The 112,235-nt window shown below is 41.9% G+C and overlaps 2 protein-coding genes across 5 annotated transcripts; both read left to right on the forward strand.

Moving 5' to 3' along the window:
* The first annotated feature begins 10,331 nt into the window (after window positions 1–10,331).
* On the forward strand, window positions 10,332–70,850 carry IGF2R (insulin like growth factor 2 receptor). Its single transcript, XM_068938890.1, has 48 exons — window positions 10,332–10,497; window positions 18,612–18,745; window positions 24,502–24,626; window positions 26,310–26,408; window positions 26,824–26,953; window positions 27,894–28,014; window positions 29,833–29,947; window positions 31,497–31,659; window positions 31,863–32,043; window positions 32,899–33,002; window positions 33,413–33,577; window positions 33,880–34,020; window positions 34,355–34,501; window positions 35,420–35,551; window positions 35,991–36,138; window positions 37,386–37,563; window positions 38,121–38,236; window positions 38,666–38,828; window positions 40,729–40,908; window positions 41,947–42,048; window positions 42,765–42,866; window positions 43,534–43,708; window positions 44,856–45,023; window positions 45,625–45,768; window positions 46,269–46,447; window positions 46,751–46,838; window positions 48,307–48,513; window positions 48,910–49,040; window positions 49,789–49,886; window positions 50,682–50,818; window positions 51,342–51,532; window positions 52,202–52,328; window positions 52,720–52,842; window positions 54,090–54,352; window positions 56,068–56,280; window positions 57,241–57,390; window positions 58,483–58,644; window positions 59,164–59,371; window positions 59,750–59,896; window positions 60,349–60,583; window positions 61,621–61,757; window positions 62,556–62,670; window positions 64,369–64,515; window positions 66,011–66,195; window positions 66,679–66,865; window positions 67,917–68,081; window positions 68,673–68,742; window positions 69,170–70,850. Exons 1-48 carry the CDS (start codon window positions 10,343–10,345, stop codon window positions 69,569–69,571), a joined length of 7,455 nt encoding a protein of 2,484 aa, XP_068794991.1. The 5' UTR covers window positions 10,332–10,342; the 3' UTR covers window positions 69,572–70,850.
* A 1,324-nt stretch (window positions 70,851–72,174) lies between these two features.
* On the forward strand, window positions 72,175–93,725 carry LOC104152816 (solute carrier family 22 member 2). Of its 4 annotated transcripts, none has more exons than XM_068938893.1 (12): window positions 72,175–72,212; window positions 73,445–73,935; window positions 76,245–76,348; window positions 77,572–77,726; window positions 80,130–80,298; window positions 81,228–81,342; window positions 81,757–81,863; window positions 82,605–82,819; window positions 83,139–83,247; window positions 84,387–84,499; window positions 85,564–85,663; window positions 87,566–87,716. In XM_068938893.1, exons 2-12 carry the CDS (start codon window positions 73,519–73,521, stop codon window positions 87,630–87,632), a joined length of 1,671 nt encoding a protein of 556 aa, XP_068794994.1. In that variant the 5' UTR covers window positions 72,175–72,212; window positions 73,445–73,518; the 3' UTR covers window positions 87,633–87,716. The 4 variants fall into 4 exon arrangements, with proteins under 4 accessions (XP_068794994.1, XP_068794993.1, XP_009686640.1 ...); XM_068938892.1 differs by lacking the exon at window positions 72,175–72,212 and adding an exon at window positions 72,323–72,766; XM_009688346.2 differs by lacking the exon at window positions 72,175–72,212 and adding an exon at window positions 93,425–93,725 and having other exon boundaries at window positions 73,417–73,935; window positions 87,566–87,653.
* The last annotated feature ends 18,510 nt before the right edge of the window (window positions 93,726–112,235 follow it).

A 112,235-nucleotide genomic window follows, 5' to 3' on the forward strand; every position in this document is an offset into this window, starting at 1 on the left:
TCCTTGCTGACTTATATCCTTCTTCATTCTGCAATTTTTTCCCTGAGCTACTTTATTGACCTACAAATATCCACAGCCTTAGTCAGTTATGCTGACACTTAAGACTGCGTACCCTGGTCCTTTAGACGGGGTATGCACCCCTTCGGTATTCCCGCTAGGTATCAGGGTGAGACTTAGCTGTGTGCCCACCTCCCCTTCTCCCTCAGCGGTGCTCAGTTTCCAACAGAAAGGATAGCAGCTAGCTGCCTCTTTTCAGTTACTCCTTTAGTTCAAGCAGTGGCATTCATGCCCGGTTGATTTTTGTGGTGATGAATCTGGTGAACAGAGGGTATTCTCAGATGGTACCTAGGTCAAGGGAAAACAATTCAACAAGGGCAACAAAGGGAACAAGGGAAAATAAAATTGTTTGGTGTGGGCTGGTGTGTGTGTGCAGCTGCCACAATGAGCTGCCTGTCATGCTGAGTGCGCTTTGCGGCTTCTCCTCCTTTCTGCATGCAGAAATCATGTCTTAAAATCTACATTTCAGAGCTTCTAGCTACCTATACAACAGACAGGCCTGTTTGGTTTCCATTTGGTTCCTAACCCACCTGGGTGCTTATCTGATAACGATGTGGAATTGTTTTTGCTTTTCCATTTGACTCTTACAAATCTTACAAACTTTTAAATCCACATTAAAAGAAAAGTATTGTAGCTGCAAAACCTTGAATTAAGAGATGAGGTATGGAGATGGGGTAGGCTGTGCAATTTTTACTTCCCCCTTCCATATAATGATGCAACTGTTAATTATCTGATTACATTCTGTTATTCTTTCTTTTCAAACTGGACTCCGGTCTTATTAAGTGCACAGATTGAACTTGCTCTTGGTATAGTAAATGTTTCCAGAATCCTTGCTTCATTTGTTTCAGAAGTATGGAGGGTAGGAAAGGAGAGGGTGTGGATGCCCAAATTCCTGTCTCCAGCAAGCATGTATCACACCTCTTTCTCTTCCTCTCTAAGTCTCCAGCAGTTTTTTTCCACTAGAGACCATACAAACCTTTGGTATCTTCAACACTGTGTTTCAGAGCTTAATTAAATGTTTTGTGAAGAATATCTTCCTTTTGGTTCTTTTAAGCCTGCCACTTCCTAGCTCTTTTTGGTGCCTTTAATCTTGTACTGGAAAAAAACATGAACAATCTATCCCACTCAGCCTCTACGATTTTACAAATCTCTGTTGTACCTCCCATCAGCCATCTCCTCTTCAGCTTCCTTAAAAAAAAAAAAACCCAAACTCCACATTTTTATGGAGCTCCCTTTTTGACATTGAGTGCAATTATCCAGAATTTTGTTATTCCTGCAAGGATATTCAGTTCATTATGGTAGTTAGTATATAGCAACTATTTTGAGCGTGGCATTTTGAACTCCTGTATGCTACTTAGTCAAGTCAAGGGATGCTTTTCTTCCCAGGGGCTCACGAGCCAACTGCTTCCTGGAACAATCATTGGCTACCTGAAAAAGCAGTCTTGGTACCACACTCACGTGATAATTTAGCCACTCAACAAGGTCGTAGACCCAGTCTCTCAGTACTATGGCATGTCTTGCCCCTTAGTATCTTGGATGGGCAGTCAGTGATATAGACAATATAAAAATGTATTTTTCTTATTACAACTGGAATTTTAGCCCATAGGCTTGAAATCTGAATTTGTTAGTGTGATTAGATCCTTAACTTTCTTCAGTTTACTGTATCATTCCACCACTAACAGTTTCTACTTATCTCTCCTTTATAGTTTGTACGTTAGTATTAAAGGGTCACACTGAAAGATTGTCCTCAGGGGCAGGAGAACTAAATTCTGGTTTGTATTCTATCATTCTATCACTACTAAGTGAGAAGTGTTGTTAAGTAAGTAATTTTGATTTTTTAGAACTGGTGACAAATTGTGATCCTTCTTAACCGAACTCCCAATTGAAGACCTCACAGAAATGACTAATTCTGTCTTCATATTTAAGTATGAATAGTGTTCAATAAATAAGGCTTGATAATAATTGCCTTGAGCAATACTAGAAAACAAATAAATGTGCTGATTTAAGTAATCGTATCTTTTCTTACACACTGAATGAAGCATGCTCCTTATGGAAGAAGGGAAGGGAAAGGAAGGGAAGGGAAGGGAAGGGAAGGGAAGGGAAGGGAGACTGTATCTTTAAAAACCATTATTATGTGTTAAGTCTAAGATGTTCTAACTTTTGAATGTGATACTTTGCAACTTTAATAATGTCCTCATAACCCGGTATTTGTGTACTATAGTGAAGTATATGCAAAACACTTTCCAATACTGAGCAAACACTGATGAGGCTGCTGCCTTCACTATGTGAGTACAAGGTACGATCTGGAATGCAGTGAGATGAGGAAGGAAAGAGCAGAAGTTCACAGACTTTAAGAACTCCTAGAGCTGCTATGCACTATGAGAAAATCTGATAGCACATAGCCTTATTGCTGCTTTAATATCTACTACAAGGAACTCATTTTCCTCAAGGAACTAGAAGGAATATAGCAAGAGGAATTTTGAAATATAGATAATGGCAATAAAGGAAACTGCAGCTACTTAAAGTCCAATACAGTAGGTTGACTTGTTGCGCTAGGGCTCAGGAAACCTGATTCTTTCTCCACTTTTGTCAGTGACTTCCTGTGTGTCTTTATATAAGTTGTCTAAAAATCTTATTGCCTCAGCTTACTAGTCTGCAACAGGCAAATAGTAGCACCAACTCTTTAATGAAAAATGGTCTGAAACTGCTGAAAAGCTTTGCACATCCTCTTTTTCTGTCTTTTTTTCTCTCATTAATTTCTTTCTTCTCAGAATCAATGGGTCATTGCTGTCATCACAGTTTCTGGGGAAGCTGATGGCTCAAAGGCACTGAAACCAATTTTCACCTGAGATTCATCTGAGAGAGATATATCTGTATTGGCCCCAAAAGGTGTTGTGGGGGGAGGTAAGGAAGATAAAGAAGTGATTTATTCTGGAATACGACTTATTTTAAATTAAGTATTTATACATCCATTAAGTATTTACTTTATGCCAAAAATGGATCCTGATAATCGGACATTATGGCAATTAAGCGTTGACAGTAATGATAAAAGGTAATAGATTGCTGAGATAAAAAAATAATTTATTCAAATATTTATAGAAACGAGGATTTTTAGGTAATAAAGTGTCTAGTGAAGAGATGTAAAACAGCTACGTGCAGCAGATGGTATGAATACCCTACAGTTACTTTTTCATCCCAGGAGAAGAAAACATTTGCTTAAATGCTTCAAATGAGGATGTTTTGCTCCATTCTGTCTCTGCTCTCTGGATTTATATTATGACTGAAATAGTGACATATGTATTTCAGACATAACTTATCTTGTTATATAATTTATAGGGAAAAGATCTCTTTATTATAAGTGAAGATTTTCAGATGAACACATACTCTAAGCTTACTGAAGACACCACGAGTTATATACTACAGGAAGAGGAAATGCTTTTTGTGAAAATAAATATGAACAACTGACAATTTTTATTTTGGCTAATTTTGATCATTTCTTCTATAAAACATATGGAGAGATGTGGTATCTGTTATTAAAGACATGGATTGTTACTGATCATCTAAAGGAGTTTATATGTAACCTTATTTTTTATTCTTCTACAGCAGATATCTTGAAATATTTTACAAACAAATGTAATGGAAATAAAATGCATATCTGTACGACATTTAATATAGGCATGGGCATATTTACGAATGTGGCTAAGAAAATAAACGCATGTATATCGACAGAATATATGAATATATCCTAGCAAGATAGGGTGATAGAAGAATCAACTGAATAAATTATACCACATATTCTAGCCCTCCACGAATAGCACATTATGCAAGAAATGTCTTGCATAGCTTCTTTCCCCTTAGAATGATGAGGAAAGAAAATGTAGGTTGAGCCTTGAGGCTTTAGACAAAAATGATTTGGTCATCTCTCCGTTTTGTATGAAGCCTGTTAATTTTTGAACGTTCTGCTGGAGATGGCCTTTTCATTTTAATGTCCTTCAGTCACAAGGGAAAGAAGTCACGTAACACTGAGCCAGGAAAAATGAAACAGATGATAGAAATTCTTTAGCTACCTTGTGACAATCAGGGTGAAACGGATGAGAACTTATTTCCTGTCATATTTAGGTCTCCACTGTAGGACATACATAGTGGTAATGAATTCGGTGAAACAACTCCACAATTAGGAAAAGGAAAGTTGCTTATTAGCCATTAGTTGCTTATTGCCTCAGGTTAAAGGAAGTACCACATCATGGGCTACCATGAATGCAAGAAGTTTCATTAATTCACTTCAGCTCCACAACAGACAGCTGTAAGTTTTCGTCACAGCAAGTGGTCTCTACAAATCTCGTACTATTTTGCACTTGTCTCAGCAGATGGACTGTTTCCAGGTTTTTCAGAAACAATTTCTTTCGGCAACCATCGGTGAGGAGCAGTAAGTCACCTTTCTCCATTAGCACATCCTTCTATGCCGAGCTGCAACTTACACTGAGATAATCACATAGTAGATGAGGTTCTACATGCAGGAAAGAGCAACACCTCATTTCCAGAAGATAAAAAATGAATGGAAAATCAAGCTACTGCACACCAAAACATGACGGACTATCATATCTGAAAACAGATGGTGGTATTCTTGGAGTGCACAGTTAATGAGAATAGAAAGGAGAAGGAACAGTCCGGGAAATTGCTCGGAAACGTAAGTCAAAAGGGTGATAGCAGCAAGTGTCAGAAGATCATTCTGAAATAACCAAAGATACATTTGGGAGCATTTTTTGCCCAACACCTGCCTTGCAAGTGAGGCCTGTTTCCTATCACTGCACTTACCTCTGCTCATCTGATGAAATGCTCTCTGTGAATATAGCTAGGTCACCAAGAGCCAGTTAGTGTTGCATGCCTGTCCAGTACTGGCATGAGGTTACAGAACCAAAGAATGGTGGCTAGCTCAAAAATGACTGTCAACAAAAGACCACAGGGATAAAAGCTAATGGGAGAAGAATAGTTCAAAAGTGTGGAGAGTCCCACTGAAGTCAAAGCTACTGGAGGTTAAATCACAGGATTGAGAAACAATGTCTAAAACGCTGAACAGTACTTTGACTTCTACCGTTATTGCCCCCATAAAGTGCTTTGGAGTTAAATCATTTGTGTTAAACTTATGCAGACACTTCAAACAAAATAGAGTTAGTGGAGAAATCAAATCATATTCCTCTGATACCAAAGACCTGGGTAAGTGAAATTTCATGGAGTACCAATGAAAGTACCATTGGTTTAGTCTGGTGAAGCTGTCTGCGTTGTACAGTTCTTGCTCTACTTGGTGTAACTCCACTGAGTAACCCAGACCCTAACTGGTGAACCAGATCCTTCATCATTACCAAACATCGAGTTCTGACCCAAGCATAAGTAGTCGAGAGTTATATTCCTTGAAAGCTAGGCCAAAGATGTGAAAAGAGATGGAGGAGCAATAAAGAAAAGCTGCTATAGTCCTGCTTTAGGCAATGACTCAAGAACTGCCTAGACTACGGCTGTCTTTTGAGCCGCAGTACAAACAGCGCCCTTGCCAGAGCATACAGTGAGCACAGTATGCTCAGAGGTAGTATGTCAGAACTTTCCCAGAAAGACAGAGATTTCAAATAAAGTCAACATGTTTAGAACAAAGTTGATATTCTTTTACAGTTTCATTGAGCAATATCAGGTAGATCAGATAACGTCATTAATTACCATTGTAACTACATCGGAAAGCCTAAACCTAAGTCTGCGAAACAAGGTCATCAAACATTGTTTTCCTCCTATTAACAGTCTTATTTTAAACTGCTATAAAGCAGGATAACTCATCATAAAAAAATAAGGAGCTAGCTCTTATCAAGTTTTTGCCTTGAAAAATGCTAAATACCAAGATGAGAAAGAAACAGGGAAGAGTAAAAGTGGAACAGAAAAGGAAGGAAAAGGAGCATAAAGAATTAGAGAGACAAAGAAAAACTGAGCAGAAAAAAGAGAAAAAACAATGAGAAATAATGACAATGGATATAAGATTAGGAAATCTAAAGTTTAGATACAGGTAGTGAGAAAGAGGGAAAGAAGAAAGAACAAATCAGTGAGCAGTGCCTCTGTGCTTTCTGAAGAACAGCATAGCTCCATGGAAGAACCTTATGAAGAGTTTTCTGTTTCACACGGTATACAAATAATCATTTTATTATAGTGGAGTTTACAGACAGCTGGAAATGAGCTGTCCAAATCCGTCTAGAGAAGGAACTAACTTCCCTGAATCAAATGTAAAACCAGTTCTAGAGTCCGAAGGAGTTTTTGTTCCTTTTTGTTGAAAGCCAGAGATCAGATATGAGTGTTAGAAGGAACTGAGACATTGACAGTAGAAGCAAGCTGCCTCTGAGACATCCTACACCTCAAAACTTGATACTGGTCATATGAAGCAAGAGTGTGAATCATAGGAACATGAAATGGCTATAACATTTGAGAGCAGGCAAGATGCAAGGAATTATCCTAGAGGACCTGCTTATTCATCATCTATTTATGATACCTTGTCTACTGAAAACCATCCATAACTAGGAAGTTTCAGCATGAGTTCAGATCCTTGGGCTATACTACAAAATTTAAGCAGCAGTCATCATGCTGTGCCTCTCCTGAGGAAAAAGGAAAAGGTAAGATGATGAGATTACCTTCTAGCATATTTTAATACTGTCCCACAGTATCTGGTTAGTGGAGATGCTGATATCATTAAATATGGGAGGTAAATATTTAAATTATTATTTATAAAAAACATTTAGAATGAAACATTCCTGCCTCACTGTGTCTACAAAACGTAGTTTAGGATAGACAAATGACTCACACATACTTCCCACAAATTTTTAGGTATGTACTTAACTATAAACATGGGGGAAATCCCAGGGATCTCGAGAGAACCACTGGATTTCCCTGATGATAAAAGTTAAGGAAAATATATAGGAAATGGATATGCTTGCAGGACTAGAATCTGTGCGCTAGATTTTTCTTCCTTGAACCAACTTTTAAAATGATTTTAAAGATATTTGTATTTTTAATGTGTATTTCAGTATTTATGCAGCTCTACAGCTGTCCCTGCTGTGTTGCAACTCTGATTCCTTGGTATGCTGATGAATGCTTATGTATTAGTACTGCAGATGAGAGCACAATTTCAACTTTTTTCCTTTCTAACAGGGATTTTTATTCTGTCTTTCTCCTTTCTTTCCTCCTTGCTAGGCAGCTCTTCACATACTTTTCTCTGTGTGCAAAGAAACTGCTCTGACATCTCTGAGCCTTGTGCAAATGTAGGGGCCTACATATACAAAGCAGTATGCAGAACAAAGAATTTAACTTCTTTAAACTTCTTCAATCTTTTATCAGTAAATGACTTTGAGTAAGCTGTTATCAGATAACTGAAATGAACTGTTTATACGTTGCCAGGCCCTGACGCTGCAGATCTTTATACACGTTCTTAATGTTAGCAAGGTGAGTAGTCACATTATCTTCAGCGGGTACACAGAAGTTATTTCAGCAACGAAGCTCTAGTTGGCAGTACGTTAGCTAGCTAATCAGATCAGAAGCTACAGTATACCTGCCTGCACTGATGTCTACATTGAGTTTCCTGGTTAATACATTTTTAATTCAGCTTGGTAAACAGAAATGGAATCTACTGGTAAGTCTAATGTATTTGCACTGCTTTGTCTAGAGTGAGTGATGCTGGAAAAGCCGGCAGAACAGCAAAGTTTAAGAAACATAATCACAAAAATAATAGACTTTCTATTCTTTTTTTCTTCTAGCTTTTGTTTTCTCTTTGAGCTTTTTGAGTTCATGTCATCAAGTTTTTCTTAAAACTGTGTAGGCTATAGTCTTACTTAAGAACAGACACCTGGGATTCTTGGGTAATCAGATTTGAAGCTTTAAGGAAAACACCGAAAGCTTAAACAAAATGGGAAGAGTTTGCAACGCTCTATCCCACAGTAATAGAAATTTGCCAAGGAAGATGACAGCATTTATTAAGTCCTTTTAGTTAAATTTTTTTCACAGATTCTGACCCAAGATAGATTGATTCATGTCACACCTCTCTTTCCAGCAGAAAGATTGAAGGTCTTCCCTTCATCAGTTGAGGATGTTACTATTTGGTTAGGCTGTGATAATTCTAAAGCCAAAGTTGTCACTACAGATGAACAGACCTACCGGTGTGGCATTCCTTCTTCTTTACCTTCCCCCTACTCAGCTTTCCCCTTGCTCCTCTGCCCTTGTACCAGCATTTATCACTCCACTAAGCTGCTACAACTTGCTGAGCCAACAGAAAACTATTCCCCCCTTTTTTTCAGGTTATTTTTCTGTTGGATCAGGAAGTTGAACTGAGCTGAACGCCTCTGCACAAGTGTTGACACATCTTGTGTCGGCAACAGGAAGAGGGGACCATGGGGTGAGACCACGGTAGAACGTGGCTTATGGCACCTCCCTGCTTGGTGTTGGTGAGCCACCACCTAGACTCAAACTGCAGCTTCCAGCTGCTTTAGTAGGGTGAAGTTTCACAGCAGTTAAAGCTGATCTAACTTTGGGCCTCCTCCCTGCCAATGTCAGCTACGCCTTCCTGTCCCCTTTCTTGAGCTGCTGTCAGTGTTTTTGCAGATATACAGCGAGTCACTTCAGGGCACTGAGACAGCTGAAAACTAACCTAGCAAAAGAAAAAAAACCCCAAAACAAACAAAAAATTAAAGGATACATTAGCTTTCAGCCAGACCAGCATCCTTAACTGCCCCGCTGCAGGAGAACTAATGTTAGTGAAAAGGAAGGAGTGAGACTATGTAGCTGAGAGAAGAAAGGAGGAAGAGATTAGATCATAGCAGCTCGGAATCAGATTAAACTGCCGTGCAGGCAGATCTTTACTGCTGTCCTATTCCTCTGGAAACCAGCGAAGGGGAGGGGAAAAACAGAATCAACAATTTCAGTAATAGGCTTTTGGCATTTCTTTCTGCAAATAACTTTTGGAAAGCATTCATAATCAGTGAAAAAGATTTCTTTGCACAGCTAAGACAACTGTCGGTTTAAAGAGTATATGCATTTTTTCCCTCTGCTCACCTTTTTGCCTCTTCCTACTCTCAAAGGTGCTCCTCATTTTAAGTACAATTGTATAAAAGAGAAGTCCATCTTTTGAATCTTACACACTCCAGCTAAAATATCCTAACACCTGGAAATAATCTATTGTACAAATTCTGGGCTGACTGGGTCTCCTCAGTAATCTAGGAGGCAGTGGCAGTAGGACAGGATCTCTTCTGCTTCCTTTAATGAAGCTGCAGCCTTGTGCGAGCCTCTCCTCCTGCCCACTATTTGAAATAGCAGATAATTTCTACACCACACTAGCTTTCCTGCTGTAGTAGTAATTCTTGCAGCCAAATAGCCAACCCACATCGCTGTCAAGTCTCACCTACTCAGCCTTTTTCCCTGATGGGCTTAGTTCTCCAGTCTCTCCTAAGACTAGAAGACTTTACAGTGTATTTTGCACAACTTATTAAAAATCACGTTTAACTTTTTCAAATAATGTTTCCACAATTCAGTCATCGTGTCATTCACAGTAGGTTTCATGGGATGAGGTGCAGCTCACCTAACTTCTGATCTAAACGTCAACCAGCTAGTCAATACATCACCCTGCCTCAAAGCTCCTTTCTGTCGCTAGCGGAAAGGAGGCGGGGCAAGCAATACACCCTTTCCCAAAGCTGGTGTTTTGGTGTTGCAGACACCGGGATGAGTCAGTCCCCGCGGCGGCACATGTGACAGCTGAGGATGCCTGGACAATAGGTTTACACCAAGCACCCAAATTTCACACAGCACAACTTAAGAGGGGACGAATCCCTGCCCGCCTGTTTCATTTGCTCGCGTAGCAGGGACCCTGCACAGTCATTGCACGAAATCTGCGGAGGCCACAGGGGCTGAGGTGGAGGCGACGGCCGTTACGCGGCGGGAGGCGAAGGCCGCCTGCACGCGCCCTGCCAGAGGAGCGCGCGAGAGTGCCAACGAAGCCGCGTAACGGCCGCCGCCGCCGCGCGCGCGCCAAGCAGGAGGCGAGGGCGCCGCGCTGAGGGACCGGGGGTCGGGGGGGTGGGGGTAGGGAGCTTGGGGGAGGGGGGCCGTCATGTGACCGCCGCGCCCGCGGGCGCAGCACGCGCGCTCACATGACGGCGGTCACATGACCGGGGAGGAGGGGCGGGCGGAGGTCACATGACCTGCCTGCTGGCCGCCGCTGCCGCCTGACGTCCCGGGGCAGCCGCGTCCGCCCGGCCCGGCCCGGCCCGCGCCCATGGCACTCGCCGCCCGCCGCCCGCGGGGGCTGCGCCGCGCCCCGGCCCCCGCCTCGCCCTTCCTCGTCTTCCTGTCGCTCCTCCTGCGGCCGGGGGCAGGCGGAGGGGCTGCCGCGGCCCCGGCCGCGACCGACGCCTACCGGGAGCTGTGCAGGTGGGCGGCGGCGGCGCGGGCCCGGCCCGGCCTGGCCTGGGGTGGGGGGGGGGGTAGTGCGGGTGCCGGTGCTCGCTCCCCGCGGGGCCGCGTGTGCCTAGGCAGAGGGTGCCAGGCCTGCCCGGTGCCCCCGGCGCGCCGCCTTTCCCGGCTGCAGCTGCCGGTGCTTGGGGCGGTGGGGGAGGGGAGGCGCAGCGGGACCGGTCCCCTGAAAAGGGGAAAGAAACTTCAAGGCTGCCGCTGAGTGACCGTGTGGTGCGGTCTCCTGCGTGGCTTCATCGTGTGGGTTGGGAGGTGTGAAGATTGCGCTGTTCAGGTTGCTGCTGATCGGGACTGCTAGTCTGTGCAACTGTATTTGCCCTATTTTTGGAGGGGGGAAGTGATTTGGAAGCAGTATAACTTTATAGCCTTCTTTTTACTCAGGATTTCACCAAGTGCCATTAAATTACTTAAAGGTGAGTTAAGCAAGCCTTAGAAACAAGAACTATGATGTGGAAATCACACCATTCTGCATGTTTTGTCCTGTTTCTGTTATGAATTCGGTCAGAAAACTAGTTTGGCAAATACCTTGCCCGTCCTTGCTTCTGATTTGAGGCAGAATTACTCTGTAGAAATTGCAGGAATATTCTGTTGTGATCAGCAAGGCACTGGACAAGCATCAATGCAGCCCAGTAAAGGAAGCCCTGAGGGCTTCGTTTGGGTCACTAGTACTTACATAAAAAGGGGGGAAAACAGGTTTGCTTGCCAGATTAGCATATGAGGATGGCAGAAAAAGCTTTTTTAAGGTGACTTTGCTGATTGTGGGATTGAGACATAAATGAGAAATTCATGTGTTCTAGAGCGGTTTTAACTCCTTTGACTTTTTTTTTTTTAAGCTATCCTAAGTCACTTAAGCCTCAAGCAGTTTCTATTTTGAAAGTAGCGTGTGGTCCTATCAACGTAGTTGTCCTAGTTTTCCTGAATGACTCTTCACTATGGGAGTATTTGGGAATGCCCATCAGAAACACGGAGTCTCGCTTTGAACGCGAGTTGCTTAAACTGGTTTCCTTTTGTGACTGGCAAGTGAAAAGTAAATTGTGGAATAGATGAGGTAGTCTGTGGTTTTCCCTTTAAGATGGGCCTACATCAAAACCCTGTACTTACTATTGTGCCATGGTGGAAAAACTACTTTGCGGAACTGTTGCCTGGTAATCTCCAATGTGTAAGGGAAAAAGCAAGAACTTGTGGTTTGACAGTTTTGAAGATCCTGTGGAGATGTGAAATGTCATATCAAACAGCGCAGAGAAGCTACCAAGTGAGGAGCTGCATGATGCAGTTGGGTAACTTGAACGTTTACACTACTGACTGATGTCTCACCCAGAAGCCACAATGTGGATCTTCAGGACAAATCCCTGATTTATCTTTGGATTGATGTAAGACAAGATTTTTGACTTGTCTAATATGAATATGAGAACTGTTTTCTTGTCCCCTGACTTTTGTGTGGCCTTATAAGACTTGTGCAGCTGCAGCAGCCTCTTGGTGTCTGATGTGTGAATGTCAAAAGCTGGACAAGGAAGGAAAAAGTTAGTGATTAGAATAGGTACTGATGCTCTCTTTAAAGAGGAGTAGAGTGAGTGGTCCCCGAGTTTTCCTTTTCTGAAACTTTGTTAAATGTTAGGGGTTGTAGTGACTGGTGGTGTCATGCTTTTTTTACATAGCTTATTTTTAAAGCTGAGTGTGCTGTCATGTAACTTGTAATTGTAATCCTGTTTTAATCTTCAATGCAGAGTTTCAGATTTCTGAGATTACTGCAGTGTGAACACCAGTGAAATAATACAGCGGATTGGGTTGGATATATGAAGTTACTAGTCAGTTCAGTCTCTTTCCTTGTTCTTCCTTCTTCCTCTTGCATCATTCATGTGGCAACAGAGGAGAAACAAGCCCTTAATTATCCTTATCTGGAATACTTTGGGCTAAGAATTAATTTTGTGAACTGTCCTTTAGATCCAGATACCTTTTTTTTTTTCTAGTTTAAAAAAAAAAACAAACTTTTGACTGTTTGGTCTCAACTTCAATGTAACATCAGGGATGTTCCTGTAAAACTGTTCCTGCAATATTTTTTAGAGGGGAAGAAATGTTTTGAGTGTTACAGCCGAGTAGCAAATACAAAGCACCTTCTCACTCTAGATGAAATGTAACTTGATGGCTGGTAGTATTTTTTACCTTCTCTGCAAAAGGATAGGGATCAATGCATAACTTTTCCTTTCATTCAGGAAACTAAAAGTTATAAAAGTCCTTAGAACTGCTGTACTTTACAGGATTGCTACTGTGCTGAATTACTGATTATCAAATTATCTGACTACTTTAATATATCATTTTTAAATGATACAACTCTTACAATTGACTGTACATACAGTTCATTCAAACACTGTCTTTTCAGCATTTGTCATGGAACCAGTACTTGGCTCTTGGTTCACCGAAGCCTTGGGTTTAGTGTTCAGCTCAGCCTTGGTGAAGAAGCATGAACGAAGTACCACTCTTCTCGGAGTGTGAAGAGATGACCTTTAGTTGAACTTGCTTAGCCCCATAAAATGCTTTGACATCTTTTAAGTGGGAGTGTCATAAATAACTCATTATTGGGCTTATTTGCATATGTGCATGGTTGCTTCACATGCCTTGGAAGCATCCAATATAATGGTTTAGAAACTCTTCCTCAGTACATGAACTTCCTATAGCTCTCACGTACTTGAACTTCGAATTACTATCCCTTTCTTATACGTTTTGTTACCTGATGTGGTAGATGCAGCTCACAGTGTTTAGCATGAAAGGCAAAATGCCTGCAAGGAGGGAGAAAGTTCAACAGCTTGTGGTAGAGGCGTAAGGCTATTACGCATGATACATAGGCAGGAAAACTTGCCTGAAGACATACACCGTGCAGTACTTAGAAATAAGTGTCAGGTAAACTGGAGCAGAACGAAGCATGAGTAGGGATACGTTAACAGGACTTTATTTTCTTCAGCTCTTAAAACACGGCTATGGCTTTGTACTTTCTGCTGTCAAGCTCTCATGTGTTCTGGGAAGAACTTGCTTTGGTATGCAAACAAATTTCTTTGCTATGTATATTTGTGGTATGTGCATCTAATAGTTTTAGTGAAAAATGGTACATCTAAGCTTCTAGTTTCAAATTTGAAATGGTCATTGAGGAAACTGTTCTCAAGCTTGTCTCCCTGTGATGATGCTAGTTGAAGCTGCTTATTAAAGACCTTTAGATATGAGTCTTATCCCCTCAATATTTTCACAGCTGAGGAGTTGCTGAATACAAATTGTGTGCAAGGACTCTGTTGTGGATGCATAAGCTCATATGGATCATCTTTCCAATCCTGTGATTGTATGTTGCCCTTACCCTTGGCTGAGCAGTCTGTGTATTATTGCTTCGAACAGAATGATTGTTTGATGCAGTCCCTACAGAGCAAATGCATGTTTCTTTGTAACTATTTTTTATAGCTTGGAATAGGGTTTACTCTTCTTCCCGACAGTCATGTCTTAGCCAAAAGACTGAGGGGGAGTGAATTGAGCATGTGAGTTCTCGGAAAGCCATAGCCATAGTCTGTCTAGTATGTCATCGCATTTGAAGCAGATAACTAGTATTCAAACCTCAAAGTCGCTCATAGCTCTGGCTTGAGGAACCACATGCTGTGACTGCTTCTGCCCGAAACAAGTCATCTGACTTCAGTGCCTTGCTTCACAAGGTAATTCAGGCTCACTAATACTCACTATCCCTTTTCTCTTTTTAATCTTACTTTTGTTTGGACTTGCTTCTTTGCTGAGTCAGAAAATGCAGAGCACTTTTTCTGATCTTATACTTGCTGAAGAATAGTTTATTTTTGTTTTCATGCTGTATTTCGTGCCTCAAAAATAAAACTAGGTAGCTGGAATAAACTCGCTTACAGGTCAGGTCTTCCAAGTAACTTGTTTGTTTGGATCTTGCTTATGCAGCCACTTTCAGCAGTAGCCTGGATGGCGCTGCCTTAAACAGGGGATCTTCCCTGCCTTCTGCTGCCACCTGTGTGGCCAGTCACTTTGAGCTAGATCAGGGAACTGACCTGGCTCAGTCCCACCTCTCTCCATGCATGCACACACACCTGTTGTTTTTGCTGAGTTAATTGAGCCACAGCAATTTTGGGATCCAGCTTGCCTCATAAGCAGAGGCTAGCAGAAGGGGGGGGTGAAAGGAGAGAACATGCCCCAAAACAGTTTCTCAATTTCAGACCTCTAACTATGGGATGGTCTATGATTGGTTTTAGCTAGAAACAGGTATCACTGTCACTTCAGCAAAAAGTTATTTGACCGTTAAAATCAAGACGGGACCCTTCTGGAGCTGAGATCAAGTATGGTTTAGAACTGTACCAAAAGTGGCTATTTGAATGGTGTGATCCTCGAGGTAGTTATTTTACTGAATCCTCTGGATAGAGAGGGTGTGTTAGCACCACCTTAGTGCTGCTCTCAGTCTTCTAAGAGTGCTACCCTCCTTGGTACGAGGAATAAGTGTGCATTGGTACAGGAGTCTGTGCAGCCACAAAAGAGCGCCTTGCTTATGCAGCCACTTTCAGTGGTGGCCTGGATTGGTGCTGTGTTACAGAGGTGGTCTTTGCTGCCTTGTGTGCCCTGAGGGAGTTTGCTACTTTGTAGTGTAGTAGCGCTGAAGTCTTTTTTTGATCTTTTCCTCACAGTGGAGTATAAACCTAGTTCGCATCCTGTTTGCAGGTCACACTTTTTTTTGTGAGTATTTTTTTTTTTTCTTCTTGGATTGCACTTGCTGATCTTGTTCTAACTGCAGTCAAAAGCAGGCAGGGACGTTGTTTCCCCCCATGCCTCCTGAGCTATCACTCTTTGAACGTGTGTATCACAGCTCTCTAAACTAGCTCAGTTAGAATGAATCTGGGATAGCTTAAGCACTTTAAATAACAGACATTTGCTAGCTGGATAACTTTGGTTGGACTGGGTAAAAGGATGGTTACAAGAAGAATAACCACTGGTAGGAGGTGGCTGCTGAGAAGTTGGAGGAAGCCAGTTCAAGTGGCTGAGCTGCAGTCAGGATGGGAGATGTGATTGCAAACAGATTGTTTCCATTGCTGGACGCAGTGGGGAGATCAGTATGTATCTCACTGGAAAGTAGAGCACATGCCACAGGGCTGCAACTTGAAACTCTTCCCAGGCACTGATTTATTACTGGCAGGCTTGTCTGTGAAAGAAATAATTATTGCTTTTGCTGTGAAAAGTGTGTGTTGCATCTCTTAGTTTAGAGCAACTGCTTAGACTACATTCAGCCTGCTGTCACGCTTCAGTGTGTTTTGTCAGTGCTATGAATAAATCCTTTCCTCGCCCATTAAAAATAATTAATTCATTGAACTACTTCTTTAAAAGTAGTGTTACTAGTGACATTAGATTTTTTTTTCATTTTGTAGGCTCCATCTCCTTTTTTTGAATTGAAGGTGCTATTTGGAACATGAGTCAACGCTGGGGGTTCTTACTTCCTGCCCATGGGTTGTTTTGAAAATTCCTCACGCTTTGCTGTCTGTATCTGAAAGGGTAGAAGGAAAGGCTCAGTGTAGTGACTATTTTGTTTTTGTACTACATGTGCATTCTCATCTTGTTTCTCTGTTGCTTCTGGCACGTGGGTAAACTGACTTAAACGTGCTGGATTTCCTCTGTTTAACGATAACATCGAAAGGGAAAGCAAAACGCTTAATCTCCAACAGAAACATAAGTCCTTCATACAACAGATTTAGATTCTTATTCAATTCACGGACAAAAGTTAATTTTCAAATTCTCCAAGAGTACTGAAAACACTGTAGCTCGAGCAGAAGGCTTAATGCCTTGTTATTACATAAACTACCTTTTTTGTTAGTTTCTAAAACCAGTCAAAACAGAGCACTTGAGCCTTGTGGGAACTTCTCAGCAAAATGCGAACTTTCTGAGGCTCCATCTTGGAGAGATTCTTTTCTGCTAGGAATGCATCTTCTGCTGGGGGAAGAAACTGCTTTAGCCTAAATACTGTTTTCAGACACCTTGAAATTATAGTCAGGTTCTTCTTTTTTGTCTTGTCTAATTTCCTTCCTGTCCTGAGCTCTTATTCTGTACTATAGGTATATTCTCACCATCTTCCTGCATAGGGATTGTCTTTATCCACTTAAGAAATGCAAGAAACTGGCTCAGAGAACTAATTAGTAAAATTGTGAAATGTCAGTTCTACATACTTACGTCTAGGATTGAGACACAAAATCCTTGTATGTGATCTTGGTTTAAAAAAAAAAAACAAATTTACTTTATTAGTATTTTAGGTATGACTCAGTACCTGGTAAATTACTTACTTCTTGAGCCTTATTATTGTGATAGAGTGTGAAGATTTTCTTTTTTCCTGTTTGTACAGATGATCTTGTATTTGTCCCTAGCTTATTCCATGCGTTAGCAGATTGAAATTAGTAGGGCTGCTGTAGTACAGGGAAGCAAAGAACCACCTATTCAGTAACTAAATGGAAAACTGCAGTCTTTTACTGCTGACTCCTTCCTCTGAGAAGAGAGCTACTGTATTTTGGCATTCTTGGAGGATTCAGAAACTAGTTGGGAGAAGAACAAAGTAGCTGAACTGCTTGTTGCCCCTTCCTCATCCGAGAGGCTTCAGAAGTAGAACAAGAATGGGCTCTCCTCCTGGCAGGATCTGGGGCCTGATAACGTCAAACACAGACACTTACAAGTGGGATCAAGGCATAGGGACTTGATAGTCCCTTGAACAAACCTCAGGTGTGAGAGTTCTGGTCACCCTCTAACTTCCTGATGGCTGACATTGGGGGCTTGAGCTTCCTCACAGGACTTGGCTCTTAATCCTGTTAGCATCTGTAGATTAAGACAAATGCTCCTGTGGGTCTGATAGATGTAGTAAACCCTAGCTGAATTGCAAATATTGGGATTATCTAGTAGGTCATTGTGCTGCCCCCGGTTTTCTGATGTGTGATGAATCTTCATTAAATCTTATTGGAGTTCCTACGGAAGATGGAAGGGGAGTTGGGGAATCTCTGTTACGAAAAGCAGTACAGTTGAGAGGATGCCAAATATTGCCAGAAGAAAAAGTACTTTTGAGCTAAGCTGACTGTGAATGTATAGTGAATTATCTCTTTAACAGAGCTTGAACCAGAGCATCGTGCTAGTAAGCTAACTTGTCTAAAGCACTTCTGACCCAGAACTAGTTAACCTGGAAGTTGCTGAGTGGTGCTATGTCATATTACCAATCACATCTGTGTACTGCACAACCTGTGCTTGCTGTGAGGGAAACTAGTCCTTATTCAGCCTCTGAACTACACCTTTGAATTTGCTCAATGCTTTTTGTTCTGTTACTCTGGTTTCTTCCCCCACTGTATTTAACCAGAGCTTCCTGTTTCTCTATCAGATTTTGCCAACTGACTTGGGTGTGGCTGTAGTTAACTAGCAATACCTCTTTCATTGAGTCTCTCCTTAATATCTCTGCTTGCTTGTTTTCCAGCTTCCAACATCAGCCTTCAAAACTTGTTCTTTCAGTATCAACATGTGTAAACACCTAAAGATACAGCTATGGCCTAATAAGCATTACTTACATGTTTCAGTCTGAATACTCTTAAGAACCTCAAACTATTTTTAATTTGAACCTTAATAGATCTGCTGCTCTACTCCACTTAGGCTTATGTTTTTTTTGGACTGTTAGTAAGTATTACTGAAATGCATTAGCATGCAGCCTACAAAAGATGTTTGAAAGTATATTAGGCCCTTAAGGAAAGAAGGCTCACCACCTGTACTATACCTATTCAGAGTAGCCTTCCCAGAGATTTGAGAGGGAAGAATGGGTTGCTGGGTGTTTAAAGGAAAGAGAAAAATAGACCAATATGTGCTTCTGCTGAAGTGATTAAGCCTGTTTTTGTTCTTGGCCTGGACTTGGTAACAACTATTTCTGGTGTTTACTGATCTGGAACACAAATATGAAGCTCAGCTTAGTGGCTGTTTGCTTTAACTTGGTTATTTCTGGGATGGGTCTCTGCAAGATAGAAGTACAGCCACTGTAAACCGGTGTACATATATCAACTGAAGGCTTTTTTTCCTTCTTTCAGTTACACATGGGAAGCAATTGATGCAGACAACCATGTGTCTTATAAAATAAACCTCTGTTATGGTGTACAAGAGTGTGGAAGATCAAGTGCAGTCTGTGCATATGACATCAATAGGAAGACCTACCTGTCAGTAGGTAAGTAAACAATTGGCTTTCCTGATAAGTGCTTCAGAGTTGTGTTAATGGATGGTGTTTCATAGCAGAGAAATTCAGAAAATAGTTATATTAGCAAAGAATTTTTTTTCTTCTCCAAGCAGTTTAAAACTTTATTCTGTTCTAGATTTGGGAAAGCATGGTCTGAATTCAGATCTCTTCATAGGACAGTGAAATCTTTCTTCTGGACTAGTTAACAGCAATCTAGCGTCAAAATACACAGAACATCCCAAGTAGGAGTGTAGCTATCTGTAGCAGGATACACGCTGTGTATAGTCTTGCTTGAAACCTGATATTGAACATAGAATAAAGGTTGGGTTATACCTCTAAAATATACCATGACCTCGCCTGATGTTGCATTGACCTTTCCTCAGACTACTTCCGATAATGCAGTCTTAGACCATTGCTAAGCTTCTGGGATGTTTTTGTAAGGTGTTATAGAAAGGGGGTTTATAAGCAGTCCTCTGTTTTCGGTTACAGTCGTCAAATCTGACTGCTTCAGTAGTTCCAAGATGTCACTGGTGTCCTGAAGAGTGGCTTCCCATCTCCCTACCTCTCTCCCTTATAGAGGCACTTTGACTTCAGTCTGTGGTCAGTCGGTACTTTTCAAAACAAACTACTGCTTAAAATGTTCCAACATAGATGTAAAATCACTGGGTACGTGGAAAAAAGTGCATCTTAGTTCACGGCTGTTTGTCTATATAATGCAGTACATCTTTTGCATGCTGATCTAAATATTATACTGCCATATTTCTAGACACAGGCTTGTATTTGGTTTCATCAATCAGCAGTAGCTCGTGCTCTAAACATTGTTTGTGTACTCATTTGCATGAGTGATTGCTGCTTTCAAGGTTGCCTCAGTACTTCAGCTGATGAAACAATAGTATATAAATACTGCAAGTCAACTCTCAGAAAATCTCTAAGTGCAACTTCTAACAGAATAAATGGATAGCTTTCTGAAGGGTAATATTTTTTGCAGACTGCCTCTTAGTACCTGCAGATCTGAAGTCTAAATTTGGCTGTCTTTGCTAATCCACTTTCAGTTGGCAGACAGCTCTTATGAGAGGTTGAGTCTTCAGTAAAAACTTTTGGGCTTGAACTACTGGAACACTGTGAGGAGGAAAAGATGAGATTCTCACCTGTATGCAGATACACAGCAGTTATCCTCTCCCCACCTTTCTCCCTTAACTGTAGAGATACTTTGGTTTCAGGCTGTGGTCAATCAACACTTTTCCAAACGAACTCTTACTTAAAATGTTTCAACCCAAACTTAAAATCACTGGGTGCATGGAAGAAGGTGCATCTTAGTTCATGACCGTTTGTCTATGTAACGTAGTATTTCTAAGTTCCAGAGTTTTCTGGAATGACAGATTAGATCCATCTAAAGTCAAATTGCAATGGCAAATAGCAGCATCTCCTAGTTTGAACAGAATGACATCTTACTAGACCACTTGACACTGTTAATGTGATTCGTTCCCAAAATATGCAACAAGAACTTTGTTTCTCGCCCATATTGGTCTAAATTCTTAGGCAATTGAAGCTTCGGTTGTATGTGGATCACAAAACAAAGCAGCATCTGAACAGCTATTTTAATGTGCTTTGCTCAGTGAAGCTGAAATGTGGCTGACTGAATGCTTGAGGAAGCCTATTCTCCCCAGGGAAGCCTGAGACCTAGAAGCTTGTGTGGGTTGAGTTCTCCATTTCTTATGGAAAGAAGAAGGGAGAACAAGGCTGGGTTATGATCATAGAATTAAACATTCTACTATATGCAAACCTTTGTGTCTTACCACCTGACCACTTCTGGTTAGAAAAGGATTAGGTAACAATCCTAACTGCTTGGTCTTGCAGGGAGTCTTTGAACTGACTCTGAAGGTTTATGCCGTGAATCTGTTTAGATGAGGCGTATTTCTAACTACCCTGTGATAAATTAAGAAATCAAGACAGTGCAGTTTGCATTGTGTTTGTCATTGTGTGTGTGTGTGTGTAGTTTTTTAATTTTGATTTGCATTTCCTCAGTCAAATTGTCTAAGTTCTGTTCTTGTTCATGGGTAGTCCCAGACTTTGGTGTCATCTGCCATATTTCACCATACTGCCTCTCGTTGTATTGCAACTAGTGAGTTAAAAGATCATGTTCTCATTGATTAGCAAGCTTCTGGCTTTTCAAAAAAAAAAAAAAAGTTATTGTCAAAGAGAAAACGGGAATCTCTTTGATCCAAGTTTAGTCAAGTGAAGGCTCCTGGTGTAGCTTCCGGTTGCTTAAGGTAGTTAAGCCAAGCACCTGACTTAAAGCGCTCCAGTAGGTAAGTGGTTACTCGTGTTCCAAAAACGAGTGACTGAATGCAGCCGAAGGGCTTTTGCTTGGGGAAAAGGAGGATCGAAATGCTGCTTTGAAAAGCTTATCGGTTAGTAAGATTACTTCAGATGTGGACTTAAGATCTCTTCAGCCTTTTACAAAGGAATTTTCAGTGCAAACAATAGATTTACTTACAAATATCAACTAAACCAGAGATAACAGCTATAGCTTTGGTTCTATTGTTGCTCCCAACTTTGATGGGGAAGAAGGTCATGTGGTCTGTGAGTGTGATCGGACTATATCCAAGGGAAGTCATGTGGTTATTCACACTGACATGCAGTTAATGTTGGTGTTGAGATCCAAAAAGACCTTTCCTGGAGAAAGCTCTTCTGCTTTATTGCTTGGCCCTAACAGTTTGCAAGGTATAGGCAGAATACTTAATTCTTAAACTTGGATGGATGGAAATCTTGATGGAATTGACATTATACTTATTTAACTTAGTGTGACACCTAGTGACTGATGTTCTCACTGGTGCTAAAATTAAAAGCTTAAATAGTACTATAACTGTTAAGCTGAGTGGTGAAACATGCGCTTTGTCCAACCACAGCAGAAGGACTGGCTGTGAAGGGACTGTTGCCACCTAAACTCCCCCTTCTTTTAGAGAACTGATTGGATGTATTCCATGATTGCCTTTCTTCTGAACAGCTGAAAAGATAAAATAATCATCAAATAGAGATGTGTTTTACACAGCGCCTTTCGTAGTGATTTAGTACAACTGCATAAAGCAAAAAGTATCTGAAGCTAACTTGTATAAGCTATACTAGCTAATTTGCAGTGTCTCCTTTTAGGGAAGAAACGCATTTCTAAAGTCATGAAGAAACTTGACTGCCCTTTGAAGAGGGAGCTGGATGTTCTGGTGAACGTTGTTCCAGAACTGGTGCTCTGGAAGAAAGCTCATGGAAAGCAGATAGTTGACAAAGTGTGAGGAAATGGTTCATGGCACTTCTTGCTGTGGGCAGGAATGGGGGTGGTAACGTGCCACTAAAGCAAACCTTGCTAAAACTTTTAGGAAGGTCCTAAACTAGTTTTAAACATGTAGGGAGGAGGTCAGGATATACGTTGGTCTGCAACAAACAAAATGTACTAGCTCTGATTTTTCTGGAATGTCACTTTGTGAGCTGACGCCAATTTCCTCAAAGCTTTTGGAGGAATGTAAAGGATTCTCAAAGTTGAGAGAGAACTAATATTTACAGAGGTCTTCTAACTTAAGTTCTCAGATGGTGCTGCCGTAAGCTCCCTGCTAAGCTGAGATTTAAAACTGTATACTCCTACAAATAACGGAGTTTTTTTGTTTTGTGTTTTGTTTTTAATCATGTGCACATATTGTTACTATATACAACCCTTCGCTAAAGGGTTATGTTGGGAGTTCTTGTTTGACAACTTCCCTCCGCTCTCACTTCTTAGTGAGGAAAAGAGGGCACCCTGTTAGCAGCTTCCAGGTAATGAGGCGATCAGTAGAAATCTGGCTGTCTAGGAACTGGACAGTTTGTAGTGAGTATGTAGCTCTTATGTTTGAAGAGGGGTACATGACATCTTTCGGTATCAGTACTGGAAAGCTTAAAACCTGAAGATGGCCTTTTGATAAGGGGAGTGCCTGGAAGCTGAAAGGATGGGAACCGCTGACAGCCTCGGTGTCTGGAGGCTGGCACTGAGCACCACTAGCAGTAATGTTGCTTCACTGCTGCAGGTTCTCATTGTGGCTGCCTTTCAGGTAGCAGAAGTCCTCAGCATAAGTGTGTGGGCGTTTGGTCTCCCTTGCCTTTCTCCTGGGCTGAGTTACTTCTAACCTTACTTTTAGAAGGCAGACAATTATTGAATGATCTATAAAATTTGTTGCCCTGGTATGTAGAGGGTGCTGTGAATGGCTGCTTAGGCATCAGCCTCTTGAAATGGCTTCCTGTGACGAAGTCAGCATAAGTATCTACAGCATGGAAAGGGAAGCCCTGAGCTACTGAGGGGATGTAGTGTGAGTTAGCTAGCAAGCTTCCATTCTGATTGCTGCTACTTCACTTCTACCTTCGAGTTAGGTAGCCATAGTAGCTTTTTCTCTGTTACAGTTCAGTGCAGCCAATGATTTTTAGGTGACCGTCACAAATGCCGCTTGTCCCAGTTCCTTTGCAGGACTGGATTGAAAAACAGTGCTGGGGAATCCGATGGAAAGATGCTAAACAACATGCTTTACTAAGAAAAGCACTGGCAGCCATATCAGTGCCTAGAATGATGCTGCTGCAGAATATTGTTGTGGTCTATTTTTGAGGTTCTTGAATCTTCTTCCTGCCCAGTTCACTTACCTGTGTTCATTTTCCTTTAAGATTGTGTTACTTGGGTGTAATGCAGTTTTTCTTGCTTTCGGTAAGGGGTTGGGCAAAGTTCCAGCTAGTGTGCTCTTAAGATAAGACAACATCTGGCCTAGATGGAAAGCAGTGTTCTGAAGTGATTGCACATTTGACTTTATCCCTAGTGTAGACATCCAAAAAGGAAAGGGGAAAGCAGGTCAATACTAGCATTTTTTTTTTTTTAGCATTCTCTATAGTTCAGCTCAAACTCTTGGCAGCTTTCAGATTCACTGAGCAAAAACAGACAGGGCAGTTAGCATGCTAGATCTAAAAAGACTTGGTGCTTAGTGCTGATCGACACACGTTTGAACAGTAGCATTTCAGTGGCTTGAATCAGTACTCGCCATGATGTGGAATGTGCTCCTCCTTCCTTTTTGTGGTGCTGCAGAGGAGAGGGGTTGCACAGCGTTTTTAGCACTGACCCCAGCCTTCACGCGGCGCAAGCTGTGCTAAAGGGATGAGAGCTGCAGGCGCTAGGCACTGACGTGCACTGCAACAGTGGATTGGTTTTAAGTGTATTTACAGGAAAACCAGTATAGTGGCTGTCCCCAAGCACCTCTGGACTCTTCACTGAGTAGACTATTTCTCATACTGAGGTGAAATAAAAACTGACATATAAACAGCATAAAGGCTAAGCAGCTGATGGATAGAAGCTGGTGGGAGGAAGGAGTGACCTGTGGTACTTGTAACTAATTGGTAGCAGTTTTTCTGCTGAGGAATTCTTTAGTCCTTGTTTCTAGGGCAGTGACTTGTTGCTGGACGTGCCTGCTGCCAGACTTCCTAAGTGTTTGCTAAAAAGCTGTTGAGAAAGTAGGAACAAAGCTTGATCAGAGATATCAAACACTATTTTAACTTGGATCTGGGCTTCCAGGTCACAAGCTGCAAGGAGGGTTTTCAATCTTACTCTGTTCAAAAATTATCTTGTACCGGACAGGCATGTCTTGTGCTGTTTAGTACTTGAACTTAAGACCCCTCTATGTTTAGCATCTCTGAAAGTGCTGTATTATGATACCTTTTTAAATTTATTTTTATTTTTTATTAAACCCTAGGTGACTTAGGTTTGCAGAAGGCTTCTAAAACTCTTCTTGAATTCAACACTACGCAAAACTGCTTGCAACAAGGCAGTCAGCACCAAATTCAAAGCAACGTTAACTTCCTGTGTGGGAAGACACTGGTAAGTCTAAATCACTTGTTCTTATCTTCAATGAAACAGTATGTACTACTTCTTAGAGAGATTTATTGTCCTAGTGGATGTACAAAGTTTCATAACTTAAGGAAGAATCAGTTATGTTGTAGTACTGAGTTAAAATCATGGTCAATTATGGCTTTCAAAATGCAGTCAAAGTAGAAAATAGTTACAAATCTGCAGCTTAATGCTGGTTAGATACTCTTCTGGTTCTTTGGCTTTTTTCACAGGAATTGCATTGATGTTTTAAGTGTAGTACAGAGAAGGAGTTAGGTCTGTACTGAATATTTTAACAGTGAAAGCTATTGTTTAAATGCTGGCTGGTGCCAAGCTGTGGACCTAGCATGATAATAGAGTAGCGTTGAAGAACGTGGCTACCTCTGGTAGTAAGCTTTAGATTTTTGTCTTCTCATAGTCAAACTTAGTGCTCGCATGTTCATCTGGGCTTCCAGGGAGTAATCATTTGTGGGTATCTTCCTAAAATGTGAACTGAGGTTCCCGAAAAGTTCGTGGGGGAACTTGTAGTTTACTTGTACCTCCATATGCTTTGGAAGTTGCGCCTCAAACACTTAACTGATTCCATAGCTCAATACTCTGTACAGACAGTGATCAGTTTACGTATTTTGTGTATCTGAGTGATAAATACTTCATGAGCCCTGCTTTTGGCACTGATAACTTTCTTATATGCCCTCTCCGGGAAATCTAGCTGATTCAAGCACAAAATAGCAGTGCAGGGGAGAGATTTAAATGCTTTCTGTCCTATTTCCCTATCCTATTTCAACAGATCACTTGTTTGACTTAAATGAGAAATTCTTGCTCAACTCTAGCTGTAACACAAGGTCATAACCATTTAAAAACTTATTTTAGTTAGCATAGTTTTAAAATACCTATACACGTGACCTAGCAAAAGGATTTTGTAATAGTGTCTAGAACAGCTCGCTTACAGCACTTCTGTGGCAGGGCTGAGGGAGGGAGGGAGTTGATTTAAATAGGGTAATGTACTTCTAGCTAGGGTGGTGGTGGCAATGGAAAAATCTGATCGTCTTTCTATCAGCAGAGACATTCAGCTGAGCATCCAGCTCTAAATCATGTTAGAACACCTGTCTTGAAATAGATGCATGCTAGTTTAATGTTTGCATTTCTTGCCTGTAAAAAAATAACTACATTAGAGAGATCCTTTCTGTGTAGTGGAAGTGATTGCTATTTAGAAAGTGAAGTAATCGGTCTACTTTGTAGGATAAAAGATAAGGAATTGGTAAACCATGCATTGTCTTGCTGTTCATCTATTTATACGCTTTTGTGTTGGTGCTTTCCTTCCTAGTAACTAGATGTCGGTGGTGCTCCTGCCAGTATCAGTTGGAACAGTGAGTGCTCTCACTGTAGATGTAGTAGAATTACTGCATATTAGGATTGGAGCATGTTAATTTGAGAGCTTGCATATGCAGAGTGAGAAGGATTTGGCAGCCTGCATATTCCTGAGTTTACCAACAGAGCTGTTAGAAAATAACAAACTTGCTGTTAATAATGGAGACTATTAAGAACCCTTTCTCTGTGACGTTTGAGACTGTCTGTTTTTCTTAATTTCTCGAGTGAACATCTTGCTGTCTGTAGATGTAAAACAAAACTGAAGTATGTTCTTCAAATACTGACTTTTTTTCTCCCTTTCAATAGGGTACTCCTGAATTTGTAACAGCAACAGAGTGTGTGCACTATTTTGAATGGAGGACCTTTGTTGCTTGTAAGAAAGACTTGTTTAAACCTGTGAAAGAGGTAATCTGTATTCTGTACACGCTAAGTTTTCACATGTGTAGCAATTTTACTCTAAAGCCGTCACCCCTAAACAAACCTCAGCAACCTCCCTAGACCTAACTTCTTGATAGACATACGAAGCATATGTATGAACTTCCTGGAGCTGAGAATTTTAAGCAACTCTTTAAAGCCCATTTACGATCTGTGTGGTTATTTATAATAGAAGTCTTCTACAAAGCTAGAGCAGAACAAACTAACTAGGGGTGTCTCACTTCAGCCAGCATGTTTAGCCTTTCTTCTTTAAGTCTGTCTGAAAGTATTTTAGCTTGCAGAAGTAAAAGCCTTTTCCAAATGCTCACCTGTTTTTTATATATACCTGCTTCTAGTTTCTCCCTTCTGTGTAGCATGGATTGCATGTAACTTGTTTATGTTCTAGGTGCCTTGCTATGTATTTGATGAAGATTGGAAGAAACATGACTTGAATCCCCTGATCAAAATTTCAGGACACTATTTGGTGGATGATTCTGATGACGATTCCTTGTTTATAAACATCTGCAGGGACTTAGGTGTGAACACCTGCTTATCATCGATCAAAGTGTAAATTTTTAGTAGGGTGGCTGTTTTCTAGTGCCTCGCTTGAGTTTGTTGGACCAAAAACCTGTGTTTTGGGACTTGTACTATTGTTTCAAGCTGCTTTTGGTGGTTTAAAAGGTACTTCCTGTGGAGCTAAGCCTTACTCCAACTACTGAGCTGTTAGAGAAGCTGCTTTAAACTGAACTGAGTGGAAGAGCTTAGCTTGTCTTGTTGCTGCTTCTTGCTTACTGCAGCATAAGACCGAGAGTTGTTAGCACTTTTTGTGCTTTGAGCTTATTGCTTTCTGTAGGCTCTAGTCCAGGTTGTTTTAGTTGCATATGAATGTCCTGAGGCATGTCTAAAATAAAGTATTTAGGTGCTTGGATGAGTAATGGTGCATAGCTAGCACTTCCCAGTCACCTGGGAGTTGTGTAAGGAGTTGAAACAGCAAAACCGCTCATTGAAAACTAGCCTTTCCAATGAGTGTAGCTGTATACTTGCACTGCGTGTTTTTTACCTCTCTGCAGTAAAACATGTATTTTTCATCCCTGTTATGGAGTTGAATTCTAGTTTTAGTGGCAGGTCTGTTCTTTTTAAAAATCCCGTTAGTCTGAAAACTGTCACTGACAGCTTTGAATTTTACGTGATAAAATAAGATAATTTATGAGAAACCATTTCAATGTTGTGGAAAAACATAGGATGCTTCCAGCAGGTATTGGAACTTGCAACCCAAAACAGGGCAACAAGTACTTCTTTTAGACAACATGCTTCAGTTGTCTTGCCAATTTCATATTATAATGTAACTCAATTTAAAGGTGTTTTTAGGAAAGAATAAAGCAATGAATGGAAAGTGAGTCCACAGATAAAATGGCAAAATACTTCATGTCGAGCAAGGCTTAGAAACTGAAGGGTGTTTTCTGTATTCCGCAACAGGAAGTTCAAGTGGAGAGACCAGAAACTGCCCTGCTGGCAGTGCTGCTTGCTTGTTACGTGAAGGGCGTGCTTATGATGTTGGTCGTCCACAGGAACAACTGAAACGTCATAACAAAGACAGGTACTTAGTTTATCTGATGGTGCTTCTGTGAACACTTCTCAGTTGTCTGGATTGAATAAAGTAATTCTAATTTCTAGATTACTCATCTGTTACCATCAATATAATTTCGATATTGCAGGATTGGCAAGAGTAGTTTCATCAAACACTGGCAGAGTGGAAGTTTTGGGCATCCTGTTGTGCTGCCATTACAGATCAAACTTTCTTCTTCACTGTGAAAGATGCCTGTTTATAGCATTGCAAAATTCTCGGGAGCTAGGGCTGGTTAGTGTTCTCTGCCTTTGAACAGAAGACTAAGTTCTGACTCCATCTGCCTACCATCTGAAGTCCTGAAGGAAAAATTTGCTTGACTGTCTGGGTTTACTCGCTGCATTTGGCTCAGTCTACTGCCCAGGAGTACTTTAAGTTGAGAGGAGGGCCAGATGTTGCCCTTCTGTATCTTTGCATTGATGACTCTCTAATTTAACAAACATGAGCAGTGCAAGGTTGGCTGTTCCTGGTGGTGGCAGAATTGGAACTGGTAGAAACTGTTTCCTGGATGCTGCCTCCTTACTGCCTCTTGTGCTGAAAGTGTAGCATGAAAAAAGGTATCCCATATGTGGCTTGGGGGACTTAACAGTCAAAATGATGATCTTTCTGAGCATAAAGTCATATGAGCCTGCTTACCATATCTCTAGGGGTCACTAATAACCTGTTGACTTTTACAGTACTCTTCTTCAGATGCTAGTTGAAGAAAATGGATAGAATGAACTAAGTTAACAGCAGACGTCAAAGGTTCTGGCCTTCTAGTGATAGATTTGAATTTTTTATTTTTTATTTTTATTTTTAGTTTGCAAATAAAGCTGTTATAGTCCTACAGGGCTCTTCCCCCCCCCTCCCCCCCCCCCCCAGCATGAAGCAACTGGCTGAAGGGTTCTGTACTAAAGTAAACGCTTAAATCCAAGGAAACATGGAAACATAACAATGTTCTCATATCAAAGTGCAAATAATACTCTGAGAAGTGCCTGGCCCTAGACTGTGTTGTTCCTGTTAGGATTGCTTGAGCAAAACTCATTGTATGCAATAAACCAGATTAGGGTCATCTGGAAACGGAGTAAGTAACATGGTTGTATCCTAAGGTATAGAGAGGCCAGCCAGTTAGAGGTGCAGTTAAGACTGACACCCTTCTGTAAGTTGCAGTCTTCTAGCTACTGGATGCAACAGAGCCAGTAACACTTGGGGAAGCTGCATTGGGGCTTCCCTCTTGGTTTCTCATCCGAGTCATCTTCCCATGTTTCTTTCCCTGGCATGTAGTTATCTTGTTTTATTCTCCTACTGTTGCCTTGCCTGATCTGTCCCAGTTGCCTTGCTCCTGTGAATTGATTAATGCAGTTTTCCTGCTGTCAATTCTGGGAGCAGGAGGGAAAGAGACTGAGGTATTGAGGTGGTAAATTTTAGGGATGTGGTGAAACATCAGTGCTTATTACTTCAAAAAGTTGCAAGGCTCACATCTGCTCTCCAGCAACCAGAGAACGAAGCTGGAATGTTCTTGTAAGTATCAGCCAAGCTCCCACTACTGTCTGACTGTTAAGGCACTGAGTATTGTCTTAAATGGGAAGCAAGAGGCTGCTTTAATCAGTCATTTTGGTGGGACTCTCTTAACCTTTATTTTGGTTAATTGTAGGAATAAAGACATCCTTAAAAGTAACTTACACTAAAGTAACCTCCATTCTGGATTCTATCTGGGTATCTAAGAAAGGCAGATGTTCCTCCAAGAATATCTCCTTCTATACAGTGCGTAATCTCTTAATACATTTCTGGTTTACCGTTTTCTGTTTCTAGGCTGGTACTGAGTTATGAAAGGATATACAGTGATGAAGAGAGGCCAGGCTTCTGCCTAGGCCATAACCCAGCAGTGACTATCACTCTTCTTTGCCCATCAAAGAGGGGAGAAGAGGTAACTTTACTGTTTTAGTTTTTGTTAAATGGTTAGTCTTTAACTTCTGTGTACATCATCTTTCATTTTTATTGAGGGACTGAAGGGAACAGGCAAAGTCTTCTGTTTTGCATGTTGTGAAGAATGTGGGATCTCCAATATAAAATACTCCTCAGAAACAGGCTTCTAAAGCTTAGGAATTAAGAACTTGGCTAAAACTTTCTTCTGAGGTGTTTTTTCCCTCTTGTTTTGGTGAATTTAGGTGTCCCTTTCTAGATTCAAAATTTTCCTCTGAGAATAGGACAGAATTTAGGACAGTATTAATCCTCAGCGTAGGTTTCTGCTTGCTGATGAACACTTTCCAACATCAGTCAGACTGGACTTGCTTAAGTTATTGTCTTGTAACTTGTTTTTTATAAATCTGACCTTCCTCAGGAAAAAGCTAGTAAACATCTTTGCTTGGCAAATATCTGTCACTTACTAAGCGGGCTCGTGAGCTCCTTTTACCTTAAAGTAAAATCCATCGTGTTAAGCCACAGATCAGTCTTTGAGCATTGTTTTAGCCTAGCTTCAGTGCAGTGCAGTCTTTGCTTTGTGTGGTATGATACCAGGTAATGTTGGGAACACAGCACTCTTTACAAGGGGCTGGAGGGAATTTTGCCAACGCTATGCCATTTCATATTCTGATGCTTTTGCTTGTAGGCTAGTGAAGGAGGAACTCTTCTCTGCCAGCTTTGGTCTCTCTGTTCCTCACCTGACCTAGATAGATATCCGTACTTTATCCTCATGACTTAAGAAACAGAACAGAGGCCTGTGCCTACTTTAAAACACTTCACTATAGCCACACGTGTATAATGTGTGGTATGAGCAGTAATGTTTGTTACTTGTGTCTATAATGTCTGATACTTGCCTATGTGTCTACCTGCTGTTTTAGTGAGTGGTGGAAATATAAGCTTATAAAGCAAAGTGAGCTCCTACGTGTTTCACTTTAAAGTTGGAGAAAAACTAGACTACTGTTCCTTCAAGAGATTCAAATTATTGCACTACAGAAGACATCTGACAGGTGTTGACTAAGGAATTGTCAAGCATGTTTCTCAACCCTGATTTGGATTGAGGCAGTCCAAGTTACTGAAATGTCCAGTGTACAAGAAGCTTGCTTGCCTTTAGAGAATACTTGATCTCTGGTCCCTTGTTTGGACTCATCTGAAAGGCAAACACCCTGCAAGCTCTGCTCAGCAATTTGGGCTCCAGTGTTCTGTGCTTTAGCTCACGTGTTAAGGAAAAGTGCTTCTTCAGCACTTACTTCTGGTAGCCCTCTAGTGATGCTTGCTGTTCTTCCTCAGTGTAGATTTCCAATCACTTGCTTTGTCCTTACTAAGAGGTGTTTATTCTCTTCTCAACCTAGTTCTGAGAAGCCAGAGATGTTGTTTGCAGCTCCTAAGCAATTTACAGGCAAAGTTAAATTGTTACTGACTCTGTCTGAATGTGACAGTATTGTTTTAAGGACTCTATTTCAAATAGAAGTTGTTATACTTGTTTGCAGTTTTAATTCTATTTACTTCCATATCAGAGTGCAGGTCCCAAACTCACAGCAAAAACAAATTGCCGATATGAAATTGAGTGGGTTACCGAGTATGCCTGTCACAGGGATTATCTGGAGAGTAGGACCTGTCTTCTGACTAATGAGCAACATGATATCTCCATTGACTTAAGACCACTTACTCAACTTTCAGGTAAACTCACTATTTTTCTTTCGAATGGTGTGTTGTTACTAGTTGGATGCTCAGCTCCATGTTTGGATACTGGATATACATCGTGTGCAGATATCTGCGTTTTATCTGACCAGTAGCATGTTGTTTTTTTATGTAGTGTTTGTGTTTTGTTTTTTCATCTGTTCTGTTGTGTTTTAAACACTTTCATTTTCCTCCTCATTCAGGTTATGTCACACCATATTTAGCCAAAGATGACAAGGAGGAGTATTACTATTACTTGAATATATGTGGGAAAACCACTGCAGGTAACTGCAAGGACAGCACAGGATCTGTTTCATCTTGCCAAGTAAAACTTTCAACTAACCAGCAAAAAGTGGCAGGAAGGTTTGAGAACCAGACCCTAAGGTATGTAGAGAATTCTTTCCAGACTCTTTAGCCATGCTTAGTTGTCTGAAACGACTATCTTTGTTTCCTAGTTTGATGCCCTTAGGTAAGCAATATATGATACAAAATGGAAGCGATTTTTGTTCTGTGTTGGATAGGAAAAACACTAGCAGTGTACCAGGATAGCATTAGCAAACAAAGGAGCAAAGGGGATTGGTGGAGACCACTCAAGACAGGGAATAAACTTTCACTGACTTGAGCGTCAGAGTTGCAGATTGTGTTGCGCTGTCCCTTGCCTGCCTCGAGTTGAGGCAACAGGGCATCAGGGTTGGATGTTCTAGAGGCTCTGCCCTCAGCAAGAGGAGGGCACTGGTGCCGCCTTTACAAGAGCGTACAGTAATCATATCCAAGACTTCAGAGGTCCAAAACTGTGGTTTTTAGAATTTGAACATCCCGAGTGGCGTATTGGGACACTAGTTTGCATGAAACTTCAAGGCAGAGATTATTCACATAAATATGATCTTCCGTTCTGTCTGTGAGCATGTGATAGACTAGTGGGAGCTATCTTCCAAGAAGTATGACTTCCTTCAGCTCCAAAAATAGCAATGCAATAAGCTCAAACTCCCACCGAAGCTGGAAGAGTTATGGAACATCCTTGAAACTGTATACAAACTAATCAAAAATAACCAGAAAAATCTGTGGATATGAGCCTTTTTTGCAGTAAAAATGCCAGTGTTAATGCTGAAAAGGGGGGTTTCTTTCCTCCTTGGGAGTGAAGCAAGTAATTAATAATCAAGAGTGTGGCTTCTGTTACATGGAGAACATTGCATGATTGTTTGATCCCATTTTTCTATCTAAAACTGACTTTTTACTCAGATATTCTGATGGGGATCTCACTTTAATTTATCCAAATGGGGATGCATGTAGTTCTGGCTTTCAGAGGATGACCGTCATAAACTTTGAGTGCAATGAAACAGCAGGTGAGTGTAACAAGCTGATGACACTGCTCAGGGTTTGATTCCTGTGCTTGCTTTTATTAAACTAGTAGACCTTATGTTCAAAGGAATGCATGCTTTTATCCACAGTTAACACTATATATATGTATATAATTTTTTTGAGTAAGCACTAATTTCTATAGCTGGCAGGGCTGTTTCCTGCTGTGTAGTAATGCTGCTATTCTAAATCTACACTGCTGATCTAGAAACTAATACTGAACCATGAAAGGATCTGCTTTTTAGCCTGCAACAAAGATTCCTTTTGCTGCACAGGACTTGGTTTACTCTCTTCCTTGTTTATTGCGAGTCCTCAACAATCCTTGCTTTTCTTTCTTCCTCTTCCCTTCCTTCCCCCACTGGAAGCCTAACATCTGTGTGTCTATCTTAACGTCAAGGTAACGATGGTAAAGGGTCTCCAGTGTTTACTGGCGAAGTGGACTGCACCTATTTTTTTACTTGGGATACAAAATATGCGTGTGTTAAAGAGAAAGAAGATCTCCTTTGCAGAGTTGCTGATGGGAGAAAACATTATGACTTATCACCTCTGATACGCAGTTCAGGTATGGCAGTATGAATTCACTTTAGTTGTGTCCTAATTTTGCACATTATCTCTGTTGCCACTGCATTCCTTAGTTGAACACTAGTCAGGTTTTGCTTTTCTTTGATTTTCCTGGTACTGGCATTCAGTTCTTTCCCCAGAAGTGAGTGCCTTTTTGGAAGCAACAGTATTCATGTTTACCTAAGTTGCTGTCATCTTTAGCTATTTTAAATGTGGTGGCTTTTTTTTTTTTAATGTTTTGTTGTGGAGAGGTTGAGATGATTAAGCAGGACAACTTGTTCTTAATGAATATTTCTCTTTCAGAGTTAGCCCAGAACTGGGAAGCTGTGGACAGTAGCCTTTCAGAGGTAGGAAGGAAGCGTTATTACATCAACGTCTGCCATAAAGTCCTGAAGAAAGGAGGAGCTTCCAGCTGCTCAGATGCTGCTGCTGTTTGTGCTGTAGGTGAGTCTCGTTTTTTGCTCTCAAGGCTTGGCATTGCCTCTGCAGATGGGATGCTGCTGCACTTGAATAACTGAAGGCACTCAGGAGACGGTAGTTAGAGCGTGTTTCCCTTGTGCTCACAGAGAGCCCAGAAGAAATGATGCAGGTAGCCTTTTCTAACTAAAGAATGTTATTACACTCTGCTCCTGGCTTTGTAGCATAGTTTGAGAGGTTAAAAACAAACTTGGGAGGATATTCTTTCTTATGACTCTCAGTTGGCTAGGTAATGTTATTGTAGTGTAAATTTCAGTTCTTTCCAGGGAAACGAAAGTGGTGCATTTTTATCTCTTTGCAGATAAACAAAACATGAGCAAGAATCTTGGAACATATGTTTCTTCTCCTAAAAAGGTTGGAGAAAATATTCAGCTTACCTATTTAAATGGAGACAGCTGTGGCAATAACAAAAGAATCAAAACTGTCATCACTCTTGTGTGCAGACCAGGTGAGAATATCCACATCTTGTTCTCTGAGCCAGTTAAAGCTGGAGATTTAGTATGCTCGGGCATAAGTGCTAATATTACTAATGTATGTGCCTTCATCTCTTATTTCTTTATACTGCTTACTAGGGTAATAGCAATGTCACTGCAGGTATCTAGCTCTGTTCACCGTTTATGCAAATAAACATCCTCAACTAAGTCTCTCTTGAACTTGGATTCTCCCAAACAAAGTGAAGGTATATCTAAGTTCTTAAAGCTCCATAAATACATGGAAGTTATATAAAGAATTTTCAACCACTAAATTGTCTTTATAGAGCAGACTGGTTCTGAACTGAGATCAGATACTTTGACTTTCTTTTCCAATAAGTATGTTTTAACTCTAAACTACTTGGCAATTTAAAAAAAAAAAAACATAGAAATTGTTCATGTTGCGAGCTATTGTATAGGGGAGAGTGAGTTTAATTGTGCTCCCTCAAGCTGAGGTAGAAGAACCCAGGTTTTCTGTTTCCCTGGGAGACAATCATCGGCGATACTAGCTAGTAGGATCAGGTTATGCACTACCTCCTGATAAAGCTGTTGCTCTGTAGCTTTGATACTCAAACCTGGTGTTTTGCTAACTACTTTTGAGTGCTATAGTACTCATTTGGGAAGGAACTGAGCAATTCATCTTCACGGCTTGAATAAACTTTCCTTATCCTTAGGAGAAGGAGGTGTGTTTCAGGGTGAGGGAAATTTTTTTTTTTTCCTGTTTGTTATCTTTACAATGAAGTCTGAAGAGGTGGTTTAACAGTTAATTTTGACCTGATGCTGGGGAGGATGGGAGTATTAGGGAAGGAGTCAGTGTTCTGGGCTTAAATTTGTAGTTCTTGTTGGTAGCCTGGCCATACTGTATGTAACTCAACACATGACTCTTATTATACCAGGTGATCTAGAAAGCGCTCCTATCTTGATGTCTGAGGGTGTATGCTCATATGCCTTTGACTGGTATACTGCTGCTGCATGTGTCCTGTCTAAAACTGAAGGAGATAATTGTCAGGTCTCTGATTCTCAGGCAGGTATGTATTTATGTTGGCTAAGTTGAAAGATTTTTGAGGGCTAGAACTTGTGCCGTGGCACTGAGTCATCCCGCTGCGCAAGAACAAAGCGAGTTGGGCATAAGTCTAAAACTGCAGTGTCCAAATGTAGGTACTTATCCATGTGCATATGAAAGATCAGAATAGCATGAGCTTTAATATTAATCTACTGTGTGTGGGGGTGGAGGAGGAATCTGTATAACTCATTCCTAACTGTAGTAAATTGCTTTGTGTAAGAGCATGTATGCTCTCAGTATGCCCAAATTGCAATGTTTCTGGAAAAAAATAATTGCATAAAAGGAGACCTCTTCAGAGAGACGGTGAAATAGCTGTGTGACTGGTAAATCAAGATTATGAGACATGGTGCAAAAAGTAGAACTGATGAACTTGTGTGAATAAAACTTTATTCCTTGCTGATTAGGCTTCTCTTTTGACTTATCACCACTGGCCAAGAAAAATGGGCACTATGTGGTTACCACTACTGAATACTTGTTCTATATAAACATCTGTGGCAGTGTGCCGGAAGAGTTGTGTCACACAAAATCGGGAGCGTGCCAAGTAACGCAGAGGTGAGCAGCTAGTTCTGGTGTCTATAATAGAAAGTCTTCTGTTGCATGATATGTTTTCTGTGTAGCACCAAGTAACTTGTGCATAAAATAATTAGTCCCACCTGTAGTAGATCCAGGCAATTTGTATGTAAAATAATTATGTGGTAACACAGTAATTAGGCTATCAGTTGTTTCAAGCAAAGTGTGCCTTTGGGTGATCCAGTTTGCAGCTAGGTTTCGGGGTTGGAAGGGAGTGTACATTGCTACCCCTTATGTTAGCCGTAGGTGCTTAAGCTGTGGATTAACTTCTGCAGCTATATCAAGCCAACTCACAGCTCAGATTCAAGGTCAGCTGAATTTCCCAGAGAATTTATTGGCCTAGAGAAGCATGGCTGCCCAGGCTAGCTTGAGTCCTGAGGAAGAGTAGCTGTCTTGTGCAAAGGTAGAAGAATCCGTCCTAGATCTTCAATACAGTTTGGGTGTTAACCGTGTTTCCGTTACTAGAAACAGTAGTGCAGGCACAATCTCACTATGTAGTGCTACTTTCTTTAGTTGGTAGGTGATCCAGCAATGCTGTTTTGTTTGAGATATTATCTGTACAACATATGAGGTTTCCAGGTCAGCCTGTTGCTTGAGGTGTGGCACAATGCAAACATGGGCAATTGTTAATTCAGTTGGCTCTGAGTTACTTCTCTAGCGACGGAGAGGTCACTGCAAACATTAAAAATCTTCCTGAGGAGAAGGTGGTCAGGCTAGGTGTGACAGAACCAGCATTAAGTCAGAGTAAAGAACCCCTCCTAGACTAAAGCTGGATATATGTAGAGCTAATAGCATGTGAAGACAGATTTCTTCTGTGAGAAGACTTACCATTGTGCAGGGCTGGAGCTTCACTGTCCTCCCATTATCTGTGTGAAACTAGTTTGAACTCAGCAATGGTATGTCTGCAGTTTGAATTCTGCTCTGGAGAATGGGAACGTATTTCTGTCACTGCTCTAGAGAATGGAGGGTTGCAGTTTTGAATATCTAAGCAAGGGAACATTTTGTTTCCTTTATAGTCATTTTTCAAAGGACACCTGTTAGTGTCTTAAGTTTTCTTGTGGTAGCGCTCTATCCTGTAGTCTCTTTTGTCTAGGTAACCTTACTTAATCCTTTTGTCTTATTACAATGTTTTCTGTATAACTACTTATGTGTCTACTAGCTTGTAAGACTTCTGAAAAGAATTAAATTTGATTTCTGTTCAGTCTCAAAGCCCACTCCTTCTTTTCTAGTAAGGATCAGTCTTGGAGTTTGGGACTGCCTAGTTCCAAACTGTCATATTATGATGGGCTGATTCAGTTGACCTACAAAAATGGTACAGCATATAATGATGAGAAGAAAACACAGCGAACTACTCTTATAACTTTCCTGTGTGACCATGAGGCTGGAATAGGTCAACCTGAATATCAAGTAAGTAGTTCCAGGTAAAGGAGAGGCTCTCTATCCCTAAATCTTGATGATTAATGCTAGGTCAGTGCAGCAGAGATTCATGGATGGAAAGAGCAGTCTGCACTATAAATACTAGTTAAAAGAAACACTTCTACTTGTCATGATGTGGCTGCTTTTTGTTGCAGCCATAAAGTTTGTCTTGCTCACTGAGCAGTAAGCTGTTGACCTGGATCCAGGTTCTCACTTCACTATTGTCTAGCCTCTGGGTCACAAAACTGCCATTGCTTTTGATCGTCTATTTCTGGCTGAAAAAAGCAATGCCCTCTGGCTGAGAAGGTGCAAGCAGTAGCTTTCTCGTGTAACATGGCAGTCAGCACTTACGTTGCTCTGGTCCCGTTTTTTGGAGGACTTTTTGATCACACAGCAGGGAAGTATCTCTTAGTGGTAAGACAGAGCTACACAAAGCGGTCTGAGAAAGTGTACCCCAAAACCAAGGGGAAATAACTTAATACAAAGAGTAGTCTTGGTTCCTAAAGTAGTCTTTACAAGCTGTACTGATCTATGGTGCTGTTTCTTAGGTAGAAGATAACTATACCTACAACTTTAGGTGGTACACTGAATATGCCTGTCCTGAAATACCACTGGAATGTGTTGTGACTGATCCCAACACCATGGACCAATATGATTTGTCAAGGTACGAAAGCAGGACGTAGCTTATGTGTGGATTTGGGTCTTCTAGCCATGCTCTGACTGACTGGAGTGGCTAGCTGGTCGCACTAGATCAGGTTGGTCTCTTGCACAGACAACACTAGAAACTTCATCTGTTGTAACCATCTTAACTGCAAGTATCCTGAAATTAAAAGAATGTTTCTCTGGCATGCTGACTTGTCTTGTAAGATATAAGCTGACTTTTTTGGGTCAGTTTTCTTAATAAGAACTCATTACTTTAAATGCACTCTTCCTTTATTTCCTAGTGCTGCAATTAAAAAGAGCACTCCTTAAAAATGAGAGGAAAAGTTATCTTTTTGAAAAGATTTATGGTTGCTCTGTTTTGAGACTTAACAAAGAAAGATAGAGAGAATGTATGAAATGTATTCTTAGTATAGAATTTTCTCCTTCTCAGCTTAGCAAAATCTGAAAGGAGAGGTGAAAATTGGTATGCTATGGATAACTCAAAACCAAGTGAACGCAAGAAGTACTACATAAACGTCTGTCGACCTCTGATTGCTGTGCCAGGGTGTGATCGGCGAGCATCAGTCTGTCAGATGGAATATCAACGTGATCATGTGAGTAGCCTTTGCATCCCAGCTCAACGTTGGTTAGCTGACTGGATGAGATTAAGGGTATGTAAGATAGTTACATGAATTGTGTTTCCGTGGTGCAAAATACGATGAAAGCCTCACTGTTGGCATAATCACTGCAGAATGACAGATTGCCCTAGTAACTGTCCTCCTCTTTAAAAACTGAAACTTTACTTTTTACAAGCGCTCAAACGTGCTATCTTGCATATGTGCTTCTGCTTTATGTTGTGAAAGCAGACAAGCTGCATCTTTTTCAGTCCCTCCCACCCTGTTTTTCGTTAGAGCTTTTTTCTCTTGCATCCTGCTAGATTTTGGAACTGAATCATATATTGGTAAGGAATGTATAATTAAGCTATTTCTCTCAGTTATCTGAAGACATCCATAAAACCGCAAGACTGAAATTGAAGTAGGATTTGGGTTATGTTCCTCCAGTTACTACAGCAAGGAGTCTTCTAGTGTCTTGAATGTTACCTGCAATCTGCTAGTGAAACAGCAACATATGGAACTTTTCATAAGAAACTTTGAGACTTCCAACCAAATATTTAGTCCTGTTTCCTGTTAAACTGTTATATCTGACAACTGCAGTAGCACTTAACAAACTGGTTACTTAATCATGAAAAGCAGTACTGCAGACACCTATTTTGGCCTTCTGCTTGTGTTTGCGTAAGCTGAGAAGGCTGCAGACTCCAAGAGTGCTGCTACTACTACTTTTGGAACATGCTGTTCTTGGATGTTCTGTCTTGCTTCAGGCCTGGATTAGACTGAACTGTGGAAGAAAAGTGTTCAAAGATTCCTTGCCACCTGATTTTGAGCTCTGCTCTGCTTGGAGGAGTAGATTAGGCAGAAGTTTGCCGGGGGGGAGGGCAGTGTGGCCATGGGCTTCTATTTTCATGTTTCCCTGCAGTATAACAAGTTGTCATGGGGCTGTGTGCTAACAGGCTTGACGCTTTGCCCAAGGCCTGGGTTCAGCCCTACTCAAGACTGCAGGGCAAGTTTTACTGAAGGATCACCAACCTATGTCTTAATTCTTTCTATAAAATGGGGAGAATATCTTTCCTCCATGGTGTTGAAGAGAACATCAGAGTGACTGAAAGTGTGCAACACCATCATGGCACTTGAGCTAAATATTAGTTCCTGTCTGGGTTTGCATTAGTCCTCATTCTCCAAGGCTACTTATTTTACACACGGAGACACATCAGTAGAATTTCATTATTTCATTGCTGAAGACACAGGAGTGAAAAGGAGCGTTGTGGGTCACTTAAATACAGAGTTCTAAATAAAGCTGAAGACTTTAGTGTGGACAGAACTCTTTTGAAGGTGTATTCTTGTGTTGCTGTCAGTAAAAGTAGTTCCTTAAAAATAGGAAATGCCTGTTATCCTCCAGAAGTGAGAATTTATTTATACCTACAGGGTAGCTGCTACTGCTGTTTTTGTGCTGGTTTAGAGCTATTTCTGCTAATGCTTTTCAGGCTTCGCTAAGCATGTTGGATCCATAAGGTCAACTCTAGGAACGCCTGGAGGCCTTCCATGTACTGTGTTTTAACAGCTGTATAAATTATATAGTACTTACTGCACATGAGGCTTAAAGGCTTTACCAACTTGCCACTTCTCAACTGTATAGCTGTGAGATGAGGCTGTTCTGAGACACTACAGGCACGTTGCTGTAAAACCAAACTATTAATGGAGCTTGTCTATTAAACATGTGAAAAGCACAGATTGGGTGAGAAATGCAGGGAGGCCTCTTGACCTCTCACTTACTTTCCCAACTCTTAACGTTCTATAAGCAATGTTGTTGTGGCAGGTAGTTTCTTCTGTTTTGGCTCTATCCACAACTCTACTTGCACGTGAGTTTAAGAATTGATAACATACTTCTCCTTCTTTCTAGGATTCTTCCTCTGAAGTCACCTCTATTAGTAATCTTGGTGTTGCCAGCAAAGAGCTAGTAGTTGAAAGACCCAGTCACGTTTCTCTAACCTACACAAATGGCTCTGTATGCATCAATGCTGATGGAGAGAAAGCTTCTTATACCACCACCATCCACTTCACCTGTTCCAGGGGCACCCTTGTAAGGACAAACTTTCAGTTTTTGCTTTATTATAGTAGGCTTTCTGTCATATAACATAAAGTTACATGAAGGTGTTTGAGTAGGTTGTTTAACAGAGGAGACTTCCTGAGGACTTGACGTGGACATGAAAAAGCAAAGCTGACTTAGATACCAACGAAAGGCGTTTGAGACTCTTTCATCTTAAATTTAATTTAGCGTCTGCAAAAACTAGTTAAAAACAGCTTTAGTGGACAATGATATTTCAGGATGGTCTAATTAGCACGAGAAATGCATGAGACATTTTAACTTAAGGCTGCAGAACTATACACGCATACATTGCGGACCCCCTTAGGAGGAAGAACACTGTAAAGTGAATCTGCAGGCTTAGATTCTGCATCTCTGTGGCTTGCTGATTCTAGGTGAGTTCTTACTTTTGTAAAGCTTTAGCTGATTCAACCTCACATACTGAAGTTCACATTGAGGGGGACTATTGGACTGAAGCTTGCCTAGACTACTTTTTGCTGGTTTATGGAGTTGCAAACATTCCTCTCAGTTGCTTACCTTCCTCCTGAGAGGTATGGTGAAGATCTGTGATTTGCAGCAATTACTGTCTTGCAGCATTGCTTTTACCTGAAAAATGCTGAAAGGTGTATATAACTAATACTCCTGCTAAATCAGCTAAAATGCTATTTTCACTTGCTTGACTTTTTTTCCCTTCACCTCTTCCTGCAGTGGACTACATATTAGGCCCTGAAACTCTCCAAAGCTTAGACTGAATCAGGATGTAGTTATGAATGTCTAAACTCAGTATGTTATTTGCTAGAACTTAATGACATGCTAAGTGTTTAGCTAGACAAAGTGTTCAGTTTATGACCTGCAAAAGAGGGGTGAGGGGAGCAAAATGGTTATTGTGCATCTAAATCACTCTTTTTTTTTTTTTTTTGTAATTAACTCCTTTTTAGAAGAAAGGGGCAGCTCCTTATAAAGGAGAATCTCAAACATGAGAACACGTTCATTATTTGTCTTGATTCTAGTTTATTCTCTGCAATCTGTTTCCAGAGTAGCAGCCCACGATTTATAGCTATACAGGAATGTGTGGCCACCTTCTTATGGGAAACTGAAGCTGCTTGTCCAATCAAGAAAACCAAAGATGATTCTCAGGTGAGAAAAGGGGAGACAACTGTATTCATAGTTCTCTACATGCTGTTTTCTCTAGCACTCCTCCTTGCAGCATTTAAATGACTCTTGGGGAAGACAGACTACAGTGAAGTCTGAAGTTAATCATGATACTGTTTTGTGATGCCTTCATGCCTTCTTCATGAAGTGTTCATGAAGCACGTAACCTCTGACTAGAGTGTTTCTCAAATGTTCTCTCAAGAGAAAACAATTTACTTACCGTGGCACTGAATATTTCATTCCCTTATAAGGCTGCTAGTAAAATTGAATGTGTAGGTAAGGATTTGTATTGTTCTTCTCCATGTAAAGGTCTACCGAATGAGGCTTACTTGTTTTTACACAGAGGTACTCAGTTTCTTCTACTTTACAGATCTCAAAATCACATTAGTGTGAAAATAGTCCTCAACTGAAATTTCCTGGCTCTTTGCTAACCTGGCAAGTGGAGCCTATTAAATTGCTCTTTGGTATTATGGCATGTTGCTGATGCTGATAGAAACAACGCAAAAGGATTGAATAAGTTGTTGCTGTTGCTGGAGCTATATTCTGGTTGCCCTAATCAAGTTGCTGCTTGGCATGCAGGATAGCTATGTGTATACGTCACTACTTTGGCTCTTTGAACAAGTTAGAGGTAGTAGAACTTAAACAACAAGAGATGGGGAGGGGGAAAAAATACCATCTTAATTTTTTTTTCTTTTTTGCAGTCCTGTTCTGTGCGAGATCCAAACAGTGGCTTTTTGTTCAATCTGCAGCCATTAGCTACAGAAAAAGGTTATATGGCTAGCGGCATTGGGAAGAAGTTCATGGTAAGGATTCTAATTGTACAGAGAGGTTCTTATAGATGCTGTTGATGCATTTTTCCAGTCTTAGCTGATGAAATGGAGCTTTGATTCAATTACTTTAGGAAGTTTGAGTAAGCAGAAAGTTCTGTGCTTGGGAAGAATTGAAGGTATCTCTTTTTCTTTCCCCCCCCGCCCCCGCCAAAGGTCTTCAAAACCTCTACCTTTTGGCTCTTAGGAAAGATAAGGTAGCCGCACTCTACCTCCTCCTCTAGGCTATGAATGGCTTTCCAGTTATGGACTCTGTTGCATCATACCAGTTTATCTGCTGATGCTAAATGAAATGTAAGACTAGAAAAGGATTAATCTATCCTTATCAGTGTTTCTAATCTGAGCTGCATGTCTGATTACGGCTAGGCTGTCCACAGATACTACAAGGAGGCTTTTAGTCTAAAAATAAACTTATTAAACTATACCCTGTATTCAGAGTAGGGAGAACTTGTGGCCCCTGTAAGTGGAAGGTTGGGAATATTGTTCTTGTATAGCTGGCTGTCTTGCAGTCTGGAAGGGAGGGATGTTTCACGTTATTTGAAGTAGTTCTTGATGAGTGAGTTATCAATGCAGAAATGGCTAGGCAGATGATCTTTTTAACATAATACTATTTACACCCTTTTTTTCCCCCCAAAACTTTTAGCTAAACATCTGTGGGCCCATGACAGATTGTGGTAAAATCAATGGAAAACCAGCTGCTGGATGTGAAGCAGAAAACCTGACATCAGTGAGGATTGTGGAATTGGACAAAACCCTGTATCTATCTGCTGACGGGTTTCTAACCCTTACCTACAGAGGTCCTCTTAACGTGCAATCAGGTGAGCTCAGGAAGTGTGCGCTGTAGTTTCACACTGACACTGTGCTAGCTTTCTGTAAATAGTCTTCGTTCATCCCGTTGAACCTCATGTGATAAAGCTTACTTAAGCTAGTTTGTGTAAGAACTTCAGGAAGAAATTAAGTCTTCAGAGAATGGAAACTGCTCAATTTCTCTAATACGTGTGTATTTCAAAACTTTTGGAAGCAGACCAAATACAACACACAATACTTTTCATCTACTTGGTAAGAAAGAATCCTCCCTGCATTGGAGAAATAGATAGCTGGATTGGGAAAACAAGCAGAGTGAACTGTCTTTTTTCCGAGTGAAGTCATTACTTTAAGATTCAGTTTCATGAGTTACTCTCTAAACGTATCTCACTGAAAAATGACCTTTCAAATGTAGAATAGCTTATACTCTTGCACTGAACTTCTTGAACAGGTTGCTCTACTATCTCGTGTACCCTTGAATTTAAGTCTATTTTGCAAAAAGATTGAAAACATACATATAGCTCTTGGATTCTTATGCTGTTCAATTGGACTGAAACTGAGCCTTCCTACGAAGGCATAGGGATGCTTAACAAAGAAAAGTTTTGGGAAAAGTGGTTTTCAGGTTCGGGAGCATCTAGCGCTCCTGAATGTTGGTCTTCTGTACAGGTTGCTTTAAAGTTTCTCGCTCTTTGCCTAGCGTGATATTTTAGCGCCAAGTATACAACGTAAAACAAGTGATGGAGCTGTCATGCATCTTGCTTTGAGAGTCTCTAAAGCTTTGACTACTCTAGGATACATCAGTGACAAATATAAGCTTACATATACTGCTTGGATAGTATTTTTTTTTTTTTAACAGGTATTCTGGGTCTTAATATATATTGGATCAAAGTACTTCAGTGGATGTAATTACGCCCCTGAAACGTGTCAAGGCATTCTGGTCTCTCATAGAAAAGCCTCAGTTGAGGCAGCTAGCCATTTTAGCACGAGTCTCTAAAGAAGGCTTCTGTTCTTACAGTATAAAAAAGACAGTTAAACAGTAAGGTAGAGTTTTCCTTGAGGCAGTTTATGACAAAAAGTATTACAAAACTTCAAAGTTAACACTTAAACTGCAATGCAAATATCCCTGAATGAACCAGTACTAGATAAGCGTTTGTCTTACAGGGTCATCAGACATGTTCAGAGTGACTTTCATTTGTAATGATTCATATCCTGGAGAGCTTAAATTTGTGCGTGAAGAGATAAACAGTGCACTGAATGTTCATGATACTTTCTTCGAGTTTCACACAGCTCTGGCCTGTGCTCCTGCTCCTGTAGATTGCCAGGTTACAGGTAAGTACTTAGAATTCAGGTGCGTTCCAGGTAACAAATTTTGAAGGGATTAACTGAACAGTACAGGCTTTTATGGATGGAGGAGTTTGAAATGGAAATCTAGAATGTCTCTCCTGAAGACGCTTAGACTTTATAGAAATTGTGGAGAGGGAAATGAGGTAATACTTGTTCTAGAGCAGATGTAACCTATGAAAATAGTTAAAAAGCTAATGTTGAGCATATAGATGTACGCAAGAGGGCTAATACCTACTTTGAAAAACTGTAATCCTTATTATGACTAGGTGCTGCTTCAGTCCAACCCTAAACAAAAAGGTGTTAAATTGGTGTTTGGCCTCTGCAAAAATGTGCCTGTAAACTGTGGAGTAGTTACTTGTGGTAGCTACATAAATTACGTATTATGAAGGGAATGCTGTCCTCTGTTTTGTTTTGTGACATTTTTCATAGAAACAGTACCTTCTATGGATGTCTAATGCTATTCTGAAAAATAGACTTTGAAGGAATGTTTATTCCTCAATGAAACTTATGTCGTCTTAAACTCAGTACTGCTGCAATTATCTAATGGTAATGTTTTGATTTACTGTATGTGCCGCTTATCTTTCAGATGCTGCTGGCAATGAGTATGACTTGAGTGACTTGAGCAGAGAGAACGAGCCATGGGTTGCTATAGACACTTCAAAGGACGCAAGAAAGCGAACGTTCTTTTTGAATGTTTGCAAGCCTTTACCCTATGTGCCTGGATGCCCTGGTAAGCCCAAGTGGGAAGCATATCTTAACTTGGGGCTTCTGATGCAATGCCTTCTAGGTAGAATGGCAGAACCTTGATTGTTTTAATGGGATTTCTTGACTCTTGCCTGCTTAGCTGCTGAACTTGACATATCTTATGCAAGCCTATGCAAGGGCAAAACAAGGCACTACAAATTCTCATATGGAGAGTGGTCCTAATGCTAATCAGGGCTCTTGCGTATTGAGAATGTGGGAAGGCATTTGGTGAAAGTGCACTGAAGGCCAGTATTTACAAGTATCCTGACCCCTTCTTGGGAGAAGGGAGGGAAAGGGAGTTAAGAGAGGCGAATTAAATGTTGTTGAGGCTCCCTAGCTTATAATGAAGCCTGAATGAAACTTATGATGTATCTTCTGTTTTAATGTTCAAATATCTCCTGAAACTACTTCATTAAATTATCTTATGATAAAGTTAACCCGAAGTTGTCAAAGCTTTGAACTGAAAAGTCTTTCTTGTTACTGTAGGTGGTGCCATAGGATCTTGTGTGAAATATGCTGATAAAAGCAAGAACCTTGGTGTCATTCAGATAAACCCTCAAGCTGCTACTGATGGGTCATTAAGCATCATTTACTTGAATGGAGATGCATGCAGAGATAAGCAACGTTATTCTACGCGTATAATCTTCCAATGTGATCAAACAATGGTAATTTTCTGAGCCAGTAGCTATTGATAAGGATTTAAGAGCGTGGACTTACTATACCAAAGTAGACATAGTCTCCCTTGGAAGGCTTTTTCCTTGTCTTACAGTGCTTTCCTGAGTGCTTCAAACAACACTGACTTCATACTGTGGAATTGTATTATCCACCAAAAGTAGCTCTCTGCTCAAAATGAGTACTGAAATTTGATGATAGAGATTTTAAATTGCAAGTTTCAAAAGGGATGAGTCTTTTTAAACATACATGCAAGGTAATTGCTATTAAGCTTTCTTTATGTGGCTTTTCTGTAGGGATCCCCGGTGTTCGAGCAAGAGGATGACTGTGAGTTTGTATTTGTTTGGAGAACCTTGGCAGCTTGTCCTGTTCACAAAGCAGAAGGTAAGCATGGTTTGACTTTAAAGTATCAAGCAACTCTGCACAAGAAATACTTGCTGAAACTAGGCTTTCCTGCCCTGCAAATCTTTCTGAAAAGACGCTGACTTGTGAAGGGAAGGCTTTTCTGAGGCTTAGTCAAGTAAAGCTGCACATCAGACTTTAGAAGTGCACTTAGGACGACAGGCAAATGGACTTCCCTGTCTGTGGAAAGAAGGTGAAAGCAGTAATGCTATCTCCTTTGACCAAATAGCAGTGCTACTTTTGGAAACCACAGGAACATGGTAGTGGCTGGTAAATCTCAACAAGCATCGGGTTTTATGAAAATGAGGTTGATCCTATGCCTGTTGGTCATTCCCTGTCCTGTGGTGAAGACAGGAAGCTGTAGTGTGAACTTGACCCTTATTAGATTAGAGGAGAGGTCAGAGGGGAAGAGTATCAGTTAGAGTTTATAGTTGACCCTAGGATATGCAAGAGGGAATCGTTTGGCTCTTAGATGGGAGGTTGAATGTACAGGTGTCTTCTCAGCCCTTACATGCTTTGTTTTGCAACTCTTAGATACTACCTTACTATAAAATATCTGGACTTCCTATGAAGTATCTATGTCACAACAGTCCTATATATAGCTGGAACTGTCAATGATCTCATGTGGCATAGGAGAAATGCTCACAAGCTACCGCTCTGGAGTGCGCGTTTACTGTGCAGGGCGTTGGACAGAGCTGTGGTTTTGGAGGGAGCAAAACTGAAGTCCTGCCTCTCACTTGTTACTGACTTGTTGGGTAGTTGAGCAAAGCATAGTAAGCATGTGAAACAGCCTGGTGGTTTTATACAAGTTTCAAAATACTGAACCAAGGGTCACTTTAAAACTGAGGGCAAGATCAGTAACAAGTTACTGCTGCGCATCAGTCAATTAGACCCTTGAAACTAGAATTTCCCAAAAGCTTTTCTATGCACACCTTTTGCCCTTAAAGTGTTGCTAACAATTCATATGATCAATTATTTGTTAACTCGGCAGACTTTATAACAGTTAAAGGAGGATGCAAAACTGGTATCTAGGACAAATTTTGCTTCTGCCTTGTGACCTCACTGTTCTTTCCAGATAATTAAGCAAGTACTGGACTTAGTGTCTGGTTCTATCCTTAACTTTCAGCCACGGTGAGGGAAGAACCTGTGAGGCAAGTTGGAGAATGTTTTTAAACTGCAATGTAATTTTTTTTACCTCTTGCTTTAGTGTCAATTATAAAAGAAATGCTCCGTTTGTAGCCTAAATAGTGTCATTGATCTAGATCTTAGTGACTTGCCCAAACAAACTGCTTAGCTGGACTGAAATAGTTCTCTAGTGTCATGCTTCTAAAGTGCTAACTAATCTTTTTTGTGGTCTTAGTCATCCCAGGAAGCCTTAATTTTTCTAACCATGTACAGCATGGCTTGTAGATACTAAATTTTATTTTAAATCCTTAACTTCTCTTTAAAGGAGATAACTGCCAGGTAAAAGATCCAAGGTATGGTCATGTTTATAACCTGAAGCCGCTTTCCAATAAGGACATAAAAGTGAGTACAGATGAATATGACTACTACTTCAGAGTTTGTGGAGAGATAACAGAACTTTGCAAACCAGATGTTCATGCTGTGTCATCGTGCCAAGTAAAGAAGATGGACGTTACTGTCAGAAAAGTAGCAGGTACAGCACTTGAATTTGGGAAGGGACTTGAAGAGTGGGAAGATAGGCAGGAACGCCTCATATATCATACAGTAGCTTCAGTTACGCCCTTGTTCATCTTGCACATCTCATGAGATAAAGCACCCCACCACTTTTACTTCACGTGCAGGTAAAACCTTATGTGTATAGTTAGCTGTACACTTAAAAACCTCACTCAAACCCTACTGTAGTGGAATAGTTCTCTCTAAGTAACTACTTAACAGACTTTAAAGGAAGATTGAAGTCTTTCTATCAGCACTTACATCCACTTTATTGTGCATGTTATTGCTGTTCTTGTAACCCTACTGCCAGATGCTTTAGTGTAGTTATGTCCTGGATTAGCTGTTTACTTGTCTTTTTTTTTTTTTTTGCTTTTAGGCTTGTTAACAGAGAAACTGACTTTCAAAAATGGCTTAATAATGATAAATTATACCAGTGGAGAAAAATGTCACAAGATATATGAGCGCTCAACAGCCATATTATTCTACTGTGACAAGACCACGTCGGAGGTTAGTGTCACTGCACACTTTCTATGCATGCTATCTTCCGGGGTCACCCTTTCTTTAATGTGTGGGAGGATGAGGTGAAGAACATGAAGTAGCTTTCTCCAAGGGCTACCTGATCACTTATAGATTAGGCTGTAGATGGAAAGTTCCTGTGAGATGATAAAAGCGTTGCCAAATGGTATTTTGAATTTCCTATTTATGGAAGGTGCCTTCCTCATGCCCCAGTAAAGCCATGGTGTGCTATTCCTTTAAGGGTTGACTATGATTAGCAAAGCTCTCTGAGATGTTGGGAAAGGATATTCATGCAGAAATAAGAATAGTTCTCTTTTTTTTAAAAAACAAACAAACAAACCACTACAAGGTAGGAGGATGAATTTGCAGGAAAGCAGATATTACATGACCAGAACAAAATAAACTAATTAGTTGTCGCTTTTAATAGCTCTCTTTTGTTCTTATGCTTTCCTTCCTGTTCTTAGTGATGCCTAGGGTTACTTTTGCTCTTCCCCTTCCTGACTTCATGGAGGAGATAGTAGCTTCTAATGGTTGCTCTGTTACCTGAAGTGTGCATGTGACTAAACCCAGGTTTAGAAGAAGCCGGGCTTTCAGTTGGTCAGAGACCTAGTATGTCTCTAGGAATATGCAAATACAAGTTCCTGGATCTTTTTGGGATGGGACTGAGACCTCTTAGTAGCTTCCATATGTTTAAGTAAGAGGAATTAAGTTTCTTCTTGATTTTTTTTTTTTTTTTCAGCCAGTGTTTTTGAAGGAAACTCCAGACTGCACATACATGTTTGAATGGCATACTCAATATGCCTGCCCACCTGTCAAGTCTACTGAATGTTCCTACAAGTAAGTTATGTTTCTATTATTGGGGCTATGTGGTGACAGAAATGAATATAGTCTTACTGTAGTTCAGTGCAAAGCTGCCACTTTGGTTATTGTTTCGACATAACCAATTACCAATTAACCTAGTACTCGATGCTAATATATTTTAAGTATCTCTTATAGTGCAAGTCTAATATTTCACTGAAGAAAAATAATCCCTAGAAGATGCTCAGACAGTATCAAAGTGAACTGGGGTTGGGGTTATTGGTGGTTGAACTTTGAATATGTTGGTTACGAGTGTCTAGCTACTGTTTAACTAATTCAAACTGTCTGCCTGGAACTTTCATCAAACAAGATGATGCCATGAAAGAGGTTATCTGCTATTGTCAAGATCAAGTATTAGTTCATTAAGGTTTAAATAGGCAGGGTCAAATGCAGCTGATAACTAGCTGGGAGAGTGTGGCATGATGATAAATTTCTACCCTAATGTAAAATAATCCACTATAACTGTGCATTTGTGTTTAGCATGCACTGAAAGACTGTATGCTTCAATGAAAATTTGGAATTCCTCTTGCATTGGCTGTGGGCTGTGTGCAAATGGACAGTTACTGTGGGCTGACTGATGCAGTGATTTATCTCTCTACTGCATTTCAGGTTTATGGGAAGCAGTGAGGATGGTGTAGGCTTCTTATCCAGCATGGTACTTTGCTTGTACAGTTATTACATTTAACTTTATTGTAAGTTATATTGTTTAAGCTACTAGATTTAAGAGACTTTTAAATGCCTTTTCATTTAAATTCTTTACTGTCCACCTTACAGGGACAATGAAGGAAACTTCTATGATCTTTCATCTCTGACACGGCATACAGAGAACTGGGAGGCTATTGCTCTATCTGCTTCGACACAAAAATACTACATTAATGTCTGCAAGTCCTTAGTGCCATATGGTGCTGCACGTAAGAGCAAAATAAAAATATGTTCAAGCTGTGGCTAGAAGAGCTGAATGGTAGAACAGTACTGCTGCTTGTTTTTCAAAGTAAAGGATTACAAAGCAAACTGTGTGGAGACAGTTATCTGGGTACCAAGGAAAGGCTAGAATGTCTCCTATGACACCTTCAGTGCTCTAGCTCTTCTCTCCTAGTTCCAAGTCTGCTGTAGTTCCTAGAGATAAAATCATTTTTTGGAGCAAGATATCTTGAGAATTTTCTCCATGACATCTTCTGAGACTGACCCCGTGTTTTGTGCAGTGGAAGACTGAGCATCCTAGTGATAGCGGCTACCACTTTGTGCATGACCTCGAGTGAAGTGAGGTGGTGGCTGCTGCTACTGGTGTTTTTGAAAAAAGCACTGTGGGTGTGGTTTAGAGGGCTGTTGGAAGACAGATCAGTCATTACATACCTGAAAGTATGGTAGTGGAGTTTTATTCCAGGCAAGAAAGCCTTATCGTCTAAGTTACGGTTTATTTGTCCATCTGTATAGGTTCCTGTCCTTCTGATGCTGCTGCCTCTGTTACGGATGGTGCAAAATGTACAAGCCTTGGAGAAGTGGCTGATGGTCCCCGGTGGGAAAATGGCATTTCTATTCTGAAATATGTTAATGGGGAGCAATGCCCAGATAAAATTCGCAAGAAAACAACAATATTGCGCCTCAAATGTGATGAAAACAAAATTGTAAGTGGGGCCCTGGTGGCAGGGTTTTGCCTTTTCATAAGTTGTATACACTACTGTGTATTTGGGGAGAATGGTGGACAGTTCATATGCATTCCCAAACCTAGTCTCCTGTAAGTGGATGGGAGGGAGGCTTATGAGCAGAGCATGGGGTAGAGGACCTGAACTCTAGCTGCTGAGCAGTTTTTTAAGAGATCATTTGGATAAAATATGTGATAGCAGAGTATACATCTGTAACTGCTTCAAATTTTCTGTCTATTTGAAAAAGGAGTGTATTGCAGGTTAGGAAGTGTTTAGAGCAATAAATAACGCTATTGGCTGTGTAGTTTTTAACTCTTGTCAAGGCACACAGATATGAAGCCGTTAAGTAATGCTTGGCAAGGTGTCTTACCCTCACCTGTTGGGTCTTCTGTTGCCCAAGTAGACTGCCTCTAGCTCTCCTCTTAACAATTTCATTGTTCCTGATAGTGATTCTGTGCTGTCTGGTATATGTGAAATAGCCTCAGTTAAATACTGTAGAATTGGGTTAATTCACTGAAGCAAGTTGGGATATTAAGTCCTAGGACCGGCATTTGAATTGAACTGAACTAAAGGCTCAAGGGATAACCATGTGGTATGAAATCTCACAATATCACTTCGTAGAGATGTAGCTCTCCATTGATTCATATTTAGGAATCAAAGCCGGAACTTATAACGGCCATTGAAGATTGTGAATATACCTTCTTGTGGTTCACGGCTGCTGCATGTCCCCTTAAAAGCAACGTGCAAAACGACTGCCGGGTAACCAATCCTGCAACAGGTAAGGAGAGGACACGAAAATTTTACGTGCAGAGGAGGCTGCTGGGAGCAGCACCTAGTGCATTTGTCATCTTGAGGAGCTTTATTAGAGACGGGCAGTGTGGCACACCTCCTCTGGATGGTGACTAACAAGCTGAGGGGTGGAAATAGCTTGTAAGGTACTACTGTGATGCCCTTTGGGAAATAAATGGTCCTGAAACTAGACTTCAGCTGTCCTGAAACTAGTTTTACCTCTAATAGAAGGCCAAGCAGTTGAGAAATCTCAACTTTTTGAGAAATCAGCAGTTGAAAAAAGTTACCAGGCAAGAGAGAGTGGTTAACCTTCCTACTAAATGAAATTATTGAAAGCTTTTAACACAGATGTGTTGCATTTTTCCCTGATCTGCTTGCAGGCCATCTCTTTGATTTGACATCACTAAAGCGAGAATATGGCTACACAATCTATGATTCGCACAACAGAAAAATTGAGTTAAATATCTGTGCTGAACCTAGAAGTTCATGTGCTAATGGAGCTGGTAAGCATCTCACCCTCTCCGGTACTGTAATCCCAGGCTATAAGAGTACCTGAGGAACTACTTATGCTCAAGTCTGCAGTAAAATATAAGAGACAGGTTTTACTGAAAACATGGAAAGACTGAAGAAAACAGTTGTGTGGCTGAATCAACTAAGAAAAAAATCTAAAACTGTTCTAAGTAATGGAGCAACTTATTCATATCAAATTTCCTTCCTAACCTTTAAGTGGGCTTGCTTCCTGTCCACTTTCTGTGGTCTGAATGGGGGTGGGTATTCATATGGATGATGAAGGCAGCGCTATAGACACGTCTTGGCTGCTACTAAAAGGGGGAGTAGGATGTAAGCTTCTAGCTGAAGCAGGCTGAGGGCACAAACATTGATTCTTGGTGGTCTATTGCTATAATGCATCTGCGTTCACACTTCAAACCGCCTGCCAACTCTTCTAGCTTTCTATTCTGTTTTGGACACTTCTGAAATTTCACTGGAAGCTCACTTGTACTTTAAATTTCAAGCTGGTCGTGGCAGGTTGGATGGTCCTTCTCTCAAATGAGTGAGACAATTAAGCACTTAAAAATGGTTAAATAAGAATATCACATGAATTTACAAGATTAGTTTTTTGCACATTTACAAGAAAATATTGGATTGATTTGGTTTGTAGAGGCAACTTAATTATATAAAATCTTGGTGGAGATTTAGCATTAATCCCCTAGTTTTCAGAGAAATGGTAACAGAAAGCGGTGCTTTGTGGTTGCCTAAGCGTGTATGGTTTGCAGTGTGTGTAGCATACATTGCTGTGGTTAACAGAGTGCCAAAGACAGTATTTGAACTGTTTTAGTGCAATTCAGCTCAGTTTAATAGTTATGCCAGACAGTGTGAACTAGCCTTTCCTAGGAAAATAAAGGGAGACTAAACCATAACTTCCTTATTTTCCTCCTAACTACCCCCCCACCCCAAAAGGAAGGAAACAAACTCATACAATTCACCCAGGTTACTTTAATTTGTGCTATGTATAAAGGAATGTTGTAGAAAAGTTTAGTCACCTGCCATAGCAGTAGTTGCAATTGTATTGCTGTGCTAAGTTAGAGGAGAAAAGGCAAAAAGTACTCCATTTGGAAAAAGCTTGGTTTTTGTCCTTCAGACATCCTGTTTCATACAACAATCATGTTGTAAGGTAGTTGTATAGTATAATTTTGAAGGGTGGTTGCATAAGAATTGATCTGTTTTGTCTTTTTATTTGTTTACACTTCAGGTGTCTGCATCACTGGTGGTTCAAAACCAATTAATGCTGGAAAACTAAGTAAAATTTTAACTTATGAAGACCAGGTGTTAAAGCTTGTTTATGAAGATGGAGATCCTTGCCCTGCAGACCCTGAACTGAAGCATAAAAGCTATTTTAGCTTTATTTGCAAGTCTGATGCAGGAGATAATAGCTGGCCTGTTTTTCTGTCTCTTGATGAGCAGACATGCACTAACTACTTCTCTTGGCACACCTCCTTGGCTTGTGAGGAAGAGGTAAGAATTACCTCTAGAAGACATTTTTCTGTGGGACTAAGTTTCCAGTGGCTTAGGCATAGAGGAATGTATATTTTGAAATCATTGAGGGACAGGACTCTTTCTGTAGCGGAGGAACCAAATTCATACAGAAGTTCTTTTTTTTTTTTCCTCCTTCCTTCCTTCCTTTAATGGGACTTCTGTAGTAGGGATGATCAATATCGGTCAAATTTCTGGTAAACATGGTGAGCAGGTTAAGTTAAAACATTAACTCTTTAGATTAACCTTCCTGTGACTCTACCTAGCTGCCGTACAGCTCAAATGGAAGCCATAGGCTGTTTTTTAGGAATTCATGGTTAAGATTCTTCAGTACAACAGGCCACACAGGACTTTAGGTTGAGCTGAGGCTGGAAATCTGTGCCCAAGTCTACTTTGTTTCTAAGCAAGTATCTAGAGGCTAGACAAGTATGATTATGTTTGCTCAGTGCAGTACCTGATCTGGTCAACCTTGATAGCATGAATTTAGGATCAGCCTCTGCCCTATAGTGCATGCTGCCCTATATATCCCTACTCAGTAAACTCTAGACCAACTGGTGTTCCAGACAATACTTTGAGCTGGTCTTATTTTAGCTAGTTAGGCTGTTACCCATAGTGGGTATACAGAGTAAAAGCCAGTAAAGGGTAGGAGTGTAAGGTTAAACAGCTTAAGCTGTGTTCCCTGAGCTATAAGTTGAGTTCAGGTCAGATCTTAATAGCACCTGAACAGTACCTTTTGTGAATCAGTCTAATCTCGCTTTGAATCCAATCATGCTTTGGGCTTCTTTAAGTGAAATGGTCACGTGAAGAAAGCTTTATCTACTTTTATCAAAAATCTTCTTGCTGCTCTGAATACTTCTACTGTGACAGTCATTCTCTGAGTGTTTTTTTTTCTTTTCCCTAGGCGCAGTCTTAGTATTATAGCTTTCATTTCCCATCAGAAAAGCATCTCTCCAGCTTTCCTTTCCCTGACAGAAACTGTCATATGTTTCATCCTTCAATCTCTTGTAAGATTTCTGCTGCATACTACTGGAGGGGAGACCACAGCCATATGCACCACACTGCCTATGAATCCATACTGCATAAAATCATTGTGTTCTCCAGCCTCCTAACTCTGTTCAGTGATTGTTTATGCCTTTCTGACCGTTTTGTCAGTATATCTGCAGTGACTGCAGATGTTTTGTGAGTGGTAATGGCTAGACAGCGATGATCACTTGTCCTGAAATGAATAGTTTTGCTGCAGTTTCTCCTTACCTAACACTTGAGAATAAAATCTCTAGTATGCCGTCAGTAAGCTTTATACACTTTGAGAATGTGTTCAAAATAGCTTCTGAGGAAATGCAGTGCTCAAGCCATCAACTTACAGTGCAGTAACTTTACACTGTTATAACCAAGCTTGTTTATTGGAGATGTTTTCATGATGTAGGGGGAATGGGAAGCAACTGTATGCTGGAGGCTGCCTGCTAAAGCTTTTACTCTTGATGTTGTTCTGATATGGACTCATTCCATAAGCATGTTTAAGAGCTGAACTCTTTCATGTGCAACTTGTAGGCACTTAGTATCTGTAGCTAAACAAAAACCATAACAATTGCTACTTTGAATCAAACATGAGACTTAAGTGCAATTACACTTCTCTCTCTGTGAAGGAGAACACGTTTGTCTCTGTAAAGTGGATAGCGATAAAACATACCTTTTCATAGGTGAAGTGCTCAGTGTTGAATGGGAGTTCTGTTGTTGACCTGTCTCCTCTGATCCATCGCACTGGATATTATGAGGCATTTGTGGATGACACTGCAATGGATGCTTCTCCAGACTTCTACATCAATATTTGCGAGCCTCTCAATCCTATCAAAGATGTCAATTGCCCACCTGGAGCAGCTGTTTGCATGGTTCCTGTTAATGGACCCCCAATAGTAAGTATTATGCCTGGAAACATTGGAACACACGTTTCTCTGCTAGTTTAAAACAGTGTTCCTGCCTGGACGCCTGATTTGAATGGAGGCTTGACAATGGAAGAAATAAATGGAGTGCTAAATTAAAGTTTCCTCTGCAAAATTCTTTCATCACTTTTCCTTAGTAAGAAGTATTTGCACATCCTGAACCCCAGTGATTTTTGGGAGGTGGAAGATTCCATGCTATTACAAACTTGTTTTCAGTGCCTAGCCTACAATGACAAGTATGAGGAAACCACTATAGAAAACTTTCACTTAGTGCTGCCTGCCAAGTATTGAGCCTGAGAAACAGAATGCCTTTTAGTTTGCCATTCTGAGGTGCAGGAATAATATCCTTGCTTCCACGACAGCTTGTCTGAACTATGAAGGAGGATGTATCCTAGCATGCTCTGAGATGCATGTATTACTTTCATGAAAGGACTTCACAACTGCATGAATAACAAACCTATGACGAGGGTATTGGCCAGCTTGTCTGGGTTGTTACATTGAGAGATGCTGGAGGCTGTTACCTTTTGAAGTCTTGTTTGCAGACTTTAGAAGATGCACGTAAAAAGCTGATCTAGTTCTCAATAAACTTCCCCATTGATCTGCAGAACTTCCTCCATTAGTACCACATTATTTTGAACTGGTAGGTACCTATTGTGGCTTGATAATTAAAAAATACCACCCGTAAGATGCAGAATTTCCCTGGCTTGTGTCAAGCTCAATCAAAGGGTGTTCTGAGCTGTCCAACTTCTATTTTGATAGGATTGAAATGTAATAACTGTTCTCTGGATACATAGGATGCAGTTTTCAAAAATGCATAGTATTCGTGCTCCTGTGTAAACTTGAGCAGATGAATATCTGAACTGATCTGAATCTCTTGGTTAATTTGAAATCTAATACTTCATCTGTTTTTAATGCCTATTTTTGGTTGTATAGGATATTGGTCATGTTACTGAACCTCCTAAGATAAACAAGGCAGTGAATGAAGTTTACATCGCTTACAACAGCACTACTCCTTGCCAGATAAACAGCAAGTTGAACTATACTTCTCTCATTGTATTTCATTGCAGCCAAGGAACTAGTCTGGTAAGATACCTATGAAAACTTATGTTGATACTGAAGCACAATGGAAAATGGGTAGTAACTAGTGAGAATGATAGCTTTGCTTATAACTAAATCAAGGATTTTTCTAGCATATGAAACAAGATTGTTAATCCATTCTTATAATTGAGCAAGGAATACGCTTGGTATTTATAGGCTTAACTAAGCAAAATTTCACGGAGTATGTGATCTTTAGGTTTGGGAGCAGCAGAGTATGATAGTTTCAGGGATCAGATTCCATTGAAGGGATGTACTGGTTACTTACTGTTGACATTAAACGTAATGCTATCTTGTACTCTGCCTTGATCCAAAAGCTTGACCTTTTACTGTAAGCTAGCACAATACCTTTATACAGTTACATGAGTTTTTATTTATGAAATATTTGCCCTATATTGTAGCCTTTCCATAATTACATAGCTTTTAAAATTTACTTTTAAATACTTAGCTCTGGAAAAAAAAAAAAGAAAGAAAAAAAAAAGAAAAAAAACCCTGACACCTGAACACTATGACTGTATAAACCTGACACGTCCTGCATTTCTTTGAATGCTTTGCTTAACAAAAGCAGTAGTGGAAGCACTTTATGATGATTGACAAACTAGAGCTTGTTGGAGAGGCTCAGTAGAACCATTGTCCGTTGACATGAGAAACGAGCTGAAATCTGGGCAGCTCTGAATATAGCACAGGCTGCACCTATATTTTTATTTTAAATACGATGACAAAGGAAACAACGTTCTGTCCTGACCTGAACTTGGTAAACTCTTTAAAATGTTCCCTACCATGGACCAGCACAACACGGACCAACATTTTTGTTCCTACTTTCAACTAAGCTAAACATCAAAATCTTAACCCTAATTAATAAGTATTTACCTCCTTCACTTTGAATGTTTTCTGAAGCTAGGTAGAAAGTACTTTACCTAGCTATTTTCTTAGTACTGGTTGTAATACTGAGTCAACAAATTAGCCTGCCATTAGTGAAATCTAACCTCAGTTATTACTGAGGTTAACTTTTTTATTTCTAAAAAATAAAACACCCACACAACAAAACCTAATGTCTCTTGCTATGGTATTTGGTAACAGGGCAAGCCAAAGATGATAAGGAAACTTGACTGCAGTTTTGTGTTCGAGTGGGAAACTCCAGTTGTGTGTCCTGATCAAGTGAAAACCTCAGGTTGCTCTGTGACTGATGAGCAGTTACACTATGCTTTTAACTTGACCGGCCTTTCTGGAAGATCATATAAGGTAATGCATTCTGCTGTGATCTTATTGCTCATCACTATGAAAGTTTTGATACTGAAGCAGAGGATTTGACATCTTAATTTCTCTAGGGTGTGAAAGGAGACTGAAGAACATGCTGCAACTTTAGTCAGTGTTCATATTTGCTTGCCCTCCAGCAGAGGAAAAAGGCATTAGTATACTGATTTTTTTATTATTATTATTATTTTAATTTTTGAGAGGCAAATACATAAATCTCCTGATGGGAAGGGAGGGTAGAACTCTTCACATGAGGCACAGTCTTGACTTGGACTTGAACATGGAAAAGTTTTACTGTATGTCCTTGGCCGTGTGGGTATACTTAGCCTGCAACTTTGCCATATTAACGAAGGCCAGCCTTGCAAAACTAGTTCTGATTTCTCTACCTGCATTTTGACGATATTGTATGAGACTTGGCTCGTGAAGCACTCAGATAATACTTTGTAAATATTGACTGCAGGTTGAGAGAGACTGCCTTGTTCATGATGATTCTTGGTGTCTGCACAGGTGCTTTCTGGATCCAGCCGTTACCATATAGGGGTGTGCGGCAAGGCAGCAGACGTGCCCCAGGGGAAATGCAAAGATGGGGCTGTATGTCTGGTCTCGGAAAATGGTGTGTCATCCTTTGGAAATGTAAAAGAAATGAAAATGGACTATAGCCACCAGGATGAAACGATCATCTTGCAGTATGCAGGTGGTGATCGGTGCCCTCCAGGTGAGACCTAGCAGATCTGCTCTTTACTGTAAAGACTTGTCAGCCGCCTTAACTTACCGTTGAATCTGAATTTCTTGACAATAGAAGGGAAACAATGTGGGTTTTGCGTGCCTAAATAAAAACATGTAGTCCTGCTAAAACAAATGCATTGTATTAATCTGCAGCCTCAACAATATCTGCTAAAAGAATGCAGCTTTTTTATAGGGATGATTGTAGCTAACGGGATACTACATCTTAATTTCTATGTTTCAGTGTTTCTGGTCTCTGCCTTAGGACTGTTAAATAGTATAGAAGTGCGGGCCTCCATTGTGGTCCTGGCTCTGGATATGCCTGCTCTTCCACTGCATGTTACTAAGTAGATGTACCCTTCTTTCTCAGTGACTGAAAAGGGGGAGCTTTGTGTGTTCCCCTTCAAGTACAAAGGGAAGAGCTATGAGGAATGTATTACAGAAGAAAAGAATAGACCGTGGTGTGCTACAACTGAAAACTACCAGGGAGATGGAAAGTGGGGATTTTGTGGCAATGGTAAGAACTTCCTATATTTAATATAATTTGAGTTAACACTGAGTTAGCCATTATGTGACTGGGGCAGAAGACCGCTGGTGTAATGTAATGGGAGGAAAGGATGGGGTGGGCAAGGCAAGAGAAAGTATAGGGAAAAACTTGACTTTATTCAAGGGGGTGAGCAAAGTAAAAAGAAACGCCGAAGCCGTAAACTGAGATTTCAAGTCATAAGTGGTGAATACTCTGCCTTGATGGGGGTCGCTCCTCTTGAAAGAGAGTTGCACAACTTTATAAAAGGCATGAAAGTTAACGTAGGGAAGACGATTGCTGTGTCATACCTATTTAGGCATCAACTATGTTAAACTATACCTGATTAAAACGTCTACTCATATCTTAGAATTACAACACTAAAACCTGCATGTCTGAAAACCTTTTCCAAGGTGTTCTTTCTTTTTCTACCTCCTTCCCTTTAGCAACTGGAAAAAGGGAATCTACCATTATCTTCATGTGTGATGAGAATGCTGGCAATGGGAGTCCACACCTTCTGAGCGAGACACTTGGCTGTGCTGTGACATTTGAATGGAGGACACAGGCAGTTTGTCCTCCTAAGAAGATGGAATGCAAGTTTGTCCAAAAACACAGAACTTATGACTTGAGAATGCTCTCTTCCCTAACAGGATCATGGATCTTTTTCCACGATGGAAACTCGTGAGTAACTCCTAGCTTACTAATCAGCATTGCTGAAGTTGTAAGATGGTGTAGTACTTCTGTTTTGGTCCCTATTCAGGGTCTGTTTAAACTCTTCAATCTAAATTGCTGCCAGTGTGTGAAAATTGTCAATGTTTAATACTGCATATAGTTATATTAAAAAAAAAAAAATAAAGGAACCTGCTTTATCTGAAGAGGGTGGATATTTACAGTCTTCATCCTCGCCCTTTCCCTCTACTAGTAACTCTTTAAAGGATAAATAAGTGTAAATTAAAAGCTTCTTGAAGGCTTTCTATTTAAACTGCTATCTTACTGAAGTCATTTCACAATATAAATGTAATTTTTTTGATTCATAATCTGGTTGAAAGTAAAACTTGACTTCCTTTTGAGGTTGACTCGAACTTTAGACAAAATATTGTGCCCTTAATTGGGTCTTATTTGTTTCTTCTGCTATGAACACTGAAACACATTTTAGGCAGAAAAAACGTGCCAGTATCAACTTGGAGGAAAACATGAATGGCAGGCAGTCACCAGTCACCACCCCTCCCAGTAAATGAATAGAAATGAACTGGCAAGGATGAGAGCAGCTAATTCTGTAGTTTTGGTAAGCTGTGGGTGACAAACTCTTTTGTTCATCACCTCACTAGCAGTTCCTCTGTTCCGATAATACTTGTCTGGTATAGAACTAAAGAAGGACACTCATTTAAGGTAGAGCTACAAGCTTTATAGCTGTACAGAAACTTATGGGCATCTTTAGACTCAGTTCCAATTTCCAGCTGCCCTACATCAGAACCAACCAGTGAACTAATCTGGTGTATGATAGTTTTTTGTACCAACTCATTCACTTGAAAACGACAGTTAAAAATAACCTTCTGATCCTTAGCATATGCTTTATTTGTTCAGCTAACCTGAGTATTTCATTTTCATTCAACTTGACTAGCGCCTAGTTAGGAAGCTATATAGCTTATATTCTGTCTTGTCAATTTAGCCTAAATTGACTTTAAAGAAATCTTCTCTATCATGTCCTCTTTCTATAGGTACTATGTGAATCTTTGTCAGAGGGTGCATGAAGGACCCACAGGCTGCCCTGAAAGAGCCAGTATTTGTAGAAAAAGCCACAATGGAGATGTTCAAGTTCTTGGACTTGTTCATACGCAGAAACTGAATGTGACAGGTATAATTACTTGTTCCTGTAGAAAGCTGCGAAGTGGTTGAATATCACAACGTAGCTACAGGGATTGTCACTGTATAAAGACTTCACTGAAATTCTGAAATACATCTTCCAGTGAACCTTCTGTGGGGGGACAGGAACAACCCCAGAACAAGTGTAATGAAAAGCAAAACAAGCCACACTACTACTTATACGGTGTTTAGGTCAGGGGAACACACTAAAGCAAATAAAGTTGTGGTTAAACAGGTGTATTGTGGGAAGGAGAGTTAATTTTCTTCATCCAGTTTTGAAAAACCTCTGTCCACTGCATTTTTTCTATTAAAAAGCAACGTATGAGGGAGATCTTCACCCTTCAGAAAAGGAGCAAAAAAACCCAGCCTTTAAGTTTCCAATTTAAAGAATCTTTTTACAATTGCTATTAAGTTTGCAAAAATGAAGGAAGTTTTGCAACCAACTTCAAAAACAATGAGGTGTAATAAAGGTGTTCATTGCCAACACTTGTTTATAAATTGAATTGATTTAATCTTAAGATGTCAAAAGAACTTCTTATATTAAAGGTTGCCTGTGCCCATACTAGTGACCTGAACACACAGTACTATGTGAATGCAAAGATGAATTTCAGGAGAAATTCTTACATGATCATCAGTGTGAAAGCCTCAGACTGACTGAAGTACTGTAACTGATGCATGGTTTATGAAAAATATTAGAAGTTAATATTAAGTAATGAGCTCTGGAGAATGAACAAATGGAATTTGTGATAGCTGCTTACAAAATCCTTGAGTGTCACCATCTCTCTTCTAGGTGATACAGTATATATCAGCTATTCCAGTGGGCAGGAATGCAGGAAAAACAAGAAAATAATGACAGTAATAGAATTGAAGTGTGCAAAAACAGTTGGCATGCCCATGCTACAGAGGTGAGTAAACAAATTAGTTTACCCAACCTTCATGGCTCTTTTTTTGTCACTGTCCTGGAGACTTAGTTTAGAGAGGTACAATCTGTTCTGTTGGGTAGCCCTGTAATCATCAGGCTCTGGTTGGTGACTTAATGCCGTAGTAATACAAAGGATCATGGTGGGTGGATTTTTTTTTTTTTCTATACCTCTCCACCAAAGAATGTAGAAACATTGTCAGGGTTACCCTGAGTAAGCAGATAAGTGGATTGGCTTAGGAAAGTACAATGAGTTACTGTCTGCAATGAGAAGGGAAAGGTATGGCTCCTCATATGGCTCCTCACTTCTAAATCTTCTTCCCTACCCTAAGATCCTGACTTCACTGAATGAAAGACAGTGAACAAGGTGCCTGGAAAAAAAGTCAGACTTGTATGCCCCACTTCAAAAAACTATGATTGGAAAAATGGATTTTTACATACCCATTTGTTTCAAAATTAGGAAGAGGATCATGTACACAGATCAACTTCTAATCAAAGCAGTCCGCTGGATAGCATTGCGTGTTCTCCTGCTGTGCTGTTGTGTTCCTGCTTTAATGCTAGTGTAATGTGTTGTACCACAACAATGGAGTGGCCCCTATAAGGGGCCCCATAAAAAGGATGGGAGGAGAGATTAGCTTGTCTTTGAAGTAGTGTACAAAAGACCAAATACTCGGTTACAAAATTCAGGCAGTTCTCTGTCTACGGTGCCTCTCTTGCCATCTTCTTGGAAACTTTTAATAAAGAATCCGGATGCTGTTTCTAGTCTTCTCTATTGTTTCCCCTCTCCCTTCCCACAAGAAATGTTTCTGGAAGTAGCCTTACGCACATAGGCATCTGAGTGTTACTTTCCAGAACTCATTGTTGGTCTGTATTTGTAAGACATGGATCTCTTGGAGGTTTTGCACCTGTACACTTCCATAAACAGTTTTATTCTATATTTATCTTAGAGGACCTGAGGAAAAAAAACTTAAGTGTTCTACCTCCAAGTTAAAACTGATAGTGGCTTGGATCTTGTTTTCAATGTCAGTAAACCACTCTTAACTTTGTCCAAACTTGCTACAGATAGTCTTTTGGCTAATAAAGCATGGTTTTGCTCCATTAACTAACTATTCCAAGCTTTCATGTTGCCTCAATGCAGGTTATGTAACTAGAGGGTGCCTCTACTGTGAGGTGTATGTGCATGATCATACGTATTTAGAAAGGCTGATGGCTTTTTGTTCAGTCTTTTTTTTTTTTGGTGAGTTATATATTGCTTGTAGAACTGGAAAACCGTACATGAAGCTCTGCAAGTATCAAAGAGCTAAGCTGAAAAACATAACTAGGTCATGGTTCTTGTCCTAGCTAAGTGCAAAGCTTTAAACCTGCCAAGAACAGCCTGACTTGTTAGCTAAAATATTTAGCTGAAACCCTCTGAAAAACTGACTTCTGGGACTTTTGAAGTGGGGAGCTTGTTCCTGGCTTGTGTTTAAGGGGCTGAGGTGGCTTTAAGTCTTAGACTTGCAGAAAAGGTCAGTACAGCTCTTCTGTAGGTAGCCTCTTCTTGTGTGTTAATTACTCAGCTTGCTTACTGAAAGATGGTTAAGCAGGAGATTCTCATGTGTAGCTAGGTATCTGTCCTTTCTCATGATAATAAGCATGTGTTACCATTTCCCAGACTGATGCGATATGTCTGTTTACTTGGTAGGATTGATGAAGAAAACTGTGCTTACTACATCACTTGGGACACACGAGCAGCTTGTGCTGTGAAGCCACAGGAGGTGGAGGTAGTGAATGGAACAGTTATTAATCCTATAACTGGGAAAAACTTCTCATTGGGGAATGTTTATTACAAGTAAGTTTTTCGTTTTTGTTGTTTCTAAAAAGCAGGGGGGAGGAGAGGGCGAAAAAAACCTTAGTCCTGTAGAAGTCTAATGTAAGAAGAGAGACCTTCGTGTGAGCTGCTCTTAACCATTCCTCGCCACTCAGTGGAAATCCACTAAATTTGCTGTCAAACTTGTACCAGCGATGGACTTGGGGGCCTGATTGATAGTGGAGTTCATGCAGCTCACTGCTGGATTTAAAAAGCTCTGAGCATGTCGGGGGGTACTCGAGGTGAGTCTAGAGCCTGGATGTACACCATCTCAATGGCAGAACTCTTAATGGTGGATGCTGAGTGGGTCATTGCTCTTTTCCAGAGTGTGTAGACATCAATTTAATGCCAAAGACGCTTATTTACTCTACACTAGTCCTTAGCCTTTTATGTAGTAGCTCCTTTTTCTTTCTGCTCAGCAGATCCGTGTGGAGGTAAGAGGACACGCTTCAAAAACCTCAAAAGTGAGGAAGGATAACTGAATGTTTAAGTGTGTCTGACCCTAGAAAGGCAGGGAAGAACCAACACACTGTCTGGATAACATGTTGCACATAATTCTGTTCCAGCCACGTGTGCAGCTTGCTTGCTATATTTAAAATAAAGCTAACGTTTTATGGAGGGAAAGCCTCCCACTCTCCAGTGCTGTGGGAAGAATGAACTGCCTGCAGGGCACAAATCAGTCGTGTGTGCTGAAGGATGTGGGGTTGATAAGTGAGCAAAAATGTGTGTAGACCTGCTATGTGAACATGTTTTTCCTCTGTGACTTTAACGCTATAAATAAGGAAAAAAGTCAAATGGGTCTGGATAGGGGAGATGAAGTCAAGACAAAATGAGAAGCTTAGTGTAATGTTTGATGGAAAAACAAGTCATATTTGAGCAAGCTCAGCCTTTGAGCGGGGAGCTAGAACAGATAGCTCTCAATTTTAAAACATTCTAGCTCTTACCAGCAACACAGAAGGGTACAATTGCAAATGGCATTTGGGAAACCCTTGCAGTAGAACTGGTTGCCCTTCTAGGGAGGACAGCTTGTTGGCAGTCAGCAATAGCTATGCTATGCTATTTATCATAGCTCCAGGGCACACTCAGTAGAGATTTTATGGTCAGTATGCAGTGTATGAAAGCTGCTGAATCATGCTTGTGTTTCCAATTATTTATCTTAACCCTTTGGAAGTGTTTAAGCACTCATGCACCTATTGAGGGCAGTATAACTAGCAATGTTTGCCTGCCCCCTCCCTTTTTTTCTTTTTCTTTTCTTTTTTTTTTTTTTTTGAAGGCCTTATGTGTAAGTATAATACTCATCTTTAAGTATTCAGGGTGGAAGTCTCTGTCTTATTGCTCCTCTAGATCTTGAATTGGTCACTCCAACTTGCTCTGGAATCAACTAGTGGTAGCTGTTACCACTGTTCAGCCTTACCTCTAGGGAATAACCTAAGTCTGAATTTAAACTTCAGGATAGGCCTGCCCTCTGTCTCCTCAGCTTATACACGGCTTCTGGTGACATACGGACAAATGGTGACAAATATGTATATGAAATTCAACTTTCTGGTATAAGAAACTCGAGTTTCCTGGAATGTGCTGGAGCAAACATCTGCCAGGTTAAGACTAATGAACGCCGCTTTCGGAAAATTGGTTCTTCCAGAAAAGCTAAATATTATGTCGAAGGTAAGTACTCGTTAGCTGGATTTGCTTGATCCTCCATGTGCATGACTTCATGGTTTTCTTTTTATAACATCTATACTAATCCGTTTCTGGAAAGGTATGTAGAGTCTGTCTTCAAGGATTTAGGGTGGCTTTAGAAGTAGATTTGGGTTAATACTTCTTTAAAGATTTTGATAGGAATAATATAAAACAGGGGACAAAGTCTCCTTGGTCTCCAGTTTTCCCTCTGCTTATGCTCCTGTACCTATTTAGTTTTTCTGGTAAAGAGCATAGCCTATTGTTCCATAGTAACAGATGGGATCAGCTACATACTGAGGTATGGTACCATACAGGCAAGGTCACCTGCAGAAACTCCCTAGTGCGTAAATTGCTATTGCAGAATAAATACATGTGAGAATGTAGAGACAAGTACTTAACTTTTTCAGCCTCGTATTGATGGACTGTTCTTGGGAGTATTTAACTGTTAAGGTTTTCTTCTCTTTGTAGACGATGACTTGGATGTCATATTTTCATCCGACTCCAGATGTGGTAAAGATAAATCAAAGTTTGTTTCTTCAACCGTTTTCTTCCACTGCAGTCAACAAGTAAAGGAAGGCATCCCTGAATTTCTTCATGAGACAGCAGACTGTCAGTATTTATTTACGTGGTACACATCTGCTGTGTGTCCATTAATGTGAGTAGTTGACCTTTTTCTGAAAGCAGCTCTTGTCAGCACTTGTCAGCTAGAGGGCTTTTTGTCTTTATTCGTCACAGCGATTGTGAAAGGGAGGAAAAGGCAAACAGAACTTAGCAAAAGGAGTAGATGTGTGGGTAGATTGAATTGGTGTCTATGTATGTAATGTTTGGCACTTGGCAGTCATTTATTTAGCAGTCAAACTGATCTGGACTTTTGCTTTTTCAAACTTTGTTTGCACTGGAAACTGTGGAGAGGCATGCTGAAGTTTAATATCATCTCTCAATTAAGTAAAACCGACTGTAACTGGGAACATGGTGTTTCATGTTACGGACAGGAATAGCCAGTATTCAGGCACGTGTTTTTTGTTTGCCTTCCCTACCTTAGAGTGAAAAACATTGCAGATCTTAAATCATGAGGTATTTCTGCGATGAATTAAGGAGTAAAGGCAGTGGTTTAAAAGCAAAACCACTGCACCTAGGTCCTTAACTGCAGTCTTGGCACTGGGCAGCCTCACTGCAAAGAGTTGTCAATATGTAGAAATGATTAATCCTGGCTTGCTAGCTAGTTTCAAAACATATGGTTAAACAGGGGATTAGCTATTGGAGGAGTTTGATCTGTGTACTGCCACAGTCAGCTGGAAGGTAAATAATTACTGTAGCTTCTACAACTTGCTCAGGGGCAGATTTGGTTCTAAAACAACTTTATGTGGAAAGCTACTGCTGTGTAAGCTGTGTAAGAGTGTCTAATCATAACTTTGGTTTTGACTGGAATCTCAATTTTATGTACTGTTTGAAAACACATCAGAATGTAGCACAATGCATATCTTATTTCTTTGATTTATTGAGAACAAAAAATCTACTGAATTCTGTGTGTGTGGTGTTTTTTTTGTTTTTTTTTTTTTTGTTGTTTTTTAAACCACTGCTAGGTGGGACTGACAGGATGCAGGATGGTCTGGCGTGTTAGTTCCTTTGAAGCCACTGTTTGTAGTCATGTTTGACGCAACTTGTCTGTAGGTCTTATTCTTTCTCTTCCTGATTTATGCTGTTAGATCAACAAATGTTCCGGGAAGCCATGAGGGCCAGTCGAGTCAAGAAGCCCAAATGCATAAAGGCCTTTCAAGGAGAAGTCAAGCTGTTGGTGCCGTGCTTAGCGTCCTTCTGGTTGTTCTCACTGCATGCTTAATAATCTTGCTCTTCTACAAAAAAGAGAGGAGGTAAGAAATAATTAAGATGCTTGTAAAGATATTTTTGACTTGGTTTCCTCATCAAAAGGAAATTAGTGAACTTGGGAGAGTAAGTTCTTGTTTTTCAGCTGACAGCATCAACTGTCAAACAGCTACTGTTTGTTTCCAAATTTTCCATTACTATCTGAAGGCTCAGGTAAAGAGGCGTTGACTTGGACTAATCTCTACTGCAGAGAGCTGTTAAGGGGAGTGAAACAATATGGCCATTTGTATGCTACCCACCACCTTCTTTCATGGTGTCAAGATGGATCCATACAACAGCAACGAAGAACATATGCAAATAATGCTGCTTCTGTGCTTTCCAGGGGAAGATGCTTTTTTTCCCTATAGGCTTTAAGGCCGAAGGTGTATCAGAACAGTCAGGCTGAAGTTGTGGTAAGCAGAAAGATGTACAACGTTATGGACTGACTTTTGCTTATTAGAATGGTTCCTGAATCAAGTGTGATAGCATACAGCTTGCTTGGTAAAATGCTTTGTTGATGGCAAAACTCCAGTGAAGAAAGATGAGGGCTGTTAAGTGGGATGCAATCTTCCTAATGCAGTATTCTTCCCTTTCTTTAGGGAAACTGTAATAAACAAGATAACAAACTGTTGCAGAAGAACATCAGGTGTTTCCTACAAATACACAAAGGTAATATAGTGGTGAAATCAAAGGTTTTTGCTTCATGTAAGGTTTCCTTAATATGATCTTTTTTTAATAAAGCTTAGTTTTTTTAGTACATGGGGATTAAACTGTGTAGCTTCAGGAAAGCCACGTGGCTGGCTGAGATGTCTAAAACTGTATAATGAAAAGGCAAAACAAGATAGAGTTGAAGAAATGCTGAAAAGCAGTCCATGAATAGCCAAATAAGGTATAGAGCTTTAGGAGAAGGCAGCTGTGGTTCAGCCATAGTACAGAATGGCTGGAAGCAATAGTAATATACTGCAAGAATGTGCTGCTGTTGTCCAAATAAGCCCAAGCCCCTGTATGGGATGGGTCTGCTAATTGGAGAGATCAGTAGTAAGTAGCAGAGTCTAGAGCACTATATGCAGTCTCCTCTTGCATCTTTTTCTTTCAGATAAACAGTGAAGAAGAAGCTAACGAGCATGAAACAGAGTGGCTTATGGAGGAAATCGCAGCACCAAATCAAAGAACAGCAAAAGGAGGGCAGGAAAATGGTCACATTACTACCAAGTCTGTTACATCTGAAGCCTTTACGTCTCTCCATGTTGATGACCTGGACAGTGAGGATGAAGTGCTAACAATTCCAGATGTAAAGATTCAGTCAGGAAGAGGACTAGAGAAGAGCAAGCACCCACAAAAGAACACACCAAGCCTTGGCAGTGATGACAAAGCTTACTTGCTGAATGGGGGAAAGGACAGGAAAGCAAAAGCCAAGCCAGGCCAACAGCAGGCGCAGAACTCTAAGAATACAGTATCATTTCATGACGATAGTGATGAGGACTTGTTGAATGTTTAATAACCTCCTCTTGTGCCTAATCAAATATAGAGAGATTATATGTAATGGGACAACACTTCCAACCAAATATGAGGACTTCAGCGTGAAAGTTTTTTCTGAATTTTGCCTTTAACAAGAAACTATTGAAAAGGGAAGAAGAGAGATTTCTTGGTGGTTTACAATGATCTGTTCAGTAAAGACTAGATTTCTAACATCTAGTTGGCTGAATTGTGTTGACTCTCTCTAGCCAGGACAGTGTTTTTTGTTTGTTTTTTTTTTTTTTTCCTTTAAGCCTCAGCATAGACATTAAATGCTTATTTAAGAGGAACCTTTCAAAGGACAGGATTAAAGCTGAATGAAGCCCATGGCTCCTGAGATTCAAGTTATCTGACTACTAGCATTTTAACTCCTTGTATTTATTGATCCTCACTACTCAGGTTTGCTTAATAGCAACATGTTCTTCCTGCCGGCAGGGTATTATTCTAGGGGTTCACCCATGGTATGACAAGGAAAAACATAACTTTTTGTGTTTTGGGATGATTTGATGTAAATTTTAGAACTGGTCTAACTTATCCTGTAAATTTGAATATCCGTTCTAATTTAAACAGATGATTGATTCAAAGGTTTTGACTGAAAGGTACAACTCTGTATAGCTTTAGCCTGGAATGGTTGCTGTTCTTTGCATGATATTTTTGGTACTGGTTATATGACCGACTTCTCAGCATTTGCCTAAGCAGCTGAAAAGCACCCAAAGATTTTTTTTTTTCTTTCTTCCTAGATTATGGCTGGACTCTATTTTCTGTACGAGAATCAGTTTCAGGGCCAGAGAGGCAGAATTCCTAGCATGCAACCTACACTGCCCAGTTTGTCGTCACCAAGAAAACTCAACTAGAGGAGCCTTAACCCACACAACATCTCTCTGGTACAAATTGCAAGAAAAATTTTGGGCCCGAGTTTCCTGATAATATAAGTTCAGACACATATGCTGAAGCCCTGGCTGTGGTCATTGACTTGAAATGTTACTGGTGATGAATGGAAGTCAGTTTTCCTCTGGCAGTCCTGCTTCTCGCCAGGTCTTTCTGGAATCACCTTATGGGCAATGATATGGTTTCAAAGAATTGTGCAAGTACATACTTTGGTCAGAATTTTGAAACCCTTCATTATTCCTTTTGGCTTATTCAGTTTCAACAGTAGTTTCTTTTTATAAAAACTCCATTTTGAATCAAAGTAGTGTAATATAAAGTATTCAGCAATTTCAATAAAAGATATGAAGTGGGTATTCCAAATCCCACATCTCAAGTCTGGGATCTTTCTTGTACTAGTCTTTAGCACTGTTCATCAACTTGGTAACCTCTTCTGCTGCTGCCGCAGTTAATATTCTAATCAAATTGCTCAAAAGGAGAACTGATGACAAAAATCAGAATATAAAGATAAGGTGCAATAGTGCATTTTTTTAAGATTAATTTTTTTCTGTTACAGGTAAAGCCTTAAAACAGTTTGGCTACAGCTGCATCTTCTCATATTTAAAATCATATTTAAATGAGTAGTCTTTTTCAGAGTTAGCATTAGGTTATTTGGGGAAATGAGAGGCCTGACAGTATGTGTCTAATTACTGTCAGTTCCTGTTGAAACAGTTTCCTAAATGGTTGCTGAAGAGCACTGCTTCCACTCCCCAAGTCTCAACGGCTTACATCTTGGCATTGTTGATGGATCAGTGTGTGGCATGAAATGACTTCTATACAAAGACTTTATACCAAATGGCCTGTTTATTGTGACTCTGTGCAATGATGCTTAGATAGGACAAATGTATTCTACCTGGGAATGTTTCTCTTAGCAATATCAAGGAGATATTTGTAAGAGTATGCAGCTGACAACAGTGAGCAACTTAAATGTCTAGTTTTGGAACTGCTGCCCATGTGTAGAGAGGCATGTGTAGATAAGATTTAGTCAACCTGTCTTGTACAGAGCTGGATGCAGAACTTGCTTCAGGAGATACTTTCCCAGTGGAATACTTAGTTTAAATACAGGGAGGAAAATGTTGAAGAATGGTGGAGACCAGGAGAGTACATATGAGTCAAACCCATGACTGCATGCGAAGACTTCAGCAGCTTCTGGATGGTAGATTCTGGGCTGGATCCTGACATTGCTGGTTCGCCAGGCAGCTTCCTCAGAGGTGGGAGCCTGTAGGACAACTGCACAGCACAGTGCTCATGACTGCTTCTGTGGGAAATGAAGTGTCGCTTACCTCTTGCCTGGCATAGGGAGACGGTAGTGGGAAATCACAAAGCCCAGTCTAACAATTTTTTATTGACTTTAAACTAGTGCACACAATCACAAACTGTTTAAACAAGACTACTAGGAAAGAAGTGGTGCAAGGTTATGTGGTGGGTGGGTGTGTGGTGGGGGTGGGGGTTGTTCTTTTGTTGTCAATGCTCACCTTCCAGGCAGGCTTTTTATTCCCCCTCTCCCCCCCCCCCCCCCACCCCTCACCCTTCAGCTGATTGTGAATATGCCTCCTGCCTGGGGAGGAAGCAGAGGCAGGCTGTGAGCGTGGCTGGTGTTGTGCACTTGTCCCTCTTGTTCCATGTGGACCTCCTGCAGCCAAGGAGGCAAAAGTCCAGTGGTGGTGGTGGCTCCAGGGAGGTTGTATGCTTAGTGCAAGGTAATGCTGCTTTAAACAGTTGCATAAGCAGAGTTCTTGTTACTCTGCCTCTGCGGTGTGTGGGTGGTTTGTTTGCTTTTTTTTTTTTTTTGTAGGCAGTAGGTCTGTGTATTGCAAGGAATGCTCTTGGAGTACTGGTTCACAAATCAGTTTTTACAGCTGGTTAGGTCATAATTACTCTGAAGGTTAACAGAGTTTTCAGTGGCATATTATTAGACCAGGTGAAGAACTAGTTCTGGTCTCTCTTGCTTCAGAACTCTTATGAACTTCTGTGGTTTTTTTTTTTTTTTGGAGTATATTGGGAATAGTTCTTCGTCTTTGCATAGTTGCTTACGCTGGGCAAGTCACTTTGCAGATGAATTTTTTTTGTTTTCCATCTTTAAATACTGTCTTCATTCATGCTTTTCCTTCTGATGAAAGCTACTGTTGTCAGCAAAAAGTATTGGAGTAGCTGATATCCATTCATAGACAGTATGAAATACCACTGAAGCCTGATATGATTCTGCTTGCTTTCTTTTTGCGTGCCACAAAGAAATCTGCCTAAAGTCTTACAGGTCTGTAGTCAGAAATAATTGTCTTAGTCTTAAATACGGGTGTATCATGGCTTCCCAAAGCTGTTCCCAGTGCATAATTCTATACTGAATGCTTTTAAATCTTGTTGTATCCCTGAAATTTTTGATGAACAGAAGTAGGGTCAGATAACACTTTTCTTTCCTACTGTAAGTGGAGGAGGGTTTCTTTGGAAAAGGGGGTGTATGCAGACTAAAGGTGGTTGCTGAGGTAAGATGGTCAGCATATGAGAGCTTGTAGAACAGATGTTCCTCCCCTGTAATAAGGCTCAGTGTGGGAATACTTCTGTTTCCCAGTGTACTTAAATATCCTTTATAGAACCTCATTAATAAATTTTGTTCATACATCATACCCAGCAATTGCTACAGTAAATTTTTCACTTGCTTGTTGGTAGAATTTTCTGCCTATGCTTGCTTGTCAGACTGCTGCTTGTCCTCAAAGAGTTGACTTGGCTAATAAGAAACATATTGCTCTGGCTGTTAGCTGCTTTCCTGGAGAAAAGGAGCATATGCTCTCTGATGAGGGGTTAAATGCAAATTCTCCTTGGGTGAATCAAGGTTTGACTTCAAATGAAACCTAAAAAATAAAGCTTGCAACACGTAGTTTAATAATTTATGGAGTTAGTCTTGACTTTTGGTCAAATGTCTTTGTTACTTAAATAGCTTTGCTGCCAACTAAATGTATCAGTGCTGTGCAGAGGACCAAGATAAGTTTTTGAGGGGGTTTTAATGCAAGAATGCCGACCTTCGATGAAATCTTGGAGAACGTTGGAGAATTTGACAGGTTCCAAAAGCAAACCTTTTTTGTACTGTGCTTGCTCTCTGCTGCCTTCACCCCTGTGTATGTGGGTGTCGTCTTCTTGGGGTTCATCCCCGAGCATCGCTGCTTCAGCCCTGGCGTGGCGGAGCTGAGCCATAGCTGTGGCTGGAGCCTGGAAGAGGAGCTGCGCTACACCGTTCCCGAGTGGGGGCAACGTGGTGCCTCTTTCGCTAGCCGCTGCAGGCGCTATGACGTGGACTGGAACGCAACAGGCCTCAGCTGCACCGACCCCATCGCTGCCTTCCTGGGGCACGGCAACAGCAGCACTGTCCCCCTCACCAGCTGCCGGGATGGCTGGGTCTACGAGTCTTTGGGGACATCTCTTGTGACCGAGGTAAAAATAAATGCCTGTCTTCCACTTCCCCTTCATCACTGACTAGTTGAAGGACGTGGAAGACATCTGCAATAGCCTGTGTTTTATTCATATATAATATATATATATTTTTATATATATATTTAAAAAAATACATATCTATATACACATTTGCTTACCTGGAGGCAGTGATCCTCTCCTGCTGTCAAACTATACAGAAAGCCACATAAAATATTTCCGCTGTCGTCTTGCCGTGATGTACTGCCTTGTTCTGCACAGAAGCTTTCACCTTCAGCTGTGGAGCAAAATGTATTTCTGCAATTAAATCACTGTTTAGATGAAGCCTGATTTTTGAATAAAGCGCTAGTCACATGAGAAATCCTATTTGTGGAAGTGTGTAAACATCCCTCAGTGTGTGTTAGAAATCAAGAACTTGTAACACTCGAAACAAAACCGGCTGACTTGTGCGTGGGTGGATTTCAGAACCACACAGTCTTTCTGGGACCTGGGCCTAAACTTTAACATCTGTGGGTTTAAGTGTTAAAGTTTGTTTCAAATATGATTAAATGATTAGGGATGGGGGAGAAGTAATCACCTCTCACAATTAAGCAGCTTATTTTAAAAAGAAATTGTGGAAAAGTCAATGGCTGTCTTTGTTCCAAGAGCACACACGAAAAACAAAATGGTACCTAAGCTATTGAAAGTACTTCAGGATTTTAAAGACTTTTAGATGTCTAAAAAATTGGATGATGAATGATTTCATCATAAGTTCAATGGGAAGAAAAACTGACCCTGGGCACCTCTAAAAATTTAATAGAACTTGCTAAAACAAATGTAAGAGCAGTTAAAATTAAAGGTTCTAGTGATTTCAGCATTTATAACTTTAGGTTTGAATGAGACTTAATGGAGGGTTATTTAAGAAAAAGAGGAAAAGTCAATGTCGGTGAAAATGGGTGTATTGTATGTGTATTTCTTATCACAAAGTATGGACTACTTGATATTAAGGTAAGAAAATGAACCACCAAATCTTTTCAGGCAGTCTTTAATGAACACCTTTCAAATGGAGGGTGAAGTAAGGCTTTTACAAACCAGCACCGCAACAAACGCTTTTCAGTCCGAAAGGCTCAAGCAAATGCCCTGGTCCACATGGCTTGACTGTGAATCTGTTGGGATTGTCTGAAATAGCCAAAAATGCACACAGAAGTGTGCAGTGCTGCTTCTGTCATTTATCCTGTGACGTAAATGATCTGAGGATCCTACATTACACCATGCTGGCTATAAAGGAGCAAAGACTTTGCTAGACTACAACAGTGAGAATTCACAGAAGCTGGAAGTTTTTCCAGTGTGCTTTGTGTCAGGCTGTGGCCATGTCCATTCAGGCTGTTAGGCTCTTCTGTATTGTCCCATACTCTGTCCTTTGCCCTGCTTCCTTGCCGGTGCAGACTAAAGCATGTGGCTTTGCTCAGAGGAAAAATTTACATGTGGAATAATATCCTCATAGGACTGATGCTGTTTTTGCATGGATCAAAGATGCACAATTTTAAATCCAGCTTACCAGTGGGACAGAAAGGGATTCTCAGCCACTTGAGGATGGCTTTTTAAAGTAACTTATTCTCAGGTAACTTTTTTACTTGCGTGTTTTCTCTAGTAAGGCATAAGGACTAAGGCCAGATGGCAAATACCTGTGGTAAAGCTTTGCTGTGGCTGTGAAATGCCCTGTTTCCAGATAAATTAGGCTATAAGACTTTTCCCTTGCTTCCAAAACCCTGCTGAGTTCGTTCAACTCAGAAAAAGATGCACAGTAACTCGTACCTCACTGAGGGAGTATGGCATTACCGGTGCTCCACTGAAAGCGTGACAAATCAGGCTTTTGAGAGCATTTACAATACCCTTTGAAATATACCATCCTTAATCCTGAGCAGTCTTGTAGGAGCTGTTGTGGCAAGGAGATGAGGCAACTAGAACTGCTTAGAAACGTTAACCACCGGCCACACGGAGCTACATGCGGTTAAGGAAGCCCAGGGTGATCGACTGAGTTTGAACAAGGCATAATGCATGTAATGGTCTAATTTTGGCAAGCAGTGACTCCGTTATGTTCTTTCCAGTAACATAAGATGAGATGTCAATGGGAAATAGCAGAGAACTGCTCAAAAAGCTTGATTCTGTTTTTAATGTTGGACACAATTATATCAGTAGGATTCCTGGATGCTGATAAAATGGATGTCACCAGAGAAACATGTTTAAATCCCAAACTGAAGCTATGGAGACTTGTAGGTGTGAACTAGTTCCTGATTTCACTGTTTTGCTTCTAACTGTGGTTGTTGTTCTAGTTTAACCTGGTGTGTGAGGACTCCTGGAAGCTGGATCTCTTTCAGTCATCTGTGAATGCTGGGTTTTTTGTTGGCTCTGTAAACATTGGCTACATAGCAGACAGGTATGTGTGGGATGACAGTAAGACCACCTGATCTCCCTTATCAGTGTCCAGCAGTTAAGTAAAGGCAGAGAAAAATTGTGCAACTGGTAGTATCTCTGCTCTTTTCAAATTAAGGTAAATCATCTAGACATTAACTTGTGGTCTTAGAAATAAGCGCTCTCTCTCTCATTCTTGAGTGACCAAATCGTATCTGATAGCTTACATAAGTACTGATCTTTCCTGCTCCCCAAGTGCTGCAGAACTTGTGTTTTCTGCAAGGTATTTTTGGATCATGCAGGCAAAAGTCCTAATAGTCCCACAAGAAAATACTGGGGATGTTAACAGAACCAAGGAAATTCTAATTTGTAGCTTTCACTCAGTCAGTCATGTTCTGTACCGCTATGACTTGGAAATACTTGGTTTCCCTTTGGGAAACTTTTGTTTAAGTAATGCACACAGAGATTGCCAAATAGGTACAAAGGCAGTGCCGGTTTGGAAATCGCTGTATGTCCTGGCATCTTAGCACCTCGTTCAGAACCAGCAGGCAAAGTTGTCCTTTGGAGGATCCACAGCGGGATGCTTGCTCTACTTCTGGCTTGCCAAATGGCAGGTGTGTGGTCAGTAAGAAAATCAAACTTGTCTAGGCAGTTTAGGTTAAAAATAAATAAATGCCAATATTTGAAGACCACCTTCTCCCTTACTTCTCTCCTGTCTAGAGACTGTTAGTACTGTATGGTCTGTTCTCTAGCTGTGAAGTACACCCCACTCAGGGCAGAATCCATGAAAAAAATATCTTTCAGGATTGAGTTTCTTGTATATAAATCTGTTGCCTCTCCTCCACACAAATATAACAGAGCCATAATATTAATTTGCACAAATTCATCACCTTATGCTAAATAACAAATTACTAAGCTGCCTATTCTGGAATTTGGAGATAACAGCCCCAAGTCCAAGTATATGTAAAAGTGGGCCTATTGCCCAGCTGCTACTGCGGAAATTTTTCCTCCTTCAAGCAGCCTTGAAAGCCTTTGTGGAACTGCAGAGCAGTTGCCACAGTAATTTTTCAAGGAATTGAAAAGCAAGTGAGTGGGGAATGGGCTAGCAATGAAAGTTGGCATATGTCCATGCCTTGCAAAGTTTTTGTATTTTTTTTTTTCTGATGATGCACAGGTTTCTTGATAGTTTAAAACACCTGTGTCTTCCTTATTGATGTTTCGCCTTGTACGTATTATCTTCCATTCCAGGTTTGGCCGTAAATTTTGCCTGTTAGCTACAATACTTGCAAATGCTATTTGTGGAATTCTTCTGTTCTTTGTGCCTACCTACCTCTGGATATTGATCTTCCGTTTCCTGCAAGGACTAGTCAGCAAGGGCTGCTGGACCGCAGGCTATATCCTGGGTGAGTTTAGATCTTTTCCCAGTAATGGCTACAGAAGACAAGGAGAAAACCTGAAAAAAAGCCATTTAAGAAAAATGCCTCATAGTTTTTTTGAAATCATATATACAAGCTGATCTCAAGGAACATTCTTTGTCTTTGGGTTACTAGGATTTTTTTTTTTTTTTTTTTTTTACATACTCTTGTTTTTCCCAAAACACAGAAGCCTTCAAAGATCAAACAAGTGATAGTAAATTAAGGCTGCTACCTTGTAGTAGGCTGTCCCCTGTGGTGCAGCTCTCCTTTTGCCAGACCTGAGCTCCTCTCCCACCCATTGGGGTGCCAGCTGGGGAAGGAAGGCAGACCCTAGCACAGGCTGCAGCTGCCTGGTGCCGACTTTCCAAACGAGTCACAGATGAGGTGATGACAAAGGAGGCCATTAAAGAAACGTGGAGATTAGGGAAAATTGAATGCACTTTTATGATATAAAGAGCAATAAAGGGCAAGCAGAGGCTTTACAGGCTAAAAATAACAGAAGAACAGTATGTTCTTGCTGAGAAAAAGACTCAAGCTGCTTGAGTATACTGGTGTTGTGCACTTGTTTGACTGAAGGCCAAACCTGAGGCTTTCAAAGCAGTGGGAAGAGCCTAGCCATGGTGGTATTTCTCCCAGTGCTGCGCTGATCACGTTTGGCTCCAATGTACAACTGCGCCTGGCAGCAAGGCACAGGCATGTCAGCAGGAGCAACAGCCCACGGGGCAGATCTGCCCACGCTAGTCACTGCCGGAGCTGGCCTCAATTGGCATGCCAATACCACATGCCTGTCCTGAGGGAAGTATTGCCTCAGTACAGCCTCGTGCTAAGATCAGTTTTGTAGCCAATAAGCAGTGCTTTGCTGTGCAGAGGCAGAGTTGAGGGCCAGCTTGCAGCTTGAGCCCCAATTCTGGGGCTTGGTAGAGCCACCAGGAACTTCTCTCTTGCGGGGTTCAGCCTTTTATCGATAAATGAACAAGCGATGAACAGAGCAGTGGATTAAGTATTTTAAATGCTGCTCAGTTCAGTATTACTGGGATTAGCAAGTTAGGTGGCTCTACCAAATAGCTCTGAGTGAGGTGGTCTACCCTACTCCATTCAGTTAACCGTGATGGTGGCAAGAATGTAAATGTGAACGCTTCAAGCTACTGTTAATTCTTTTAACAGAAACATCTTGCTAATGCAGTTATCCTGATGTTTGAGATAAAAAGCTAAATAAAAACATCTAGCCCACAGCTAGGCTATTCTCTGCCAAGATGGGATTGTTCCTTCCTGCGCATGTTCTAGATGCTTATTCAGTCTCTTAAATCTTTTTCTGGCACTGATGAAACTTCCATCACTGCTTCCAGAGGACTTCATGCCATTTTTATAGTATAAAATTCCTTTCAGGACAGTGATTTGTCCTACCATATTTTCCTCAATTGCACTTTTTAACTTCTGGGTTCTCCCTGAAACTTTTTCATGAGAAAAGTCGCGTGGAATTGGACCCAAAGTTTCAACTTGCTTCCTGTCCCTAAAGGTGGTCAACACTGAATGCCTAGGGAAGGGTATAAGGACAGAACCACCTTGTTATCATGCTCTCCTGGGACACTTGTCTGACTTTCAACTCTTTTTTGGCTCAGAGTCTTCCTGAGCTGGAGATGTTTTTTGTTTCTACTCGTCATTTGCCCAAACGACGTTAGCTAATCTATGATTCTAAAAGAAAATAGGTCTTTGAATTGCTGAATAATTGCATTTTATTCTTTTTCCACTGTTTGCGTTCTTGAAATGAGACACAACTGGATGCAAAATTTCATGTGTGCTTATGCCTGCCTGAGGGAATAATTACTATCTCCTAGTTCTGTATTAATAACACTTATCACAGGATAGGCCTGGCAGGTTGCGATGTTTGCAAACAGCAAATTGATCATGAAACCATCCTGTCTGGGAAGCTCTATGTCCCAATTTGCAGTACAAACACTTTTTATGTGTTGAGAGTGAGATGCAAACTGAAAAGGTGCACTTAAAAATTCTGCCTTGTTATCAGGTTGGAGATGTTATGTAGGGTAGCATTAGATTTCACAATAAAATCCATCTATGCGTTTTGAGGGAGTGTTTGTTTTATTCAGAGGTTTCCATGGTAGAAGACAATTGAGTGCCTTAGATCAGTGTAGAACCAAAGTGCTCTTTTCTCTTACTAAGTTTTGATGACAGAAAAGCAAACCAGCCTTCCTGTACAACGAGGATTTCTTTTTCTTTTTTTGAGTTTTAATGTTAAGAAGTCCAGAATTTCTCAGACGCTTTCTTCATGACATTAATGCAATATTTATTTTCCAGAGTCCTAGTAGAGAAACTTACTCCTGTACTGAGCTGTCATTGCTGAAGTATCATTCATCTGTCTCTATGCATTTTTAGTCACAGAGGTTGTTGGTCCAAGATATAGGAGGACAGTGGGGATTCTCTATCAGGTGGCCTTCTCAGTTGGACTCCTTGTCTTTGATGCCGTTGCTTATGGAATTCCTCACTGGAGATGGCTGCACCTCACTGTTACTCTGCCAAGCTTCTTCCTCATGCTCTACTACTGGTAAATACGCTTTCATTATATCACCGTGCAAGACCAAAAAAGTGACCTCTTTTGGTCCCTGAGACTCGATTTCTTGAGGGAAATTTTGCATTGCTTTTTGGACACTTATGCCTGTTTAATGCAGAGAGGTGATAAATAGCAATAAGGAAAGGCAAATAGGACCCCTCAACATATGACACTTTTTTGCATCTTAGCCTGTACACCACGTCTGACATCCGCTTTAAAGGAAAGATTAGGTTTAAAATCACTGAAGAATGGCCTAATTTATTATCTTCATTAAACATTTTAAAAAGGAAAAGAAACATCTCTGACATAATTTAGTGGATCCTATGTTGAAAAGATGGTTATTGAGAGATTGTTGAACGCTCACATAATTGTAGCGGGTTGTTTACATGTTCTTTCAAGAAAAACCTGCAGCTCTTTGGTCCAATCAAAAGAAGGTGCATGGGCACACCTGTATTTAGGGTTCTGTCTGTCTTTTTGATGAATATTTTTCAGCTTTTGAATGCTTTGGATACAAGATGTTGTTTTGCTGGACCAAGAGAAAAGGAATAATAGAAAGGGATTTATCTTCCTTTTTCAATTTTTGTGAATACTTTTTCTTGACCTGTGATAGTGCACCTGGAAAATGGTTCATTCCCTAAGAGGAGCTAGTTTGTGGTGGCCAGGCTAAAAAAATTGTTATATTGCTCTCACTCAAAGACCTTCCAGATTTATCTTTAACAAGCTCATCTTTGACTAAAGCTGCTACCATAATTGCTCCTTTTCCCTCTGCAGCAGCAGCAGTGGAATAAACTCTTGGGGGTAGGGGGAAGGGAGGTGGACAGCTGTCCATTCAACAAAAGTACTGTCTTAATAGTCTCCCTACATAGGAGCACTGCACAGGCATTAGCTTTTGGTATAATAGCATCCACTTGTTTGCATTGCAGGTGCCTCCCAGAGTCTCCCAGGTGGCTGATATCTCAAGGGAAAAATGACAAAGCTATGAAAATTGTCAGTGATATTGCCAAAAAAAATCAGAAGAAAATGCCTTCCCATCTTGAGGTGAGCTTGGAGTTTGCTTATGCATGTAAGCAAGCATTGTAACAATCCTCTCTTTTAATTCCTCTCAGCAGAAACTTACTGTTTCTGTGCCCTAGTCAGAGAGGTAGTAATCTCTATCATAATGATAAGGGAGAGGAGAAAGAGGAACTGTCTTGACTAAGCCAAAAATAGATATTTTTTCTCTGTAGAAACAAGTTAGGAAATATTTATTTGAAAGTAGGGAACAGCCTCAGCGAGGGAATTCTGTTGCAGTCCTGGCCTGCCACCCGCATTGTGTGGGTAAGAGCAGACAGCGTCTTCTGGGGCCGTTACGCACACTGAAGAGCTGTAGCGTGTGAACTTGTCTCCAGCTGCTTTCCCAAGGAGAGTGGAAGTCGTTCAGATCCTATGAATGTTGTTCTGACTTTTCTGCAGGATATTAAATTTGAAGAGGAAGATGGTGGAAAGCAGACCCCTTCACTCGTTGACCTTTTCAGGACACCACAGATGAGGAAAAATACATTCATTTTGATGTACAACTGGTAAAAAGCTAATGTTCAGATTTCTTTTTGGTTTTAAACAAAACTTTAAACCTGCTTGTTTTAGATTTTGCCTCAAGAGCTGGAGATATAGAAGGCCTCTGGTAGAAGAGGGATTTAGTCTTGTTTCAAGGAAATGCTGACCCGTTACACCAGAGGGTGGTGTTCTGGCTGGGATGCTTGCATTCATTTCAATAGCTTTGCCTTTATTGAAATGTGTGAAACCAACAGAGATGTCTGTTCTGAAAAAAAAATTTTTTCATCGGGGAAAAAAGCATAAAAAGTACTCATTTTTTCTGAAGAAGCTTTCTATATTTCAGAGTAGTTTCCAAATCAAACAGTTAGGCACTGCAGGTACACAGTGATCATGCTGTGCCTAGAAAAGTGCTGTTCCCCACCCAGCAGCAGGGGGCAGAGAAATATTTAGGTGGTGTAAGTGCCCATTACCAGAAATGAATGTGGTGGGCTCTAGGGTAGCTTTTATTAGTGCAGGCTCAGTTACATCAGCCTTTGCCTGCAGCATCATGATTCCCACTGCACATCTTGACTACCCATCCTGTTCCACGGGTTCCCAGATTTCACACAGAAAGATTAAATTAATGCTGAAGTTGGGTCCACCAATGTGTGTGTGTGTGTTTTTTTTTTTTTTTTTTTTCCCTCTCCTCTGGTTATGAACTCTCTAGCAGGAAGCGGTCCTCGGTCCTCTGACTGAATAACGAAGCTGGGACGCTCTGCTCTGCCTAGGTTCACAAGCGCCATCCTCTATCAGGGGCTCATCATGCACATGGGATTAGCTGGTGGGAACATGTATCTGGATTTTCTCTATTCTGCTCTTGTTGAGTTCCCAGCTGCCATCATCATCATCATCACGATTGACCGCATTGGGCGACGCTACCCATGGGCTGCAGCAAATCTGGTGGCTGGATTCGCCTGCCTTGTTACTGCCCTGATCCCAGAGGGTGAGTCATCAGAGGTTATGGTAGTTTCCCCATCCTAACGTTGCCTCTGGGGAGCAACGCCGGTCTATCTCCTCACACCGCAAAAGTGAAATAAGGTCAATTTGTAGCACTGCTAATAAAAAATCTGAAAGTATCTGGGTCCTCTATGCTGCTTTGGGAACCTTCCCACTCCACAGCTCATGTATGTGATACCAACTCTGTATTTCCTGATTCATACGAGTAAAATACAGCCTTTCGAAGAGAATCAGCAAATACGGGCTTTGATCCACTAACTGATTCCTGCTAAATCACTGGGATGTTGAATGTGCTTTCTTTGCAGACATACATTGGCTAAAAGTGATTGCCGCTTGTATTGGGCGAATGGGAATCACGATGGCTTTTGAAATGGTTTGCTTTGTAAACACTGAACTATATCCAACGTACATCAGGTAGGTGTACCTTCTCCCACCCAGCCATTTCACCTGGGAACAAATTGTTTAAGCCAATGTAAATGGTGTATTTTTTGCTAAATTATAACTAATTAAATCCCCAAGTGCTTCAGAACTGCACAGGTATTGTTCAACATGTGGGTGGAGCATGAGGAAAATGCATTAAAATGAAGGTTAATGGAGTAATTAAATATATTTTAAGGCAGGTGAAAACTGATGTAACTCGATTGAAGGGAGAAGTGGAGACAGTCCAGGTGGATGAGGGTTCTCAGGCCCCGCATAGTTGGATTTGGGCCTCATTTGAACCAAAGTAACCTTGAAATGGATCTATCCAGAGTCGATGCTGCTATGGAGAATGTGCGTTGGTAAAACCAATGGAAGCAGGTGACCTGAGGTTAGGTTTTCTCCACTGCCTGTTAGTGGGCTGCAGGGCAACCAGCTTAGAAGTAGATATGTGCACTGCAGATATCTAAAGCTTGAGAGATGTTAACTCTTCAAAATATGCTACTTCTTCCCAGAAGAAGTGATCATAGTGAGAGAGAACGAGATCATATGCCATTGTCTGCAGGGCAGATGTCTGTGCTGACCAGATGAATCTCACACCTCCTTTCTTCACTAGATAGGAATTGATTATATGTGAAGTTGCGCAGCATATGAAGTTACAAAGCTCTCTTAATCTCATTTCTTTATCCAAAATGAATGCAGTACAAGACAGTTTGAAGTGTTATTTAGGGTCCCAGTCCTGTGCATAGCAACAGAAAGATCTTCAGACACTTCTTGCCCTAGCAGCTGTCTAAAGTGTACAGAAGCTGCAGTTTTTACACTTTCACAAAATCTGTTTGGATGGAGATTCTGTTTAGATTCTCTGAGACTGATTCTCTATCTTTAACCCTGGGAATTTGCTCACACCTGTGAAAATACAGGTAAACTCTACCGTTCCTTTTTGTGAAGACTTGTATTCTTGCACTACATAGGTCTGAATTTGCTTACCAGTGGGGAAAATTGGGGTTTTTCTAACCATTTTGATCTTCTGTGTGGTCTGCAGACCTAGAGGCTGTGCTCTGCACAAGTTGAGAGCTGGTTCCTGTTCGTCTGCAGTACTCTTTCACACTAACATAATCCCTTTGCTGTTGGACCAGGAACCTCGGGGTAATGGTCTGCTCTGCCTTGTGTGATATTGGTGGAGTTGTCGCCCCCTTCGTTGTCTACAGGCTGGTGGAAGTGTGGCAGGAGTTGCCGCTGATAGTCTTCAGTAAGTGCTGCTGTGCCTCCTTGCAGGCTGCTTCTGGGGTACAGCAATGGGGCCCAAGTTATGAAGGGAGGAAAAAGCAGCTGAGGCAGTCACTCCAGATTCAGTGGAAGCATGTTCCCTTTTACAGAAGCCATAACCTTCAAGTTTACAGTAACTTGGAAGTTGTTTATGCACTCATCTCCTTTGCTGTTGTTATTGTTCCTCGTATCTTTAAAGAAAGATAGAGATGAATATGGATTTGACAAATGGCGAAGAGCTGAGAAACGTTCTGGTGTTTTGATCAGGTTAATATTTATGACAGATTTACATCTGATGAATTACTGCTCTCAGTCCTGGAACAAAAATCGGGAGTTTCATATAATTCCTTTTTTATTTAATGATACGTTAAGCCACAGGCATGGCTGCTCCACTTCAGCTTTTTGAACAGTCTGTCTGTTAACTGGCTATTCTCCACCTATTTGGAATGAGATTGGTGTTTGTCTAGCCGCCTGAACTTTCAGGTCAGGGTCTGCAAAACTTCTCTAAATCTTCAGATAAGCACACAGTACGCTATTTATAGAAAAATGTCTTGAATGGCAATATATAATTTTTAACTGAGGGCACATTTACGAAGGTGCATAGTAGACTTAAAATATACAGAAACCAGAAAAGCGTGTGCAAAGTGGGTGACAGAAATCCTCCCTGGAGGAGTTAATTACATTATATAAGAGTCAACACATTGCGTTTTCTAGATCTTGTAACATAACAGAAAATTCAAATCAGTTTTCTGGCATACATTCAGACTAAAAAGTGTTTTTTTTTTTTTTTTTTATACCTGTCTTTCCAGTCTCAGAGACTGTTCAATACATAACTCGCAGTGGTAGTTTGCTGCAGTCTCCACAAAGCTGTCACACCCTCTGGAGATAGCCTGGTAATCTTGCATATGAAGTCTTGATTTGCACATCTTGTCTGGAGAACAAAATAAAATCCCATTTAGAGTCCTTTGTGCAAGGCAGCAGAAAGATGGTGTACATGCTACAGAGTAGTATATGCTAATAAAGTTTTTGCATCTGTTTGATTTGAAGGTGTTGTTGGTGTAATTGCGGGTGGATTGGTGTTGTTTCTGCCTGAAACTAAAGGAAGAGTTCTGCCTGAGACAGTTGAGGATGTTGAAAACTTGCACAGGTGGGTCCAGGGGGTGAGCTCTCACTGGCCTGCTATTAGTCTTATATTAGAAGCTATACTGTATTGCTATACATAAAGGATGATAATGGGGGGGGGGTGGCAACCCAACCAAGCAACCCCCTAAAGTGGTTGCTATTAAAATTTTCCTGCACTTTGTGATGCTTCCATCAGTTCACTTTCAGACACTTAAAGCGAAATAACTTGTGACCAAGCCAAGCTATAAGTGGTAGGATACAATGATGGCCCGTTACCCTTGCATTTCAGTTGTAACAAATATTCAGACTATATCTATGTCAAATTCTTGATATCCTGAGTGCATTCATCTCTTCTTTCAGGTGTTTTTCCTTTGTAGTACATAAAAGGGAGCAGAGATGGTCATTTTATTCTGCAAATGTCAAAGTGCTACTTTGAATCCATCTTCCTGTTTATGCTGAGATGCAGGATGTTGCCTCAAACACCAGCAGAGCTTGAAACGTTTTTTTTTTTTTTTTTTAAAAAAAAAGCCCTAAGCTTTATTAGCACATAAGCAGAAGGTGGTAACCTATGATACAAAGAATGGTAAACTGAAGAGGCTGGTGAGGAAATCCCTCCCACCCACTGTATCCTAGCAGGTACCTCCTGTTCTCAGTCAAACAGCTCTCCGTGGGCTGCAGCAAATGCTTTGGGCTGCCTCGGGCCCCAGGGAAGTCTTGTCTCCCCTCACCCCTCGCTGCCTGCTCCTTCCCAGAGCTTCCTCACTTGTGCTTGCTGTGTCCCTGCTCTCCCTCCCTGCATACTCACTGACCCCACACAGCACTCAAGGGTATGGCACTGTCTCACCCCCTGGGTTTTGCCAGGGCATGTAGGCAGCTGCTGAGAGGCACATGTGATGCGCAGCAGCAGTGCGTGGAGCAACCAGGCACCACCTGCTTCAAACGCAGAAATGCTGGTGGGAAGCAATTTGTGTAGAGAGAAGTGGAAGCACCTTCAGATGGCTGCTGTGTTGAGCTGGTTTGCATCTGCCCCTCTTTCCCTGCCACTGGTAGTGGGGGTGAGTGATGGGAAAGGCTGTTGGACACTGTCCTGACCCCAAAATACAGGCAAACATAGTGGAGCCTGGGTTAAAGCTTCAGGAAAGGTGTCATCTTTTCAGCCCCACTAGTGATAGCCGAGAGAAGTGATCTGTGACTCAGATGTGCATGCTGTGCATCTGTGTGCCACAAACCCTGCAGAGCAGTAGTATGGACGCAGGCCGGCTGCCTGCAGGTCTACAGTCATTTAGCCAGGCACGGAAGTAAGTGTCGCAAACATGGCACCCACTTCTGCACAGGATAAACACGTTTGTGCAGGGTGGTGACATTAAATTTGGTTGCTGGATCTCTACTGCTTTTACAATCCCAATTCTGATCTCTACTACATGGTGCATATATTCTCTTAGTAGCTATCACTTCAAATTTGGACAATTCATGCCAAAAGCTGTTTGGGGTAGCCCGGGGGTTGCTTAGCCACCTCCTGTGCTTCCACAAAGTTGCTTGCTAGTTCCCAGACTCTAGTTTGAGGAATTTTGGATGCAGTTTTTCCCACTCTTCTCCCTAGGTATCTGAAAACAAGCAGTATAGGCCTATAGTGACCTGTGAATAACTGCACTAGCCTCTCAAACCTGCTGCAACCCTATTATAACTACAATTAGTGCTTTAAAAAAAGTCTTGTGGAACAGAAAAAAGGCAATCTTGATACCAGCTACTCTTATGATGAGGTAAATCACCAATACCTACTGAAGAGCCAGAGCAAACCTAGCAGCTTTGAGGATTAACTGCTCATTTTCTTTGGGCAAGAAGCCAGAACGAGTGATGAATTTACAGGCAGGTGCTCACTGAATGCATTCTTTCCCAATTTACTGTTCATGTCATGTTGTTCTTGCAGGCAAGGAGCTCCAAAGGAGAAACAGATCTATCTTCACGTCCAAACATCAGAAGTAGCACATGACTGAAGAATGCAGACCTCTTTCTAGGTAGTCTACTTTAGAGCATGAGCGTGGAAAAGCGAATTTAAATAAATACTCTCTTCTGTCTTCTTTTCTTGTCCCTCTATCCTTTATTTAGAATGCTTGGGTTTTTCTGATGAGGTTGTCCCTAGTAATGCATAGTTTTGTCCATCTCTGCACATTATACTATAAATATAGTTTAGGGTTGGAAAAACCTCTTTCATACTAGCTGTGTGGACCTGAACACAAGAGCTGCTCTTAACTTTGGCATAGTGGGGTCTATCCCACCAGAACTTCCAAGTCTCCATGAAGCCTTTCTTTGTTCAATCTTATGCAAGAGTAGCACAGTGTAACAGATTTTCCTCTGTTGTGGAACCCAGGTGACAACAACCCACCTGCAAACTTGTTACAACGTGCAACAAATTCTCACAGATTGTTTTTACTAGCACTTAAATGTCATGGAGGTCACATATGTTCATGTGCCTTTGGTGGAGCCCACATGAGGCACTTAGCTGGCTGTCCCTCAGCTCACAGGGATGGGCATAGGGCAACCCAGAGCGTGAAAAGGGAGAAAGATGAAAATAGGAGAAAGACGCATGGTCCTTCATAAGGTAATGACCTTTCTAGCGTGTAACCACTAAATATTCTTGTCCTGTTAGTGTCATCTTCATGGTGGGCAGCCTACACTGTTACTGTGCATGGCGCTGTTTGCTTAAACTTCCATAGTGTTATAACCACGTGTGCACGTACAAGCACACAGCATTTGCTGGAAGAGTAGTTTGAAACTCCTATTAGCTAAAAAGAATGGGAGCTGTCAAGGTTTATAGGTAGGGAGCTGAGGACTGCCAGATCCTGCTCTGCTGGAGGATTAGGATAGGGCTGGTGCAGGGCAGAGTCATATCTCTGTGTGTGTTTGGAGGGGACAGTCCTGCTCTTCCCTCGGGGGCTGGTGCCGGGCTGCGGCACTGCAGGACTTCTCAGCTGAGATTGGACTGAGTCCTCCTCCCCAGGGAGCATTAAGTTTAAGGTCTGGTCTGCCAGGGATGTACGTATCCAGCACCAGCTCTGTTTATCTCCAGTGAGAGAAATTTAGCCTGTGTAGTTACAGAACTAGTACTCGCTTCAGGGCCAGAGAGGAACGATCTGGTCTTGAAACTGGCAAGGGGGCAGTGGGGATGCAATTAGCTGTGTCCTGTCAAGTTGGTGTCCTGCCGTAATTGCTGATGGCTCAGCTCTGCACCAAAAACAAAGGCTGTTTTTATTCTAGTTGATTCAAAATGTAAGCATGTTTTGAAAAACTTTAGGGGAAGAAGGGGGAGACAACAATGTCAAGGAAAGAAAATAGCAGAATGAATAAATGAGTAACTATAGAAACTGACTCTCAAAACCCTTAAGCGTTGTGCAAGTTGCTTTCCATAAGTACCTCTAGCGCTGCAGAGGGAATTGCAGAGGCAGCAGGCTCAGGCATATCTCGGCGTCTGCGGTCACCTCTTGGTTACAATGTCATTTGCTCCTGCTGGCACCTTGATGAACATGAAGGTAACCGTGCTTTCTTGATTTCCTTGCTGGCTGCCTCATCAATTCATATATTTCTTCTTGGAATTAGGAAAGTCAGTAGAGCATGTCAAATCTGGTCTGGCTGCACGTGGTTGCTCTTCAAATGCCAAAGGAGCCTTTTGCGGCCTGGGGGCAGGAGAGGACGGCAGGCTGTGGGTCTCCACCCATCCGGGCTATGAGACAAGTTGCCTAACATCCTGCCTTAGATAAAACAGTGGTTAACCAGCTTTCCTTCTCCTTGGCAGCAGCTGAAGCCCATCTTATGGGACTGTGGCAGTAGCACTGGGGCATGACCAGCTCAGTGGTGTGCCAGACCCTGGCGCTGGCAGCCCAGGCACTGTGGGTCAGAAACTAGCCTGGACAAGCTGGGGAGCACCTGAACAGAGCTGCGTCCAAATTAATGAAAAGGAGACTGGATTTTTATGAAGATTTGGCCTTTTAAGAAGACTCTGGCTCTAGCCCAGCTGTTTAAAGTTAGGGTAAGGATCATCCCTGAAAAGAATATACCATCTTTCAGGGTACCTTCCAGCCTCCAGTAACTGGGTTTTGGAAAAGTTTGTTCTTTACTTTGTAACTGTGAGATGCAAAGGTTCTTGTTTTCTCCCCAGTAGCTCCCTTCAGCCTAACTGCAGCTGTGGTCCAGGGCAAGAGTTTCTAAGTGCTGTTTCTATCCTTGGTTGTTGCTGTCGGCACCAACGTTCAGACACCACTATGCCAGCACAGCTAGTATTTGGTGGTTCTGTTGCTAGTTTTATCCCATTAAACACAACTACAGGCTTGATAGAGTATCAGACACTCATCAAGGTTTAGTGTCTGCAAAGTATGACCTTAACATGATCATTTTGTCAAGGCACTCTTGTGTGTCTGTGCCCATGGCAGGGCATGAGCAGAAAATCACATCCTCCGCACATCTTCTGTTACACAGCTTCTATGATTTCCAATTCTTCTTCTACTGTGTCATCAAAACGTTTATGTACTAGATTTTACTTGCAATATGTTCCAGTCCTGTTCCTACCGTATGGCACTGAATCAACCTATGTTCAGTAAATTTTCCTCGTGTTCAATCCTGTGCCATACTACCATCCCTTCTGGCCAGGCCAGGTCCTGCAAAGCCCCCAGACTGTACAGGAGCAGAAGGCTCAGGAGTCTCTGGACCCATGCCAGCTCTGGGAGGGATTTAGTGCTTCCACTACCCATTTGGACTTAGAGAGGCCTCTTTTAATTGGTCTCTTTCCAATTTGTCCCTCTCCCATTCCTACTCCAACTTTTTCTCCTAATCCTGTCATCTCCAACCTGTTCTGCTCCCTTCCTGCTTGAGCAGGGAGGCTGGACTAGGTGATCTCCAGAGGTCCCTTCCAACCTAAATGATTCTGTGATTCCCTGCTCCCAGTCGCTTAGTCTAATAGTTTTTTGACTCCTGCTTCTGAATTACCTACTCTAACCTCATTAGTTTGGTAGCACATCCACCTCACTTCCAAGGCCTTACTATCCAGAGACCTTCAAGCAGCTCCCTGTACTCACACTTTCTCTTCCCCCAAAGCAGCAGGAACATGGGAAATGCCCTACTGGATCAGCACCAGGACCCCTCTAGCTGTGGCTATCTGCCTGGCAACAGCCCTCAGAGGTAGCAGTGGGACCAGCCACCTGCCCTGAACCACTGCCCTTGTATTCACAGGGATTAGGCATGCCAGTGGGCACAATCCTACCTATTCCCTTTAGTATCTGTTTATGGATCCATTATCCATGAGTTCATCAAATCCTTTCTTGAACCCACTGTTACTTCCTGCCCCCACTGGGCTCCTGAGGCAGTCCTGCTCCTCCTTGGCCACTGCCTCCCCTCCTTACGGGCTCCTCTCCTGCCCTCCTGCTCCCTCCTCTCCTCTCCCTACAACATGCTCCTTGCTCTAGTACTCCCAGGCTGCCTGCTTCTTTTTCTCCAAATCCCTTTCCTTTGCCTCAGCCCAACCTTCTTCCTGCTCACGGTCCTCTGGTGGCCTTGAGTTCTGTGTTCACTGTCTCAGGTTGTTTCTCCCCCTCAGAATCAGTTCTCGACATCTTTTGATGAACCATCTTTCTTCCATGACAGCCTGGTGGACATTCAGCACCCCAGAAGGACAAGTGTCCTCCTCTCTCTTTTGATGTTTGAAGCTGGTATGGCCTGGAGCAGCCGAGAGTGGCGACTGGCAGAAACGATCTCCTCAGTGCTGCTGTGTGGCCCGTGCACGTGGCCCTAAAGAAATTCAACTCCCAGAATACAGGTCATCCCTGAGCAAATGGATGCTGCACGCTTTCAGGGGATTGTGTTATGCCTGTACTTGAGTAATTTTTAATGGCAGCAGCCGCATCACTTCCTAGGGCAACCCCTACTGAAAGTCATGCCCCGGGCTGAAGCATGGAAGAGCAAAGTGCTAGCGAGAAGCAGCTAGTATCACTGCCCAGAGCAAATGTAAGGCTAGGCTGTGTTACCAGCTACCTGCCTATTCAGAGGCATCTGAATAGCTTCTGGCGTCATCCTGCCTGCCTTCTTGTTCTTTCTCCTTTTCCCCCCCACACGCAAGTTTTTACTAAGCCAAATGTCTTCTGGCTACACGTTAGCTGCTATAAGTCTGAGCAGATCCCTCAGTGCCCATGAAGTTATACCCTAACTGTGGGAATTCCTCTGCAGTTCATAAATTGTGTCAAAAAGAGAAAGTACTGAAACCACAGACTGCTTTCCTGTAATGTTTCTCAAAATTTAAGAATGCGCCTCAGCCAACTTTATCCCTTTTGGGTATGAGTGTCTCTGAAAACATTAGTGGTCTTTTTATTTGCACAGATGCATGAAAAACATGAGAATTAGTCTGTAAGCACTCTCAGACATGCTGAGCACAACTCAGCTGGTAACCATTCACAGTTAAGCTGGGACAGGTAAGTTTTAGGTAGGGAGGCATGACTGGCTGGTCTGTTCCCTGGCTTTTCTTTGCACAGTTGTGACAGCAAGCTTAAGAGTGGCAGCAGGGCTGCAGTGGTACCTGTGCCCAGCCGTGCACCTCACTGATCCAGATCCCGATTCCAATTTGCCAGAATGCTTTCCCATCTTCACCTCCCGCTGCCCTGTCTCCAGGGACTTGTCGGTGATTGCTGGCAGCGGCCAACCCTGGTGGTTGTCACCCCGCCTACCTGGCTTGGGTGCTGTGAGGCTGCACCCCTTGGCCCTGCAGTGCCCTGACAGGTTGTCTGCTTTCTGCTGGGGCACCTTCCTGCAGAAAGGCTCTGCGCTGCATGAGGTCAGGAATGCAAAAGCCACCTTCACCTTGCTGATATTGCCCTGTCTGTGGCAACTGCTCCAGCTGTGACTGGGAAGACTCAGTTAGACATGAAAGCAGTCTCTCAGGGTACATGCTGCTGTACTGAACAGCCCGTCACTGGGTCACTGCTTTCCAAATTACACGTGAAGCAGACCTCCACTCCTTCCCTCTCTGCTATTTTTGGCTCCGACGTATTTGTGGATCTTCATTAGACCATGTAGTCAAGTTTCATACCAGTTGTTGAAACTGTAGTTGTTACTCTGTATTTTATTCCATGTCACTCGGTCTCCCAGCAAATGGCAATGTTTTCTCTGGAAGATCATCTCACGTGACTGAAGACAGGGTCACTTCAAATCAGCTATATGTATCCCTAGACAAACTACTCTCCGCAACTTTTTTGCAACAAACCCTCTTTCATTCTTATGCCAACCCACCACTTACGGACACTCCACGTCTAGAGTGTACGAGATTCTCAGTTACGTGAACATAAAGGTCCCGGGTTCCAGACGCTATTGCATTCCTCCTCCTCCTCCTCCTGCTTCCTCCTGCAGGTTGTTGGAAGTGCTCTGGGCAGGTTGCCCAAGCAGCTGTTTTCCACCTCTGTAATGTGCATTTTATACACAGAAAACTCCGCTGTCAGGGCAACGCATGAGCCACCGGCTCCTTCCCTGCGTTCATAGCCTTGAGTCGACCTCTTGCCGTCTCTCCTTTTTGCTGTCTTTTTGCACTTTTTGCAGTGCTGATGCTTTTCTATCACCTCCCTCGTCAGGTTGCCCTGTCTCTGCCAGTATAGCTGTGCCTCGGCTTCACAGCTCTCTGCTTTCTTGGCTGCATTTAAAAACCACCTGGCGCAAGACCAGTTGTGCTCACCTTGTGCAGGAGCTGCCCCTCTAACTGCTAATTAATTTTAAATTACATTTCTGCTATTTGACAGATGAACTTTTTCTGTCGTAGGCATTTCCAAGGCGCAAACTGGGACTCTCCTGTGTATGATAGCCTCAAATGAATAAATAGAAACACCTGGTGTTTTTGGCTAAAAGTATTATTAACAGAAGATGATGCACTTACGTGAGAAATGTTGGACGCAGCTCAGGATTTACAAACAACAAAGACTTGAGACTTTGCTAAGTTCCCATCGCAGAAAGGAGAGGGTGATGATCCAAAGTAATTATTTATTGCAGTAGTCCAGTGCATTTACCAAAAGCTCATGCAAAATGTCATTTCCTGCTTGCAATAAAAGAAAACAGAAGACTGCTACTTTTTTTTTGGTAATTAGAATCTGGTTTTTTGCAAGATACTCTGTACTTTTGCACAGTAGTCAGTACCCTGTGGCCTCCAGGTCTCTCTCTCTCTCTCTTGCAGCATGTGCTTTCACACCTGCAGGCTCAAATGACTTTGCAAATAAATGAATATCCCAGCAGTGCACTTACGGTCAGACTCCCAGAAATCCTGGAGGCCACAGGATTTGTTAATCCCAAACTAACCTTGCCGGGCAGCTTCAGCTGTTTCAGCTGTTACTGTACACAGAGCATTGAGTTTCTCCCACATTTAGCTAACATGGGCTGCATTAAACCCCTGATAGCGCCTTGCTGACTGATGGCTGCTGTTAACCCTTGGGCAGGCAGCAGCACCTTCCCTGTTGCTTCCCATCTATGGTGCCAGACCCACACCCCTGCGCCGTCCCTCCCCATGCCCCTACGTGCACAGCAGCATCCCTGGGTGCAGATCCTGGGATTCCCAGCTGAGTTCTCCCCTGCAAAGCACAATGGACCCTTGTATAACTCCTGCAATCCCCAGTTGCTTGGTCAAAATGAACACTATCCCTTTCTTTGCCTGGGGCATTTGTCCCTTATATTCAGTGGTTTTGTTCTTGTCCCCCTATGAACTGATAGTTGTTTGGTGCTGTGGCGGTTTCAGTGTAATCGTATTCCATAAAGAAAAAGGTTGGGAAAGATGCTTTACTCAGTGGCCCTTAAGGGACACATTTCTTAGAAACCATGGCCATGGAGAGCATGCTCAGCTTTATAAAAGCCAACTGTCTGTTGCTGTGGTTGCCAAACGTCTCATGTTTATGGCAGCAGCACTGTTGATGTGTACAGACAGAAAGCACTTACTATACCTAGATGCTGTTTAAGTGTGTGTCCATACATTTTTTTTCTTTTTGGAATCAGAAAATATGAAGATTTTGGGATGCAAACCCTGAAATGTGCATTCAAATCCAAATTCTAAGCCAGACAAAAATCACAGACTTATCATGCCTTCTGTTCTAGTACCCGCTGCCTTGCCATCTAATTTGATGTCATTTTGAAAATTTAGTTCACCCACCTTTTTCAGACCCCCTCATTAGATGATACAAATGATGGTAGTGGGTCAGTTCATTCATCAGGAGATCTGAATGACTCACTGTCTGGGACTAATGCTGTGACAAGGCAAGCACCACCTGCCATCACACAGACCACAGGTAGTGAGGACCAATGCGACCCACTGTTGATATGAGGATGAAAACAGCTGAGAACTCAACAAGAACAGAATAGAAGAAATCAGATAGACTGGAAGCTATTCCTGTGGGCATGATGAGCCCCTGGTGCAGGACAGACGTGGTAAACCTAGGCAGAGAACAGAGAGTAAATTAAACCAGACTTTTTGGGAGGGAGTTTCTACAAAGAACAGAAATTTGCAGCTGGTCAGGAGCAAACCAGACCTAAATCAGTAATGACAATTTAGGGCCTTGAATGAAACATCCTCTGTTTGGGGTACAATAACCTTCCCTTACCAAGTGTGCATCAAAATGAACATGTGTTTTCTTATCTGAGGTGTCCTGACCAGATCTAGAAATGAAGGTCTGAGCTTTTCTCCATTTTTTATCTTCAGAGTTTAGACTCTAGAAGCGTAAGTGATGGTGGGACAGGAGATTAGAGTTGGTGAGCTCTGCAGTAAATATTTTCCTATGGATTAACTGGAGGATCAGGTTTTCATTTGCCAGTTAAGAAAACGATGAGAAAAATAACTTCTCCAAAGTGTTTTCAGAAGAGGAAACATGACCACTTATTTAGACAGTCCTCATATCTGTGCGGACGTGTGTGTGAGGCTGTTCCATGACACGAAGCGACACCTTAACAAATAATAAATAAAGATGCCTTGGAATTTTCAGTAATGAGATTTTGGTGGGTTTACTGTTGATTGATACTCCTTAAAGGAAGAATCTACCCATCCTATCTGCTGGACAGTTTTGCTAGCCTTTTTCCAAATATACTCTGCTAGGATCCTAGGTAGCTGAAGAGAAGAAAACTCACTGGCCTTAACTTTACAGGATTGTACTGCTTTTAGTCACTAAGCTGCTTCATACTCTAAGTATATAGTACTGTATATTGCAGCTAGTCCCTTGATCTTAGGTGATTCAGACTAAAACACTGGGCAGTGTGAATGGAACAACAGAAAAATGCCAGATTGGATCAGACGCCATCTTTAAAATCCTATGCATAGCACTAAGTCCAATCTCTTTAAAGACGCTTACACTCCCAATTACAATCCCCTGACTTTATCTGTTGGGCTTTGCTTTGCTGGGATCTGTAACCCAGGTGTGCATACTGGTAGTAGAGCAGGAAGAAGAAATTTGGCAGAATGACAGTGAGTTCAAGCCACCTGCACATAAGCCACAGCAGCAAGGACGAGGAGTCCCATACGAAAGGCTAGCTGGTGAACGATTCCCATGTTCTTCCAATAGTTTAAGTCAAGGAATCTGCAACTGCAAAGAGAAGTCTTATGAGGCACAATTCAAAAACTAAATTGGCTTGGTGAGTGGGGAAACTTTAGCTCCCACCAGCTAAAATAACGTGAAGCCCCCGGGTTTAGCCAGGCTCTTGCAGCACGGTGTACATCTGGCAATTTGAACTGGAAACCAGAGTATGGCTGAAGCAGGGGCTGTGGACTTGCCATAGGACCCGATCCGTATCCTTGTTACGTGCCAGCCTGTGTCGTACTTCTAGGAAATGCTTCTGCTTTGATGTGAATCAAGGGGAGTGCAGTCATGGCCATGTGGTGGAGTTGATGATGTTAAAATACCACGATGTAAATAATAGGAAAAGCCCTGACTCTTCCTCCTCCAGAAGTCAGCTGAGGACTTCCCCCTTGCCCTCAAGGGTGTCAGGCCCTCACTCATCAGCATGGGACAAACATTGCTTTCTTCCTCACTCCTTCTAGCTAAGAGCTAAGTAGGAAAAGAAAATAGACTGTGGGCACTTATTTGCCTCCACCACCTTCCTCCTATAAGCTTTGGAAATAGAGCTTTCCACCCACAAGTGATGTGAAACAAAACAGCAAAAATCAATTTGGCTCAAAGTCTGTGAAATACAAGTGTTATCTTTTACAGCATGACTTGCTACCTTTCCTGGAAAAGTTTCATATACTTTCGCAGCATTTTCAGTTAATTCCTATCTCTGGACTTTCTTAATTTTAGCTTGTGACCATTCAGCTATGAACACTCCCTAGTCTTTAGAGCTGCCTCCTGATTTTTCCAGCTATGTGTCCAAGCAGATGAGAGCTCTCAGATAATAAGATTTAGGCTTTATACCAAAGTCTGTAGGCCTGTAACCCCTCAGACAGCTCAGAAAAGGAAACACAGTTTGGGACACCAACATCAGCTTTTAAGCATAAAGGAACAGTTTGGCAATAAGTATCACAATGTCACTGCCTGCTCTTGTTGCATACAGATTCTTAAAGCTTGGATAGGACTAGCTGGGGTCAGCCCGCCTCTAAACCAATAAGTTTCGATCCAGAAACCGTAATTGCAAGCCACCTTAACTCAGGATATAGCATGTCAGCCAGCTCCCCTTGCTGACCATTCCTTGTACGAGGTGAGAGATCACCATCCAAGTGTAGCTCAGTGCAAAGGCGGTGAGAATGCCAGAGACTGAGCTGATGAGGATGATAATTAGCAGGCTGAATTTATGGCCAAACCTGCAGAGGGAAGAGAAAAAAAGGAAAAAGGCTTAGGTGATAACTGTGCAAAATCTTAGCTGAATGTCAGACTCTGCAATAGAGGCTTGTGCTGGCTGCTGTTCCTTATGAGTTACCTAGCATAAAATAACGGTTGTTTTCTTTCAGATTTGGTCCCAAGAGGTTTCTCAGATGCATGCAAGTTAAAGCTTTATTAGCACCTGAAGAGTGATCTGAAGAGTGAATTACTGATACCCAGCGATGTTTTTAAGGAACCACCCTCCCCCTCCCAAGGCACTTCTGTGGCTTTTTTCTGTCGCATTCACTCTCTTTTGGACTACCTTTTCACACAGTGTGGCCCTTCTCCGTGGCACAGACCTGTGGAGACAGGCAACATCCAAGCTGCCACGTTGTTTTGTTACAAATGCAGTTTCTGTAGCAGCGCTTACAATGTGGTATCAACCACCTGTGTTCGCAGTGGCCAGGAACTGGCTGTCAAAAGCAAGAGTCAGCAGAAGGGACAGCTTTCTGCTGTGATATGGTCAAAAAGTAGGTGACGCCACAAGAGGGCCTCAGCACCATTTCCGAGCTCCAGTAACTCCTCCTGTGCTTGGCAAAGGGCTTGAAGGGGCTGGAGATTGTCCCTTTCCCCCTTTTCTCTGCTTTTTTGAATAGAAGTCTGTATCTGCTCCTCCCTTCAGAGCATTTTCCATCTCGATGCAGGCTCAGGGGACTCCCTTGCCCTGTGTTTTCAGATTATCACTCACTTTTGGTTATCAGCTTAGCTAACGAGTTCAAGAAATAGTCTGATGTTGCTCTTCAACTCACCTTTCAAAGCTACAATAGCTTTTTACTTGGATCTTGTTTAATAAAGGTCATCTTTACCCATTTACTCATGAACATTTGCTGTCTACGGAACTCTTATCGAAGTGGGTCTTGTGCATCCCTGCTATTTGTCATTCCCTGCATTACTGTGACTCACTGACGGTCAGAAATAAATTGTTTCCAAAAGAAACAAGCTTAGTGGAATGCTGGAAAGGCATTTGTTTTCTATCTGCCAAAAATATATATTCGGTTAGTAGTTTGATTTGTCATAACCATTAAATTAGTCATTGTCCACTAACAAAAACAGAGTGTTAATAAATGCCAGCCAAAATAAATGTCTTCTCTTCTTCACAATAACATCAGCAAATCAGAACACTCAAACTTTCCTTCTTTCATTACCCTGAATAGACAGACATTCTTTGACTCTATCCTAAAGGCCAGCCCCAGACAGCCTTGTCAGACTGATAGAGGAGTCCTCTCCTGGGAATGCCCCTTCCCAGTGCCCCAACTCTGAAAGGCAGAGGGGCAAGTTCGGCATGTTAGCACTGACCTCAGGAGCTGTCTAAGAAAACAGGCAGTGTCAATTTCCAAAACACCTATGACTCTGAATGTCAAAGTCAGCACCTAAAAGTGTGCCCAGAGACCAATCATGTAAAATGCAGGGCTGGGACTAGGAAGGCCAAGGCCCGTTTGGAGTTTAATCTGGCAAGGGATGTCAAGGACAACAAGAAGGGGTTCTTCAAATACATCAATAGCAAAAGGAAGACTAGGGAAAATCTGGGCCTGCTGCTGAATGGCCATGGTGATGAAGGATACAGAGAAGGTAGAGATACCGAATGCCTTCTTTGCTTCAGCCTTTACTGCTAAGATCAGCCTTCAGGAATCCCAGACCCTGGAGAGCAGGGAGAAACTCCGGAGAAACAAAGACTTTCCCTTGGTGGAAGAGGAGTGGGTTACAGGTCATTTAGGCAAATCTGACATCCACAAATCCATGGGCCCTGATGGGATGCGTCCGCGAGTACTCAGGGAGCTGGCGGAGGTTATTGCTAGGCCACTCACAATCCTCTTTGAAAGGTCCTGGAGACCAGGAGAAGTGCCTGAGGACTGGAAGAAAGCCAATGTCCCGCCAGTCTTCAAAAAGGGCAAGAAGGAGGAGCCAGGAAACTACAGGCCTCTCAGCCTCACCTCCAGCCCTGGAAAGGTGATGGAACAGCTCCTCCTGGAGGTCCTCACTAAGCGTGTGGAGGACAAGAAGGTGGTCAGGAGTAGTCAGCATGGATTCACCACAGGAAAATCATGCTTAACCAATCTGATAGCCTTCTATGATGGAATGACTGGCTGGGTAGAGGAGGGGAGAGCAGTGGATGTTGTCTCCCGGGACTTCTGCAAGGTTTTTGACACTGTCTCCCATCACATCCTCCTAGGTAAGCTCAGGAAGTGTGGGCTAGATGAGTGGACGGTGAGATGGATTGAGAACTGGCTGGATGGCAGAGCTCAGAGAGTTGTGGTCAGTGGTGGGGGGTCTAGTTGGAGGTCTGTAGCTAGTGGTGTGCCCCAGGGGTCAGGACTGGGTCCAGTCTTGTTCAATGTATTTATTCATCGATGACCTGGATGAAGGCACAAAGTGCACTCTCAGCAAGTTTGCTGATTATACGAAACTGGGAGGAGTGGCAGACACACCAGAAGGCTGTGCTGCCATTCAGAGGGATCTGGACAGGCTGGAGAGCTGGGCAAGAGAGGAACCTCCTGAAGCTCAACAAAGGCAAGGGCAGGGTCCTGCACCTGGGGAGGAATAACCCCATGCCCCAGGACAGGCTGGGGGCTGACCTGCTGGAAAGCAGCTCTGCAGAGAAGGACCTGGGAGTCCTGGTGGACACCAAGTTAAACATGAGCCAGCAGTGTGCCCTTGTGGCCAAGAAAGTCAATGGTATACTGGGTTGCATCAGGCAGAGTGTTGCCAGCAGGTGGAGGGAGGTGATGCTGCCCCTCTCCTCAGCCCTGGGGAGGCCTCACCTGGAGAACTGTGTCCACTTCCAGGCTCCCCAGTACAAGACAGATGTGGAGCTCCTGGAGAGAGTCCAGTGAAAGGCTACTAAAATGATTAGGGGACTGGGTCCTCTCTCATATGAGGAAAGGCTGAGGGAACTGGGACTGTTCAGCCTGGAGGAGAGAAGACTGAGAAGGGATCTTAGCAATGTATATACATATCTGAAGGGAGGGTGTCAAGAGGAGATGGGGTCAGATGCTTCTCAGTGATGCCCAGCAGCAGGACAAGAGGCAGCAGGCAGAAACTGAACCACAGGCAGTTCCATCTGAACACGAGGAAAAACTTCTTCAGTGTGAGGGTAACTGAGCACTGGCACAGGTTGCCCAGCAAGGTGATGGAGTCTCCTTCCCTAGAGCTATTCAAAAGCTATCTGGACACAATCCTGGGCAACATGCTGTATGTGACCCTGCTTGAGCAGGGGAGTTAGATTAGATGATCTCCAGAGGTCCCTTCCAACCTCAACCATTCTGTGATTCTGTGATAAAAGAGTAGGTCTAATCCCTCAGCAGAGTAACATGTTTGGTAAGGGTTTATGAAACCTCCCCTGAAGCATCTAAGGCATTCTCAGGAGTTTTCCCAGGTACAGTGAAGTACAACAATCTAATACAGAACAGAGGAAAGATATCTCAAATCCAGGAGACACATTATTCATGGGACTTTTTCCCGTTTCAGCTCCTAAATTTGAGGCTTCTGGGATTGTTCTTGCCCTGAGCACAACTCTCTTTAGGTATAATATTTTGTATTGCTCTTCTGTGATTCCAGTGCTTTAAGATCATAGTGAACTGGGGCAGAGTGCCAATGAGTAGAGCGACAGAAAAACCCTGAACATTATGACGTGCCTAACAGTACGTGTTAGCCTAACAGTAATGATATCCTGTTCTCTCACCTCTTTTCATACTTTTGGTTGATAAAAAGATGTGGTAAAAATATTCCTCAGCATTCTGACACAGAGGGAGAGCATTTCAGATATAATTGGCTATACAGACAGGAGTACTGGTTTCTATCAGCTCACTTAGCCGTCCTCTGCTAAGAAATGCCATTGCTACTTCACATTATTGTTTAATCTGGTTCTGTGCTGAAAGATAATATGAAGAGTGGCTACTCCGATGGCTCTGGGATCTGCTTATTGCTGTTTCATATCCTATTATATCTGGGTGAGTAGCTGCTACACATCCTCTCCTTTGCTCCCATAAGCTGTGCATCATTATGCAAGTGTCAGTTCTGGGAAAAGCGGTGGAATACTTTCAAATCCACTGGAAGATCGGCCAGAAAACAAGACTTCTATTTTAAAAGAAAAAGCGGATGGGGGTTTGACATATGTTTCTGATGCAAAAACAAATCAAGATCTTTCAAAATGTATGTGAAGAAAAGCAAAAAAAGGCTTGACTCTGTTAATCTTTTCCTTTAAAGCAGTGCCAGGACTGGAGATTGAATGTTGGACATTTGTGGTACTGGCTATAGCCATTCGGAAGTTTCAGTCATGCTCAACTTTCACCTCTCAGAGTTTTCTGCAAAGGTTTAGCTGCACCCAGCATGCAGCCAGAAAGCCTTGCTTTGATAAATCAGTATCTTCTAATGAAAAAGACATTTAAGCAGAAAGCTTCCAATATACTCTGATTCACCATCAGTAAGCTAATGGTTTATGGAGGAAGGGAAAGTGGTCCATCCAACCCACATGTAGATGAATTTCTCCACGAGCAGGTTTGTCCCCGTCCATGGACAAACTGGAGTTAGCTGGGACTGAGGTAGCCACTCTCCCCACAAAGGTGGCATGCACAACCTAACTGACAACGTCTTTGCACGCAGCAAAACATGGAAGCAGGGAAGAACAGGACGAAGGCCTTTCCATTCATGACTGGGTGACACTTTGCAGATGGAATATGGGATGGGGCTGTCCTCCTTCCCACAGAGTTCCCCCCTGTGCTTGGAGAGGAAAGGTCAGCAAACAGAAGGGAACCTGTTTGGCTGTCCAAAAGAGCTGATTCTTGGGCCTGGCTCAGCATGGGAGGACAAGGCTATAGGCCATTGGTGCTCTCATATCTTCTGAGACTACAAGAAAAAAAACATTTCTCCAAGACAGACTGACTCCACAGAAGGAAACCTTCATACAGAAGGAAGCCTTGTTCACCCCTTGTTACCTTCACTGCTCCAAATTCCAGTCTCAGCCTCTCTTAAGATTTTACTGAATGAAATATGGTAAACATCCACAGGAAGATCAGTTAGAAAGCATAAAGTTTGTGTAGAGTCTAACTAAAAAAAATGTGGGCAGATATATGGCATAATGACATTTGTTATTGGAAAAAAAGAAGTGAAGGACAATAACATCTAGAGCTAGCTACAAACACAGTCAGCTGAGAAAATTGGTGACCAAAGCAAATTTAGGAAAAAAACAACTTTTTCTTTTTCTGCATCTGGGAAAAACACTCCTATTTTGAAATTGTTTTATGGCCATCTGCATTGTATTAAAATTAATGTGAAACAAATGTATCCCAAACACAGACAAATTTTTCTTGGTGTATGAGCCAAAATTTTATCTCAAACTCTGAGCTCAGGTTACAATTTGCCAGTATAAAAGAAAAAAAACTTCTTCATTTATAAATTAAAAAATTTCATATGAGGCTACTGAGAGGATGTAAAAGTGGAGAAAGCTATGACATTTCCCTGGATTCCTGAATCACAACAGCCTTTGAATATTAGGGCTTAGGAACCACAATCCGTTCCATTGAAAATGACTCGTGAATGTTCTGAATCAAGTTTTAAATGCATGCATTTCCTCTTTCAATCATCATGAATTTTGTTCAACAAATCAGACATCAAATAACCAGAGGAAATAATTCAACTCATAGCTCTCTACATACTACACACTTGTCTGCTATGTAGCCAGTGCTCATGGAGCCAATAAAAAAATCCAGCATTCACACACAACTGAAAGAGATCCACCTTCCAGGAGTCCTCACGCACCAGGTTAAACTGCAAGGGCAACTACAGGTAGAAGAACAGTAACATTCAACACAAACCAGAGCATTTCAAGGGAGGGAATGAAACCAGTGAAAAAGCAATTAGAAAATAGGTTCTGAAAAAGAAAACATCTAATCCCTTAAAACCAACATCAGTAGCTCATCTTAGCTGGATTTTCTCAAACCTTGCAGGAAAGTTAAGCCCTAGAGAATGATTATGCAATGGCACAGTAAGGAGAGTGAGAAAGAGAGAAAATCTTTGAATGAACAAACAGAAAAGCTCGTAAAAAATCTCACCTTATCCTCCCTCATCTGCTGGAAATTTGGAGAATGCTTTGGAAATCCTTTCACTGTCAGCACCAAGGCCCGTTTCTAACTGCTTATTGTTGACTTGTATGAAAGCGGGCAGGGCTGCATGAGGTGACATGGCTGTGAACCCAACCAGTGGTGGCCTATGTGTGTGGTGACTGTGAGCAGAGCAGGTCTCTGTCTGGCCAGCTTGGGCACACACAGCCACAGCTTTGCCCTGGCAACCACCCTTTGCTCGTGGCCACAGACCCACTGGCAACACCTTTTTTGGTGCTGGGGTGCTTCCCAGGCCTAGGCTGATGTATGCAGTGGCAGCAGCTGGTGGCACCAGGCAGTTTGCCAGCTGCAGCTGAAGATGCAGCCAGCAGCTGAAGAGGAGTCATCAGTAAAGGTCTGAGCTCCTGGCCAAAGCCTTCATTCACAGTTCCTGTGCCTGTGATGGGGCAGGGGCCATGGCATAGCCGAGGTCCAGTAGCCGTATGTTTATATTTGTTTCTTCAGAGAGCCTTAAGGTGTACGGCCAGAGGGGAGCCCAGAAATGGCTGTCCTCTTCCTCATTAGCTCTAGCAAAAGGCCCAGGATATGGTTGACTTTTCTCTGCAGTGAATGGATACTCTGTAACTTCCTTCTGATTTCCAATTAAAATTTTTCCAACCTGGAACAAACAAGAGAAGGAAGCCAAACTGATGTAACTTCTCTATAGCTCAGTTTTCCATCTTAGAAAGGGGAATGATGCTTCTTTCCTGCTTGAAAGGTCAAGCTTGAGGGATGCGGTACCTGTTGGGAGGCACTCTGAGATTGCAGTTTCTAGGACAGAAAAATTCTTTTAAAAGAGGGTTCTCACAAGCAAGGATGCTTAGAAAAAAACAATGTTCACAGTTGCTGTATACTGCTTAAGCTGCAAAAGCAATCTCTATCATTGTGCAGGCTGAAGGTAACCAAATGCCGTTGGAAAACAGATGGTGTATCGATGAGTGTACTGCATTATTCTGTTAAAAATTATTATGGAAATATTCATTCAGGTGTATAATAGAATTCAGCTAGGAAACAAGCATGACTGACTGATTTATTTCATCTTCTTTTTCTCACCCAGGGAAGTTTGTTGGTGCTAAAACAAACAGCTCTGATCCATTTCCCTGGTCCAGTTGAAGTGGAGGATGACTGAGAATGTGATTCTCTGCCCCTAATCCATCTGTCCCAAGGGCAAGTGAGGTGCGGTTGCTTTGTCATTGTGACAGTAATGAAGCATGGGAATAGCCTGCCTGAGGAAGCTGTGGAATATCTATCATCATGTTTTTTTTTAAGAAAGGGTTGCACAAACATCTGGTAGACATGATTTAGGTACAGTTGATACAGATTTGGGGTTGGAGGAGAAGTAGAAGAGATCCCTCCTGAGGTCCCGCCTACATTTCAGGTTTCATAACGGCTTTTAGATTCTTAGTATGGGTTTGTACAATTTTTCCCTTTGCAAACTGCTCAAGACTATTGCTTCCTTGGAAGAAAAGAGTACTCCCATTGCTAATTCATCATCTAACAATTTAGCCTCCTCCTCTGCTTATGGTTCATTATAAGTGAATACACACTTGGATTATTATCCATTTGCATTATCCATTTGGATTATTATCCAAATGTGCAATTCCTCAATTTGGGCTAGGGGATGTTAGCCTCATTTTGATGACTGATATATTGAATCAAGAGAACAGCTGTTGTCTGACTGATGACAAACTTGTGGTATGATCCTGTCAGCAAGAATAATCATTTTCCTGGGTTTTTTTCTGATAAATCTTTGTTGTAAATCCCTAGCCAGTTGTAGGATTGACTGTTTATTAGAAGTCAGGCTCAGGTTGCACATGGAAAGCGAACCTTTATTAATCTAGCAGCTTCCAGCTTCAAGGTGCGCAGGTAATAGTGATTTTGCTGGAGCAAACTATGTCTTATCTCAGCCACAGTAGATGTCTCTGGAGATCCATAGACCCCACTGTACTGACAGGGGCTGAAAGGGATGGTGTTCCAGTTGTCAATGAAGCTGGCTATGGGATCGGTGCAGCTGAGCCCCATTGCGCTCCAATTCATCTCATATCTCCTGTAGCAACTGGAGAAACCTTTATTTCCTAAATGCCATTTCTAAACAGACTTTGGCTCTCATATGGGATAGTTTTGGCCTTCAGTTGTTACTTTGTTTTGTATGTGACACACCTGAAATACAAGAGGTAATGTCTTAGATTACCGTCATTTCAGTTGGTCAGTGCACCTTGTAAGGTAGGTAAAAATTCCTTTGTCCAGTGTTTTCCCGTTAACAGGGGCCGTAAATATTATGAAAGCAATGTTGTCCTCTCCCCTGTATATGTTTGACTGAAGATCTTTATGTTCAAAATTACACTGAATGTAGATAACACTTTTTATATGCTGCTTGGGTGGCATACAAGAAGACAACAGAAAGAAGACACAACAGGAAAGGATTTTTTTGGTGGGGGGTGTACTTAATAGCTAAAGAATAGTGTTGTGCCCCAAATAGGAAGAAGGATGCGGGCAAGCTATGGCAATATGACCTGGCTCTTCTGAGTCAGAGATGCCCAGATCAAACTGTTGTGGTTCACGAACGATGCCACTCACCCATGGATCGGAGATCGCTGTGGGGTCTGTAAGTGACTCTGGGACCGGATGCAGGGCCTCATGCCACCTCTCCCTGGTCTGTGCTCTGGCCCTGCACCCTGCGGAGGCAGTGGACAGAGTCTTGTCACTGAACTACACCCTGGTCTCAGGACTACTTTGCTGTTATTTCATCTCTGTTTATTAGACAATGCTAATGAGTAAATGTATGCATAACCAATAAAGAAATCTTCAGTCTCTTTTATGTAGTGAAATGACTTATGTGTGCTTCCATACTATCGTTCACATGATCCTTTCATTTTGTTCCCCATTTGCCACCCAACTTATATTTCCCCTGCAAACAATTAGCTTGTGTTAAATGATATAAGTAATGACGAAGAACTGGGAGAGATTCAGTATAGTGTAGCTGAGCGTCAAAAGTGTGGATTTGAACAAAAAACATCTTTGGCAAAGAATTTGGCCTTTTAAAGACTACTTCTGCCTGCAAATCTTCTGAAGACAAGTCTTATTATCCCATTTTCTTAGCCAAACACAAACAACTCTGTAGCTGGTTTAGTGCTCTGAAGGGCCTCCCTGGGCATGCTGATGTCACTGAGTCAATTTGTCCCTGAGGGGCACTCAGTGGCCTCTGAGTTTTATGAAGCATGAAACTAAATGATGAACTTTGGAGAAAAGCAGAGGTGACAAGTAATGTGATATTTTAATGGGCTATTAATAACAAGTCCTGTTATTGTTGTTGTATTATAATGACTGTCATACCTAGAAACTGTCATGAATCAGAAATGGAACAGCTATTTTGCAATAAACATCTTTTACAGCAAGGAAAAGACTAGACGTTTATGCATTTAAAACTAAACTGCCTACCTATCTCTCTCTAAGTCTGTTTTATATCAGAGGCAGAATATGGGTGACTGTCAGGGTTCGAGTGAAAAGACCTTACCGCACTAGCATCCTTTAAACCTTAGACTCACCTGCACGCATACTACTGCACCGCACATACTTGATGCACTTATTCTCAGCTAAAACTTGTGGCAGCCAAACCAAATTACATGTAACAATGGGGACATAAAACTTCCAGGTAACGCATTTTACTTCCTTTCCTGTTTCTGCCCCAGTGTAGTCTCATCTTGGAAAGAACAGGAAGAATGATATACAATTATTCTGTTCATATGCCAGTTATACTGGCAGAGGGTTGTACTCAACCCTCAACTTCTAAAGCAGACTGATGTTCCTTTTCTTGGAAACCCTCCAGCATCACTTGGATATTCTGTTGTATGGGCAGTAAGCAAACTATTGTAGTACAGAGGTGTGAGGAAGTGGACACTGAGTAGCTTCAGCCATAGCATGACATCCAGATATTTTTGTTACTGATTTTTGTTGTCTGAGCTGTCCTAAAATACCGTAACAAGAATCCCTCCTATATACAGCAACACTTATCTGAGGGGAACTAGGAATTTTCCCAAAGTGGACTTTATGGCAACTCCTTCATGTTCTTGTTCCTCAGCAACCACTTTTTCAAGGAACTTCTGCAAAGACTGGTTGTTTGGCCTGGCTTTGTTTCCTGATGTAGGACATGGCTCAGCCTGGTAGCCTCCAGCAAAGGGCCCTGTACCTCTGAAAGAAGAACCATATTGCCCTACAGTGGCAAGTTAATGAAAAAAGTGTCAGCTGTGAGGCATCTATTGTGTATAATCAGTAATCTCTTCAGTTTACAGTAGTAAAGGATTATCCTGAGTGCTTTAAAACATGTCAGTGTTCCACCAGCTGTTATACACTCCCATACTCTGAACCCTCTTGAGCTTACGTGTGTGCTCACAAGGTTGGGTGAACTGTGAGTGAAGTGAAGCGTAAAATGCTGCTCTAGAAAATTGCAGATAAAGACACAGTGCAGCTCTAATCCATCAATAATAATAATATGTAATAACCATTACAATATATAACTCTTTGCTGTTAAACAATAGCCCTGACATCCAAAGATCTGAAGGCATCTTCTAATGAGGTTGCTCTTGAAGACAGAGAACTGAGACAGAGAGATCTAAGACTAACTCTTCAGGGATTTTAGTTTTCAGGTCTTTGAGGGTTGATACTAAAGCGACTTACTTGAAGCGCCTTAGATGGACATTTCCTTTGAGTTCTCTGACTAGTCATCTTGCATGAATAACTGTTACCACATGGAATTCCTTCTAGTGAGTCATTCTTTCATCCATGCCATTTAGTAACGATTTTGGTGCTTTTGCATATATATAGACCTTACAGACCTGTGAGTGTAACAACAGCACAGGCGTTAACAGAGAGCTTTGGGCATGACATTGCCTGTCAGAACCACATGCTACCTGAAGAGTACATTCATAGAAATGCAATAGGGAAACACTGGAAACCTCAAAACACATAGCGAGTTATGCTCCCACTGGGAGATGGGAGCTCCATCTGGGAACTGCCTGTGCATTTAGGGTGCAGGTATGTGAGACAGGGTGAGCCAGTTCGAATTCTTGACATGAAGGCCGCATTTTCCAACCCCTTTTGCTGAGGCCATTTCTGACAATTGTTGGTCCCACGCACCACATATTGAGTCAACTGAGTCAAGTCGCTAAGCAGGCAGAAGCTGAACCTAGCAAATATCTGGATAGTTTTAACCTGCAGTAATAGGTTGCACAGGCTCAGTGAAGGGCCAGAGGAAGAGCAGAATCAGCACAAGTGAAGGGACAGGATCACAGGCTGGAAGCTGCTGGGAGATGGAAGCTGGAAAGGAGAGAGAAGTGATAAGACATCTTCTCTGTGATGATGGGGAACCTGGCTGTCTCATTTAACTTCAGGTTTTGGCAGGGATTCACCTTGACTAACTTCAGCCATGTAAGAGCTGAGCATCTAGTTAGAGCTATCTGCCCAGGCCTGCTCAGCAGTCAATAGAAAAGGACAGGTGTCTCCAGATAGATCTGTATGCCAATATGTAGCAGGATTCTATAATGGTGGTTAAAAGCAGATATGTGTGCCCAGACCTGTTACTAGCAGTTGGAGCACCCAGTAATACACATTTACTCTGGATCAGGTGTTGACAAATGAGGCCACTTCTGACAAATTAACTAGGGTATAAAGCACTGAGCTCATGGTGCGGCTATGCTGTTATGACAACTGTGCACGGGCAGGCAACACCTGATCCGGTGCAAATCCTCCTGAAGGAAAGGTGCCCATCAAAAAAACGTTTAAGCAAATTTGAATCACCAAAATGAGTGTGCAGTGCATCAGTACTTTGCTTCATGGAATCAGAGCTTTTTAGGTCCAGCACTGACAGCCGGGTAGCTAAGAGCTAAGAGCTGACTATAGAGGGAGCCTATACACCTTGTTTTTAGGCAGCTTAAGTTAGCTGAAACAACGTGTATTGAACTTGGCATTTATTTCCACCACAATGATGTATTTTATAGCAAGGAAATAAAGTTTATCTTACAGTTGGCTGACACATTACTAATACATTTTTCTTAGATGATAATCACACTACACTTGGCAAAAACCCTCTAGTTTAGTGTTATTTGCTTCTAGACCCAGAAGTTGCAGCTTGACTTCATTTCCTCATTAAACATTAATTACCGCTTAGTATTGTGCAACCTAGGGGTAGCTACCTCGATGCTGAAGACGGCTCAGTACATTGTCCTTACTCTCTGACTTTTGCTTTGGCACTGACTGCATAGTGTTCCTAGGCTTTGCTCTCTGAGCATGTCCTCTCTGCAGTTACCAGGTGGCACAGCTTTTGCAAGGAGCAGGAGCTCCACTGAGCCCTTGTGCCACCTGGCTTGGTGTGCACCCACTTCCATGCTTGGTGCGAGGGGGCTGCTCAGGCCAGAGGACTGGGGAAGGGGATGATCCTGCTGCTGGGGCAAAAAGTGAAGAGGCCCTGGGGAGTGCTGTGGGGAGTGAGGAGCCCCAGAGTGGTGCTGCAGCTGCTTGGCTCACTGCTAACCCATGCCATGGTCCCCCATGTCCTGCTCCTTTGCTCTGTCTCACCAAGGAGACGGCAAGGTCACTCAGCAATGCACCTGGGGTTTGCACAGCTGCTCTTATCATCAGGGCCGGTGATATCAAATTGCCACAGGGAGCAAAGGCATTCAGGCAGCGCTGTTATTACTGTTGCACAGCCTGGAGGGTGTGCTAGGCACTTCAGGGAAAATACATGGGTTGTATTAATATCTGTCAGAGCTTTTTCTCCAGCCTAGGCCTGCCCACCCAGCCACACAGTTTACAAAACCTTTCGTAGAGCTGTCTGGAGGAGGCAACTATACCCAGCACATGAGCCGAAGCTGGACCTAGCCACACAGGGCCTTCCCAGCCCGAGGGTGGTATAGAATGAGCACAGTCATTCTGGTATTTCAGCCCAGCCTGCAGTCCCATCCAGCAATGTGACTAGGGAGCACACAGGTTGCAGTGCTTCAGGTAACTTGTGAACAGTCATTTATGGCTGCAAAGAACAAGCGCTATCCCCAAAGGACTTGCAGTCTAAGTCCTAGGTATGATATTTCTTTTGCGTAGGCGGACTGCTGATACCTGCTCTAAGGGCAGCCGGACCTGACATGAGACAAGCAGTTCAAACAGTACAAGTAGTTACAAAGCTAGATCCTACACGAGGGACTTGATAAACAAGTGAGGATGGAGTGAGCCTGGGGAGAGAGGCTGTAGCATAACATTTGTTTTTGCTGGTGGCAAAGGTAGCTTGCACCAGCTCTTCCATCAAAGACAACCTACTAGGTAGCTGCACTCTTAGCTACACAGCAAAGAATGAGATTGTACCTTTTTCACAGTTCTTACTCTGGGCATAATTACTCCTGCGTAGTTTAAACATCCTGATTCCTTCTCTCCTATGGTTTTGACTGCAGCCAGGACTACTTTTTGACCAGGCAGCCCTGCAGGACTCAGAGCTGTTCAGTGCCTTGAATAAGAGAGTGGAGGCTAGTTAAGTAGGTTTCAGGTGAAGTGCAGCTCAAAGGAAGCATGTGAATTTGAAAAGGAGGAAAAAAACCATGGGCGAAAGCAAGCAGCAGCAGGGAAGCAATTGAGTTTGCTGACAGGCAAGTCAAGACACTGGCATTTCTGCAAGGGCTTAGAACCAGCCCCATTCAGCAAGTCTTTTAAACACATACTTAATTGCAAGCATTTAATTTTGCTGTAAGATCTTGGGGAGTGAATGCTTAATTAATTCCTTGACTGCACATATTAATCATGTACTTACATGCTCTGCTCAGCCAGGGTATCGTGGCTGCATGGCAGGATGTCAGGCGTGGAGTCCCCCCAGGCACCTCACCTCCAGCCCAAGGCAGGGGCAAAAGGGGCAGCGGGGGGTGAGCCTGTGCTGCCTGTGGGGGTCCGGCTGGGGGATGCCCCCTTCCCATGGCAGTGGTGTTCCATTCCCCAGGCTGCTGCCACGGTAGGCTGGGAAGATGGGAAGGTGACAAGGGAGCAGCACATCCTACCAGAAGCTCTGCCCTCAGCCCTATTCCCAGTAGCAAAGGGCCGAAATCCCTGCTTTCTGGAGCTCTTCCCTGCCACTGACCTTTCTCTTCCTCCACCTCTTCGCAACGGGGACATCACCTACCCCATAGGGTCCTAATGGGAGGGTGAGAAGGGGCTATTTCTCTGAGAGATAGATGGCTGTGTGGAGGGGAAGGTGAGTCTGTGGCTCACGAGGCAAGACTGCACTGGCGCAAAACGTCCTGATTCCAGCAAGATGGTAAGGAACAGGAGGGCTTGTGGAGCTGTCCTGCTGTTGTCCTTTAAGACCCATTGATGCTTCTCAGATATCCCCAAACTGACCTCTTTGCCCTGTCTCAACCTCCGTGAGACCCCACTGACCCCACCTGCACTTCCTGTCCTTGGCATGACACTGCTGAAATCCCATCAGATCCCTGAGGCAGAAAAATATACTGTTACCTAGAGTGCTGGTTGTCTCAAGCCAGCCTTAAACAGATAGAATGTGATGTAACTGTATGAGACCTGATTTTTTTTCTATTTATGACAATCCTGCTCCTTGGATATCACAATGCAATTGTTAATATTGTTAGCATGAATGCAGGCTGACGAGAGAGAGGTTTACAGAACC

This window comes from Struthio camelus, chromosome 3 (genome assembly GCF_040807025.1).
Source record: "Struthio camelus isolate bStrCam1 chromosome 3, bStrCam1.hap1, whole genome shotgun sequence".
NCBI classification, from domain to species: Eukaryota; Metazoa; Chordata; class Aves; order Struthioniformes; family Struthionidae; genus Struthio; species Struthio camelus.

What these genes read in the sequence shown, in the direction of transcription:
- IGF2R (XM_068938890.1), top strand. Translation starts at nt 10,343, where the DNA reads ATGGCACTCGCCGCCCGCCGCCCGCGGGGGCTGCGCCGCGCCCCGGCC. An exon ending in CCTGTTCCAGGGGCACCCTT is followed by an intron (nt 40,909 to 41,946) that starts GTAAGGACAAAC and finishes ATCTGTTTCCAG; the next exon opens with AGTAGCAGCCCACGATTTAT. An exon ending in TCCAATGTGATCAAACAATG is followed by an intron (nt 46,448 to 46,750) that starts GTAATTTTCTGA and finishes GCTTTTCTGTAG; the next exon opens with GGATCCCCGGTGTTCGAGCA.
- LOC104152816 (XM_068938893.1), top strand. Translation starts at nt 73,519, where the DNA reads ATGCCGACCTTCGATGAAATCTTGGAGAACGTTGGAGAATTTGACAGG. An exon ending in GGACATCTCTTGTGACCGAG is followed by an intron (nt 73,936 to 76,244) that starts GTAAAAATAAAT and finishes TTGTTGTTCTAG; the next exon opens with TTTAACCTGGTGTGTGAGGA. An exon ending in GTTGCCGCTGATAGTCTTCA is followed by an intron (nt 84,500 to 85,563) that starts GTAAGTGCTGCT and finishes TTTGATTTGAAG; the next exon opens with GTGTTGTTGGTGTAATTGCG.